The 112,729-nt window shown below is 49.1% G+C and overlaps 5 protein-coding genes and 1 non-coding gene across 51 annotated transcripts; 2 read left to right on the top strand and 4 right to left on the bottom strand.

Annotated features, from left to right (window-relative positions):
• The first annotated feature begins 1,135 nt into the window (after positions 1-1,135).
• On the top strand, positions 1,136-12,510 carry CAMK1 (calcium/calmodulin dependent protein kinase I). Of its 3 annotated transcripts, none has more exons than XM_069476101.1 (12): positions 1,136-1,254; positions 3,452-3,566; positions 5,618-5,749; positions 7,321-7,395; positions 7,480-7,618; positions 8,629-8,755; positions 8,850-8,925; positions 9,560-9,672; positions 10,600-10,678; positions 10,775-10,862; positions 12,203-12,320; positions 12,428-12,510. In XM_069476101.1, the coding sequence occupies exons 2-12, from the start codon at positions 3,484-3,486 to the stop codon at positions 12,508-12,510; spliced, it is 1,113 nt and encodes a 370-aa protein (XP_069332202.1). In that variant the 5' UTR covers positions 1,136-1,254; positions 3,452-3,483. The 3 variants fall into 3 exon arrangements, with proteins under 3 accessions (XP_069332202.1, XP_069332204.1, XP_069332203.1); XM_069476102.1 differs by lacking the exon at positions 1,136-1,254 and adding an exon at positions 1,396-1,450; XM_069476103.1 differs by lacking the exon at positions 5,618-5,749.
• On the bottom strand, positions 10,872-19,156 carry OGG1 (8-oxoguanine DNA glycosylase). 5 transcript variants are annotated; one of them, XM_069476106.1, is made up of 7 exons: positions 18,667-19,156; positions 18,075-18,322; positions 16,880-17,059; positions 14,593-14,774; positions 13,485-13,635; positions 13,286-13,335; positions 10,872-11,135 (listed from the first exon to the last, which is right to left on the bottom strand). In XM_069476106.1, exons 1-7 carry the CDS (start codon positions 18,771-18,773, stop codon positions 11,058-11,060), a joined length of 996 nt encoding a protein of 331 aa, XP_069332207.1. In that variant the 5' UTR covers positions 18,774-19,156; the 3' UTR covers positions 10,872-11,057. The 5 variants fall into 5 exon arrangements, with proteins under 5 accessions (XP_069332207.1, XP_069332208.1, XP_069332205.1 ...); XM_069476104.1 differs by lacking the exon at positions 10,872-11,135 and adding an exon at positions 12,643-13,009; XM_069476105.1 differs by lacking the exon at positions 10,872-11,135 and adding an exon at positions 12,661-12,988.
• A 1,901-nt stretch (positions 19,157-21,057) lies between these two features.
• On the bottom strand, positions 21,058-37,242 carry BRPF1 (bromodomain and PHD finger containing 1). Of its 5 annotated transcripts, none has more exons than XM_069473866.1 (14): positions 36,864-37,242; positions 34,292-34,900; positions 29,030-29,989; positions 28,061-28,223; positions 27,547-27,678; positions 27,004-27,150; positions 25,921-26,230; positions 25,276-25,599; positions 24,689-24,973; positions 24,048-24,195; positions 23,305-23,441; positions 23,084-23,202; positions 22,603-22,757; positions 21,058-21,858 (listed from the first exon to the last, which is right to left on the bottom strand). In XM_069473866.1, the coding sequence occupies exons 2-14, from the start codon at positions 34,888-34,890 to the stop codon at positions 21,675-21,677; spliced, it is 3,663 nt and encodes a 1,220-aa protein (XP_069329967.1). In that variant the 5' UTR covers positions 34,891-34,900; positions 36,864-37,242; the 3' UTR covers positions 21,058-21,674. The 5 variants fall into 5 exon arrangements, with proteins under 5 accessions (XP_069329967.1, XP_069329966.1, XP_069329968.1 ...); XM_069473865.1 differs by having other exon boundaries at positions 27,022-27,150; XM_069473867.1 differs by having other exon boundaries at positions 25,276-25,596; positions 27,022-27,150.
• On the top strand, positions 31,416-31,523 carry LOC138388773 (U6 spliceosomal RNA). Its single transcript, XR_011234263.1, has one exon. It is a non-coding gene; the product is annotated as a U6 spliceosomal RNA (small nuclear RNA).
• A 1,877-nt stretch (positions 37,243-39,119) lies between the features above and the next one.
• Positions 39,120-60,926, bottom strand: CPNE9 (copine family member 9). 2 transcript variants are annotated; one of them, XM_069473861.1, is made up of 21 exons: positions 60,674-60,926; positions 60,092-60,132; positions 59,921-59,967; positions 59,723-59,826; positions 59,233-59,269; positions 59,010-59,012; positions 58,675-58,751; positions 54,646-54,709; positions 54,422-54,525; positions 54,186-54,290; positions 52,293-52,334; positions 51,884-51,959; positions 51,721-51,774; positions 50,861-50,922; positions 50,117-50,163; positions 49,003-49,184; positions 48,606-48,733; positions 42,525-42,627; positions 41,867-41,924; positions 41,418-41,491; positions 39,120-39,521 (listed from the first exon to the last, which is right to left on the bottom strand). In XM_069473861.1, exons 1-21 carry the CDS (start codon positions 60,739-60,741, stop codon positions 39,336-39,338), a joined length of 1,662 nt encoding a protein of 553 aa, XP_069329962.1. In that variant the 5' UTR covers positions 60,742-60,926; the 3' UTR covers positions 39,120-39,335. The 2 variants fall into 2 exon arrangements, with proteins under 2 accessions (XP_069329962.1, XP_069329963.1); XM_069473862.1 differs by lacking the exon at positions 39,120-39,521 and adding an exon at positions 41,167-41,260.
• Positions 60,927-62,072: 1,146 nt separating this feature from the next.
• MTMR14 (myotubularin related protein 14) lies at positions 62,073-112,223 on the bottom strand. Of its 35 annotated transcripts, none has more exons than XM_069476063.1 (19): positions 111,997-112,223; positions 109,686-109,834; positions 99,068-99,176; positions 93,075-93,150; positions 92,708-92,768; positions 91,020-91,142; positions 89,904-89,977; positions 85,628-85,698; positions 84,949-85,023; positions 79,652-79,718; positions 78,484-78,569; positions 78,122-78,198; positions 77,839-77,875; positions 75,368-75,438; positions 74,525-74,583; positions 74,213-74,351; positions 73,297-73,476; positions 65,764-65,919; positions 62,073-62,654 (listed from the first exon to the last, which is right to left on the bottom strand). In XM_069476063.1, the coding sequence occupies exons 1-19, from the start codon at positions 112,144-112,146 to the stop codon at positions 62,471-62,473; spliced, it is 1,944 nt and encodes a 647-aa protein (XP_069332164.1). In that variant the 5' UTR covers positions 112,147-112,223; the 3' UTR covers positions 62,073-62,470. The 35 variants fall into 35 exon arrangements, with proteins under 35 accessions (XP_069332164.1, XP_069332166.1, XP_069332169.1 ...); XM_069476065.1 differs by having other exon boundaries at positions 91,020-91,139; XM_069476062.1 differs by having other exon boundaries at positions 62,105-62,654; positions 109,686-109,852; positions 111,997-112,222.
• Between the last annotated feature and the right edge of the window lie 506 nt (positions 112,224-112,729).

Here is a 112,729-nt window from a genome sequence, read left to right as displayed (position 1 = left end):
CTAGGAGCCGCAGCCATCTTCCTGTCTCACTCGTAGAATGGGCATAGTAAATCACACGCCCGACGGCAAAGGAGAGAAAAGTCAGCTGAGAAGAGCTGGGTGAGGCACTGTTGTCTCTCGTCTCCAGTGGGCAGATGCAGTAATTCAGGAGTGAGTGGGGAGGTTGCAGGAGGTGGAGTGGGAGGTTGCAGGAGGTGGAGTGGGGGGTCCCAAGCCACTGAGCTGGCCTCTGTCCTCTGGCTGGCCCTGCCCAGCCCCACCCCCAACTCTTGCGAGATGCTGTCCCCTTCCCAACCCGCACCGAATGTCTTCCCAAGGAAGGCCTTGCGCAAGCCGACCTCGGTCAGGTCCCTTGGCCCCTTGCCTGCGGTCCCAGCAGCGGGCTTCGTGCCCCACCTCCCGGACCTGGCCCCCAGCCATCGGCCCCTGGCGCCTGGCCAGTCACGTGGCACCTCTGTCCTCTTTGGTCGGCTTCCTTCAGGATCCTGATTTAACTGCCTCCTCCCCCTTCCCCTCTGCCTCAGTCCCTATGGGTACCACACCCGCTCCGAGGAGCAAGTGTCGGGGACTGTCTCGCTGAGGGACCTCTGGCCTGTTAAGTGGGGCCCCGACCCTACGGCCGCCGCAACTCTATCACTGCCTCCTCTTGCCCTGTCCTTTCCCTCCTCCGCCGCCGCCCACTCCCACCAGTCTCCGGAGCAATTCTGAGGACTTAATGTCCTTCAGGACACTGGAGGGTGGGGAGACAGGGGAGGGGAGAAAGAGTCCAGGGGCCCTAAGGCAGGTCGCAGAACTGGTCTGAGAGAAAATCCACAAGGCAACAGGGTGAAACCGGTCAGCCTCTGGCGTCAGACGAGTGTGGGTTCGAATCCTGCTCTGCCTCTGCTCTGCTGGTTTTGAAACCTTCGTCTTCTGGGTCTCAGTTGTCCCCTCGGTGAAATGGAGCCCTGCTGGAGACTAAGGGTGGGAAGCGTCCAGCAGGGGCTCTCTGACCTGAACCAGTGAAGTCCCCGCCACCCGCGTCCCTGCTCCAGCCCGGAGCGGCGCCTCGCCTCCCAATCCCAGGTCCCTGCGCCCGAGGCTCCTCCTCCACTGACATCAGAGCCGCAGGGCGGAGAGCGGCAGCCCAGCCAGGCCGAGCCCCAGCGAGAGAGCCGGCGAGCGGGCCAGGCGCGCAGCGGTTGCTGACGGCGGCCAGAGCCGGCGCCAGCCACCTCGGGCCTCCCAGCCAGCCTCGCGGCGGGGCAGCCGCAGGTACAGCAGGGGGCCACCGCGTCGGCGCCCCCGGGCGCTGCGGAGGGGCGGCGGGAACCCCCAGCCACCGGTTACCGTCCCCCCAAGGAAGGGTCACTGGGTGTCCTCCCTGGCGGGCTGGACCCTGATGGGCAGGGCTGGGCCCACCAAGCCCAGGCCCAGCAGGTGCTAGGCAGGCCCATGGAAAATTGAGCGGGTAATACAGGAGGGTGGGGAGGGGGCCTGTGTGTGTGTGTGTGTGTGTGTGCGCGCGCGCGTTCAGCTGGGCCCCAATGTAGAAGGGCGTGGGCATTTGGACGTATAGATGGAGGCCGGAGTGCTGGGGCGGGGGGCGCTGTGGAATGTACTAATGTCTTAGGACAGGCATGTGAATTGGACATGGGGTTGCTGTGCCTTGGTGTGTAAGGGTATCCTTATGGGTGGGGATGTCTGGGAATCAGTGTGCTTTTTGTTGCAGGTGGGTGTCCAGGTGTTGTGTGTGCTGGCACCTGGCTCTAAGGGTAGTAAGTCAGAGTTGGAAAGGGGTGTACAATTGTGTACTGAGGATGGTTGGAGTTAGATGTGTAAGGAGTTGGGGTTTGGTTTGGAGTATAGGAGCTTCTAGGGTATGGGGTAGAGGAGCAAGAGGGTGTAGGGTATGAGTAAATCTGGGATGTCTGAAATATGGGAGTTGGGGTGTATGTGCGCGTTTGGGTGTCATCTTGTCCAAGTGTGTGTGGATGTGTGTTTTATGGTGTAAGAGGGGTCTGGGTGAGAGACATTTGAATGCACAGGCAGGTGTCCAGGTGTAAAGATGTCTGGGGAGTGTGTGTGTGGACATGAATGCTGATGTCTGGGTATCCATGTATGATCAGCTGTGGTGGTATCTGGATACAAGGTGTGCTGGATCTGGGAGGCACATGTTTGGGTTCAGGGGTGTGGATGGGGCTTGGTGTGGGGTGTCTGCTGCAGGGATGTGTGTGGAACTATGAGAGTCGTATATGCCAGGCCTCCAGATGGTATTAAGACTCTGCCTCTGGAGCTTACCATCAAGTCTCCTTTCCTAGAAGTTTCTGCCCCTGGAATGTACGGCCAGGGTCCCCTGGCAACAAGGTCCCATTGAAGGAGTGGAATCTCACACCAGGGACTCTAGTCAGGGCACTTTCCCCTCATTCTCTCACAGAGAACAGATAAGGAAAGTGCTCTCCCTGGGGTCACACAGCATGCTGGCTCTGTTTTGGCCTCACCTTGTGTGGGCCTGGGATGGGGTTGAGAGGCTGTGTTCTCTGAATGGGCTCCAGTGTGGCTTCATATTGGAAGGACCAGCTGAGGGCAGGTCCTCCATGGCCTTTGCCCTCAGCAAGCTTAGCTGGGGGCCCAGCTGGGTGTCATTTGGGCCTCTGGACCCGGCCCCTGCCCATCTCCAACCTCGGTCTCTCAATTCTCCATCTGATAAATGGGCTGAGAACTCCCAGCTTCTCCTGCTGGATGAGAGAAATGAGACAGAGGCCTCAGCAGGGGAAGGGCCAGGCTGGGTCAGGGTGAGATGGCACCAGCAGGGGATAGCTTGGGTAGGAACATTTCTCAGGCTGCTGGGACCCAGATGGGGAGTCAGGAGGGAGAGGCCTGGGGAGCTCCAGCTGTGACTGCTGTTGCTGTGGTAACAGTGCAGAAAGAGCTATTTAAAAACGTGGCTGAGATATTGCTGGAAGCCCAGGCTGCCGGAAACCTGATTTCCAAGAGGCCAGGGTGGGGAGAAAAAGGAGGAGGGAGAGGAGACACCCCAGCAATTCCCAGGGTGGGGCTGGGATATCGCTGGATCTGGGGATAGGGGGATCTTCCAGGGCTGTGCACTTTTACAAGCTGCTCTAGGGTTTTATCCTGCCAGAGGTCAGGGTTTTCCTGGGGGTTTGGATTCGGAGAGGGAGAAACTGGCAAGTGAACTTGAATAAATGAATGAATGAATGCATGACTTTATAGGATAAAGAATTTTGCTACCACCATGAAGGTTTTTCTCTATGCATAAGCATTTGCTGAATGGATGCTGTTGAATAAACAAATGACTGGTGAATGAATGAATGTGTGTTGAATGATTTTGTCAAATGAATGGATCAAGGAATGAATAAATGCAGGTTCAATGACTGAATGGGGCCTGCAGTGAATTTCCATACAGAAGGCTGGGCCCCACTGAGCTTCCTCCCTCTATTCCCCTTCCCAGGAGTCCTGGCTGTGGCCAGAGGGCAGTGGGCCATGCCGGGGGCAGTGGAAGGCCCCAGCTGGAAGCAGGCAGAGGACATTAGGGACATTTATGACTTCCGAGACGTTCTGGGCACGTGAGTCTCAGAGTGGGGGATTGGGAGCTGGATGGTTGGGGGAGGCTGAGTCCAGGGTGGTGCTTCCTCTGGTCAGTTGATCAATGCTTCCTGTTTCTTACAGCCCAGGCCCTGTGGCAGCCTTGCCTTGGCCTAGACTGGCCTCAGCTTTTCACTTCTGGCCGCCAGTGGGTGGGACAGGTGCTGCTCTTCCCATAGCTCTGGGCTTCTGCTGAAGAGAAAGAAGTGGAGGAGAATGAAGGGGCCAGTTTATCTAATTTGCTGCCAAGAGCTGGATGTTCTGGCCTAGGTTTGGGAACTGAAGCTGGGCATGGCTCTGTTCTTGGTGCTAGGAATCCAGAAATAACTCAAACCTGGTCTCTGCCCCTCAAGTTGATCCCAGATACGTAGGACAGACCCACAGAAAATGGCAACAGGGTGTGCACTGTGTTCTAGTGAAGGTCTGGAATGAGGGCTTTGTAGAGCCCAGAGAAAGTTGTGGCTTCCGCCTGGGAAAAAATTATCTGGAGAAGGGGCCACTGGAGCCTGGGACTGAAGGATGGGTAGTTGTGCACTTGTCACAGAGGAAGAAGGGCATTCCAGCAGAAGGAATAGCATAACCAAAGGCTCATAGTCATGGTATACATGGAAAGAGGTAGAGTTTGGTGGAGCTTAAAATCAGAGGCTAAGAGAAGAGTAGACGAAGATGCTGGAGATGACAGTGGAACAGTTCATGTAGGGCCTTGAATGCCAGGCCAAGAAGGCTGGATATTATCCCGCAGGCCATAGGAAGACATTTAAGACTTTGGGGCAGGGCTGGGTGTGATGGCTCACGCCTGTAATCCTAGCACCCTGGGAGGCCGAGGCAGGTGGATCGTTTGAGCTCAGGAGTTCGAGACCAGCCTGAGCAAGAGCGAGACCCCCGTCTCTACTAAAAATAGAATGAAATTAGCTAGACAACTAAAAATATATAGAAAAAATTAGCCGGGCATGGTGGCGCATGCCTATAGTCCCAGCTACTTGGGAGGCTGAGGCAAGAGGATCACTTGAGCCCAGGAGTTTATGGTTGCTGTGACCTAGGCTGATGCCACGGTACTCTAGCCCGGGCAACAGAGTGAGACTCTGTCTTAAAAAAAAAAAAAAAAAAAAAAGACTTTGGGGCAGGTTTGCAATTCAGGTTAGTCACTCTGGCCACAGCATGGAGGACACATTGGAGAGGGACAAGACTGGAAATGAGTGATGAGATTACCATAATCACTACTTATCCCTGATGATTGAAATTTCACCATGAAAGATGTTTTCTTTGACTTACGACTTCTTATTCTCCCAGGGAAAGCAAACAGATGTGGAAAGGATACCCTAGTAAATCCTCCTTAATCAGTGAACTTTAATATAAATGAATTTATTTGTTCTTTTCTGAGAGCCTATTCTAAAGCACTGCTTCTTAAACTTCAGTGAGCATACAAATCACCTGAGCATTTTGTTAAAATGTAGATTCTGATTTAGTAAGTCTGGGATGGGGCCTGAGATTCTGTATTTCTAAAAAGTTCCCAGGTGATGCTGATGGTTCTCCAAAATTCTAAAAGGTGTTAAACTAGCCATAACTCAAATTGGCTTCAGCAGAAAAAACAATCAATCAACTGGGCACATAATTAAGAAGTTCAGGGCATACACTGAATCCAGGCATGGCTGGATTTAGGGACCCACATGATGTTATCAGGAAATAATTTCTCAGGTCTGACTTCCTTTGTGTTGGCTTCATTCTCAAGCATTCTTTCCCCAAATGGTAGCAGGGATGATCACCATTAGCTCCAAGCTTACATCCTACCAGCTTAGCAGGAAAGAGTGCCTCATTCTCAAAAGTGCCAGTAACCTGGCTTGCATCACATGACCAACTACTGTGGCCAAGGGATAGACCACTCTGACTGGCCAGGGTGTGGATGAGTGATAGGGGGAGGCGCATCCCACCTCCCTTGGTCCGGAGGTGGTGGTCACACAACCTATGGGGGTAGAGGAAACACTAGAGGGAAACTGGGCTTCCTGTTCCTCACCTTGTAAATCTCTCCCCATAGGGGGGCCTTCTCAGAGGTAATCCTGGCAGAAGATAAGAGGACACAGAAGCTGGTGGCCATCAAATGCATTGCCAAGAAGGCCCTGGAGGGCAAGGAGGGCAGCATGGAGAATGAGATTGCTGTCCTGCACAAGTGCGTAGGCTATAGCTTGTCCCTGCCCCAGGCTGACCCTGCCTTGACCCTCCCATCCTCCTCCTTCCCTGCTTTGAACAAATTATTTAAACTCTCTGAGCCTCAAGTTGCTCATCTGTAAAATGGGGATAATAATTTCTACTTGGCGGGGTTGTGGGGACATTAGAGGTCCTGTATTTCTAGTGCCTGGGACAACTGCAAACATGACAGATGTGATTGAGATGCCAGTGCTTATTTACAGCATTTTAATCTGTTCAATCAGGTCTCAAGGTCAATCTTTGAACATGACTTGAACCTACATATCTCAGCTGGTGTTATCTCTGGACCTACCTCAAGTTCCCCCCACATATTAATGCCATCCAGCAAGTTTAAAAATGCCTGTTTGCTGATCCCCTGACTAAGTCAACAACTCACTGGCCTATCAATTGCTCATGCTGATACGAAACCTGCCCTCACTGGAAAGCTTATAGAGAATCTTTACTTCTGGTCTCCCCCTGAGCTTCCTAACCACCCTGGGCAGGAAAGAAATGATCATTTCTACTATCAGGGGCTGAGGGTGGGGGAATGAGACCCAGAGAGGACAAGGGACTTGCCCATAGTCACACAGAAAGTTTGTGGCAGAGCTGAATCTTCCTCCTTATCAAGATCCATCACCAATATTGGTTAATTTGACTGTTTACTGTGTGCCAGGTACTGTGCCAAGTACCTTACCTGCATTGTCTCATGTGATCCTCATCCCAACTCTTTGAGGGATGTCCTGTCATTGGCTTCATTTTACAGATGAAGAAACTGAGGCTTGGGGAGGTCACATTCCTTCAAACAAGTATTATTGAGCACTACTTTGCACCAGATACTTGAGGAACAGTGGTGAGCGAGCCAAAGACCCTGGACTTGTGGAGCTGACATTCTGGTCGGGGAGGCTGACAAACATGTAAACACAGAAAACTCATAGACGTTATATATCAACTGGGCACAGTGGTACACATCTCTAGTCCCAGCTACTCAGGAGGCTGAGGCAGGAGGATTGCTTGAGCCCAGGATTTCAAGGCTGTATTGTGCCACAGCTATCACTGCATTCCAGCCTGGGCAACATAGGAGGCCTCATCTCTTAAAAAAAGAAAAAAAAAATCATATATCGATCAGTGATATGAGGTAAAAAGACTTACAAATAGCAAGTAGTAGAGGCAGGATTTGGACCCAAGTCTGGGTGATGCCAGGCCCAGTGTTTACCCCTCTGCTCTCTTGCCTTCCAAGAATTATAATAAATCATGGTAAATCAGCTTTTCCTTTGGGACCCAGATCCTTGGTTTGTCCTGCCCAGGTTTGCAGGCGGTTGGGAGGTAGCTGATGAGCTGTCATTAGGACTCTGAACTACCTCATTTCTTTTTTTTTTTTTTTAAGTGATGCGGTCTTGCTACGTTGCCCAGGCTGGAGTGCAGTGGCTATTCACAGGCGCGATCACAGCGCGAACTCCTGGGCTCAAGCGATCCTCCTGCCTTAGACCCCTGAGTAGCTGGGACTACAGGTGCGTACCACCACGCCCAGCTGAACCACCTTATTTCTCCTTTCAGGATCAAGCACCCCAACATTGTAGCCCTGGATGATATCTATGAGAGTGGGGGCCACCTCTACCTCATCATGCAGCTGTGAGTGACCCCACTTCTGCCCCTTCCTCACACCTCTCCCTCTGCCCCCTTATTTTGGCCTGACTGCCCTATGCCCTGCTGCAGGGTGTCCGGTGGGGAGCTGTTTGACCGCATCGTGGAAAAAGGCTTCTACACAGAGCGGGACGCCAGCCGCCTCATCTTTCAAGTGCTAGATGCTGTCAAGTACCTGCATGACCTGGGCATTGTACACCGGGATCTCAAGGTGGGGCTCAAGGGAGTGTGGTGACCTGGGACACCCAGGGGTGGGGCCTTTACAAAATCCTCACTGTCTGACCTTGGGGAACCCTCACACCCTCACTGAGCTTCAGCTTCCCATCTGCAAAAAGGACCTTGTTTCCCTTAAACTGTCTCTTTTCATTCCAGTTCAGATACTCAAAGGGACACAAAAGTGAATTATGCTGTTATTTTATCCAAATAATGTTTTGTGTCTATTTCTTTTTTTCTCCATTTATTTTTTAATTTGTATATATTCATGGGGTACAAGTGCCATTTGGTTGCGTTGATATGGTGCACTGTGGTGAACTCAGGGCCTTCAGTGCATACATCACTGAAGCAACACCCATCATCCACCCTCCCTTCCATCCCCCACCCATGTCTTTTTCTGATAATAAAAGTCCCATTTGCTCTTTGTAGAAAACTTAGATGGGACAGCAAAGCATAAAGAAGAAAGCCAGAAAACCCTGAATTCCTACTCCTCTGAGATAACGACGGGGCTCATGTTTTGTAGTACATCTCATTCCGGTCTAGAGGAGCGGTGGGGTGACAGATCTGGGTTTGAATTCTGGTCTTGCTGCTCCCTAAGTGGGTTCTTAGGCATGTCATTTTGCCTCTGAAGGTATCAGTTTCCTCATGTGTAAAGTGGGATTATCCAGACTGGCCCAGCAGGGACGTGGTCAGGATGACATGATATGAAGCACAAACCTAATGCCTGGCACAGTAGATGCTCAAAAATTTCTTTAGGGCTGCACAATACACACCTGAGGTTTACAGAAAATTCCCTCCCACATCTCCTTGGCCTATGTCCTTTCTGGAACTTTTGGCCTTCTCGTGAACTTCCTTGAGTTTCTTGTGCCTCCAGCCAAGATGGCAGCCATGAAGCCACAGTGGCTTTTGGGAAATCCATTGTTTCTCAGGGGGTGCTTGGGAAGGCAGAAGGTTCTGCCAGCCTATAGCCATCCCTGATTGCCCATCCCCTCCCTGTCACCCTCCAAGCCAGAGAATCTGTTGTACTACAGCCTGGACGAAGACTCCAAGATCATGATCTCCGACTTTGGCCTTTCCAAGATGGAGGACCCGGGCAGTGTGCTCTCCACCGCCTGCGGGACCCCGGGATACGTGGGTGCGGAGGGCCCTGGGCTGGGGCTGTGGGTGGGGGAGGAACCAGGAGCTGCAGGGCAGAGATTTATCACCACCATATCCCCTTGCCTCCATAGCCCCTGAAGTCCTGGCCCAGAAGCCCTACAGCAAGGCTGTGGATTGCTGGTCTATAGGAGTCATTGCCTACATCCTGTAAGTGGGGACTTGGCCATGGCAGGATGTGGCAGAGAGTTGTCCTCTCCCTGCTTTCCAATCTTCCTCCCTCTGTTTATTCCTTCCTTCTTTCCATTAATTACTAATATCACTTCATTCAATAGATACTATGTTTCAGGCACTGTGCCAAGCACTGGGGATTTAGCAGAGAACAAACCAAAGTGCCTGCCCTCAGGGAGCTGACCTAGTAGGGAAGATAGATAATCAACAAGTAAATAGATCTACAAAAAAATGCTGTGGAGAAATCAAGCAGGGATAGGGAGATGGGGATGATGCCATTTCAGGGAGGGAGGTCAGAGAAGGGCTTGCTGTGGAGGTGACATCCGAGCGAGGTGAGGGAGCCACACATTTAAAGTGTGGGGGAAGAATGGTGCAGGCAGAGGGAATAGAAAGTGCAAAGGCTCTGAGGAGGGCAAGACGGGGGCATGTTCAAGGGACAGAAAGGCCAGTGGAGCTAGACAGGAGTGAGCAGGCAGAGAGGAGTGGAGTTTACAAGGTTGTGGAGGACTCCTTCTTGTGGGTCCTGCCTGACTCCTGGGACTGCCCCAAAGCTCCATCCCAGAGCCAACGGGTGCACTGAATGTGAAAATGAGGATGACTTTCTCCTCGCCAGGCTCTGCGGCTACCCCCCCTTCTATGACGAGAATGATGCCAAACTCTTTGAACAGATTTTGAAGGCCGAGTATGAGTTTGACTCTCCTTACTGGGATGACATCTCTGACTCTGGTATTTATGGCTTTGCCTTCTTTCCCTGGGCCCTGCCTCTGGTGACATCCTCATCTCTTTCTTGGGGGCTCTCCCTACTGCCTTCCTTCTGTCAGATTCTTCAGCCCCAGACTAAGAGCTGTCTTTGAGACCAGACACCCTACCCTGGGTGCTAACCTCTGCTTGGCCCCCCGTCTGAGAAACTTGTAGGCATTCATTCATTCAGTCTTCAAACATATTTTGAAAATACCTCTCCCCTACTGACATCCTAAGTCTGAAATACCACCATGAACATTTTCGTCCCTCCTTTTGTGCCCCCTATTAAGAAGCAAACCCATGAAGTCACTGTCATTTATGCATCAGTGTGAATACACTGAGTAGATTCTCTTTTTTTTTTTGAGACAGAGTCTCGCTTTGTTGCCTGGGCTAATTCTAGGCCTCTAGTTAGGCATCAGCCTAACTCACAGCAACCTCAAACTCCTGGGCTTAAGCGATCCTACTGCCTCAGCCTCCTGAGTAGCTGGGACTACAGGCATGCGCCACCATGCCCAGCTAATTTTTTCTATATATATTTTTAGTTGGCCAGATAATTTCTTTCTACTTTTAGTAGAGATGGCGTCTCGCTCTTGATCAGGCTGGTCTCAAACTCCTGACCTCTGAGTGATCCACCCGCCTCAGCCTCCCAGAGTGCTAGGATTACAGGCGTGAGCCACTGCGCCTGGCCAATTCTTCTCTAAGAACAAGTTTTTCTTCAGAGAGAAAGGAGAAAGCTAGAAGGCTTGGGGTGTGGCTTTGGGCTTTGGAAGAACACAGATTGGATGGGGTGGTGCATGGACATATCTGGTGTATCTTAATTTGATGCCAGGCCAGACCTGGGGGAAGTGGGTACTATCTTGGGGGATCCACAGGCACTACCATATTGTCTTTGCTTTTCTCTTGGGGGTTCAGCCAAAGACTTCATCCGGCATTTGATGGAGAAGGATCCAGAGAAGAGGTTCACCTGTGAGCAGGCCTTGCAGCACCCATGGTGAGAGCTCCCATAGGCTGCAGGCTGGGGTGGAGTCTGGGGGTGCCAGGCCTGCCTCTGCCTTCACAGGCAACCCTCCACGTACCCACATCCTAGGATTGCAGGAGATACAGCTCTAGATAAGAATATCCACCAGTCAGTGAGTGAGCAGATCAAGAAGAACTTTGCCAAGAGCAAGTGGAAGGTGAGCCCTCATCCCTAATCCTGTGCCCCAGCCTCCCCAGGACTCCTCTCCACCCTCATTGGGGCTCATCTCCCACAGCACCTACCACCAAGTTGGGCACACAGTAACTGCTCAGGGATGCTTACTGAAGGACCACATTCATTCATTCATTCAACAAACACTCCCTCTGACCTCCAAGTCCAGAGGAAGAACTGTCTATAATTCCTCAGGAGGCATCTGATCCACCCTATGGGGTCCACGAAGGATCATGAAGGTGGTGATGACCTGACAGACCTGTCAGTTGGGTAGGAGTTAGCCAGGCACAGTAGATTAATGTCTAAGGCAGAGGGAACAGGTGTGCAAAGAAAGAGTGGGGCATTCAGGGAAGTCCAAGTGCTGAGCCTGGCTGGACTGGAGGAGCTGAGGGGACTGAGAAGCAGGAGCAGGCAGGGGCCAGGCCACTCAGGGCCTTGAATGCCACAGTGGAACACTGAATTAATCCTGAGGGTGCTGAGGAGCCCCAGGAAGATTTTAAGTAGAAATCTAGCCTTTAGAAAGTGCTCTCAGGATGCAGAAAATGACATTAAGACTGGGAAACCCATTAGGAGGCTGTGGGAGAGATGCAAGCAGGAGACAGTGACTGGCTTGGACCAGAGCAGTAGCAACAGGAGAGAGCTGTCGTTGAGCCACGAGTCATTTAGGAGATAGAATCAACGAGAAGTGATGATGGAATAGATGTTGGAGAAAAAAAGAGATGTCAAGATTCTGGCTGGGGACAGAGTAGACAGTGGTACCATCACTGAGGTGGTGATCACAAGGGCAGAAACATATCTTTGGGGGGGCGATAGTTTTAGTTTTGAATATGGTGAATTTGAGGGGTGTGTGGGACATCTAGGTGGATATGTTGAATAAAGAATCAAACACACACACACCTGAGCAAGTTACTTAACCTTTCTGCACCTCAGTTTCTGCCTTTGAAAATGGTGATATTAATAGTGCCTACCTCAAAGAGTTTTGTGAAGATTAAATAAATTATGTAAAGTGCTTAGAGCAATGCTTGATATTAATATATAATGCTACATAGTGTTTTACATACATATGAAAAGGAATTAATTATATAGCTATATATACATGCATATATTCAAGTTTATACATATATATGTTATATATATGCGTGCATATGTATGTAAATATATAATGTAACTGAATATAACTTAATAAAGCCTTGTAGAGGTTTGGAGGGTTTTAGGGGAATCAACAAACAACTGAATGAAAACAGAACCATTGCAAGAATCCCACTGCCAGCCCCTGCCCCATAACCTCCCACTCTCTCAGAAGTCCCTTCCCCCCTCTTCCTACAGCAAGCCTTCAATGCCACAGCTGTGGTGCGGCACATGAGGAAGCTGCAGCTGGGCACCAGCCAGGAGGGGCAGGGACAGACGGCGAGCCACGGGGAGCTGCTGACGCCAGCAGCTGGGGGTGAGGAGCGCGGCTCTCTGGAAGGGCACAGGTGGTCCACGAAGAGGTGCCAGGCTGGAGTGGAGAGTCTGCCCCAACAGCCAACTCTGTTCTCTCTTTCTATGTAGGGCCGGTGGCTGGCTGCTGCTGTCGAGACTGCTGTGTGGAGCCGGGCCCAGAACTGTCCCCCACACTGCCCCCCCAGCTCTAGAGCTCTGGATTTAGAGTCAGGAACCCCTGCATGGGAGGGGTTGGGGCCAGCCTGCTCCCCTTCCCTCTCTGAACTAGGGAGTTACCCTGTCCCATCCCCTCCCCACCCGCTTCCCTACCACTGCTCACTGCATTTTCCATACAAATGTTTCTATTTTATTGTTCCTTCTTATAATAAAGGGAAGATGATAAAACCATAGATAGCTGTCTCTCCAAGTAGCCCCCACGATACCTTGTTGTGCAAACTGCTTGATTTGGGGGTGCCTGGCACCTGAGGTAGTTGCAGGAAGCCCCCTCCCCAACATGAGACTGGATGCGGATGGGGACAGAGAAGTGGGGAACGGAGAGGACAGATCTTTGGGGAATTCCTTTGCCCAGTGCCCTCCCACCTAGCCTTCAGGCCCTTTGGACCACTTTTTGCGCTTTGCTGGTGGCTCCTGAGCACGGTGGGATTGGCGCAGGTCAGCACTGAACAGCACCTGTAGGGAGTGAGGGGGCATCTGTGTGGGGAGGAGGGTACACTGGGATCAGGGCTCGTGACAGTGTGGGTAGGTGGAAGAGTCCATGGGGAGCAGAAGCAGGGGCAACGAGAGTTTACTGGGGCTAGAGCTGGGCTGGCGGGAGAGTTCTTTAAGGTCACCTGGGGCAGTAGTGGTAATGGCAGAGTCCATGGTGATAGGTTTCTGGAAGAGTCCACTGGGTCAGGGCTTGCGTAGAAGTCCTATGGGGTTTGGGCTGCAGAAGGAGGGGAAAACTAGGAACCTAGGTACACTCACCGCTTGGGCCCAGCCAGCATAAGGTCCCCACAGGCTCCGGAAAAAGTTTCCTAAATCAGAGGCGATGAAGTTAAATTAATTGCCCTCTTCTGCTCCTGATCAACAGAGGTAGGGTCTGAGAGAGAGGTGACTATGAGAGTGAGAAATTTCTACTATCTCAGCCCACTGCCAGCCCCAGCATCCCACTCTCTTTCCTCACCCAGTTCCTTGTTGGTCTGGGGGCTCAGGCCCTTCGCCTGGGATGTGGTGGGGTGCCAACTGTAGTCACGTTGGGCAATCTGCCACACATGAACATCCACGGGCACAGCCTGGGGCTTGTCTAGGGCCATCAGGCAGATGCAGTCAGCCACCTTTGACAGACACAGAGTCCTTGAGAAGGAATGGTAGATCTGGCCAGCATCCTGCTTCTAGCCCCAAAACCAGTTGCTTCCTCCTCCACTCTGAGGTTACTATTGTTCTAGATTTTCAATCAACATATACTATCTATTAATAATTTTAAAAATAGCTGTAATAAAAACTGCTACTGCATGAACACCTATGTAGGCCAGGTTCTCATCATAACATAGGAAAAAGGTATTGCCATACTCATTTTAGAGACAAGAAAACTGAGGCTCTGAAAGGTGAAGTGACTTGGCCAAAGTCACTCAGCTAGGAACAGACAGAACCAAGATTTATGTTAAGCTGAAGTCCAGAGCCTATTAAAAAAATTCTTTAAACAAAAATTTATTTTTGGCCAGGCATGGTGGCTCATGCCTGAACCCTAGCACTCTGGAAGGCTGAGATGGGAGGATCACATGAGGTCAGGAGTTTGAGGTTGCTGTGAGCTAGGCTGACACCATGGCACTCACTCTAGCCTGGGCAACAAAGTGAGACTCTGTCTTAAACAAACAAACAAACAAAAAATCATTTTTTAAACTATACAGAAGCATAAAGAAGAAAAAGACAAAAGTCTAATTCTCTATCATCTTACTGCTAGTTAACCCTATACACATAATTTTAACAAAAGAAAAAAACAAAAAATGAAACATCTTCCTATTTGTTTCCCCTAGGGAACCACTATTAAGTTTCCCCCTCCAATTCCTTCTGGAAATTTCTGCATACACATAGCAGCACATACATCCACCTGAACAAATGGTCTTTCGCGAAATTCATTCAAAGGCAATATCCTTTATACTCTTTCTGCACTCATAAAACATCTGTCTATAACCTTTCTCCTTCCTGCTCTGCCCCTGGAAGCCAACCCTCCACCCAGGTCTCAGGCTTGCCTCATTTCCTACTCTCAATGTGAGTGGAGAGGGCAGCCTCACCTTGGTGCCCACCCCTGGCAGGGCACAGAGGGCTTTGTGGGCCTCCTCGTAGGGGGCCTCTCGCAGCTGCTGCAGCCAGGCCAGCCCGCCCTGTTTTTCCAGGATGGCTCGAGCACTGGCACTCACGTAGCGGGCACGGTAGCCCAGGCCCAGCTTCCTGAGATGAGCCTCCACTTCCGGCCCTGTGGGGAGTCAGGAGGAAAGCAGGGGTCAAGTCTTTTCTGTCCTCAGGCTGGTGTGTGAGCCCCCCACCCCACAGGAATGGTTTTCTTAAATACCCTCTCCCACTTCACCACCTAGGAGACAGTGGCCACTTTTATGTGCAAAGGAAATGGTTAAAGCTTGGGTTCTGCCCCTCTACAAATGTTTTCTGCCTACCTATTATGCACTGGGGCCCAACTCTCAGTCAAGGGACTAGGAAGGACTTGCTGCCTTTCTCAGCTCCCCATTTGAGTTCCTTAACCTTTCCAAAGAGCGTTCACACCATGATCTAAAAAAATAATCATAGTAATAGCAATAGCTTCTATTATTAAGTGCTAGGTATCACACACTAGCAAAGTGCTTTAGGTATATTATCATGCTGACTTTTCTCAAGAATCTCAATGACAGTACTATTGTTTGCCCCATTTCACAGGCAGGAGAAATGAGAGTTTAGAAGAGGTTAAGTACCCTGCTTAAGGCTGGGCGCAGTGGCTCACACCTGTAATCCTAGCATTCTGGGAGGCCGAGGCGGGTGCATCGTTTGAGCTCAGGAGTTCGAGATCAGCCTAAGCAAAAGCGAGACCCCCGTCTCTACTGAAAAAATAGGAAGAAGTTATCTGGACAACTAAAAATATACAGAAAAAATTAGCTGGGCATGGTGACACATGCCTGTAGTCTCAGCTACTCGGGAGGCTGAGGCAGAAGGATTGCTTGAGCCCAGGAGTTTGAGGTTGCTGTGAGCTAGGCTGATGCCACGGCACTGCCACGGCTGATGCCACGGCTGATGCCTGGGCAACAGAGTGAGACTCTGTCTCAAAAAAAAAAAATTAAAAAAATTAAAAAAAAAAGTAACTTGGTTAAGAGAGGACATGAAGGAGATGGGATCTTGGATCCAGGTCTGGGGAACCAACACCTTGTGCTCTTAATCCCTTGGCTTACAGTAGTATACTGCCTCATGACTACTTTATTCATCTCCCAAACCCTTCTAGATAGAAACTGTTATTCCTATTCTACAAACAAGTTAAGATAAGCCTAGAGAGGTGAATGAATTTCTTGAGGTCTCATGACAATTAAGAAAGCAGCTAAGATTCAAGATCAGGTTTCTAAGCACTAAAAACATTCTTTTCTTTTTTTTCTGATTCTTTTTTTTGAGACAGAGTCTCTCTCTGTCACCTGGGCTAGAGTGCCATGGTATCAGCCTAACTCACAGCAACCTCAAACTTCTGGGCTCAAGCAATCCTCCTGCCTCAGCCTCCCAAGCAGCTGGGACTACAGGCGCACACCGCCATGCTGGCTAATTTTTTGTTTTTAGTAGATATGGGGTCTTGCTCTTGCTCAGGCTGGTCTCAAACTTCTGAGCTCAAGTGATCCTCCTGCCTCAACCTCCCAGAGTGCTAGGATTACAAGTGTGAGCCACATTCTCTTTTCTTGAGACAGGCTACCTCCTTGCTATGTAGTTCCCAAGCACTTCCCGTAGCTTTCTTCTCACATCTGCCAACTGGTATACTTGCCTCTGTAAAATACTTGCCATACAGGGCTGCTGTGAAGAGCACATGTTCTTGGATGCAAAATTGTTCGGGTCACTGTAGTGATGGCAGTTTGAATTTTACACGTACTTCCTGAGTGCCAAACACTGTGCTAGGTGCAGTATGTGTATTCCTTTATTCAATCTTCATGACAGCTCTGATAGGTAGGTGTTATTATTATCTCATTACACAGATAAAGAAACTGAAGTACAGAGATGTTAAATAATGTGCCCAAGTGATAGAGTTGTGATTGAGATCCAGGAAGTCTGTCTCTAGAAGACATGCTCCTGACCCCAAACTACTGTATACTGCATACAGATGTTTTTCTGATAAGTCATTGAAATCACTGGGCAAAAAGCACAGACTAGCGAGGTACTGACATTTCAGGGATGAATAGGGAAAATGAAGAGTAATTGGAGCTGATCAGATCAGGCAGGGTGGTTCTGGATGGGGGCAGTTTGGGGGAAGGCAGGAAGCCTTGAGATATAGTAACCAAAGAAGAACTGAACAGATCCTGAAAGCTAATCGAAGGCCTAGGGGTAGGGGACCCACTTACTCACCAGCCAGAGCCTGCAGGCTAGGGAAGCCATGGTAGGTGACATCATCAAGCTGTGTGAGCCGTGGTCCAAAGGCCTGGCACAGCCGCTCCACCATGCCAGTGATGCGGGTGATGTTGTTGTTGGAGGAACAGATGAAAGAGAAAAGGCATTCAGTAGGGTCCTGTCGCAGCAGTCGCACACCTGGGGACCCGAAAGGCAGGAAGGAGAAGCACTTGCTGTCAGTAGTGGCATCCTCTCACCTTCAGATCAGATCCTAGGTATCAAGGCTCCAAGTGAGAATGAGGGATAGCATTGTTAGAGAAAGCAACACCGGCTGGGTGTGGTGTCTCACACCTGTAATCCTAGCACTTTGGGAGGCCAAGGCTGGAGGATCACTTGAGGCCAGGAGTTTAATACCAGCCTGGGCAACACAGTGAGACTCATCTCAATTAAAAAAAACAACACCAGACCTCTTCTCATTCCTCATAGCATCTTGTGAGATCTGAATTACCATCTCATTCTACAGATAAAGAGGCCACAATGTAATCACCACGAGGGCAAGTTTTTGTATCCATTTTGTTTGTTGCTGTATCCCCAGTCACAGAGCCCTGTATCTATTTACAAAATGAATGAAGTAACTTGTCCCAGGTCACACGGCCAGGAATGGGCTCAATATCCTTGTCACTTCACTATGGTGATGAGTAGGATAATAATAATAGTGATAATAGACCACACACGGTGGCTCACATGTGTAATCCTAGCACTTTGGGAGGCTGAGGATTGCTTGAGGCCAGGAGTTCAAGACCAGCCTGAGCAACATAGCTTTAAGACTCTCATCTGCACAAAAAATAAAAAGATTAGCCAGGTGTGGTGGTGCGCACCTGTAGTCCTAGCTACTTAGGAGGCTGAGGCAGGAGCATCGCTTGGACCCAGGAGTTTGAGGTTACAGTGAGCTATGATCACACCACTGCATTCCAGCCTGAGTGACAGAATGAGACCCTATCTCTAACATAAAAAAAATTAAATAAATAGTAATAATAATTACTATGTGCCGGGCACTATTCTAAGTACTTTAAATGTTAGCTCCTTTAATCCTCCTAAAATTCTATGAAGTAGATACAGTCTTCATCTTACAGATGATAAAACTGAGTCACAGAGAAGTAACTTAACCAATGTCCAAGAACCCCCTAATCCCGGCCCCAGGCCCTGTACTAACCTTGGAACTTCTGAGCCACCTCTTGGAAGTGGGAGTCCACGGAACCCCAATGGCGATACAGTTGAGCCAGGCTGACATCTAGCTGGAAGTAACCACGGACAGCCTCCAGCTCCTCTAGGGTGGGCCTGCCAACCCAGCCCTTGTCCCCCCGGTACACAGTGCAGTAGAGCTTCTCTTCAGTTTGAGTCAGTGTCCATACTTGGTCCGCTAGTACACCACTCCAGTGTGCAGGGCTTTGCTCCCTCCACCTAAGCCCGTAAGTACACAACAGCCTTAGCACTCAGTTTCCCTTCCTGCACCCTTTGGGGTCTCTCCCATCCTATAACCATTCCATTTACAAAACTGATTTAATTGCAAAGTAAAAGAGCTATCTTTTACATCGGCTATACCGCTTGGTTCACACAACACCACTGCACATATTACCTCTACTATATAAAGGAGATAACAGGATGGCTATCCATGCCTGTTTCCTCTTTCGTACCCTGGAGTTTCTTCTATCACCCCCAAAATTCTTTTGCACCCACTGCCGGCAGTGCTGAGGAGTCAGGAGCCAGGGTTCCAGGGGAGGGGCCTCTCAGGTGCAGCCACTCACCGGAAGGACTGTCCAGAAGCCAGAACCAGGTCCAGGCGCAGCTCAGAGAGTGGACACGGAATGGAGGCCCACAGGGCCGGGGCGGAGGCTAGAGTACGATGCCCCATGCTACTGGGCTAACACTTCCACGCCAAGCTTCGCCCCATAATGGCCCCGCCCACTCAGAAGCCGATAAACTCCGAGCCCAAAGACCCTGCCCAAACACCACACCCCTTAAGGCCTCGCCCACTGGGTCCTGGCTTTTTAGCCTCAGTTTAAGGCCCTGCCAGATTTCATTTTATTCCTTCACTCCCTGCAGGCCCCTTCCTTTGCGCTTCACCAAAGTCCCGCTCCTCTTACTCTGTCCCAACTTCTTGCCCCAATCCTCCTGCTTTCCTGAGGTGCAAGTCCCGTCCCCTCCTCCTGGCGTATCCTCCGGGGCCTCTGGGCGCTCACATCTCTTCCCACAGCTGCCTAGACTTTCGGAAGCGCGCGCAAAAGTGTTCTTCCGGTCTCTGCAGGCCGACCTCGCCATCACCGGAAATACAGCTCAAGCGTCGTTTATTTGACCCAGAGGTAGCCAATCCGAGGAGGAAGTGGGAGGGTCCAATGAAAAATCGGGCGTGGCGGGGAGTGGGCGGGGCTCTCTGAGGCGCCGAAGCGGTTGGCGCGCGCTAAGCTTCTTGCGGGCCATTGGCCTTTCCTATTTCGGGATTCACCGCACTCCGCACGCTACAGTGTCTCCTCCCCGCGCCTGCGGATCCAGCGCAGAGCGCGCCCTCAGGCCCCAATTCTCCAGACTGATCTCTGAGCCCTTAGACTCCTCAGGGCTGTCCGTCCTCAGAACCACACCCTTTCCTGGCCCGTCCTCAGGGAGCCTTTCTCCACCGAGTCTCTTCAGAGTCTCAGATATTCGCCCTCCTTGGGCCGCCTCCCATGAACCCTCTCTTCGCCAAGAATCGGACCAGACACAGCTCTGGCCCCTCAGCCCTCGGGAAATGTCTCTAATGCGTCTCCAGAGGATTCTCTTCAGCGTTCGCCCGCTAAGCTTGTCCCCTCCAAGGCCCTCTCATGAGGCCTCCACTCTGCAGTTAGGCGTCCTCACAGACTTCGTGACTTAGGAGGCCTGTGTCTTCGGGAGGCCTGTGTCTTCGGGACTGTTCCGTCTCAGCCACAGCCCACAGGCTGCCACAGCTGCTCCCTTCAGCCCTGGACATGCCTTCAACAATGTTCCATCTGTTTACACTCCTGCGCCACCGAATGGGGCCTGTGTAGGGGCTTTTTCTGGGGGTGGGCCCAGAGGGCAGCTCATTAAGTTGAGTCCAAGTACAGGTGTGTGGCCGTGGGGCAGCCTAACTGCCTAGTCCAGTTGGCTGCCAGTGCCAGCCACCTGGGCCCGGGAAAGATGTATTATGTAATTTCTGCCCTCCTGGAGGAAAACATGGAAAAACAAGGAGCTAGGAGCCATGAACTTTATCTGGGCCATTTTTCACCTTCTTGCATAGTAATTTTGGTTGTCTCTGAATAATTAGACTACAAGTTCTTGAAGGGCAAGATCTGCAGCTGATTGATCTTTGTGTCCCACCCACAGTACCTAGCAGGGTGCACCATGAGCATGGTATCAACATCACACCAGTGTGGTCTTTATCTCAGTTCTACTCAGTGGCAGCAAGCCTCAGGCAGCCATTTCTTCCTGTCATTGTCTCATAGGCATGGCATCCCACAGGTGCCTAGCACTTGGAAGACATTCCTTCCTTCAGTAAATATTGGCTGAGTCGGAAAATGTTGCAGATGAATGAAGAGCAACCCTCCACATCCCTGCTCTGTCCCCAGTTAAGCAGAGGGGAAGGTCTCAGCTGTAGTGACTCTGAAGCACTTGAGCCACACTACTGGCAAAGGATTTGAGGCCTCTGAAGTCCACGAAGTATTCAGCAGTTGACTCTTCCTCCGGCACTTCAACGTACTAGTTGAAGAGCCTACTTTGCAGACAACTAGACCAGAGTTCAAATCCTAGCTCTACGACTTCCTAGTTGTGGGAACCTAGGCAAGTTACTTAATTTTTCTAAACCTCAGCATCTTTGTGGAGATAATTAGCCTATGATTAAAGTACCCCATAGTTACTACAAGGATTACATAAAACTGTGTTATCTAATGGTGTGTAGCACAGGGCCTGCCACTCAGTAAGTGCATGAGAAATGGGAGCTCTCATATTACCTCTGTTGTTGTCTTATAAATGTAGCACGCACAGCAGTCAGCAACCACTGGACCCAATTAGGTGCCATACCTGGGGCACACAACTTCCCTTTGTATCCCTTTGCTCTGGCAAAAGGCAAGAACAAAGAATTCTAAATAGACAGTTTATTTTCTAAGAATCAATATATTTTCTTCCTTTGAAATAAATACAAACCAGTTTGAAAGGTGGGGGGAATCTATGGGAAAGAGAAGGGAAATGGGGACAGGCCCCAGTCGTTTTTTAGTACCAAATGACTCTGGCGCGACCCGGAAACGCAGTTACAAATGAGAATAATTTAAATTCTCCGATAATTACAGTATTTACAACAGCAGGGGAGGGGGTCACCTAGTGCCCCTCTTCCGGGCTGGACAGACATCAATCCCACTGCTAGGCTGGGCAGATGCCCGCTCACCCTCACCACCTGTAGGGGCCTCAGGCCTCTAGGCAGTTGCAGATTCTCCTGGCATGAGCAGGTAGAGGTGGTGGGATGGCCTGTTTTATGCAGTGTCCTAACCTTGGCCCACCACCCTGCCCTACAATACCGTGAGGTCTCTGGAGCTCTTTCTGACCTGTGGGACCTCCCCTCTCCTTGCACTGAACCACCATGGGCCCTTGGAGTGTTCTGTACAGTCCAGCTGCACTCAGGGCAGGAGGGACCTCCCCTACCCAGCTTCCCCTGAGACTGGCCCCAAGACCAGGAATGAGTCAGTGCAGAGGCCGATGCCACTCCAGGACAGTGAGCTAAGGGGAGGAGAGAGGTCACAGGGCACTGCAGGTTGGGCTGTGTTGGGCAGTATCAATCACTATCGCTGGTCTCACTGCTCTGCTCGCCCTGCACCTTGCTGCGGTGTTGCAGAGCCCGGTGGTAGGCGATCTGTACTGACTTGCGGATGTTGGACTTGCGGCCCTCCAGCATCTTCTCCTTGTCTAGGTCCTGGTTCACACCCAAAGGAACCAGCTTGGTCCTGGGCAGCCACTGCCTATAGGACAAGGTAAAGATCAAATAAATCCTTTCAGGGAGAACAACAAGCACCAGCCTTCCTCCTTCTATTCACTCAAACACACTTCCTGAGTGCCTACTCTGGCCAGACTGTGTGGTGGGTACTGGGGTTACAGAGACTAATAGACACAGTCCCTGCCCTCAAAGGTCTGCTCATAGTCTAGTGATGAAAGAGCCCAGTCAACAGATATTTTGGGGGGTGGCAGGGAGGGTAGGTAATCAGAGAGTATTTATAGGTACAAAAGGAGGAGCCCTGACCTAACCAGAAATAGGTACCCTGTTTTATAGGCTCCAGGCAGACTTTACTGAAATTGAATATCCTCTGCAGACAACTAACAAAAAGACTGCATATGTAAAACAAGGATTCAGAGTCTGAATGTTTATTCCTGTTTTACCCTCATCTTGTCATTGTGGAGCCAGAGATGGGAAAACTAAGTCTAGAAGCTATCTGAGTCTGGGTGGGGAGGCACCCCCATATTTGTTATAGTCACTGATGGTCCTTTGGTTTCTAGCTGCAGCTGTTTGTCAGCTACTGCCCACTCAGCCTTGCAGACTCATGGTCAATACAACCCTTTTGCTCAAAATCTGTTGTAAGTCCCTCCCCCACTGATATGTGATAGCCCAGTCTGTCTGTTGCTGGCGTTTCCTGGCAATCTGCCCCAATACCACATCACAGGCCTGCATCTGTGGCTGTGAGTCACCAAATGCTCTCTTCCTTTCTTACCAGGTTCGTTTGTTGTCAAAGAAGAGGACGAGGTAGAGATGCTCTCGGGCTTCCTGGGTCATCTGCTCCCCAAGTTTCAGCACCTCCAGGGGGGGCACAGGAATGGGAACCCCATGGTGGAACATACCTTCTCGGGGCATCTTTGGATCAATGATCTGAGGGTGTAACAAGAGCACAGTTTAGTTCAGTCCACTTCCTAAGGCTTGTCCTACCCAAGAATTTGGAGACTACATCTGAAGTAGGGACAGAGAAAGGTTATCATTGCTACTAGGGCTGCAGTGCTGACCCTTAGCTTCTTCCCATACTCAATTATTTCAGAGCTCAAGAGGCAAAGATAAGGGAAAGGAAGAGACAGAGAAACTGGCTGCCCACCAGTCTATCTGCCAAGGAACCTTGTGTCCCACAGCTCAGTAGAGAGTAAGAGACATCTGCTAATTTTAAGTCTGTGTTCTGGGGTATGATGAGAGTAGTGGAAACCTACCAGAGCTGGGTACGATGGATACCCTCGGCATTTGGCCCACACAAGGTCCAGAGCGTCCAGAGGGGAGTCCTCATCCTCTGACAGCCAGCCAGCTCCCCGGCCCAGACTCTTCCTTACCACTTCACAGGAATGGGAGAGAGAAGGTGGATCAGCAGCCGGGGGACTGGCAAGGCCTTGACAATGGGTTCCCAGCATCCCTGGCCTTGGGCGAGGGTACTTACTGCTGTGGCCCACGCCGCGGCCAGTGCCCACGGAGTAGGCCTCATTCTCAGTGCCTGAGGTATCCTCACTGCTGTCCTCTGGGAATGTACCCCGAGAGAAAGAGGGCTTGCCACGGCCTTGTTTTGAGGGTGTAGTGCTGTGGACAAGACAATGGAGAGCACAGCTCAGAGGAGGGGAAGAATGGGGAATGACATGGTAGGTGTCCTCTCCACGTTAAGTTCCCAGGGTCTGAGACTTTTGGAAAGGAGAGGCTAAATGAGAAATTTCAAACTCAAATGCCCTCGGGGACTAGGCTGGTAATCTAACTGAGGTGGGTTGGATTGAGCAGTAGGTGGGGAAGAATGCATGTACTGTCTAAAAGCAGTACTGGCCAGATTTGACAGATAGCTTCTGATTTTTAAAGAGAATACAGAACCTAGGAATTTTATGTGGAATTTCTGGATTAATCTTTTAAAAACACCATGCTGGCCAAACAAAATATGTTCACAGGCCAAATCCAGGCCACAAGGCACTAGTTTATGCCCTCAGCTCTAAACCATCACCTTAACCCAGGATGGTTCTGTCTATTCCATTATGGTGAAACTGATCTATCCCATTTATTTTGCAGAGAACCGTTGGGTTTGAACCATCTTAATCTATGCTGAGATGGCAGCCACCCCACTTCCAATAGGGAATCCTGGGAAAGCCCAAGAGCACTGGAAGGGCATGCACAGAGGCTGGCCTTGATCTGGAAAGCTGGTACCTGGTCCGGTCTGAGGCAGCGCTGCTGCTGCTACTGCTGCTGGACTCAGAGTCTGAGCTGCTCCGGGGGAGGCTGCAGTCATTACGGTATACCAAGAAACTCTTCTTCACTGGCTGGTTTCCACTGCTGAAGCCATTGGCTGGTAAGTCTTGGTTGGGGGGATGAGGAGGAGGGAAGGAACCGGTCAGGAAGGTATAGATCAGAGATGACACAGGGTAAGAGGGACTTAGAGCTTGGGTTCCCCTTCTGTGCTGGAAAATTCCTCCATGCTTGGCCAGCAGATCTAGCTCTGGGCAGTGTCTACCACAGTTGGACACAGCCCTGCCCAACCCTTGCTTCCCTTGGCAGTTATCAGCCTTAGGACACAAACGGCTTAAAGGGCAGGAAGATCCCCAAGGTAGGTGAGAAGAGAAAAGGTGAAGTGATACAATGGGAGTTGGACAGGGCACCCTGGGTGGGAATCTAGCTGGGTCAGTGTCTCTGGGCCTCAGTTTTCCCGATTGTAAAATGAGTGAATTGGGATTAAAGGATTCCTAAGGGCCCTCATAGCTCTATCTTTTATGGGCAAATAAAGGGATAGCTGGGAAGAATGGCAGCTTTTTGCTCACTCTCTTGGGGGGCTGGGTGATGGTGACGCTCACCCATTGGGGGGTCTTCTGTGGACTTATCACTGTCGCTGTCTGAGCTCGAACTGGGCCGGGGGCTCCTACCCCGCTTGCGCTGACGCAGGGAGCCCATGATGGGGAGCTGGGGGGGCCCCACAGGACTGCCTCCGTGGCTGGGGGTCATCTGGCTCTCCCGGTTTTTGGGGGGCCGGCCCGGCCTCTTGGGCGGTCCAGCTGTCTTCGGGTTCTTTTTGGAGAACAGAACTGAGGTTCTCCTGCCCACCTCATGTGCGGGGGTTGAGGACATGTTGGGACCCAGGCCTGGAGCAGAGAAAGAGAGAAGGAGAGTTGGTGAAGGGCCTGATGTGAGAAGTGTAGATATTCAGGGTCATTACTCCTGCTAGAGTTCAGGAAATGATTTTGGGGGCATGGAATTTTTAACATTATACTCTCATACAAATAGCCAGAGAGGCAGTTGAGAGACCCCTGGTTGGGGAATAAGAAAGAAAGTACAGCTAGCTGTGCAGGAGGGACCTCTGCCTGGGGGATGGCAGGGGCTGAGTATGTGCAGCAGAGCCAAAGTCTGACTTGCTTTGGGGTCCACCTTGCTATGGGATTCAGACCTTTGCTTGTCTCCTGGCTGCTGCTCTCCTCCGCGGCACTGTCTGTCTGCCCATCCTTGTCACAAGCTGCTGGGTGGGGTGTCAGACTACCCCTGCTCGAGGGGCCATGCCGCTCAGGCCCATCCCGTCCAGTCTCCCGCTGGTGGGCAAGCTTCCGCCGCAGCGCCGTCATCTCTTTCTTGATCATCTTTGCACGCCGTGAGCGGCCCACGCTCTGCTTGCTGGCATTCACCTCATCCAGCCGCTCCAGCAGCAACTTCAGCTGCTCTTCCATGGGCAGGTGCTTCTGGTTCTCCAGGAGGACCAGCTGTTCTTCCTCTGCTGCTGAGGGTAGGGTTGGGAGGAAAAGCTCAGGCTCAGGGCAGCCCTCTGGGCCCCTAGAACCTGGGCAGGCAGCAAGAAACCCACTCTTCCCCCCTCGGCTTCTCACCAGGAACAGCTGTAAAATAGCAGCACCATGATGTGGAATGGCGGGCACTGCTATCCATTCCCAGTGTGGCTTCTTGGGGAGCATTCCTGGGGATAGCTTGCCACTGCTCAGCCTAGTTCCTTTCTGCCTACACTGCCTGCTCCCAGGAGGGGACTTTGGAAAGCTGTCCATCCCTGGCATTGGCCTCTTAAGTGTGTGTGTGACATATCACCCACCATCTTCAGTGTGGTGTGGGGCCTCATCTCCAGCCAGGCCGTGGGGGATATGCATGCCCGTCTCAAAGTCAATGCCCATTTTTTCTGCCTGGCGCCGGGCCTGGCGGAGCACAGCACCACCCTGCTCACGGAGCCGCACTGCCGCCCGGTAGAAGATGGTGTCCTTGGCATTATACTTGAGGCAGTTGCTGACGATAAGGTTGAAGTCCTCCTCAAAATCATCAAAGTTCAGGTAGCGGTAAGCCTCCAAGTTCTGCTTCATGGTGAAAAAGTCCATGGGCTTTTTGATGTGGTCTAGGTAGTCAGGTACCTGGGGAGCAGGGCAGGTGTGTCTAAGTGGAGATATGTTCCTTAATCGCCCAAACCCTGCTCCTAACAAGCCCCCACGAAATGCATCCAGCAACCTCCTCCCACCACAGTTAGAGGCAAGCATAAAGCACAGGGGAAAGGAAAGCTGGATTCTAGTCCTGACTTTACCAGTCACAAGCTGTGTGACCTTGGCAAGTCTCTTAAACTCTCTAGGCCTTTCTTCTCCTGGAAAATAGTGATGAAAGTACAGCCGTATCTACCTCCTAGAGCTGCATGAGGCTTCACTAAGAAAATGACTTGGGGAATCCTCTGGAAAAAACATGACCTTGCATTCCTATAGCTCTTTTTTTACTTATCAGTAAGACTTTATACAGAGAAGCTGCTTCAGGCCTCTCATTTTATACCTTTTAGATAGAAGAGTCTGCCAGTCAGGACCTAGGGCTTCAGAGCTGGTTCTTTAGGTGCTGAGCCTTCTAAAGTCTCCGTTCTAGGGTTCAGCACCCCAAAAGTGTCTTCCTGCCCTAGGATTATTCATTTGGCAAAACTCAGTCCCTGCCTCTGAGGAAACGGTGCAGAGTGCCTCCCATTATGGGCCCTTGGGGTGTGACAGAGACAAGACAGAGTCTAGGTGATACATGTGGCTTTAGTTTATCCTGCCCCAGAGCCACCAGCCCCTCTTCAAGGTTCCCACTTAGTCCCTGGCCCAGACCTGCAGCAGGGGTCCAACTGGGAGAGGAACAGAAAGAAGGTGGAGTGAGGGGAAGGGATTCTTACTTCGTCCAATTCGGTTACCTCAGACAGAGGGACCGGCTCGCTGAAGATGTTGCCTGTGTCCTTCTCTTGGAGCTGTTCTAAGGTTTTGCGAAGGAGGATGAGGAAAGGGGTCAGCTGCATCTCCATGGCAATCTGTTGGACCTTGATCTGACAGAAAAAAGGCCCGATCAGCCAGGCTCAGGCTAGTCCCCTGGCACAGAGGTCTGAGGAGATGATCCCAGCTGGCCTGGGAACTTGCCTTCCTTCCCACACCCACAGCTGGGTATACTCACTCAGGTCTACATTCTACAAGACCCCCCTCAATAAAACTTGCTCCAACTACTCTGGCCTTCACCTTCCTTGAACTCCTGCCACCAGCTACCTGTATCACATAATTTAGGATTCTGTTCATACTCCCCTGTGTTTCTAGTAGGCTTGAGAGCACACTGAGCCCCAGGACATCTAACTCTAGCATCGTCCCTGTTGCTTCCTGGCTGGGGGACACACACTTTTCCTTTGTCTGTTTTCTCCTTTGTAAAATAGAGCTGGCCCACTAACACTCACCGTCTCCCTTTTGAGTTTCTCCCGCTTGCGGATCAATTCCACCAGCAGCCGAGCTCGCTCCAGGTCATGCCGGAGCCGCTGCCAGGACTTGAGCTGTTCTTTGAGGGCCCAGTTCTTATCCTCAGAATCTCTCTGTAGAAGCAAAAGGAGGATCAGGAGATGAGAAGAGAGCCAGAGGAAAGGCCTGAGGGAGGAGAGAGCCGAGGAAACTTGGGTCAAGGGCAGGCCAAGCCAAAGGAGGGAGCACAGTAATTTATTGGTAGCTCCTCAATCTCTGTGTCTCCAGAGTCTGGCATAAAGAAGATGCTCAGTATGTGTTTGTTGAATGAATAAATGAACACAAAGGAACAACTTTCCAATGAGCTGATAACCTATAAGGATTTCATGCTGAGCCTGGTTTGAGGGCTAACTTAAAGAAGGAAACAGCCTACGTCCCATGACACTGGAAGCTACAGTTGAAAATCTCAGTCCTTGTCTCCCTGGCCCTAGTCCCACAGGGAATTGGACACAGTACCCCAACTTGATCGCAGTTCCTCTGAGACTGCAGGTGTGTCTGCAGGCGACGTAGCAGTGGAACCCCATTCCGTGACTGCCGCTTCAGTGTCCAGTAGCTGTGCAGCCTCTGCATGAACTGGCTCTTCCTTTGGATGGTGAGGCGGTTGGTGATTTTACTGAGCCTGGGAGGCAGGGAACAAAGAGAAAACCTGTTGGGCCATGATTCTCTTAAGCAGAACAGGAGTCTCTGGCCAGTCAGAGTCCTGAATGGGGAAAAAGGGAAATACACCTCTTGGCAAAAAGGCCTGGGACTCTGGGCTTAAGGGAAAGAAGAGTGAGTGGTACCATCAATGCCACTGCAGGAGACAGGAAACCAAGCTCCCAGAACAAAGCCAGCTCCCTAACCCTGTACACCAGGGGGTCAGGGAGTTCTGCCCATGAGACTGCTTTAGTCACTGCAGCCCACAGTACTAATTGACCCTGGGAGCCCCACTCAGACTGAGCCTTTGAAGGTTTTTAGATAAAGTACAATTGTATAGCAGAAACCTATAGTAAATTAAACAAACAGCACAAGAAGAGTTAAAAATAATAGGCGATCACAGCCCAAACAAGTGGCAGTAATCACTTCACAAACGTGAGTGTTCCCTTCCCCTGTCTTCATTCTATTTTTCTCTTTTCATAGTCAGATCATTTTTCCCATTGTGGCTGTTCCATCCTCTATCAAAGAAAAGGAAGGAGAATTTAAAATATGTTAGGTATACCAGACAAAGATTGACATTTCTGGCTCCTAATGTGAAAAGTCAAGTGACCTGCTAAAGATAACCTCTTTTGGAATTTGGTGGGGTTTTTTTCTTTTCTTTTTTTTACTTCTATGCAACTCCTGATAGGAAGAAGGAAACCTAGAACTGCCATTTCACTCAGGGGGCTGTCAGTTCCTCTTGAGGGCTGCTTCTTCCCTCACCTGCCTGTCCATCTGCTTCCCACATACCTGTGTGGTGGGATACAGGGCACTGACACCACAGGTGCTGCTGCCCGCTTCTCTGCCAGGATCTTCCGTGCCTTCTTCATCTTGATCCGGGACTTAGCCTTGGCCTTCTTGACTTTCTCTGAGCTCCAGCCCTTACCCTCATCCTCCTCTTCATCCTCATCCTCCTCACCCTCACTGTGGGACAGGGCGGGCAGGCGGCGCGCTGAACCTGGCGGTGTGTGGATGTCGCAGTATGCTGTCTTTCGGACACTGAAGGACGTGCCATTGGCACCTGTCTCCCGCACAGGCTCCATCTTCATATAAAGGCCAGCCTGCTGGGCGCATGTCACATGGAAGGCTGTGTAGCAGTTGGCCTTGTGGCACTGGATGCAGGCTCCTGAACCCCGCTGTTTGCAAATGTAGCAGGTGAGCTTCCAGCGAGCTGGTGGGATGTGCTCAATGCTGTCAATTGGCTCTAGGAAGACCGTGTTGGCAAAGCAGACCTCGGGGATCCACAAGGCACACACCACATGGGCCCAGCGCCCGTCGTCTGTCTGCTTGAAGGCACCACCCTTGTTGGGGCACAGGGCACAGTCCACAGCACGGGAGGGTGACTGTAGGCAACGGCGGCACAGCCACTGGCCCTCAGGGATATAGGGGACACCGTAGCACTCCTGGTGCACAGCCAGGTTGCACATGTCACAGAAGAGGATGACATTGCTGTTCTGGCACTCACCATCATTGCAGATACAGCAAACAGCATCCTCGTCCACTAGCGCATTGGGGTCGCCTTTATTGTGACTCTCAAAGTAGGACTCCTTTTCCAGCCGGTCCATTAAGTACTCAAAGATCTCCTGTGGGATGGGACTCACACCCTCTGTCTTCCGACGCTCATTCATGATATCCAGCCAGATGTAGTCCTCCTCGTCCATGTCATACTCTACTTCCTCATCCAGCTCTTCTGCAGACTTCTCAATGTACCTGTGGTGCACACAGGGAGCTCAGCATCACATGGTTGAGATTTCCCTCCCTTCATGACAATGAGTCATGTTTGCCACTGAGCACTTATTCTGTGCCTTTGCCTTTACATGTGTTGTCTCATTCCATCCTTACCTTAACCCCAGGTACTACAGATACTATAATCATTCCTATTTTGCAGAAAAGGAAACCTAAGGGTTGGGGAGATTAATGCACCTGCCCCAGCCCACTTGTAGAGCTGGAATGTGAACCCAGGCCTGCTACTCCAAAGCTTGTGTCCTAGCTGCTATATGACACTACCTCCCTGGGTTGCAGAAGCTCAGCCAGACTCCTCTAAAGGGAGGAGGGTGAGGCAGCTAGGACCCCTTGGGATGGTTTGGATATGGTACAAAGAATCTGGAGAAGAAGGATGTCACTGGCAAATTATAATTTAAGTCATTTTAGCACCAGCTGTCAGGCCCTTGACTAAAGCTGCAATAGGTCTCCTCTCAGCTGGTGCCATCATCAGTTCAGAGATCCATCAAACTCTAGGTACTATGTTTGTTCTCTGGATAGCCTTGAGAGATAACAATTATAACAGCTAAGATTTACTGAGCATTTACTATGAGCCAGGCATTGTGCTAAGTTATTCTCATCACAGCCATAGGGTCAATGTTCTTACTGTTCTCATTTTGTAGATAAGGGAATGGAAGCTTCGAGAGGTTAATTAACTCTCCAACACAGATAGGTCACACAACCAGGGAGTGGCAGAGCTGGATGCATTCAACTTCCAGCCCTGGTGCTCTTAACCTCCACTATAGTACTCACTGGGCCGACAGGCCTGGAGTGGAGGGCTGCTCCAAGTGCTTGTGACACAGAGCAGGTGCCCCATGCTCTTGCCATGCCCTAAGTGGCCTGAACTCTGGCACTGTACTACAAAGGAAAGAATGGGGCTTCAGCTTCTCACAAAAATGGTTGTATTAATAAATCTTGCCTCTGTCATTTTGTGACCTTTAGGACATCACTACTCTTCTCTGAATCTCGGTCTTCTTGATCACCGAATGAGGATACTACTACTACACGACTACCTTCTCGCAAAGACTCTGTCAGGATTGTATGGAATTACAACAATTAACAGGCTAAATCAAGTAGCACATAGAGAGCCCTAGAAAAACATTGGTTCTTATCTCTCCTCTCCTCTTTTCATGTGGGAAATGGAGCTCTGGCTGCCAGAGCAGGCCAGGTGCCCACAGGCTCTGGGGCCATACTGCCAGGCCCTGTATGGCAGTGGGTACATGAGCTAAGCTCCCTGGGCTTTGGTTTCCTCTTCTGTAAAGCGGCCATGCTAATTAGAACCCATTTCACACAGCTATTGTAGGCATTAAATGAGTTAATATTGGTAAAGTGCTTGTAACAGTGCCTGCTGTGGAGCAAATACTCAATAGTTGTTGTGCTCGCTTCGGCAGCACATATACTAAAATTGGAACGATATAGAGAAAGATTAGCATGGCCCCTGCGCAAGGATGACACGCAAATTCATGAAGCGAAAAAGTTTTTTAAATAAAAAATTTAAAAAAAGAAAAAAAAATTGTTAACTCATTAGCTTTTGTATAGCCCTTACCCACGTTCCTTGCATCATAGTTGTTTATGTGTCTAACTCCTCCACTACAGGATAGAGGCAGGGATCACGTCTGATTCACTACACAGATATAAGCATTCGCACTTCACTTGAAAAACACTTTGGGGGTAGAAGGGAGGGAGAGACTAAAACATTGTCTGTAGGAAGAAGCAGCTTTTTCCTTAGCCTTTTACCTCTTCCCCAAGGTCACTGCAACCTCCCCGTCTTTGAACAAGGGTATGACTCAGGGCTACTGTGAACCACCTGGCTACTTCCAGGCCTTGGCATCAGCTCTCAAGCACCAATTCTCACCCTTTTCTCTGCCATGACACATGTGACGTTATGTGATGTGCATAACATACTCCCATAGGCACCCAGATTACAGGCTACAGTACAGATAAGGTAGGCTGCATGTCATGTTAATTCCTGGCATACCAGCTAACACGCCACACTATCTCACCCCCTCAAGGGAGCGTATCAGAAAGCAAGAAAGAAAAAGTGATGGTATTAAAGAGATGACCTCAAAGCTTATCAAATTCATATAAAAAGTAAATCATAGGCCGGGCGCGGTGGCTCACGCCTGTAATCCTAGCACTCTGGGAGGCCAAGGCAGGCAGATTGTTTGAGCTCAGGAGTTTGAGACCAGCCTGAGGGGAGCGAGACCCTGTCTCTACTAAAAATAGAAAGAAATTATATGGACAGCTAAAAATATATATCGAAAAAATTAGCTGGGCATGGTGGCGCATTTCTGTAGTCCCAGCTACTTGGGAGGCTGAGGCAGGAGGATTGCTTGAGCCCAGGAATTTGAGGTTGCTGTGAGCTAGGCTGACGCCATGGCACTCTAGCCCGGGCAACAGACTGAGACTCTGTCTAAAAAAAAGTAAATCATTTCCAAAATTTGGACACTTTCACTAACAGTGGTAACAAATTACATGCAACATACCTCCCAACTGATCATAGTGCATCAGCTGAGAACTGCTCCTCTGGGGAACAGATCTGATCCCCAAGAGGAAAAAGTGAATCTCAGTGGAGGGAAGAAGAAAAGGAGCTGACCTGGGCTGCCTGTTAGAGCAGCGAGAGAGATAAAGAGCCATTGGGAGGGAGGGAAGGCCCAGAGAGAGCCTGTGTGTTGGGGGTGGGGGTGGAGGGTAGGGTGGGAGTGGGCATGACAGTCAGGGCTAAGAGAAAGAGACAGTATAAAGCCAGAAGGAAGTAGAGCTAGGCTAACAAGATGAAAGAATGGAAGAGAGAAAAGAGGGAGACGGGCTAAAACTCGAACTGGGAAGAAAAGAAACTGGCATACTGGGCCATATTGCTTGTGTTCCCGCAGATTTGCTTTTAAAGAATTGAGATTTAACATAACATCATGCAGACTGCACTTCTGGTAAAAACTGCTTTTCATTTAAAAGCCTTTATGACAAATCCTTCTCAGAGATTAGGCCTTCTGATTAGTTGACAACAAAGACTGCTGCTTAACTAACTCATCAGAATGCCCTCTTTGCCTTGGGTGCCAAGACTCTCAGAGAGTTTTACACTTGGTTTTTGTACCATCCTTCAGCAAGGATTTCTGCAAGGATTTTCATTGCTCCCATCCCTTCATCTTTTACTTCATGTTAAAGGAATTTAGCCTTATTATACCTAGACTTCAGTAGGAGCTACTGTGACTAACTTTGGAAGGTGTAGGGTACAAAGAAACAATTAAATGAAATAAATAAAAGGGCCACTGGAGGAGTACAAAACATAGACAACGAAAATACTGCTTAAACATACTAAAGCAGTGGTCCCCAACCTTTTTGGCACCAGGGACCAGTTTCATGGAAGACAATTTTTCCACAGTTGGTGGGGGCAGGAGCGAGGGGTACGCAGGGTTGTGGGGAGTTCACGCAGTGATGTAAGTGATGAGGAGCAAATATAAATACAGAGGAAGCTTCCCTCGCTCACCTCCTGCTGTGTGGCCTGATTCCTAAGTTTCATGGATGACAATTTTTCCATGGATGGGCAGGTGGGGGGGGAGAGGCAGAGCTCTGCAGCCCAGTTCCTAACAGGCCACAGACAGGTACCGGTCTGTGGCCTGGGGGTTGGGGACCACAGTGCTAAAGGATGAATGACAAAAACAGAAAAAAATGAAAGCAGATTTACAAACTGCTTTTAGGACCTTATGAAATAAGTGACCCTAGCCTTCCACCTGTAGACTGGCGGAGAAATACTGTATCTGCTCTGCAGATGGGGTCACTAGAACATCTGAAGCTGGATGCATTCTCAAAGCCACACAGCGAGGGAGTGAAGGGGGTGAGGAATCAGAAACAGTATTTTTTGGTACAGTGGAAATAGTGCAGCTTTGGAGTCAGAGGGACCTGGGTTTTGAATCCCAGTTCAGCTGTCTACTGGCATGTGACTTTAGATAAGTCTGGCAACCTTTCATGACCATGGTTTCCTTATCTGTGAAATGAGAACACTATCTACCTGAGAAAGTTTTGAGAATAAAATAAAGCAGTGGCTACAAAGCACTCAATGCAGGGCTTGGCATGTGGCAGTGTAGAGCAAGTGCCACCATTAGCAGGGGTACCATTCCTCTTACTGCCCTGGCAGGGTCAGTACTCTTTCGCCATTCTTTATGCCTGCTACTCTATCTGTGCCTGTCACCTCTCTCTGGCTCCTGAGCCCTCTTTGAACAGTCTTCCAGAGTTGGGAGGCAGAGGTGGCCTTACCGGTAATAGGAAGTTGGCCGGGGTGGGGCATCAGGGGTGTCCTGCTCCAGCTCTCGATATACCACCTCTGGCAGCTTGGGAGTGGTGCTTGCAGAAGCATTATGGTGGTGGTGATGGTTAGAGTCCTTACGCTTCTCTTTATTCTTATGCTTGCCTGACTTGGGAGTAGCAGCTGGTGTTTCAGTGTTCTCCTTGTTGCTACCATTCTCAGGGGCCTCCTCAGGGGCTTCTTCATCCTCTGACACCACATCCAGGTTGTCAAAGATGCTGATGCGGTGGACACGGCCGTGCAGGTCCACCTCTACCATGCGCTGGGCCTGTGCGTAGCTCATCACCTCACGGCCTGGTGACTGTGATACCTCTGAGGGGCTGGGTGACTGCTTGTTGGCTGGGCGTGACTGGCGCCCCTTCTTCTTGTGCTTGCGGAGCGGAGTCTGCTGCGGGGGTGGTGGATTGTCGTGATCATAGTGATACAGGTGGTACTCAATACCACTGTAACTCTTGTAGACCTTGCGGCAGGTCTCTATGGGGCACTCGTATGGTGGCTTAGTTGCCCGCAAGTTGTGGCAGAAAGTCTTCACGTCAAAGTCCACCCCCATGCTGTCACATCTAGAATATACAGATCAGTTAGCATAGGCCCGGAAGAGTTCCTGGCCACATGTATCAGAGGCCCCACTGTCTCCCAGTCCTCTCTCTCCCCACAGGTCACCAAGTCCTGGCCAGCCTACCTCGACAGTGTCTCCAAATGCCATCTCCTCCACCACGGCCCTGATCTGGGCCCTCATCATCACTGCCCTATGTCTCAACTCCTCTAGCCCAATCTTACATATGTGGCCAGAGGGATCTTTCTACCAAGTAGCAATGATCAGGCCAATCTCCTGACTAAACGCCTCCTCATGCTCCCCTGTTTCTTCAGGATAATATCCAAGTTGTCCATGGTGACACTCAATGAGCTCCTTTCTAGATTCTTTTTCCCAGTTACAGCTGTTTCTGTCCACACAGGGCAACTTGCCATTCCCTGAATATTTTAACCTCTCATTCATACAAAATGATCTCTCTTTGGATGCCCTCCATCCTCTCTGATTGGTAAGCTCCTACTCATTCTTCAAAACCCAGCTCAAATGTCACTTCTGTTATAATTTCTTTGATTCTCCCATGGAAGCTGTGTTTCCACAGCATTCCATTCCCACCTCTACCACAGTACTTGCCATATTGGAAGTTCTTTTTCTCCTCCCACTAGACTGGGAGTTGTGCAGTACAAACAACAAAGCCTATCCACCTCTATATCCCCTGTACCTAGTGTGCATTGGACACTTAGTTTTTGGCAAATGCATAAAATAGCTGAATGAGGGGATCACCAGATTTGGAGCTGAGAGAGATGGGATGACGACTAGTTTTAGCTCATGTAGAAGCCTGAATCGTGGCCAATGATTTGGTTCTGGACTCCTGAAGAAATCACTGGATTATATAAAGAATTAGTTTATTTCTGAAGTCTTTATAGAGAGGTTCACGCTGGCCCAGGGACTGGGTAGGGAGATGTATTGGGGAGCCAAGTGAAAACTAAGGTCATTTAGTCAGTGATATCAGTAGGTATTACATTTGAGCTCCTCATTCACCCATTCATGCAACATCAACTGAAGGCCTACCAAGTGCCAGGCCCTAAGGGTACAAACAGGAACATGACAATCTAGGAATGCTTAGCTCCATGCTGGTCCTCAGGGGCTCTCCCTTCCCCCTCTCCAACGTTTTGGAGACAGCAGATGGCACCAGCCCCCAGGAATTCCAGCTTGGTCAGACACTGTCCCAATTTCTCTCCGCCTAGTTGAGTTCAACAATTCAGCAGGGGGCTTGGCAAAATCCCAGCTAGGCATAGCCACCCTGAGCTCCCTGACGGTGACCCCTCTGGCCTCTCTCCTCCTGTGCTTAACCAGGCAAGTGGACTACTCCAGCTGCTCTGTCAACAGCCCCTGACTTCCACATCAATAAATCTACACGTTCAATTCTAACCAGCTTCTAGTTCCTACCTGCAGCTGTCTCTTTAAACACAAACTAACCAGAGGCACAAACAAGCTCTCTTCTTTCCAAGCTAGGTCCCAGCTGAATGCTGCGGCTCTGTTGCCCTAGCTTCAGAAGTAGCACAGCTCACCCAGAATGTCCCGTTGGGACCCGGCGGCAGAGGCACAGGCGAGGGAGAGCTTAGATAGACCTCAAAGCCCGCGGGGACGGCCTGGGGCCCAGGGGTATGGCGGCTGGAGGAAGTAGGGGGCGGGGGCCAGAGGGACAGGGCCCGGCCCCGGCAGTGCCCGCAGCCCTCTCTCCCGGATGCGGCGGCGTTTCCCCTTTGTCGAAGTGTAACAAGTTAAACAAGGCTCTCCTCCTGCCATTGGCCCAGGCAGCCAAGAAGGATACACTGTTGCCCCGGGATGCCGGCTGGGAGAGAATGCACTGTCAGTTCTCCCAGCTGGAGTAGCCCAGGAGGTCTCCGGGCCAGGCAGCTCAGTGCACGCCCCGTTAAAGTAGCCTCACCCTTCCCCACTGGCCACTCCCGCCCCGGTCCCAGGCCCGCACTCACCGGCCACCTCGAGTCCGGGCTCATTGCCGGGCGCGCCCGCCGGGGCTCCGACCCCCACTTGGGGAGGCCGGCAGGGAAAGTCGGGCCGGGAATGGGTGGCCCCAACTCCGGAGACCGTAGACCTCGCCACCCCGGACCCCTGCAGCCACACACTCTGGCCCCAGCTGCCCGGGATTCCCGCGCTGACCCCTGCTGCTCCCGGTCCCGCCGCCGCCCCGGTGTTTCAACTCCGTCCGCCGCCGCTCGTTTCGCAAGCCCCTAGGTTGCCCGGCCTCGGGACCCAGCGCCGCTGGAACAATGGAAGCTCCCGGAGGCAGCGCAGGGACAGCGACGGCGGGGACCGTGGCGGCAAAGGCAGTGGCAGCGGCGGCGGTAGCAGCGGCGGCGACGGCGTCTGCGCAGGGTAAATGTGGCGCCGCGGCGCTGCCGAGCTGCACTTTCGTCACGGATCCCCACCCGCCCTCTGAGGTTCGAGAGGCCGTTCTCTGGGGCTCGGAAAGGGCCCTGGACACCCCACAGGGTTCCTCTAGCGCCTCCATCTTAGAGTTGAGCTTCTGGAGACTGAAGTCGCTGTACTTGGGATCCGGGGTCGTTGGGCCGTTTGTGGCGAATCTGCGGCCACAGACGGTGAGCGCGGGGCTGGGCGTGAGGAGCCCGCCCTTCTCCCCTCCCCCTCAGCCTCCTCCTTCCCTGCTCCCTCCCTCTTGCTGGCGCCGCGGCTGCGTTGGGGACCTGGCCTTGGTCTCCGAGGAAGGCGGCAAGGCGGGGCCAGAGCCACGGGGCGGGGCTGGGGGGCAGGGCTGGGAGCCACGGGGAAGCGGGCCTGGAGTTATGGGTAGGGCGGGGCGGGGCTGGAAGGATAGACCAGTCTGTGGGGCGGGGTTTGCCGAGAGGGGCGGGGCTATTTGGAAAGCTGGGCCCAGTCAGGAGAATAGCGGAGTAAAGAGTGGGGCTAAACAGAAGAGTGGGCCTCCGGAAAGACAGGGCGGAGTTTGGGATGGGGCCGGACAGTGAAGCTGGACTGGGGATAAAGGCTAGAGCTGAGAAAAAACGACGCGAGGCTGAAGGAAAGGGCGGGGCTTGGGAACGACAAAGGGGCGGGGCTAACGTGGAAAAGGCGGGACCGATTAGGGATAACAGGGCGTGACCAAGGGAAGGAGCTCGGGAAAGGTAAAGGAGAGGGGCTGGAGGGAAGGGGTGGCTCTGAAGGAAGAAGCCGGGTTTGAGGTCGTGCAGGGGGCTGGTGGGTGAGTATGGTAAAGTGGGATTCAGGTGCTGGGAACCCTGTGGGTTGGCAGAGATATGCTGCATGGCTACAGGTTGCTGGTTGGAAGATGGTGTCAAAACATGAATAGCTAATTTATTGTGACTGGGCCACTTCCTAGCAATGTGAATGTGGGCAAGTTGTTAAATTCTTCCTCAAGTTCCTTATTTTAAAACGGAGCTCGAAAACTCTATTGTTCTTGGGGGCTTCAGGGAATTTGGATGCCAGGGAGACATCCTTGTTAAACAATGCTTTGTCATGAAAGGGGAGCATGAAAGGGTCTTCCAGGGTTCTGGGGCAAAGCCCAAAGCATCTGAAAGCTTCTATTTTATCTTAATGCAAACTTTGCATGTGACCCCCTAAAATGTATGTTTTCATATATGGTGTTTCCCAAAAAGCATCCCAATAAAATTGACACTCCAGGAAGATGTTTGCTGGTTAAGATTGTGGGATCTGAAGTCAAACTGATGAGTTCTCATAAAGAAGTGACTTATCCTTTCAGAACCTCAGTTTCCTCGTGTTAAAAATAGGAATAATGTATAGTACCTACTCTTACAGGGCTGTTGTGAGAATTAAATGAGATGGTGCTTGTAAATCACCTAGCACAGTGTTTGATATGTAGTGAATGTGAAAAGAAAATATTAGCTGTTGTTATCCTCCTTAATCAAAAATTTCACAATAAATAAATCAAAGCAGAATTTTACAGAGTCATCTTAAAGCCAACCCCTTTAGAGATCAGGAACCTGTTTGAGAATCTGATGAAAGCTATGGGCCTCTCTCCTGAGAAAAAAACATACACATGTACACACACACACACACACACACACTTCACTTATTTCTTAAAGTGTTTGAAGAATGTATGACGAAGTGATTGGATGAATGTGTGTTAGGATAGGGATGAGCCCAAGCCATTCTTGCTCCCTCCCTCTTGGTGTGGCTCCAGGCCCTGGGTCCCCTAGTCTTCTCTCTCCAAGATCCATGAGACAAGAGGGGGAGTAAAGATTAGCTTTATTATTGGCATGAAGGCAGGGAGGTGGTGATAGTGCCAGGCCCTTCTGCAGGTGAGGGAGCAGAGGGCTTGTCAGCCAGCACCAATCCTCCAAGCTGGCCCTCCCAGTGAGGTCCAGGGCTCCAGGTGCCTCTGGCTTTCAGCAGAAGCAGTGGGTGAGCAGGCGAGCAGACTGCTAGGCATTGGATATGTGGACTCCTCAGATCTGCTCTGGAGCTGGGGTTGGACTGGAGTTAGCAGCGGGTGGGGGCCGAGGCTGGATGTCTCTAGTACGCATATAGGACAGCAGCTGCTCCGGGATCTCGGCCAGCACGTCCTTGGCCAGTCGGGCCATGCTCAGCACCTGGTTCCCCGACCGGTCGACATAGTCTCGGAATGGGACAAACTGGGACAGGCACAGACAAGAAGGTGTGGGCTGTGGCCTGGAAAGAGGGGATGGGGGTGCAGCAGGGAGGATTCTTCTTTGACCCCCAGCATCTCTTTCAAAATATCACACCATCTCTCTCCCCTCCATCTTGAATAGTTTTCTACATTTGCTTTCTCTCCACCCACTTTTTTTTTCACCTTCTATTCATCCTCAATCCACTCCAATTTGCCTTCACGAAGTCTATTGAAACTGCTCTTACTAATGTCATCAATAGCCCCATGTTTCTAAATCAGTCCAGTGGGCAATAGTTTTCAGTCCTCATCTTGCTGGACTTCACTTTAGCTTTCCATTACATTTGACTATAATCCTTCTGGGCACATCCCACTCTAGATGCCACACTTTTCTGGTTTTTCTCTTACTTTCTGGAAGCTCCCTCTCCCCCGTCATTCCTCTGGGTCAACCTGCTCTCTAAACCTGGTCTCTTCTCTCTTTCAGCCCTCTTCCTGGGTGATTTCATACACTTCCATGAAAGTTGTTCCCTGGAGGGAAGTAGAGGGGGGCAGGAGGAGGAAAGGGGGTATGGGAAGGAAGAGAAGCCAGGGGAGAGAAGGGGCAGGTACCAGGGAGGAGAGGACCTGAGAAGGGGAGGTGGCCAGAGGATGGAGTTGTAGCAAAAAGAGGGAGGGGTCTGTGAGAAGGGGGCTGGGAATGGGAGGAGGCCAGGAAAGGGGGTTGGGAGAGAAGAGGAAGGAAGGGGTTGCTGGGGGAGGGGGGCTGATAAAGGAAAAGAGAAATAGAGAGAAGGAGAAGGAGGAGATGAAAACCATTCCCTGATGACTCCCAAATTTATATATCCATCCCTGACGTTTTTTTTAAGGTCTAGGACCACATATTTGGTTACACATACTACCTCACCATTCAGTTTTCATAGATGCCTGAAACCCAATGTGTCCACAACTGAATTCTAGCTCTTTCTGCCATATCTCCTCTTCTAGCTTTCCCCTTCACAGCAAATGAGACCATCACTCACTGCTGCTCAAGCTAGAAGAGTGCAAGTGATCCTTGAAGCCCCTTCACTCCCCGTCACCATCTAATCAAATCAAGTCTTGTAACATTTTCTTATTACATATCTTTTGAACCATTCCCACTGCTTCCACCAAGATCCTTATCACCTTCCTTTTACTACTTCAAAGGCTTCCTCACTAATGGGTCTATCTGCCTTCTCTCTTGCCCTGCTGTAGTCCATGTTCCCTGTAGCAGCCAGAGGGATCCTTTAAAAATGCAAGTCTGACCCTCTCATTCCTATTACATCTCCCCTATGTAAAATCTTCCAAGAACTTTCCAATTCTTTAAGAACAAAACCCCAATTTTGGCTCCCTCTTCTCACTCAGTGTGATCCTGCTACCCTGGGCTCTACTGTTTCCTTGATTAGGCCAATTCTTCTGAGGCCAATTCTTCTGAGCCTCAGGTCCTCCTCACATGCTGCTCCTCTCCCTGTAATGCTTATACCCTCCTTTAGGTCTCAGCAAAAACGTTGTTTTCAAATAGAACCCTTTTCTGAGTATGGTACCTAAGTGAGATCCCCTGTTTCGGGCTTTCATAGTGGCATTTGATATTCCTCTGGAGTACTTACCACAATCTAATGAGACATATAGCTACATAGTTGTGTGATTATTTATTGTTGGTTGCCTCCACTAGAGGACGAGGACCTTGGGGATCTCCTACACCATGGATCTATCAAGCCTACAGCAACCTTCCTGTTTGTCAAAAGAACGTATTCAATGAATGAGGATGAAAGAGTGAGGGGGAGAAGGGTAGCTGATTGAGAAGGCAGTAAGGGAGAGTGGCTCCCAACTTAGCCTCTTCTTCCCACTGTGCCTCTCAGTTCCACCACCTCTTCTGAGTCAGGTCTACCTGAACGATGTCCCGTTCTGCGTAGCGTCCCCTAGAGGACACGCGCACATCATCACCATCCAACTCTTCCATTGCTGCAGAAAGACACCCCTCAGCTGATTGGATTCTCCAACCCCAACCCGTGTTGCGCCCTCCCTCTTAGCCCCCCTTCAGAGTCATCATGAGAATGCCTAATGATTGTGTTAATATTAAACATTGTTACTACCATTGTTATGCCTTCCCACACATTCCATCCTCCCAAGAACCCCTGGGAGGAAGCATTGGTATCATTAGCCTTAGTTATGATGAGGAAACAGGTTGAGAGAAGGTCTATGACTTGGCCCGGGTTCCCCAAGGGTAACCACCCTGTCTTTTCTGTGACGCAGGCCTTAGTGTCCAGATCCATCTACCCACCTCCACTTTTCTCCCCAGTTCTTAGTCCCACTCATGGGTACCTCCGTCCTACTTACCCTCAAACATGGCTGGTCCCACACCAACAATAATGATAGACATGGGCAGTGAGGAGGCCTGTGGGGGAGAGAGGGTGAATGGTTGAGGTGAGCAGCCGTAACTGGGGAGTTGACTGCTGGGAGGCCATTTTCTCTGTGTGTGTCACGTTTCTGTACATCTTGTGAGCAGACGCACTGATTCTCTAGTTCCAGACTGTTTTTAAAAGGATGTTTATATATCAGCATCCTTGAAAGATATATTGTTTTCCTCTAGAGCAAGGGTAGGTTTATTTACTGTCCAGTACTATTAAGAAAAGGTCTCCCACTGGAATGATGGGCAGGCATGCTTACTGCTCATTATAAAAGATTCAGGTTCCCTAAGCTTAGAGTTCCTTTTCTGTAATGCAATCCACAGCAGGTGCAAGTGTCATCTTGCCCTCTTCACATCATCTTGTGGGAACTGGGACTTTAGAGAGTCAGAGTAAGTGCTGATACTCCAGCTACTGTTTTATGCTGGGAATAAACAAAGTCCTTTGTCTCTGATCCAGGAGTCTTGTGTCTACTGCCAGCACCCATGAAACTGGCAGGCTAACTTGTTAGCTTGCAAGTAGGGTAAAATCTGAGCCCTTTCATAGTATTGCCATTACCCCTCCCTGCCAAGCCTCCTCCTCAGACTCACACTGACGATGGCCTCCTTGGTCTGTGTCATGTCAGAGATGACTCCATCAGTGATGATGAGCAGAACATAGTACTGGGAACCGTCAGAGATCTTGGCTGCAGCCCTGAGTGAGAAGCCAAAATCAGAATCCAGCTGAAAGCCAGACAGGCCAAAGGAACCTCCTACCTCCAAAGCTGCCACAGCCAGCATGTGAGCAAAAGACAAGACCTGGGGTTTCTGAAGCTCATGTTCCTTAACCAGACCTGGCAGCCTACCCCTGCCTGCCATCCCTCCAGAAATATTTATTTAGCACTTAATATGGTAGGAACTGGAGATACACAAGGAAGAAAAACAAATCCATCCCAGCCCTCTGGAGTGAGGCAGACAATCCATGAATCACACAAAGAGGTATCAAACTACTGGGATGAGTGCTTTAAGGGAAGGGGACACTGCCATGACAGTGTACAATAGGGGATCCTGACCAGGTCCAGAAGGTCAAGCTCAGTGAATGCTTCTTCTTCATTTTTTTCTTTTTTTTTTTTTTTTCGAGACAGAGTCTTGCTCTGTTGCCCTGGGTAGAGTGCAATGGTGTCACTGTAGCTCACTGCAACCTTAAACTCCTAGGCTCAAGAAATCCTCCCACCTCGGCATCCCAGAGTGCTACGATGACAGGCATGACCTGCCTGGCCTAGTGAAGGTTTCTTTAAGGAAGTGATGTTTGAGGATGGAGGAGAGGCTAAGTAAAGTGGGCAGGGGAAATCATTCTAAGTAGAGGGAACAGAATGGACAGAGGCCCTCTGGTGGGTCTGAAGGAAGCCCATTCTCTCTGGAGGTCAGAAAGTGAGGGAAGCAGAGTGGACCATGTGGCTGAGGGAGCATAGAGGCCTGGCCACGCTGGGCTTTATCAATCCCTGGAAAGAATTTGATGTTTATATAAGAGCAAGAACAAAGACTAAAGGTTTCCTCGCTTCCCTCTCTCACTCATTTCTTTTCTCTCTTTTCCCCTCTGCTGGCCACATCCCCTTGCCTGTGCTGCTGGGTCCCCCTGCAGTCCTCCCTCAGACAGACTAATAGCTGTTCCCAGAGCTGCTTTTCCTTCTCTCGCCAATCTTTGAATCCAAGATTTTTCTCTCTGAAAAGGACTTCAGAAGTCATTGAGTCCAGTGCCCTTATTTTACATAAAAGAAAAACGAAACATAGAGAGGGCACAAAGGCAGTGGCAGACCCTGGTCTCTTTACTTCTAGTCTCAAATCCTGTATGGATTGGAAAGGATGGAGCTATGCTGTCCAATAACATAGCCCTGGCTACATGTGGCTATTGAAATTTAAATTAAATTAAACAATTAAACATTCAGTTCCTTGGTCACCTAGCTACCTTCCTTCCTTTTTTTTTTTTTTTTTTTTCTGAGACAGGGTCTCGCTCTGTCACCCAGGCTAGAGTGCAGTGGCATCATATTGTCACAGCTCACTGCAACCTCAAACTCTTGGCCTCAAGTGATCCTCCTGTCTCAGCCTCCCAAAGTGCTAAGATTATAGGCATGAGCCACTGCACCCGGCCCCTAGCTACCTTTCAAGCACTCAGTATCCATATGTGGCTGGTGAATACCACATTGGACAACACAGATACAGAACATTTCCATCATTTTAGGAAGTTCTATTGGATAGTGCTGGTATTTAAACCTGATCTCAAAAAGTCAGCAGAAAGTCATGGTTATAGAGTATAGAATTAAAATGGCTTTGGCTAACTTTGCCCAGGGCCCAGAGTGGGGGTGTGCCATGATCCTCTGTAATAATCCCTGCCCCCTTCCTGAATTCTGGCCCCAGCCTCCGCATAGGCCTGGCCTGGTATCTTCTGTCATTCACTCATTTCACGAATAGTCATTGCATACCTGCTATGTGTTGGTCACCAAGCTCAGTGCTGAGCATGCAGCACAGAATAGGATATTGTCTTAGGGGAGATGCTTAAACTACTAGAATGCATTGAGGTTAAGGCTTTGAGGACCTAACATCTAACTTAAGACCTGAAAAATGAGTAGGGTTTAGCCAGGTGGTGGTGGGGTGGGGCAGGGTGGTAGGGATGGGAAAGTAGAGGAAAAGTGTTCCAGAGAGAGAAAATGGCAAATGAAAACCAAGAGAGTATGTTCTAGGAGTTGCATGTAGACCTACAAAGGAGAAATGAGGCTGGAGCAGTAGGCGAGGGCCTACTCATGAAGAGATTTGTGAGCTGGGGGCAGCAGGTATCACCCGTTAGTTTGGAGGCATGGGAGGTATATCTTTGGTTCCCTGTAGATGCCTTGCATTCCAAGGCCATTTAGATCTGGAAGTTGGCAGAGGAAATGGGTGACTGGCCGGGAGGGCAGTCCCAGCCTCACTTGGCTGTGGGGTGGGAAACCACAAAGAGTCCTTTGACATCATCAAAATCATAGCTGCGCACTTGACATATGTGATTTAATTCAATCCTCACTGCCATTCTATGAGGTAGGCACCTTTTTTATTCCTATTTTTAAAATGAGAAAACTAAAGTTTAGAGACATTAAGTAGCATCCTTGGCTGGCACAGTGGCTCACACCTGTAATCCTAATGCTTTGGGAGGACAAGGTGGGAGGATTGCTTGAGGCCAGGAGTTCGAGACCAGCCTGAGCAAGAGCTAGACCCCATGTCTACAAAAAATTCTGAAAATTAGCCAAGGGTGGTGGTGCATGCCTGTAGTCCCAGCTACTTGGGAGGCTGAGGCAGGAGGATCACTTGAGCCCAGGAGTTTGAGATTACAGTGAGCTATGATGATGCCACTGCACTCTAGCCTAGGCAACAGAGTGAGACCCTGTCTCAGAAAAAAAAAAGTAGCATCTCCAAGAGCTGGTGAAGCTGGGGTCCAAGCGCATAATAGTCATAGCCTAAAGCTCAAGCTCTTGATTCCATCCCTGTCCATTCCCAGTCTGCTCTCTGGATACTTCTCCATATATACTGCACACTCCAATCATACTAAAATTATCATTGTTTCCTAAACTTACCCCTTCATGCCTCTGTGCTTTTCACATGCCATTCTTTCTACCAGGCCTACTCTGCTCCTCTTTCTCTAATAAAGTCCACTTTGCCCTCTAGACCCAGCTGAGCAGTCCCCTCTACAGTAGGCCTATACCCTCCACCTTCCTCTCCCTCTGCCCAGCCCACAAAGATGGGCTGTCTGTGCTCCTCCAAGTGGGTCCTCACTGCGTGATCTGGTGGATAAAGCTAGATGACTATAAGTACATTTAAAACACCCTTTCTTTTTTTCTAAATTGAACATGGATGCAATGTGAGAATAAAATTTGCATGAATTTTTAAGATGAAATATGGAGACTTCAAAGACATTCTCAGCCTGGCTGCCTTCAGCTGTGCCCCTAGATTCCCCTGGGGGGATGCAGTCGCTTGCCTTTGCAGACAAGCAACTCACTAGAAAAGTCTGGGAAGCTCTGGCCTACAGAAGGTAATGATTTATTTATATTTCTGTCTTTTGCACCAAGGTGGGAGCTCCCAAGGGCAGGGACTACATCTGATTCATCTGTGAGTCTCCAGTGCCCCAGCAGAGAACTGAGCACACAGCAGATGCCCTTTGAATAGTAATAATGATAATAATAGTAACAGTAATAGCTAACACTTATAGTACTTATGATGTGGCAGGCACTGTTCTAAGTGCTTGACATCTATTAATTAGTTAGTCCTCACGACAACCCTATGATGTAGATATTATTATTATTATTTTACGAATTATTTTACAGAAAGGTTAAGAGTCTTGACCGAAGCCACACAGCTTGTGAGTGATATAGCTGGTGTAATAACTTAGTCTGGCTCCAGAGCCTACACTCATGCTGCAGTGCCCCTTTACTGAATGTTTACTAAATGGATGAATAAATCAATCAGTGTAGTTGCCCAAGATGGTATTTAGGAAGTCTGCTTAATAACAACAAAAAGGCCGGGCGCGGTGGCTCACGCCTGTAATCCTAGCACTCTGGGAGGCCGAGGCGGGCGGATCGTTTGAGCTCAGGAGTTCGAGACCAGCCTGAGCAAGAGCGAGACCCCATCTCTACTAAAAATAGAAAGAAATTATATGGACAGCTAAAAATATATATAGAAAAAAAGAAATTAGCCGGGCATGGTGGTGCATGCCTGTAGTCCCAGCTACTCGGGAGGCTGAGACAGGAGGATCGCTTGAGCTCAGGAGTTTGAGGTTGCTGTGAGCTAGGCTGACGCCACGGCACTCACTCTAGCCTGGGCAACAGAGTGAGACTCTGTCTCAAAAAAAAAAAAAAAAAATAACAACAAAAAATATGCTTAGGCTCCAGTATTAGTGAAAAACATAGTGAAATGTTAGATGTAACCATATTATATGTAGTGAAATGTTGTACGTAATTTGACTATAATTATGGATGTGTATGGAAAAAGACTGTCAAGAACTATCTACACATCTACATTCCCATGGGCAATATCAGGGTGACTTCTTACTTCATTTCTCTATCCTTGAGATTTTCCATAGCAATGTTATGTTATTTTTATAATTTAAAAACTATTGTCCTCATTATGAATTAAAAAATAAATCTTTAATAGGGAAAAAGGAAGTCTATGGACACATATAAATCTCCCTGAAATCCATCCATTTTTGTTCTTTTTTTGTTTCATCTTTTTGCTTCCAAGCTTTCTGAGGCACTTTGTTTTAACTGGGTCTCTTATTCAGCATATAGTGGGGTTTACTTATTTTTTTATTCAATCAGAGAATCTTTTACTTTTTAAGCTCAGTGAGAACTTATCCTATTTGTTGATGTATGTTTGGTTCTGTCATTTTATTTCAAAACTGCTTTAAATTTATTTTTAATACCCTCTTTTTTTTCTTTTTTTAAGAGATAGGGTCTTAACTCTGTTGCTTAGGCTGGAGTGCAGTGGCGTGTTCATAGCTCGCTGAAACCTACAACTCCTAGGCTCCAGAGATCCTCCAGCCTCAGCCCCCCAAAGTGGTAAGATTACAGGCGTGAGCCTCCACACCTGGCCCTCTTTGTTTTTTAAAATCATTTGATACATGATCTGGGTTTTCTTCCCTGTGTGTGTGTGTATAAATGTAAATATATATGTGTGTGTATATACATATATTTGTTTTCTTAGAGACAAGGTCTCACTCTGTTGCCCAGGCTGAAGTGCAGTGGCACAATCATAGCTCACTACAGCCTCCAGCTCCTGGGCTCAAGTGATCCTCTGGGAGGCCGAGGTGGGAGGATCGCTTGAGGTCAGGAATTCAAGACCAGCCTGAGCAAGAGCCTGAGCTCAGGAGTTTGAGGTTGCTATGAGTTATGATGACACCACTGCACTCTAGCCAGGTTGACAGAGCAAGGCTCTGTCTCAAAAAAAAAAAAAAAAAAGAAGAAGAAGAAGCAGCAGCAGCAGCAGCAGCAGCAGCTGCTTATTGTCGTCCATTATTACACACCTTATAGGAATGCAAGGTCACGTGGTTAGTGATTGGTGGAGCCAGGATCACAACCAGGTCTGATGCCAAAGTTTGTGCCTTCACCATTGTGCTACAGGCTCTTCTCTCTCTTACCCTAACTCAAGGCCTGGATTGTCGTTCCCAGGAAGTGGGGTTGGGGTAGTTTGTTGACACCCTCTCTGCCCCACAATAAAGTACAGTCAGCCCTTGGTATCCATGGAGCGGTTAGTACCCATGGATACCAAAATCCTCAGATGCTCAAGTCCCTTATATAAAATGGCATAGTATTTGCCTATAACCTATGCATATCCTCCCATATACTTTAAATCATCTCCAGATTACTTATAATACCCAAATACTGTGTAAATAGTTGTTATACTATATTGTTTTTAAATTTGTGTTTTTTTACTGTTGGGCTTTTTCCCCCCAGATATTTTTTATCTGCAGTTGATTGAATCCATACATGCAGAACCCATGGATATAGAGGGTTGAATGTATTATATAATCTCTTTGTACCAGAGCCAACACCGAACCTTTCCCTTTCTCCCCAACGCCCAAGTTCACATAAGAGTGGTCCTGACTATCCTTGGGGGGATCAGTTCCCTATCTGGCTGCCCTCATTTCCCCCAACCTCTACCCAGTTCCCTTACCTGGCCACCTGGTTGATGACAGGAGCAAAGTAGGTGGGCCCATAGAGCTGCACTGTGCGCAGGCTCTGGAAATAGCTCTCCAGCACACCCTCGATGCCCACACAGTTGGGGTCCTCATCATTGTTGTTCTGTCAAAGAATATGCCCTGCCAGGCTGAGCCCATGCAGGGTATACCCAGGAGTGCTCTGATCGCAGCTCACTCCTTCCTTTTTCCATCAATGCCTTTCATGCTCCCCTCCAAACCCAGGCCTGCTCCCCTCCCTGCTTTGCCACCCTCTCATAGCTTCCTGCTCCTCTGCAGGCCCTTGCCCTTTGAAGAAATGTAAATGGAAGAAATTCATCCACTTGGGTGTGCCAGATGCCAGGCATGGAATATAGACTCTGGCCCATACCATACCAGGGGGAACTGGTGGGAGATCCGTCCCTCTGGGGGCAGCTTAGCCCCAAAGCCATAAGCTGGGAAGAGCTTGTCACTGTCATAGTCCTGGATGATCTCTCCCACTGCCTTCAGGGCCATGGCATAGGCGCTGAGCTGGTAGGGACTCATGTAGTGCAGGGAGGTAGGCTGCAGGGGATTCCCTGTAGGGACACAGGAGCCCCAGCCTCATGGTTACCTGGACCATCATTTTGTTCACCTGCTTATCCTTATATGCATCTATCTACTTATATCCATTTATCCACCCTCTACCCATGTACTCCCTTATTATTTTACCCAATCATCCATCTGTTCATTTATCCATCTATCCACCCTAATCATCTCTATATCTATCCATTCATTTATCCCCCTACCCATACATCCATCCACCCATCTACCTGGGCATACATCCATCTTTCAATCTCCCTATCCATTCTATCCACCCACCTCTCCATTCTCTTATACAGCTATCCATCCATCCATCCGTCCATTCACTTGTTCACCTGCCATTTTTCTTTCTTTTCCATCCATCCAGCAAGATTATTTTATCCATCTATCCATTCAGCTATCCCTCCCCATTTTATTCATTCACTTGTCTGTTTTCATATGGATCCATCCACTCATCCATTCCCCTATCTACTTATCTGTTATTTTCTCAACTTAAACATCTGTCCATTTGTCCACCCACCTACCCATCCCTACATCTACTTGTACCTATTTTACTCACTCACCTACCCACTCTGTTCATCGATGTACCCATCCATTCATCACTCATTACCTATTCATCTATCCATCTCTCCTTATACCCCCGTTCTCTCCCGTCTATCCATTTACTCATCCACCTGTTGAGCTATCTATCATTTCAACTTTCTTTGATCCATCCATCCACCTATTTTCCTATATCCTCTGGCACCCTTGTACCCAATAATCTCCCTCCAACACTCCTACCCCAGTACCATCCTGGCTGGGTTTTTACTTAAGTCTGGGCTTCTTGGGTAGGTAAACTCTTATTCCAAGCTAGGAATCCAGGCCAATCCCTAGTGACTCCCTTAGAATTCCACCCCCCCCCACCACCAATCCCCCATCCATGCCTCACCATTGGAAGCTGTGAAGTCAATAGCTACTGTGAAGTTCAGCTGTGTCCTGTTGGGGAAGTAGATGAGTTGAGAAGTGAGGAACTAATACTTACTACACCAGTATTTCTCAAACATTAATGTGCATATGGATCACCTGGGGCTCATGGTTGGGGGTAGCGCCTAACAAATTCCCAAGTGATGCTGCTGCTACTGGCTCATGGACCACACTTTGGGTAGCAGAATTCAATATCTACTGTGTGACAAGTGCATTATATGTAACTTAATTTAAGCCTTACTATAGCCCTGAAGTAGTAATTAATATCCCCATTTTATGCAGGAGAAAAGTGAGGTGCAGAAAAGCACAGTACCTTTCCCAGGCCGGCCTGCCTCCACCAAACCAAACAGAATGCCCCCTACAGTCTGCTTGGGTTTTCCCTCCCTCGGCCTCTCCCTCTCCCTCTTTCCTGGCTATAACTTTTGTCTGGGCCCCAGTCAGGTTACTGGGGCCGCCATTGAAGACCACTGGTCTGGCAGCCATCTTCCCAGGGGGTACTGGAAGCTAAGAATGAAATGCAGCCCCAGGACGAGAGCTAAGAGGGGAAACATTTTGCATTTTACAGAGCACTTCATAGTTTGCCAAGTGTTTTAAAGTTTATCTTCATGATCTCATTGGCCCTGACCATCCATAAATAAGAAAACTGGGGCTCAGAACAGGGAGTGACTTATTGCCGGGCTTTCAGCCCAGAGCTTGGCCTGTGACTCACCCTCCCTTGATGTAATCAACAAATGTGAATTCAGAGTCCACAGAGAAGGAGAGCAGCGTCACCTGTGGGACAGAAGAGGCAGCCCTGACACTTTGGAACGGGTGGTAGAAGGGAGAGAGGCATAGTAGGGCTTTGGAGAGAGGCATATGAGGGAGGCACATGATTCCACCCCCTGCCCCAACCTGTCTCACCCTGTTCAATTTATGAAAGGAAAAGAAGGGGTAGATGTCAGATACATCATTGGATTTCCAAAAATATATTAAATTGGGATGCTGGGCATAGTGACCCACGCCTGTAATCCCAGCACTTTGGGAAACCAAGGTGGGAGGATCTTTTGAGGGCAGGAGTTCAAGACCAGCCTGGGCAACATAGTGAGACCCAGTCTCTCCAAAATAATAATTTAAAAAAAATTAGCTGGACATGGCAGCATGCACCTGTATTCCCAGCTACTCAGGAGGCCAAGGCAGGAAGATCCCTTGAGCTCAGGAGTTGGAGGCTGCAGTGGGCTATGATCATGCCACTGCACTCCAGGCTGGGTGACAGAGGGAGTCCTGCCTCAATAAATAAATAAATAAATAATAAATAAATGGCTAGATAGATAAATAAATGAGGAAGAAAGGAAGGAAGGAAATGCAACTTAGGATGTTTTTTCTTTTATTCTGCAAAAGAGTAAATTTTCCTGGGTGAGAAATAACCAAAACCAAAATAGAACCTTAAGTGGTGCACCTTGTGCCCAACATTACTATATCCAAGTAATCTGTGCCCACTGACTTTCCCTACCCCCAATATTTGTCATGCTGTGTCAGTGGGGATGGAAACAGAAGGATCCAGGAAGGGCCAGAGTTCCAGGGAGCACTCACAGTTCCTGAGTTGACGTATTTCTTCTTCTTACATTTCTTCCGAGGGTTAAGTACCTAAGAGGGGGAAGGTAACAGTGATGGTGGGAAACAAAGGAAGGGAGCTCCAGACTGAGCATACTAAGATGGAGGGCTTGGGTAACCTGAGCAGGGCTGGAACTCTCACCTCATACACTGTGAACTGGTTCTGGGCCTTGCTCAGCTCCCGGTAGCTGGTGGTAAACTCACCGATGAAATCGTGGCTGCAATGAGGCAGGGGCAGGTGAGCAGCAGTAGCTGCTGGTTTGGAGCCAGGCTTAAACCTAATCTTTTCATTTCTCCCATCCTAAGCTCCTACTTGGCAGGGCACTAGGGCTGAGGCTGGAAGTGGGGCCAAACTAAGGGGAAGAAAAGGGAAGAGACAGTGTACCAGAGAGACAACTCAGGGGATCAGTTGTACCCAAGACCCTGGTGTCTCATTACCCTTTCTGGCTCCCAAGGATACTTTGGGGTTTCTGATGAATGTGTCACATGTTATAGAGAACTTTTTATAGAGAGTTAAGCACAGGAAAAGGGACTACGTGGGGCAGTTCTACCTTCCATTGCGGTCCCAGTCATACACATCAATCTTCACTGTTCTGAAATGCAAGAGGTAAACAGGCTAGGTGTGTATGACAGTCTCATCCACTTAACCATAAGCAAATCATCTTCCCATCCACTCATCTGTGACTATTCATCTTTAATCCACTTCCCAACCTATCTATTCATTCATCAGTCCTTACATGTACCCAACCATCTATCACTGTTACTACTGCTACTACTGCTCTTAGTACCACTATTACTATTCTTTTACCACTTACTGAGTCTTACTGTATTCCAGGCATTGTTCTCAGTACTTTCACAGACTGTCTCATTTAATTTAACAACTGCCCTATATAAAATAAGTACCATTATTCTTATTTTTGGATAAGGAAATTGAAATACAAAAAAAAGTAAACTTGCTAAGATCCCGTAGCTAGTAAGTGACTGAGTTGAGATCTAAACTCAGACATCCTGGTTCCAAAGACCTTGTTCCTAACTATCATGCCTAAGTCATCCCATATGTCTATCTATCATTGTATCAGTCCATTTAACTATCTATCTATCCATCTAATCACCCATTTACCCATACATTTGCCAATCTATTACTTACTAATTCATCTCTTTATCTACCTGTCGAACTACACATGCAGCCATCGACTGACTCACTGATGTATATAAACATCCATCTGTCTGTCCATTTATCTGCCCAACCAAACACCCAACTATATAACATCAGTCCATCTGGTCATCCATTCTTTTTTTTTTTTTTTTTTTTTGAGACAGAGTCTCACTCTGTTGCCCAGGCTAGAGTGAGTGCCGTGGCGTCAGCCTAGCTCACAGCAACCTCAAACTCCTGGGCTCAAAGGATCCTCCTGTCTCAGCCTCCCGAGTAGCTGGGACTACAGACATGCGCCACCATGCCCGGCTAATTTTTTCTATATATATATATTTTTTTAGCTGTCCATATAATTTCTTTCTATTTTTAGTAGAGATGGGGTCTCGCTCTTGCTCAGGCTGGTCTCGAACTCCTGAGCTCAAACGATCCGCCCACCTCGGCCTCCCAGAGTGCTAGGATTACAGGCGTGAGCCACCACGCCCGGCCTGGTCATCCATTCTTCTGCATAACCATCCACCTACTCATCCATCTATGTGCCCATCCATCCTTCCATCCTCCCACTTATCCCTCTCCACCTATCTTTATACTTTATACACCATTTATTCATTCATTAGGTCAACTTATCCATCTACGTTATACCCATTCATCAACTAATTCACCCACTAGTCAATCAGTTCATCAGTTTGCCATCCATTCATCTATCTGTCCATCAATCTACCTGTCACTCCACCTACCCTTTTCTATTCCACCTGCTATTCCATTTATGCATCTACCTCTCTTGTCATCCATCAAACTCAAATTTACCTATCTATCACCCATCTACTCATCTATCAGTGCATCCACTTATGCATCCATTAATCCATCCATCACCTGTCCATTCACTAATCTACCCATCAGTCCAATTATCCATTCATCTGCTATCCATTCATTTATCTCCCCTTTAACCACCCACCAATCTTCTTATACATCAGTCCACATACCCATCCAACCATTCACCAGTTTATTCCTCCATTTGACCATCCATCCATGTATCTGCTCATTTGTTTGTTCATCTGCACTTTCATCTTCAATCGACCTACCAGTCTACCCATCCACCCATCCATCCATGGATAGTCCACCTATCCATCTATGTGGCTAGCTATCCACCTCCCCATCCACCCATCTTCATGCCCAAAAACTCTATTTCACTGAGCAGGACCCTCCAACACTATTATGATACTTCTACCATGATTCTGGAAACCCCACTGTCATATCCTTGGCCCCTTACTCCCCAGCTTATGCTGAAGCAGACCTATCATAGTCTCCATTGCACAGTGCCCGCACAGGGATGCTGAATGGCTGCCATACAGGATTCAGCGTGTTTTTCACAACTTCTGTCTTGTGGCAGATAGTGAACCTGGAGGGGGAGCAGGAGGTTTGGAACCTGCCCTGAGGGTAGGACCAAATCTCTCACAGATTCCTAAGATACCCCACTTATTAAGCATATGCTCCACACCCAGCCTGGGAGCCCTGATGGCAGTGACTCACGTGCCATCCTCATTGCTCCTGTAGAACACGAGGAAGGGGTCTGATTTCCCAAAGAAGTCCTTCTTGTCCAGTTTGTTTGCACATAGCTGCATGGTGGCAATGTCCTAGGGATGGATGAAGTTGGGCTGTTGGCACTCAAATTGCCCATAGCCTTCAGACAGTCCTCTAAAGGGAGTATGGGGAGAGAAGGGTGCTCCTGGGTCTTGCACATGGCCCTTACTGACCCGACAATTGCTAAGCTCCTCTGCAGTCAGCAATATGGTCCCACACTTCTTGCCAGGTACACCCCTGGAAGCAGAAAAAGCCTATTAGTGAGAGGAATGAGGGTAGACAACAAAGATTGGGGTGGCCAGTCTGGGATTGGGTGGGCCAGGGGATTCAATTTGCCATTTACTAACAGTCCCTTGAGTGTGTCCCCTTCTGTCCTGGGTGGCTCCTGGTAGGGAAGGGCCTGACTTTGGCTGGGGAGGGAACTGCAGTCTGGTAGGAAGGGGTTCGACTAGCTTAGGTGAACATCTCATAAGGTAGTATAAGAAAGACATGGAATTTAGAGTCAGTGGACTCAGGGTGAATTTTATGATTTTCAAGGTGTGTGACCCTGGGCAAGTCATTTCCCCTTTCTGCACCTTAGTTTTCTCCTCTATGAAATGGGAATCATGACTGCCTGTCAGGTAATGAAGAGATACGAATAAGTGCATGGAAGGAAAAGCAACTTGCAAGCTTTACAGATATGAAATGGTTGTATTCTTCAAAGCAGACCCTACTACTTATCATATGCCAGGTGCTATGCTAGATATGAATTGGCCAGTTGGTACTCTCCAGCTCTGCTAGACTCTGCCTTCAGGGACATTCTAGGGGAGGTGGAATATCAAAGCCAGTAGCAAGTGGAACGTGATGAAGCAATTCTGAATGAGGGACAGGAATGTCTATCCAGACCCAGGGGCAAAAGGGCTGGTTACTTAGGTCAAAGTTGATGTTCTTTATGAAGACTGTGAAGAGTGAGGAAAAAAAAAAAAATACAAGAGAAGCTTTATCTCTCCGGATCCTAGAAGAGACAATTCCATGTGCTTGAAGGGTATGTACAAGGATCCCCATCCCCAGTGGTAAGAGACCTTGTTGACAGGGGCCTGTGAACCATGATTCCCAAAGGGATCCAAAGTGTGGCAGAGAGAAAACTAGGTCAGGAGGGTCCTAGGTTCAGTCCTGGCTCTAACCTGCTATGTGATTGCCCCCATATTTAAAACGAACTGTCTTTGACTCTTTCAACCTCTGACTCTCCATGCTTTAACTAGAGGGAGTGTGACGAGGACAGGGACAAATTACTGATCCTATTGCCTCCTCACTGTTCTTCGCCTCCGTGATGTTTCCTTTACCCCTCACCTAGTGTGAATTCCAGCCAATGATTATAATAATCACTCCCTTGCATCCTGCCTTCTTCTTTGCCCTTCTCTCACATTGATATACTTATTATTTGGCAGAACCATAGCCTTAGTTAAGTCCAACTCTCTGCCTAACCCATACTGCACCTGTAAAACTGAAATGGCCAGAAAAAAACACACAATTATGCTAACTGATCTCATTTTAAATGCATGACCACAAACCTCAAAGAGGGTCCCTAATGATGCTTGGTAATCACACTGTACATCCCAAGGCCCTTCACTCTCCAGTTCTGCTAAATGGCAGTTTCACTCCTCCTCTGTCCTCAAACCCCCAAAGCCTCCTCCCCCATCCTCACTCACAGGCAATGACCTTGTTTCCTACTCAGTGACAAAACTAAAGCAACCAGAAGAGAATGTCCACCCCCCCACTACACCTACCCTGCCACCAGTATCTTCACCCACACAACTAAGACTCCTACGGTTGCTATAAATGTATGGTCCATGTGCCTATTTATCCCTCCGCTGTGTACTATATTTCATACCATCTTGTCTGCACAAGGACATCACTTCACCTCTTGTTATTACATTAAATTTTCAGTTCCCACTTGGTCATTTCCATCAACATACAAATGTGCTATAATTTTTCTCATGTTAAAAAAATTATACTATTCAAGTGGAAGCCTCTGGCAAAAAAAAATTATAAGCCTCTGGATTCACAAAAGGTCATGAAAAAAATTATAAACCTATTCTTGACCTCACTTCCTACTCCAGCTATATCTTCTTTTCTCTTTTCCCCTTTGCAGCAAAACTCCTTGAAAGATCACTTGACTCCCATTCCCTGCTTCTGTTCTCTTCTAAACCTCTTCAACCTTCACCTCTTCTTCAAAACTATGCTTGTTGCCTGGGCGTAGTGGCTTATGCCTATAATCCCAACACTTTGGGAGGCCATGGTGGGATAATCACTTGAGGCCAGGAGTTTGAGACCAGCCTGGGCAACATGGCAAGACCCATCTCTACAAAAAATTAAAAAATTAGCTAGGTGTTGTGGTACATGCCTATAGTCCCACCTACTCAGGAGGCTGAGGCAGGAGGATCGCTTGAGCCCAGGAATTTGAGGCTGCAGTGAGCTATGATTGCACCACTGCACTCTTGCCTGGGCAACAGAGCAAGAGCCTGTCTCTAAAAAAACCCCAAACCAAAAAACTATGTTTGTAAGAGTCACCAGGGATCTCCATCTTGCCAAATCCAATGGCCAGTTCCCAACCTTCATCTCATTAGACCTGCAGCAACATTTGATGTGGTTGGTCACTCTTTCCTTCTTGATATACTTTCTTCACTTTGCTTCCAGAATAACACCACCTTCTCTTGGTGCTCCTCCTACTTCATTAATTGCTTTTTCTCAGTCTCCTTTTCTAGATCCTCATGGAGTCTCAATCTTTGGCTCTTTCACCCTCTCTCCCTTTCTTGCTCTCATACCCTCCACCTGTCACTCCCTTGGTGATTTCATCTAGTATCATGGCCTTAAAGAACACCTAAGACTCATGTATCATATTGCCTATTTGACACCTCCACTTGGATGTCTATTAAAATATATGGAAGTTAACATGTCAGACTCACCTCCTGATTGATTTCCTCCCCTCACCTTGCCTCTCCTTCACTTTTTTTTCACCGTCTCAGTTGGTGACAATTCTGTCTTTCCAGTTGTTTAATTCAAAGGCCTTGACTTTGTCCTTGACTCCTCTTTTCCTCTTACATCTATATTCAGTCTGCAGGAACCTGTTGGCTCCACCTTCAAAATATATCCAGAATCTGACCACTTCTCCCCTTTTCACTGCAAGCACACTGTCACAGCCCTCTCATTGGCTCCCTCCTTCTACCTTTGGCCACCCACGGCTTATACTTAACCCAGTAGCCAGCACCATCCTTTGAAAGCACAGTCAGATCATGTCACTCCTAGGCTCAGAACCTGGGACTCCTGTGTCAGAGTAAAAGCTAAAGTCCTTACAGCAGCTACAAGGCCCTAACTGTTAACTCTCTAACTTTACCTCCTCCTGCCTTCCCCCTCACTTACTGGGCTCCAGCCACCCTGGCCTCCGCGCTGTTCTTTGAACGCACCATGCTTTTGTGCTGGCATTTTCCTCTGCCTGGGACATTCTTCCTCCACATGTCTGCAGTGCTTACTCTCTCACCTTCAGACTGTTGCTCCAAAGTTACCTGTCTGTGAGGCCTACTCAACTACCCGCCCAGCATTTCCAATCCCCCTTATTCTACTTTGCTTTTTCTCTTTTCCCATAGCACTTAATATCGAATATGTAACTTACTTATTACATCTATTTTGTACTGCCTCTCCCAACTAGAGTATAGCTCCCTGAAGGCAGGAACATTTGTTCTGTCACCATTGCAATCCAAGCCCCTTGAACGGTGGCTAACAGAGTATGTGCACAGTGGTATTTGTGGAATGGATGGATCCCTGGTGCCTAGAACAGGGTGTGGCAATCAAAACATGCTAATGTATATATAGTGAGTGAATACAAATGGAAATTCCTGAGGATTTGATTTAGTCAGGGGAAGCTTCTGGTGGAGAGGGGCTTGGAAATGGACCTTTAAGGTTGAATCAGACTTAGAAAAAGTGAGGGGGGAGTGAGCGAGCAGAGACAGAGAGAGAGAGAGAGAGAGAGAGAATATATCAGGCCTGAGACTGACTTGAGCACAGCAGCCCTGGAAACTGGACTTTCTCACAAGGGTGATGGGAGCCAGTGAAGGCTCCTGACCAGGGGCAATCCCACCCTTCACTGCTGGCAGTCAGCAGCTTCCTTGGAAGGGAGAATTTGGAGGCTCCCACCCCTCTCCTGCACCCCTTCCCGTTCAGCTCACGTGAGGGGTCGCTCTACGCGGCTGCCCTGGCCTCCGATCACCTCTCCCAGGGCCAGGAACGCTTGTCCCAGGAAATCCTGTGCCAGGACACGGAATCAGCAAGACCAGGAGGGCCTGTGGGCACGAAGTCCCAGCCCAACCCTGGTGATGCTGCTGCACCAGGGCAGTTCCCAGGCGGCAGAATGTTCCCACCGCCTGGCTTGCGCTTTAATGGAGGGAGTAGGGGAGAAGGGGTCTGCAGGCAAGTCTGCTTCTTGGTCGGTCCTAAGTCCAAGCCTGCTCTCCGTAATATGGTCCCACCCCACACCCTCCCGCCCAGCCCCGTTCAGCCTCACCTTCTGTGGATCCCAGCGGCGGCCCAGAACGAAGAGGAGCAGTGAGTAAGGGGCGCAGGCAGGAAAACCAGGCAGGAGCAGGACAGGGCCGGGAAGGCGGGTTGGGGGCCTGAAGAAGGTGGGGTCAGGGTCGAGGGGTAGGAGGAGTTCTAAGGAGGGTGGTTTAAGACATCTAAGCGTCTCCTTGTGTGCCCAGCCAGTCCGCGAGGGGACGTTTGCTCACCGGTTTGGAGATGTTGGTTTTGGAGTCAACGTTGTACCTAGGAAGAGAGTGGCACAGGCGTGTGGTGGGGCTGAAAAGGGGTCGGACTCCGACCCTTGGTTAAAAATTGTGGGTGGAGGGAGAGGCGGCCTTGAACCCAAATTCAACTTAGGTCTTGTTTTGGACAGTAGTCAGGGTCGGAGAGGCTCAGGCCTGGGGCGAGGCCAAGTCGGGGGGCTTGCTGGGGGTGGGGTCATGTGGGAGGGGCGGGGACTGAGGTGGAGCTACATTAGGGAGCAGAGTTGTGGGTAGGGCCAGGCCTGGGGAGTGAACGGGACTGGATCTGACCTAGGGGCGGGGCTAAGACTGGGTGGAGCCCTTCAGGGTGGGACGGAGCTAGCCGTGGGGGAGGAGCCGGGCCTGGAGGCGAGGCGGGGGCGGGGCCAGCCAGAATTCCGGGCAGATCCAGGTCGGGGGGCGGGCCAAGCCAGAATTCTGGGCGGGGCCTCACACATCGAAGCGCAGATTTTGCTTTTCCTCAAAGAAATAGTCGAGGACGAATTTGCGCACGAAGTCTGGGTTCAGCGTGTTGTCGATCACTTCGGTCCGTCCGAACTGGGCAAGGGGGCGGAGGGTCAGCGCGGGGCGTGCAGGGGGACAGGCGTTTTCCGGGAGCGGCTCTGGGCTGCGAGGGGACTCTCAGACTCACCTCCCGCCACTCCTGGCTGGCCCGGCTTTGCGTGTAAAGCACCACCACTGCGGGTGGGGGGGCGGAGGAGGGAAGGACGTCAGGCCGGCCTGAACCCCTCCTCCCCACCCCACCCTCCCCTCAGTCGCGCCCAGACCCCAAGTTCCCCCTCCCGGTCCTGGAGCCTCCTACTGGGGTCGGACTTGGAGAAGGTATCGAGGTCTAGCAGGTTCCTGGAGAAAAGCAACAGACAGACAGAGTGGATCATACTGGAACCCACCGCCGCGATGCTGCCCTAAGTCAGGCACCGGGGGCGGCGGGGGGCGGGGGAGAGGAGGGAGGCATGGGGCTCAAGTCGAACCTCTTTCCCCCATTACTACCCCGAGCCGGGGTCCGCGCTGTTAGCACTCTGGACAGCACCGGAAATCTGTCCAGGAACCGTGTCCCTGCGGACTCGATGCATACGCGCCCACACTGCCTCCAAGGCCCAGGAAAGAGGGTTCACCCCAGAACTTTGTCCTTTTGGGGCCCAGCTCCTAGTAGATCCTCGCGACCCACCCCTTGAACCTGCAGGCTGAGCCCTCTTTTGCGGGGTGGGACTGCCCAAGGAGGCCCCCTCCTCGATCCCACTAGCGACTCCCTTGTCTTCAGCTGTGATTTTCCAGCCCCCGATGCCTCTCCCCGCGGGGTCCAGACCCTGTTCAGGCTGAGCCCCGGCGCCAGTTGGGGCTGGGGCAGCCAGTGCCTAAGCCCTCCCCAGCGCGGCCCGCTCACCGGCAGGACACGGTAATTTCAATCTTGGTGGCTGGGACGCTGCGCTCGGAGGCTCCGCCGAGAGACATGGCTGGTCAGGCAACTGGAGCCGCAGGAGGCTGCGAGACCCGGGCCGCTAGGGCTAGGGGCGGTGGCAGTGGCGGGGCCAGCCCATGTGCTGCTGCTGCGGCGGCGGCGGTGGCGGCGGCGGCGGCGGCGGCGGCTGCACTCCCTCCAGCTCTGCGTGCGCTCCCGCCGCTTGCGCCCTAACAGTGGCCGCCAGCAGCAGCTGCTCCAGATGGCAGCACAGCCCCGCCCGGCCCTGCAGGCGGCCCCCGCCCCATTGGACAGCCTCGAGCTGGCGGGGAACCTCACCCAGACCCTCAACTCCAGCCCACATCTTGGTGGAGTGTGCCCTGAGCGACTCTCCCGGGTGGAAACCCAAGCCCCCTGGTGCTGTTGGTGGTGCCGAAGGATTTGGGGCAACTAGCGGGCAAAGGGGTCCTTGTTTCTCACTGAGCAGCTCTCAACAACGTTGTTTCTACCCTTCTCGCTCCCAGCCTGTCTAGGTCTCTGAATAGGAAAAGTTACATTTGTTCTTACTAGCTGTGTGACCTTGGACAAGTTACTCACCATTTCTGTGGTTCAGTCTCATTGACAGGCCACAATAGCAGCTACTCAGGGTACTGTAAAATTTTATGGGGATAACTCAAGTAAAGGAATTAGCACACAGCAAGTGCTCAATAAATGTTCACTGGTATTATTTCTGTCCTCTGGGCATTCACACTGATGACCTCTTTTGTGTGAAAATCAAATCAGTAAGTGGTAGCTGTTAAAGCACTGTGTAAAGCCCTCTGCCCATGAACTCTCATGACTTCATGGTGTGAGACAGATGAGGACACACTCTCATGATACAGTCTACTCCAGGTCATACTGTAGAAGAGGCTGGTGCTCAGCCAGGCCCTCCCCCACCACACATGTGCACCAACTGCTATCTCCCAAGCTTCAGAAACCAGGCCCTTCACCATGGGCAGGGCTGCAGGTCACCTGTACCAGGATTTTGCTGCCTGCAAAATCTGTTAAAGATGCAGGTCTCCTCAACCCCAGCCCCAGCCAAAGGAAGATCCTTGCAACTCTAAGCCTAAATTTCAGGCAGTCCTTGTAATTTGCACAAACAGGCTCCCTAGGTGACTCGGACCCATTCGGGCCTGAGAACCACTACCCCTAAGCCTCGTGAGTACCTGTTCTCATCTCACTGAGGGGACTACCATAGCTCCAGAGTTGAGAGACACAACCAAGTCTCCAGTCTGCTTCCTGTTTCACCATTCCCCCCCACAATCTCTTTGTCCACCACAAAGGACAATTGAGAACTTTCCAAATTGATCCAGAAAGACAGCAACCAAATGAGGATGCAAGAGAGTGGCTGTTCAAAAGGACTGATTTTATTTTGTGATCTGTGTCAAACTGCCTCATTCTCAGTGCAGATGACCCCTCCTCAGGAAACAAGAATTAGGAGGTAGGGTCTTTCGTGAAATCATGGCCTCCACACGGTTCTGAGAGTTGATGGGAATCCCGGCAAAGACTGGGGTGGGTGGGAGGTGGCAGCCACAAGACGGGGGGTGGTGGTCACCAGTCAAGAGGCTGGGGGTTGGAAAACCTTGTCCTTGTCCTTGCTCAGCTTTGGGACTGCCATGTGCATGATGGAGAAGGGGGAGTGAGATCTCCCCCGACGTGGAGTACCCCTCGGCCAGGCATGGCTTTGATTCCACTAAAGGCTCAGGTGAGAGAGGAGCAGGAAACCATCATGCACTGGCTGCTTCACAAGGTGCCACTGCTGGTGCCCCGGAGCCCAACACCACGGGCGAATTGCTCCAGCAGACCCCCGATGGCACCAGAGGGACTGGGAGCTACTGCCCGAAGCCCCACTGTGCTGCTGTACGTGGCCAAGAAGGCTGAGCGAACCTCTTGGAGCCGAGTCTCTCGATTGCTCAGGGCTGCAATCCTGTGTGGAGGGAGAAAAACAATGAAGACATTATCCTGGGATAGGATCCAGCATCCTCATCCTCACTCCGCCCTTCTTATCCTTGTGCTTCTGACTGCAGAAGGCCAGCATCTGTCCTGTGGTCATACTATCCTTGTGGTTCAGGCCCCAAATATTTGGCACTATACGCCTCTTAAAACTATTCCTTTCAGGCCTCAGGCTGCTTCCACCCAGAACATCAACTGTTATTAGGGCACTGACCTTTCTGTTGGGAAAATAGCTATCTTTGTGATGACTGGGGAGGAGGGAAGCTAAGAAGGAGGGAATTTGCCCCAACAGCTGTCAGCTTCCATTCCTCTATAAGAATAAGCTGAGGCGTAAGTCTTATACCTAACAGTAAGGAGACCCCCTAAGATTGGGCAGCAGCCTTTGGCTGTTGAAAGGCCTCAATCTTGAGGCCAGGACTTGATGCAGATTGGGAAGAAACTCTTGCCCTAGAAGAACCCACTGACTACCCCGGCAAGGCCAGGGTCCCCCACTGGAAACCTCCAGGGCTCTAGCTGCACCTCTGGTCACTGTGGTCTCCAGGTAAATGGCTGAAAGGGTGTTGGCTTTTCCAACAGGATTTGAGTTCTGATTCCATCTCCTTTTCCTCCCCTGGCCTATATGGATACTGATCACAGATGGAAGCCCCTCTTCTCTCCTCACCCTGGAATTACAAGTCAAGAAGGGGAACAAGTGCACAAACTTGGGCCTATCGAAGTGCGAATTCCACAGCTGTTTGACATCCCAAAGGGCCTTCAATCGAAGAGGCCCAAGGTGTTGGTTACACCCAACCTCTGTACTCAAAGGTCAGCTACTCACATGGTGTTCCCTCTGATAGTCCCCTGGAGGGCCCTTCTCCAGGGGTCACAGACCTACATGACATGAGCCCTCACATTCCCATCCACCTAAGCACTGAGACTAGCCGTGACCACTAACTTACTCCAAATTTCCTCCCAAGTAACCAATCCCTGGGCAATCCCTCCCCGGAATTCATCAGAGGCAGCACAAGTGTACCCAATTCCCACACCCAGATGACTTGCACCCAGGGCTCGGAGGAGCAGATGGAGGTCTGATGATAAATGACAGTCCCAGGGCAAGTATGGGCAGGACAGACAGGACCCCAGTGAAGTAGACTGGTGGGAGTGATACGTGTGAGAATCCAGCAGCAGGCTCCGGGGGCCAAGCAAAGTCAAATAGCTCTCGCAGCAGCACTAAGAAAATGGAGGTGATATTGGATTCCTGCAATACTATGAACAACCCTGAAGTCTTTCCTGGCATTTGGGAGACGTGTGGCCCTAGGTCTTCTTTACTTTCTAATTAGGTTTCACACAGGCCAAAGGCCATGTGTACTTCCCTCTGCTTCTCATTATAGCACAAATGGGAAAAACAGACACGTAGTTTGTATTCACAGGGAACATCCAAAGGTCCACACACGATTCTCACTCCCCTCAACCCCCCATTTCTGAGAGGCAGAAGGGGCAGAGACCACAACCTATCTGGAGACAAGAAAACTGGAGCCCAGAGAGGATACATGATCCATTTGAGGACACACAGCAGGCAATGGAGCTACTGTAGTGCCACTCTTTCTCAAGAGACAACAGGCTCAGAAAAGTGAAGGCTGACACCCCAAGACACACCTGGTGAGCAGAGCAGCTAGGATTTAGACTTAAGTTTCTCTGATAACGAAGTCCAAGTGCTACACCCACATGCTGTGAGACTTCACCAGGAGTTAACCCTGACCCCATCCTGCAATCTTGGAGGCCTTGAGATCATACAGAATCCAGCCCTTCTCTGGGAACCACCCAGAACTGGAGGGCTGGATAGGAGCTCAGAGTGCTGCGTGGGGCCTAAATTGTAGGTTCTGGGCTGGGTGACCTGGGGCTGGAGTTGCCTGTTCCAGTGGCTGACCCCAGATGAGTGAGCGGAGCCATCAAGCAGGGGCAAGAAGGTCTGTGTTTCCTCCACTGAGGGCTCTTTGGCAAGTTTGGCTGAAGTAGGAAGTCCCTACAGACAGGTATAATTTTTTTTTTTTTATCCTTCAATAATCTAAGAGATCTTGTTTCTGGCCTAGGGGTTTGGCTGCAGAAGAGGCTGTGCTGGACACAGTGGCTTCAGAAGCCTTTTGGTGACTTTCCAGCTGCAGGAACAGGACCCGTGCCATCAGCCTGTGCCATCCTGGAATTCCAAGGTCTGGCCCGCCCCTGTCTGCCCTCAGCTGGGAATCCAGGGCCCTCTTTTCTTCCTGACTCCCCCAGGCACCTTGCCTTCAACCTGTCAGCGTTGGTGGGTATGAGCTAGATTCTGGTGCTGGTGGCGGGGATGAGTCCCCAGCATCTGAAGTTCATCTAGCCCATGGTGTGGAGGTGAAAGGAAGGCTAGCTGAGGGGCTCCCTCAGGCACATCATCTGAGGAACAGGCCCTCCTTCCCAGGCAACCGGAGGCTCTTCCCTGCCTGACATCCATGAAGTGGCAGAGCAGACAGGGGGCAGGTGCTTCCCCAGAAGCAGCTGCTTAAGTCAGACAGATGTACTACAAGAGCTGGAAGCCCAGCATTGGAGCCTTGGAAGAAGAGGGTTTCATAGGTGTGGGTTTAGTATTCCCATCCAATTCTCGCTCCTGCCCAGAGCAAAAGCAGAAGACAAGGGAGGCGGGGATAGCAAGTAGCCCTTGGTTCTGCTCAGAAGGAGCATAGCTTCAGGCTAACCCAGCACCATTCTGGCTCTGGCCTCCACCATACACCCACCTTCACTATCCCACTGTTCTGCTTTCAAAGGATTCTCATGTCAGGCAAAGGCTTGTACAAAAATAGAATCTTCTATAGTTATAATCCAGCCAGCTTTCCCTTAGGGTACACCCGAGACACCCATGGACAGGTTTTAGAGACCGGGGAGAATGAACACACTCCAATGTACTTCCTGACCAGCCCACAGGCCCGCTTCATACCGCAGTGGTCCAGCAGCTGAGAGAGTGGAGGCGCGGGGATCCCAGGCCAGCTCCTGCCTCATTCCTAACCAGCACTCCCGAGTGCTCACCAGCTTTTCGTATGGGCAGGGGAGCATCCTGCCTTCTCAAGCAAGACACTTACAGACAACTGTTAGGGAGCTCATCCGGGAAGCTGAAAGGGAGAGAGGAGTCTGTGTGCAGGACAGCCCGTTCCTGAATACTGCCACAGCCCGTTACCATCTGCCAGCTGCCAAAGTCTGTGGAGAGAGAGGATCCGGGCAGGGAATGGTCCACTGATCTGGGTCAGAGAGGAGAGAGAGGGGAGATGATGCAGTCAGTCAGTCATATGCCTGACAGGGAGGCTGGCGGGCGGGGGCGTCACAGTGGCCCTGGGTCAGAGCCGTAAGGTTCTGCTGTCAACCACTTTCTCCAAAAGTAAAAAGAATAGAAAAGAAAAAGAAAGCTGGATAACTAGTGACTGAGAAAGAAGAGGTAGGCTCAGCTGTGAGGACAGTGCTTTGTGCACACAGATAGGAGCAAAAGAACAAGAGCAGAGCATGGCGATAAGATGCCAATCAGAACCAAAGGGTGTGCCTGTCCAGGTGGCTATTGCTGTAAGGACAACCTCAACAGCACCAAAAGAAAGGAAGCAAGGCTGCCTCCGCCCAGCCAGGATCACCCACATGCAGGTTTGCAAGGTGGGCAATGCAGAACCCAGGGGCCAGAGGTCCTGTCACAGAAAAGACAGAACAGGTGTCTTGGGGACTATGGAGGGTGGTGACCTAGATTGAAGAGTGAGGGGTTGACAGCCCTGAGGTCCCTCTTTCCTCTGCAGAGCCTGGAAGGCGCCATAGTTTGTATTCAGAACCATCAACCCAGCAAACTCACTAGCTATGCCCAGAGGGAAGGGATGAATCAGGCAGGCAACCCGACAGCTTCACCAGGCCTTTCTCAGACGGAGGTCTGTGGTGTGGAGGGAGGAAAGTTGCACTAGCAAGCACCTGCTGCCACCTCCTCCCCTGTCCCGGGCAGCAGCCTAGCCAGAGGAGGTAGGGGAGGAGGTAGGGAGACATCCATCAGCTACCCCAGGTCCCAGTCACCAGAGGTGTCACATCTTTGATGCTTCACCCTTTATTCTTTAGTTCAACAACAGCGGAAGGTGTTCTGGTGGGGACCTAGAAACAGGCGTGAGGAGTGGGTGGTGGGGAGCAGAGAAAAATGCTCACTGACCCTGACCCACTCAGCTGGCTGTGTCGAGGGCTCCTAGTCCGAGATGCCAGCTCCACTAGTCACTGTGCCAGTCTTATCCTCAAGCAGCTGCCACCTGAGTGTGGCTGGCCAGGCACTGCAGCTCTGATGATCTTTAAGGATCCCCCTCTTACAGATGGGGAAACGGCAGAGCCCAGACAGGTTAAGACACTTGCCTGACATCCCACAGCTCAGGAGTGCAAGAAGATTTTTTAAACCCAAGCATGACTGCAGATTTGTCCTGAAACGGAGCCACCTTGAGACCAGGCAAACAGATGGCTTTCTATGTTAAGGCTGCCATGCATTGGAACCCCCTGCAACACAGAGGCTTGCCACATTCATCATTCCTGCTAAACTCTAGAAAGTGTATGATGGGAGGCACTAGGGATGAGAACAGGATGTGGTCTGATGGAAGCCCCTAGGGTCCAATAAAGCAGGACTGCTTTGTTTCTAGATGGAGAAACTTGGTCGGGCTCAGGCAGTCTATAAATCAAAGTCTACAAATCTTCCCAGGAGAAGCTGCCCTGTGCTTCCTCCAGCTCATGCCAGGCCTTCAGCCAGAGCAACCTGGCTCCACAAATCTCATCTATTGTTCAAACGGTAGGGTAAAATGTCTTTTCCAGTTTTAGCAGTTTGTGGGAAAACAACAGCTAAAAATCAGAATGTCAAGGGAATGGACTAGAGGAGGCTGGGTAGGATGAGGCATTCCTGGGACCAGGGACATGGGGAAGCTTCTCATGCCCCAAACCCCCTCCCCTAGGGCTGCCAAAGAATAACATTACTGAGGGAAAAAGGACAAATGGGATGCAGTTACTGGTGGCTTCCCCTCAAGGATTCCAGGTTCCCTAGGCCAGGCATTTCCTCTTACTTCCCCCGTGTCTCAGCAGATAACACCAGGCAAGAAACGCATTTGGAGCAACCAGAAAATAGCTGTCAGATGGATGAGAAAACACAGATAGCAGCAGGGTATATTATCCCAGGGCACAGAAGGCACCTCAGCGAATAGCCATCTTTTGTGCACCCTGGAATTTTTCAAGGTGGTGTATGATGTATGAGTGAGCACACGGTCTACAAATTGAGTCTTTCTAGTTGAAGCCTTTGTCAAAGAACAGGTCACGGTGACCATTCAGCTCCTGGGTTTGAGAGCAAGGTGCCATGCTAAGCAGAGAGGTATCACAAATACCAGCCTGGGTTAGCTGGCTAGAGGGGACACCTACAGGTAAGAGTCACCAGGAGTAAGGACCTGCAACTGCATATGGAAAGGAAGGAAAAAGCTTCCAGTCTGTGGTGACAGGTAATTCAACCAGCTTTAGTAAGATCCCAAACTCTTCTGCCCTGTACTCCTAAGTGCAAACAGAGCGGCAAAAATAGAGGTCTGAGCTCCACCTCCTATGCTCATCTACTAACAGGACTGGAAAGAACACGTGACCAAGCAACCCCTCAAACATGGAGAGCAGCAGAGCTGACATTTTAAAGGTCACCTGTCCACATCCTGGGTAGGGGCTGGGACTCCCAGGAGGGTGGTTTCTCCACAATGTTTCACTTCCTTAGCTGGATCCCAGCCAGGCCCCTCTTCACAGCGCTGGGAGAGCTGCAACTCCCACTGGCTGCCACCTCCTGCCAGACACCCTGCTGAGGACCGACTCAGAGCAAGTGTCTTTAGTCCTTTCTGAATCAGTACAAGAATTCTGATTCAAGCAGAGGTGGCTGAACCCAGAAAAGAATTAACAGGTCTGAGTGGGGTTGCCTGGCCTGGCCTTCTACTACCCAGCTTCTAGTGCCCCGACATGGTCCACAGGCCCTCAGATAAATGACTGAAAAAGACAGGTCTTTAACCACAGCTACAGTTTATTGAGCATTTGTGAAAAGGATATTTTGCTCCATTATCTCATTTAAACCCAAACTTATAGGGGACCAGAATCATTATTCCCACTTTAAAAATGGGATAAAATAACTGAGCTCAGAAGGGAAATGATTTTTTCCAGTCACATAGCTAGAAGTAGCAAAGCTGTGACTAAAACCCAGGTTAGACCAAGGCCCCAGCTGATAGTGCACGGATCTTCCTGCCTGATAAGTGGTGGGGGCCTCAAGGAAGGGCACATAACCTCCAAATGGAGTAAAGCACAAAGCTTCCAATCCATGACTGGAAAAAGAGACATTCCTGTGACCCGTGGATGCGAGCAAGGAAGCAGGCTGTCATCCAGGAGCTGCTGTCAGCCATTTTGCCACTATCAGGGAAGCTGGCCAGAGAACAAAGCAGGCATGTGGAAGGAGCCACAGGGAAATGGAGCTAGAACCTTGCTCAGGCTGCACCTGAAGGCTGATGTTCCACTGGACTTTTCCATACTGTCCCTCAGAATCCACAGGGGATTGGCTCCAGGACTCCCTCACAGATAACAAAATCCCCAGATGCTCAAGTCCCTTATATAAAATGGTGTAGTGCAGTTGATCCTTGAATATTGGTTTGAACTACACGTGTCCACTTACATGTGGATTTTCTTCCACCTCTGCCACCCCTGTGACAGCAAGACCAACCCCTTTTCTTCCTCCTCTGCCTACTTAACATGAAGATGAGGATGAAGACCTTAATGATGATCCACTTCCACTTAACAAGTAGTAAATGTATTCTCTTTAATATTGTCTTTTCTCTAGCTTACTTTATTGTCAAATGTAGCCTTCAACCCATATAACATACAAAATGTGTTAACCGACTGTTTATGTTATCAGTAAGGCTTCTGGTCAACAGTAGGCTGTAAGTTTTGGGGGAGTCAAAACTTGTATGTGGATTTTTTACCGCATGGGGGTTGATGCCCCTAAGTCTCATGTTCTTCAAGGGTGAACTGTATTTGTACATAACCCACACATATGCTCCCATATACTTTAAGCCATGGCTAGATAACCTAATACAAAGTAATGCTATGTAAATAGTTGATATACTGTATTTTAAAATTTGTATCACTTTTTACTGTTGTACTGTTATTTTGAATATTTTTTCGATCCACAGTTGGTTGAATCCACAGATAGGAAACATACAGATACTGAGGGCTGACTGTAAATAGTTTTCCTTTATTGTTTAAACCAGTTTGAGATGTGTTTTCTGTTACTTTCACTTGAAAGCATCTGACAAGGCTGACATAGAAAGCTTGAAGGTGCACAGCTAGGAAGGACCTTGGAGTTGCCTCTGATCACACAGATAAGAAAATGGAAACCCACACTCATCAAGTGACATGTCTGAGATCACACAGGTAGTTACTGTCTGAGCCACTATTTAGCATCCTAGGTTTTGAGGAGGCCTAGATGTCACCTAATCCAAACTTACCCCACCTCCCATCACCAAGCCTACCTCGAATGCTTCCACATGATGGCCCCATGGCCTCTGCTTGAGTGACCACCATCAGGAATGGGGCCTCCCTCAGCCTGGCCTTTTAAACATTGCATGGGTGTGCACGTAACTCAACCAGGGACCTCTGTGTTCTTGTGGCAGCCCCAAGAGAAATCTTTCAGGGCTCCATGTTTTCTCTTCCAGGTCTCAAGCTGGCAGTGCCTTTAGACTTCTCACCACTCATGCCAGCTCTGGAGCTGTGGCCCCATGCAAGAATATATCAAACATGGGATGGAAACCCCCCGTGCTACAGAAAATTGTTTAGCTTCTCTGCCTCATAAAGACGGCTTGGAACAGAGATCACTGCTCATAACAAGCAGTTGGCAGGTGGTGGTGGTTAGGGCAAGAGCAGCTAATTAAACAGCAAAGGTTGGTTCCTGTGTTGCTACTTAGCTATTCAACCAGGCTGTTGGGTATCCCTCAGCCAAGTTCATCTGCTCTTCAGGCAGCTTGGCTTCAAGCTGGGCTCATGGTGGCACCATCCTTCCTTAGGCATGGACAATGCTGTGCTAGCAAACCTCCTGCCCCTAAACGCTGTCTGACTCCAGAGCAGAGACCAAGGCCATGCAGAGCTGACCGACACACTGAATAGGGCCTGGGAAGGCAAGTGAGCTTAAAGCATTGTTCCTCCCCCTTCCCAGCCCTCAGCCCTGAGCTGATGAGAGATATCCTAATGGTCCAGAAACACAGCTCAATCGGAAGCAGCTGCAGTAATAGCTAACAATGCTAAAAGGCCACGAGTCTTCCCAGTGAAAGGTATGGGACTGGTAAGAATCAGCACCCCACAGAACTTTCTTCCTAACCTGCCAACACCTTCTACTTAACTTTGAACAAAGCTTCATGGATCCCTTTCGCAGGGAAGTCTGGCTTTAAAAGTGTTATGCTTATAGAATTTGGAGCATATTAAACCCAGAGAATTCATATTATGAGGGGAATTTTGGCTGCCACAGATAGCTTTACTAAAGGGTTTCTTTTCATACAGTTTCTCCTTCTACATTAAAGACCTGATTGGCTATTGTTACCTAAGAGGCAGGGATGGTAATGACAGGATCCCTCAGGCACTTTAAGATAAAAGAGACTAAATTAATTTTAATGTTAATGGAAATGCATAATTAGAATGTTCCAAATCTGAATAATCTAGACTTTCAAAACCCTGGCAAACAGGCATCCACTTCAGAAGAACCCCGTCCGCTGGCTAGCCCAGCCTGGCTCCAGGCAGGCATCCCCAGAACAGACTAGCAGAAGGATCTAACACCCCACAGCAGCTCCCCTCGCACCCACTTTGGTCCAGCTATCTCAGCCTTGGCCAGGCCCCAGGACACAGGGCTTTGAGGCCAGGAGCACACCCCCAACTCTCCCTAGCCTCCTGAGAGAGAGGCCTTGGTGGCCACCCTGGACCAGCTATTATGAGTCTGAGCCACTTGATGCAAGCAGAAATTCACCAGTGAGATTGAGGGAAACTATCACAAGACAGGAAAGTGGGGTCTTTTGGCAGGTGGAAGGGGACGACAGAAAGCTAGCGTGTGGGAAGGGTGATGGAATGCTGCCTCAGCATAGGAGCTCCCAGCAGTCTGGAAAGGTAAGACCCAGAGGACAAGGGGAATCTTCTGGTTTCCTTCCTAGCTGTCAGCAACTCTGCACGGGCAGAAAAAGAGGCAAAGACCAAGAGCAAGAGCCACAGCCCAGAAGCGCGAGGGTCACGCAGAGCCACTGCAGCCCTGGAGATAACCAAGTGCAGACAAGGGTGGCACGGCAGTGGGCATGCACGCCAGCCCCACCCAGAAAACGGGAACAAGCACAGGCACATGGCTTGTCTGCCTGGCACTGTCTCTGCCTAGCCACATCCACCAAACCTCCCCTTGGGACCAAGGGCTTGTGGTCTTGGTTAACAGACTCAGTTCTGGCACTCAAAGACAGTGTTCTGAGTTGGAGGGCTCACCTGCAGAGGTGAGCGCACAGGAGCCCTCTGCACAGTGCAGTCTGAAGCTCCTACACACCCACAGCTTATCTGCTCTGCCTACGTGCAGGGGCTGCTCTTCCCATCTTCCTCCATTGCCTGCTTTGCCCAGAGAAAAACCAGAGGATAATGATGGGAGGTTGTTTCCAGAAGTTTCAAAAGGTTTTTCCTTGTGACAGGCCTGTTACCAAGGAGGAAACTGAGTCCCAGAGCATGCGGACATGTGGCAGAGCTGAGCTGGAATCTGGGATAGACTCTAAAACTCATGCCCATTCTTTTAAATGCCCTTTCTCCCTGGAACTTACTAAGGCCCTTGTAAGTCACACACTGCTTTGTTCTCTCTAGAAGGGCTAGACATTATCAAACCTTTAGAAAACAAAGCAAGTCAGAGGATTCTTTCCTTGGGGGTACAAAATGGAAAAAGTGGTACAGCAGCTAGGAAGTGCTTTCCCCAAGTGTCAGACCACCTTCCAATCCTAAGCCTCCAGCCCAGTGCTCAGCTTTAACCTGCTCTAGGGAACACCATTCCTGCAGCACACTCCGCCGTGCTCCTGGCACATCCATCCTGGCTGAGCTGCTCGTTTTCAAGGTGCATGGAGCCACGCATGGTTTGCCCCAGCTGCACACATTGGCCTAGCTCTCTATTGTATGTTCTCACTGCCCTACCAATTTGGACATGGACTGTGAGAGCCAGAAGGGACTCAGAATCCAGATCCGCCTCTTCAGTCACAATGTGAGATCCACAGGGGGCTGGGATGTGACAAGTGGAGGCAGCCTCGACTCCCCACCCGTCATACCATAACCACTACACTTTTCTGGATTCCCCTGGATTCTGCAAGGGCTCCAGAAAGGAGTTTCAAGCCACTATACAAACCAGCCCTGCTTTGTTCCTGAACACTAACCCACCCTCCAAACGTGGGCCTGCAAGCTGGTTGATCTCCTCTGGTCTCCTAGGTACAGTGCCCACCAGGACACATGCCAAGGAACCCCATCCTGACACACTAGCTCAGGTGCTGGAACCCCACCCTCCAGCCTTGTTAAGAAGGAGAGCTAAACACCTCCATGGGCAAGGGTGTGGAGCTCCTCACCTGGGTTTGGGGACCTCCAGGGGACTGCTACCCATCCTGAAAAAGTTGTCAGAATGGTTTGAGGATGAGGAGCTGGAAGACTTGGCTTCCACCAGCCCCTGGTGGGAAGGCAGGCGGTCCTCTGAAGGTTGTGGCCGGTTCCAGAGCACACTCTGTGGAGAGGATGAGTGACTTTTCCTCCTGCAGCAAAAAGAGCAGGGCTGTCAGCCAAGGGGCCACCACAGGCAAGCCCTCTGCCCACCCTTACTGAATCTCAGGGCTCAGCCTTTTACTTACTTCAACTGTGAAAATGCCACATGGGAGTGGGCACAACACTCAGGCTCAGGGCCATGGGCAGCAATGGCTGGATCTTTATGGAGGGACTGTGGCATCCAAACTACACTGGCCTACTGGCCTCAGAGTACATGCTAGAAAGTGACTCTTAACTAATCGTTCAGTAACTAGCCCCCCTCCCATGTGTTATGCAAAATCTTGAGCCATTTATCTAGGGAGGTCATCTGGGTCTCAGATTTCATCAGATTTTCAAAGAGGTTGATCCTCACACAAGTTCCCAATTCCTAATCATCTTACATTCACCTTTTTTCTTTTTCCAAACTGGCCCCCTACTACCCAGGCAAACAGTATAAGGAAGCTCCTTTAATACCAGCCTCCCCCAGCCCCTGCCCTGTCTGCACAGCACTTCTTCATCCCACAGGGAGCCCCAGCCCTTTATGCTCCTGGGCCACCACAGGCAGTGCCCTTCACCAACCAGATGGCTGGCTTCCAAGGCCCAGGAGAGACAGCAGGAGCATGGAGCTGTGCTCTCAGGCCTTCTGGCAGGGGCCCCCTTTGTTCTTGGGGCTCTAGCCTGGCTCCCTGGTGCTGATGGCCCTGGGCCAGAGCTGTGAGTGACCTTGGTCCCAGTCTGGCCCCTCACCAAGCTGCCTGAGTCTGTGCTCCTGCTGGGACCAGCTCCACAGCCTCGTAGGTGAAGCTCCCAGTAGCTCCCGGGGAGCTCTCCATGACCAGGGAGAAATCACTGCCAAGGCTGGTAGTGCTGCCACGGTCCTTTCGTCCTGAAAGAAGACAGTACCATTGGTCAGCACGTTAACTTCTCCCACTACTGGCCCCCCACCTCTTCCATACCATAAAGCTGGAAAAAAAGGCTTCTAGAACAAACAGTTCCTATGTGATCCACACTTAGAAAGATGTGCAGTGGAAAGGAAATCTGCTGGGATTCAGTACTCACTCAGCATGCAGATATCTTCTAGGGTGAAGCCTGCATCCCGGGCTGGCAAACTCTTCCTCCTGCAAAGGGAACCCAGAGTCGTGAATTCCAGATCTAGCTGGCGTCTCCATTGTTCCCCTCCAACCCCACCTGCCCTGGAAAGCAGCTCCAACTCACTGGTACCTCATGAGACAGGTCCAAACTAAACAGTGTTGCGAAATGCCAGACCCACTTCTGGGACCCACCCCACCTAGTTCTGTCTAATATATAGGTGCAGATTTCTGAGGCTAGCAAAGCCTGCCTTCTCCTTATCGCCCTGAGAGTTCAAGTCTGGCCCAACATGCGTGGAGCTTGGATTACGATGGGAAATGAACTCAGGAAAGACACTAACTCTCACAGGGGTCCTAAGGCAGTTGCCAGCCAAAACTCCTGTATTTCCCAGGCTGGAAGCAGACTCCTGCTCCACTGTGGTGGGCTGCATGGTATGCAGATATGCCTTCTGCAGTAGTCCAGGGAGGGCAACAATCAGCTCGGGGGCATGGGGAGCTGGGAGTCCTCCTGTCCTTGGGTTGGCTTCTCCCTGCAGCAACATACTCTGCTCTCTCAGTCATCAGAGACCACTCATCCATCCCAAAGCCTTTCTGCTAATGAAACTCGAGGCTGACCCCAACACGGACTCCCCCCCCATAGAAGGCCTTCAGCAGTAGCCCTCACCAGGGACCCGTACCCTGGCCTCAGAGGGAAAGCAGGGAGGAGTGCCAGCCTGCCACCATGCAGGGAAGCAGGGCAGGAACGAGGTGGCGAGCCTCCGTCTGCTGTGGAGCCACCCCTGCCCCAGCACGAGAGCCGCAGGCCTCTGCTTACCTCTGAATCTTCAGAGCAGAGAACTCCTCAGAGGTGATATGCTTCAAAAAATTGAAGCAGAAGAAGAAAATCTGAAGGAGAGACCAAAATGCAGTGCGCAATGAGAAGACGGCTTTCTCCAGAGAGAAGACTGAAGTGGCAGAACCCCTGGGAGAGATGGCGCCAGCTGCTCTGGTCAGTCCCTCTGCTGGACATTCGTGTCTGTAAGTGGTGAAGGAGGCAGAGGCTTGGCAGGGCCTGGCAGATGCCTAGGGCTGGGCATGGAAGGAAGGGGTGTGTTTCCTTCCGGGAATGCAAGAGGTTAAGCCAGTGATTTTTCAAACCATCGTCAAATTCAAGATGTGTTCCTGAGCTGTTAAAAGGATAAAGAGAACAGTATCTTCTCCCTAGTCCTCTTCTAAGAACCCCAGGGCTAACACAGGAGGACAGCTGGGAAAGAGATGGTTTGGGGGCAGCGAGATTAATGGACAAATCAGGAACACAGTGGAAGGGAAGGGGATCACATTTTGGGGGAGAGGTGCCCACCAACAGTGGTTCAGAACTGGGGTGGGGCAGCCACGGTCTGACCCAGAGCCTGCCTTCCTCAGGAGCTATGCAGGTCGGGCCTTAAGTCTGAGGTGGGCACAGGCGGGAGGCTCCTGACCTCCAGCCACACTCCCACCACCATGAGCAAATCCTCTCCCTTCCAGCCCTATCCCAGTGGCCTCCACGAAGTTCACCTGGGGCTTCAGTATCTGAAGTTTGTAAACCAACCCCCAATGATTCCCAAAGGTGTGGTCCATGATCCCCTCCCCCAGAGAAACGCCCACACGGCGGCACCCACAGAGCCCCAGAAGTCCCTCAAAAAAGGAGGGGGAAGCTCTGACTCGCAATATACGTAATCTAAACTTTTACACCCCCACAATATGCTGAAATAAAAAAAAAAAAAATCCAGGGGCAGGGGGGAAGGAGGAGGTTGCCCAGGTCAGGTCGTATGAAAATGGTATGTTACATAAAATTAAATAGGTGTTTTCACCACAGACTTTTTAGTTTTTAATATGCTAATGTGTTCTTCAAACCTCAAAGGCAAGAGAGGGGTGACAGAGCGATGTTTAATAGGCCTAGAGTTTTTCTGTTTTTTTTTTTTAAAGCATCAGTGTCTGGAACGTTTGGTGGGGGTAAGAGAAAAGCCCACACCCTGAAGACCAACCCTGCAGCTGAGGAGACCCTCTTGTTTATACTGAGAGATGTCAAGGGCCTGAACTCAGAGCCCACTCTCAGCTCCATCCTTTGCCCTGAGTGTCTGAAGGCAGAGTCTGCCCTGCTTTGGGGGAGGAGGGAAACTGTGGGGAGGGCAGAATGTCCTGCAGCTCCAGCAAAGTCCCAAAATGAGGCTACAAAGAGGCTTTACGCACTGTTTTCAATGCAAAGTTGCCGCCTCTGACGGAGTTCACGGAGGCCTCTGAGGAACAGGCTTATGAGCTCTGCAGCCCTGGCAGATGCGATAAGTGCTCAGAAGAAGAGATTTGGAGGGGGAGAGGAGCAGCTGAGACGGAGGAACAAAAGGAGGAGGCGCGAGATAAGATGCCCAGGAAGGAAGCAGCCTCAGGAGGGTGAGAAAGATGAGAAAGATGCTTCAGGAAGATGGGGGGGTGGGGTGGGATAGAAGAGAGAGCTAAGGCTGTGGGACGGCTTCCGTGCTGGGCATCTGGACTCATTCTCTGTGAGGCAGCATGCTCCAGGAGACTCAAGGTCAAATGTATCACCCAAGGTCATCCAGGCAATAAGTGCATGCGGAAAAGCAGGCATACCAAAGACTGCGAGAAGCCCCAAAGGGGATGGGGGTGTGGAGAAGGCAGTGGGGAGGAGGAAGAGGATGCTGACTATATGTGAAGGGTAAGCAGGATCAGTGTCCAGACAGGAGGGCTAAGGTACAGGTTTATAAGCCTTTGTAAATTAGAGCTAAGTTGTAGCTACGTAAGTTCAAGCCTGAACAGTGCCCAGAAAGGAAGGGATCTTGAGGCAGCCTCAGGGCAGGACTCTGCTGCCTTCGCCCTGGGGTTGAAAAGTGGCTGAGCGGATGTGATGGGAGGAGGGAACAGGAAGTGCTTCAGCATTTTGGCTGTAGGGATGAGCGGCACAGAAAAGGACTTGTTATAAACTGGTTCCAGAGCTGAGCACAGAAAACAAGGCTACCCTGAGAAGGGAGGAGAACTGACATACGAAGGTCACAGGCAGCCAAGGCAGACACGTAACCGCTGGCACAGGCACATGGGCACGTTTTCTCTCTACTGCATGGGATCCTGAGGCCCATATGGGGAACTAGCCTGGCGCTTTTCCCGCCATGCTGCCTGAGGAGGACAGGACAGGCAGCTGCTTCCCAGCACGTCCCAGGCAGGGAGCTGCCCCCAACGTATGGAAACTAGACAGACTGTCACTCTGTCCCTCTTGTCAGCCCTGAGTTGTATGCTCACAGACTGTGCAGTACTCACCTCCTCTCCTTTGCTTAGCCGATCTACCAACATGTGCCTGAAAAGAGGAGGGCAAGGAGGTCAAAGTGAGCGGCGCCAAGACGAGTGGACCAAGGGGGCCTGGGTCACCAGGTACTGTCCTCAGCACCAGTGTGTGAGGTGGGGCCTGATCAGTAGTTTCAGTCCTTCCCAAGGGGTGGGACTCTCCTGACCTTCAACCTCTGTGAGAGCCACCACACCACTCACACCAACAGTTACCAAGGCATGGTCCCGCCCCCAAACCTGACATTCCTCAAAAGCTTACCCAAAGAGGAACCAGTCATAGGCCACAGTTAGGTAAAGGATCTCAGCAGGCTTCAGGGATGTGTGGATGAGCCCATCCTGGAAGAGACCACAGGAGATGCAGCAAGATCAGAAAGCTGCTTCCTCCATGACTAAATCCTCTCCTCACCCTAGGAGCTGAACCACAACCAGACCCAGTGACAACGCAGGGTGACCAACAACCCCAACAAGAGGGTTAAACAAAACATCTGCTCTGGGTGTCTGGGTCCCTCACCCCAAACCTTCTCTGCGTTCTAGAGAAAATCCTAATGTATCCAAGGAGTAGAGTTTGGTAGGGGCCTCTGAATGCTCCCTGACCCCACGGCCCAGCCCATTAGTACTTACAGCCCACAAGGAAAGGCGTAGCAGGGAGATGAAGAGAGGGGTCCGATCCCAGCCTGAGATACAGTGTACCAGCAGCCCGCTGTCATCTACTCCAGACGCACAGGACACAACACCCAGGAGAGAACCAGACACAGGCTGATGAGCAAGGAAGTGCCACCACCCTGTCCTGGTGTGAGGGGGCCAGGCCACCCCTAGCCTCCCTCTTCCCTAGTGGGGCCCCCCAAGGCTTTTCTCCAACCTAGTCCCAGAAAGGGGTGAGTGGTGAGCATGTCTTTGTAGCATCTCCTCTTTCTTCTGGCTACACAGTTCTCAGGGTACTTCTGGGGAAGCAGTCCAGCCTGGACATTCCACTCTGCCCAGGTCATTTAGGTGGGGCTGACTACATGTCCCTACTCTATTTCTCAGTGGGACACTGCAAGTATTTTGGGGGTGGGAAAATTCTTCACTGCACAGGGCTATAGGAATTGCAGGATGTTTAGTATCCTTGGCCAACAGTCACCATATGCTAGCAGTACCTTTCCCACCTCCTTAATTCCTGCAACAGCCAACACTCCACACACACATTTCCCAAAGGCCTTTGAAGGGCAGTGCTGCCCCAGCTTGAGAACCAATGCCTAGCTCCAGGGGCCAGCATGGGACTTACTGCTCTTAGGTCCTCTTGGTTACCTGAGCCAATACATTTCCACCTGTTTGAGCAAGTGCAACCCCACAGGAGTCCTGACTGCCTCCAAGGAGTTAGGAGTCAGTCCGCCATAGAGATACTGGGCAGTACAGGCCCATCCAGTCACAATAGCAAACTGACTGGGCGACGTGCCAGCATGCACACCCTTTGTGGGATTCACCTCAAGTGTCACCTTTCTGAATTCAGAGGCCCATCTTGGCCTCACACACGATGCTGACATGCAAAGCTGAGCCCATGCTGAAAACACCCTGTGTGGCTCAGATGGTGATGAGTTCTTAATTGTTTCCAGTGTTTTGAGGACATGGAATAAACCTACCAATGGACCAAGTCCCACACAGCCTGTAGGATTCTAGGAACTCCCCCAATCCCTCTCCCACAGAGTAAAATGTAGATGTGTGACCCCAACAAATACACAGTCAGAGTGTAACAAACTGGGAACATCCAGAAGATATGGTGGCTTGAGGGTTCCAGAAGGGACAGACTCACCATCGCTATTAACTATGGAAAGCAGCAATTTCAGGTAGTTTTGTGTTTGTTGCACCAGGTCCCAACTCTGTTGGGGAAGACAGGAAAAAAAGAGATCCAGGAATAGATATTAACTCAGACTTGAAATTTAAAGTATTTAAAATTAAAATGCCAAGAGTTATTCTAGGACAAGTACACAAGGCTCCTGATCACAGGCCACAGGTCTCAAATCCCAGATAATCCAAGATAGTCATCCTCCTCTGAGGATGACAGTCTGACAGTCATTCCACCTCTCCTTGCACCCTCCACCCGTGGACCCCCACTCAGTGTGATCTCACGCATGTGAGGGTGAGGAAGGAAGGGATGCAGAGGCCTGGGCGACCCACAGCCTTTAGCAGCAGCTGTTAAGCAACTGCACATTAGCCCTCTAAGCCCTGGGCTCCTGGTATGGCTATCCTGTGGGAGTCAATGAAGGTAAACAAGGAGCCCCGAACCTGTGGCCAATGTCTCTAAATGGCCAACTGGAAAGATTCACTCTGTCACCTGCCATCATATCACAGAAACCAACTAAAATATCAACCTTCTTGTCAAACACGCTTCATTTGCTTTATTGCTATTCGCTGTATACTGTCTTTTGATGAATAATAAATAAAGCCTGTTTGGCAGACAAAATCTTCAAACAGGAGGCCCATGAGGTAGGAAATGGAAAATAAGCAAAAGCCATAAAGAGATTAGAATCTCTGTTCTAGCCCAAGTAAAAGGTCTAGACCAGACACTCTGAGACACAGGCCCCTCAGAACCTGGAATTCCATGGAGGGGCCTGACCTAGTTCTGTGGTGCCCTTTTTCCTAGCTCGGGGCAGCCTCTGTTCTCTTAAGACACAATTGCTTATCCGCGTCTGGAGCTGTGCAGAGAGGGCGGCTCATGCCAGCAAGAGAGCACTTCCCGGGGGAAGGGGAAGACAGCACCTGTAATTGGAATGGTTTTCCCAGGAATTTAAAACAGGCTCATTTACCTGACCCTCCCACAGCGCCCAGAGAGTTCTGACCCACTTTCGGTGGCTCCAGAGACAGCTGCAGCAGTGCTGCACTAATAAAGTCATTATCAGTGGTAGCACAAGGGGTCTCACAACTCATCTGGCTTAACATGTCGCTAGATTTCCCGAGAGCTGTGATTCTCACGGGGTGAGGAAGAGCGGGAGAGGGAGTGAGGGCCATGCAACACGAAGCCCTGTGAGGGCTGGGCGAAGACTGCAGCAGCCAAGGGAGAGCAGAGGCCCACAAAGGACTGGAGAGCTGCGCGGACCACCAGCAACCATGGTGGCTCTCTGAAGGAAATGCTTGACAACAAGGGAGGAGCAGCAAGTTCCCAGTGCTGGGAGAAGCTACGGCTGGGGAGGGCTGAGTTGGGAGAGGCCCAAGGTTACAGCTGAGCTGAGGGATGAAGCCAGCCTGCCAGACTCAAAGTTCATGTTCTCAGTCATACGCTACACTCTAGGGACGTTTCCTACAATACCAGAGTAAGTCAGTCTGCGGGGACTGCTGAATGAGGAGGCCCTGGGAGATGTGTTAAAATCGAGACTTACCTCTGATTCTCATACTATGTGCTCCATGAAAAAGTCTCTGGGAGCAGAGCCAAGTGCCGTGCCTCTGCTTATGTTTTCTATGCCTGGAGTGCTCTTTCTCCCGCTCGGCAAACTCCTATTAATCCTTCAAAGGCCCAGCCCAATTATCTTCTCTATGGGGTCTTCTACAGCCACTGGTTGTTATGTAGGTGACAGTTACGTTGCCTCTCTTCCTAGACTGAGCCTTGGGAGGGTGGAGGCCATTTTGGCATCTCTGCATCTCTAAGGTTCAGGCACCAGAGGTCCCTGAAGAATGTTCCTCACGGCCTGTTCCCAGTCAGGGGCCAGCTTGAGGAGACTCAGCCCCCAGGAGGGGCATTACAGCATAGAAAGAACGGACATACCTCTAAGGAATGCAACTGGTTACCTGGAAGGCATCAAGACACACATGTACTGCTACAACTGCTCCTACTCCTCATTCATTCAGGGAACATCACACTGTGCGGCTCCTGAGGGCCTGGCACTGGGGACACAGCAGGAAAAACGATGGCTTCAACCCTCACAGAGTGGCGGGAGTGGGAAGACAGAGTGAACCACTGCAGGTGTACAACTAAAAAGAGACCTCTAGGATGCTGTGGGACCATGTACCTGGAGAGCCTAGCCTGGTCTCTGGCGACATCAGGGAAGGCCTATCAGAGGTGGTGACTCAGAAGAGCACATACAAGGGGGAATGGAGACATGTCTCAGGCAGAAAGAGCAGCACATGTGAACCTGGAATCTTCTAGTATTCACTGGCTTAGTCTTTCAAGGTCTAAGCTCTGTGCTGGTTTCTGTGCTGGGGCTGCATAAGCCATGGGAAGCCATGAGAAGCTCCAGAGAAGCTTCCTTTAAGGAGCTGAAAGGAGGCCAGTGTGGCTAGAGGAGGATCGGTCAGTCACAACAGGCAAGGCCAGGCTGCATGGAGCTGGGGAGGCCAACTAAGGGTTCTTGGACTGTGCTCTGAGGAAAATGGGAAGTCAGTAGTGGGTTTTAAGGCAGGGGTGACAATGATGGCCCTGCTATATCACTTGAGTGCTTGCTATCTGCCAAGACCTATTCTAAGTGCTTTATATTCACTATTCTAGTTCTCTTCAGCGTGGCCCCGCAGCTCAGAAGTGAGATGCTCCAAGATGACAGTAGCCTGAACTAGCCAGCGCACAAGAGATGGAGGCAAGAAGGGCTGGAGTTTCTCTAGAGCAGAGATTTAGAGAACTGATGGGACCTGCTGATGGATGTGGGGAGCAAAGAACCATCCAGGTCTGAGCACCTGGGTAAATGGTTGGCTATGGCCAAGTCTACTTTGGACAGCTTGACATGTGTGAAAGGTGGTGTTGGTGTGGATCAGAGAGGCCTGGCCGTGGGCTCATGGTGTGGGTGATGGATGAGATCACCTGGGGAGATGATGCAAAGTAATGGGGTTTGGGGGCACTAGTGCTTAAGGGGACAGAAAAGGCAGGACCGGCCGGGCGCAGTGGCTCACGCCTGTAATCCTAGCACTCTGGGAGGCCGAGGTGGGCGGATCGTTTGAGCTCAGGAGTTCGAGACCAGCCTGAGCAAGAGCGAGACCCCATCTCTACTAAAAATAGAAAGAAATTATATGGACAGCTAAAAATATATATAGAAAAAATTAGCCGGGCATGGTGGCGCGTGCCTGTAGTCCCAGCTACTTGGGACGCTGAGACAGGAGGATCGCTCGAGCTCAGGAGTTTGAGGTTGCTGTGAGCTAGGCTGACGCCACGGCACTCACTCTAGCCTGGGGAACAGAGTGAGACTCTGTCTCAAAAAAAAAAAAAAAAAAAAAAAAAAGAAAAGGCAGGACCCATATCTGGCCAGGGAAGAGGATGCCAGGAGGCTCAGTGAGACAAACTGGCTGAGAAACACCAAAGAGGAGGCATGATGGGAGAAAGCCTGCCTCCTCCACTCCAGCCCTGCTGCCTTCATGCCTGGAGCTTTATCACTGTTAACTTCCTTGAGTTAGTGAGTTAGCAGCCTACTTCATTGAAATCTGTCTGTATTTCAATTCAGGGGTCACTTTTATGAAATGATCATATCTGAACCTGGCACAACTCTGAAACAGGTGTTGCCATCTCCACTTTAAGAGGGATGTGAGGTCATTTGCTCAAGACCACGAGCCACAGAAGAGCCAAGCAATCCGAGCCCTATGTCCAGGGCCTCTATTCAACAGAAAATCCCCTCACACGCACAGGATCCCTTCCTAAAGAGGCAAATATCCTTGGTAGGACCATGGAATCCTTACAATCACACCTTATTTGGTGAGTAGTTCATCAGACCTAGTTTGTACATGCATAAGGAGCAAAAATCGTGCCAGAAGAGACCAGAAGAAGGGTAGCTTTGGGGCAGGGCCTGCTTAGGACCTCTGCATGCAATAAATTAAGAAGGAAGCCTGCAGGTTCTTTTAGCCACTCAACCTGTCTAGGCACAGCCTGGGACTTGAGACCAGGGGACAGGCTCTCCACACACCTATTCCTTTTCCAGGCTTCTGGACTGTAACAAACAACTGGCTTGCTCCCTTTCTTGCACCTATATGAGGGAACACCTAACATCACCCTACTTCATTCAAATAGCTGCTGAGCATCCGTCTTGTGATTAGTGGCTGGACATAGAGGGATAAAACAAGACAAATACAACCCTGCTTTTAGTGACCTCCCTGCTGTCAGGACAAGAGTACAAGGAGACATGCACGCACCCAGTTGCTAACACAGGTGGGCAGCCTCTCTGAGAAATGGAGACCTCAAGGCTAGGTGGGAGTTGTCTAGACCTGGGGACAGAGGAAACGAGGAGGGAGGCAGGACATCTTCTAGTATTCACTGGCTTAGTCTTTCAAGGTCTAAGCTCTGTGCTGGTTTCTGTGCTGGGCCTGCATAAGCCATGGGTCCCCCCCATCCTCCTGGATTTCAGGGAAGCAGATCTCTAAATCAGTGACTACAGCTCAGTGGAAAATTCCATGATAGATGTGCCCGGGGGTTAATGGGAATGTAGACGCAGGCATCCAACCCGCCAGGGATGGGGGAGAGGCAGCAGATCAGGGAAGTCTTCCTGAGGTAGACACCCGAGCCAAATCCTGAAGGGCAGTGTGTCAGCCAGACAAGAGGAAGCTGAGAGATGGCAGCCAGGCAGAGGGAATAGGACATGGGGAAGGTCGCAGGAAGAACAAGACTACTTGTTCTGTCTCAATCAAGTGGCAAGCGAGACTGCTGGCAGCCTTTAGACTGTGTGGGCTAAATAGGGTAGAGAGATGAATCCACCCGGTAAAAACTAGGGGCCCCTTCCATGGTGCACAGTAACAGAGAAGAACACAATGCAAGTAATTTTAACATTTCTATAATCAAATGAGGTCAGGCAGCTCAGTACTTCCTCTGGCAGAATGCACATTTAAAAGGAAAAATGAAAAAGTCACTAAAGCCCAGATCTGGAAAAGCAGACTCTATGAGGTCCTCTGGAAACAGAACCCCCTGGTGGATGCAAATCTTTGAATGAGTCACGTTCAGAAAGCTTTGATTTTCTGGGCCAAGATCAAATCAGGAGAGACAGAGTTAAACAGATAAGCAGTTCCTCCTCTCCTAGGCTTTTCTGAGAAGTCAGAAGGCCAATGGCATCGGAGGGCACAAGCCAAACCATCAGGCATCTGCACAGGGCTCTTGTGCCCCTTGGTCCCCACTCTCTTATCTTGCCCTGTTTGAGTCAGGCCCCTCACCTGATACTGGCTCCAGTCAATGTTCAGAGAGTGAGTCAGGAAGTCAGGGATACTCAATGGGGCATCAACGTAGTCCTGGGGATAGAAAGACATCTGTGAGACGTGGGCTGGCCACCAGAAGAGGCTGTGGTGCTGGGGCAGACTGCAGCCCTGAAGCTGTGACGATCACAGGCAAGACATCCCTCCACAGTGCTTGCTTCCTCCCGGCCAGATGCCTGTGCCACCCCAGGAGTGACAGCTTAAAAATCAAAGTGACCAGATCATTGCAGCTAAGCAGGGCTTTTCAGTCAGACATTGGAGTGTTTGCTGCTGAAACAGACAAGATCAATCTGTACTCAGCCTCCGTCAGGCTTTCATGGCCAGCTCCTACCGACTGCAGAAGGAACAGAACGCTGCACCCAGCTTCACACAGACAGTAAAGGGTGGGGTGAGGGCTTTTCCCTCGTTCCTGAAAAATTCCTTTAAAGAAAGGAATAGATTAAAAGGGGAGAAAGCATATATGATGAAAATTTAACATGTATATATAAGGAGAAGAGGGAGACAAAGAAATGAGACTCATTCAAGGAAGAAACAGAAATGAAAAAGGTAGTTATTTTCCCCAAAAAGATCGCTAGCTGTTCTCCTTGGTATCCCTTTACAAAGAGACAAGACCCAAGTTGATGAATGTTATTACTCATACCTGCTTCCAGTTAAATATGAGCCCTTCAGCCATGTAATCCCGATCCTTATATTCCTTGAAAAATTCACAGCCTGGAAAAGAAGGGCAGAGTTATGACACCTCCCTTCCCAGTCCAAAGTCTCCGGAGACACCCCTGGCGGAGCCAGGGCTCTGAGTACTGAACGACTGAGGGAGCCACCAACTCACATACTTCTCCACACTGGTGGCTCCAGCGAGGTCAAGGCCGATACGGGTGAGGACTGAAACGGGTGGCCAAGAGCCAGGGGGTGAGCTCTGGCACCCCTCTGATTTTCTAGCTGCATGCCTTTTCCACAAGGTACTACCTGCCCTTATGCCTCTTTGTAACTCTGTGCTCATTGGTCACTGGTCACTCCCCCCTCATTGCAGGTCCCCTTTATCCTACAAGTCTCTACAGTGCCAATCCCAGCAAACAAAGGCATGATTCAAAATGCGAACCCAGCAACTCTTATCTAACTGCGGAGGATCACTCTTCCTCATCTCTGAAACGGGGGCAGATGATACTAACCTCACAGGCTTAGTGAGGACCGAATGTCCTAATATACTGGAAGGGACCATGAACAGTCCCTGGAAACCTAACACAGGTGCTCAAGAGACATGTCTCCAACAAAACAGGCAAAGATATACTTTTCTGTATCATTTGTTACAAAAATCATGAAACTCCACCAGGGTAAACCCTCAGGAATAGAGAGGAACAGTGGAGAGAACAGAGCTCTGGCAACACTCCCAGCTTCAAACCTCAGCTTTTCACTTAGCTCTGTGGCTGAGAACAGGTGGTTTAACTTCTCTAAGCCTCGATTTTCTTATTTGTAAAATGGTTAAGGATGAAATAATACGAAGAACACAGAGCACAGCACCAGTACAAGTGCCACTCAAATGGCAACGTACCACTATTATCACCATGCCACTGCTGCAACAAGGGCCCACTGTGCCAGCCTGCAGCTTAAACTTAACTGCTCTGCTCTGCTCTGCAGTTGGGGTGGCTGCTTTGGCCAGAAAGGAGGTGGCATGCTCTGGGCCATGGCTTGCCCCGGCTGAGTTCTGGCCACACCATAGCACAGTGAGCATCCTGGGCCTCCAAGGGGCTCCCAGTGGCTTCAAGCTACAGGGTGGGAAAAGGCACCTGGATAGCAGCTTCTTGCAGTTATTCTCAGTTCCTCAACCAGGGCCTCTACACAAACTTCAGAGGGCCCATGATTTTGGCCACAGCCCCAAGTCTGGTGAGGTCCTGGAAGGCAGCAAAACAGTTGCCCAAATTCTGTAGAAGGGGCCACAGGCCAAAAAAATTCACATGGAACTCTGCAGCAATTCTTAGGCCAAGTTCTTATCTGAGACAGCCCCAAGGAAGACGGGAAGGCTTCCTCTGGAGAGGACGTGGAGACCCACCCTGTGATTTCCAGACATGGCTTTCATTCCACAAACGCTCTGCACTCTAATCCCCAGGCCTCCCTGCTGTCTGAAGCCAGGTAGCAATCCTCAGCTGCAACACTTCAGCCCGTTCTCGGGTGCCTTGCCGAGAAAAAGAAGAATTATAAATGCCAGACAGAGGCCCTGAGCTCATGAGGCCAGGTACAGAAGAGGCAGCAATTATTTCTCAGAGCTCTTGTGAAGTGCTGTTTTCCCAAACTTCAGCCGCTCAAATCAACACTACAGGCTCTAGGCTGAGCTCAGACCAGCCTATGATGCAGAAGCAGTTTTTGTTCGAAACTGACAGAATTAAAACAGAGTCGGCACCCAGGGCAATGCCTGATGTTCACTACCTGAACAGGCTTCTGAACCCACTGGAGGCAAGAGGGGAGGGACCAAAAGTGGGGTGAGAACAGCAACTCACTCAAGGAGAAAACACATTAGATTTGTGCTGCAGAGTTTTGCCCCCATCTATTTTGGTGCCCTGAAAGAACTGCTCCCAGAATACTTCTCATTTTCAAGGGCCAGTGTAAGCCCAGGTTAGTCTGACACAGCTAGAACTGAAACCACTAGGGTATCTGGGCCTCAAAGCCATCCTAGGACTCAACTGAGACTCTTTAAATCCTCAAATCTCAAAGCGTCAAAGTGTATCTCATGACTTGGTTTGGATGATAGTAATTTTATTACTTTTCCTTATTTTGAAGGTAATGTAAAAGAAACCCTCAAGAACATAAATATATCCTAAGGTGAAAAGTGCTTCCTTCTCCTATGCAATGGTATCTGCCCCAACCCCTGGCTTTTTTATGTTATTGATCCCTCTTATCCTCCCCAACACACACACGTCCATCAGATGTAGGACATGGAAATTTTAGGAAGTGGGGGAAAAAATTCTGAGAGATCTTAACATTTTGGCATATTTCCTAACCCTTTTTTGTAAGCACTTTTTCCTTCCATAGTTGAGACTGCACTATGTAATTCTGTATCCTGCTTATCTTAAGCTCCATGACTTTCTCCATGTCAAAAGTTTAAGCATTTTCTATTTTTCTATGACTATGTAATACTTCATTCCATCGACAGATGTACAATCATGTACTTATTCTTTATTGTGATTAATGAAAAAAATTTCGTTTTGCTATTATAAATAGACATCTTGAACATCTTTGGCCCCAAAACTGAATTATGGCCTAATGACAGATTATTAGAAAAATAACTAGGTCAAAGGGTGTTAACATTTTGGGAGTCTCATAACAAGTTGCCAAACTACAGCAGAAAGGATACTGTGCTACTATTTCAGAGCAGTGGTATTTATATTTCCAGCAAAACTATTTTTTCCAAAAGAAGTCCTACTTGGAACCTAAATTTAAACAAAGTGATGCCTGGTTCCTCAGGCACTGCAAACCTTTTGTTCAGCAGAGAGTATTTCGGTCTGTGGAACCCCTGAAGCATGTCCTGAGAGTCGGAAGCTAGGTCTGAAAACCAGCTGCAGAGCTACCCAATGGCTCCAGCGTGTACACCCTTGGGTAGGATACTTCTGTTACATTGTGAGCCTGATGCACCATCATCATAATCTGCATCAGTCCAAAGTTACTTTTAGGGAAGAGAAGAGGAGGTTCCCTGAGCCCTCTTCCATCTACCCACCATTAGGCCTGTTATTTACAGGGAACCTGTCATGGATGGGTCTGGCCCTTTACTACGAAATGAGCACCATTATCCTCATTTTATAAGGGATGAAACGGATGCTCAGAAGGATTAAGGGACTTGTTCAAGGACACGTGGTGCTAGGGCTGAGATTCGTGCCCAGTTCTGTATGGCACTGAACACTACACTGGAAGAGAAGAATGAAGAGAGACTCAGGTGAAGGCCTCTGTTGAAGTGCCAGGTTATCAGGGCTTGGAGTTTGAATACCGCCAGCTTGCATCTGATGAGGACGCTCCCCTGACAAGGCACTAGACGAGCCTGCCTGCCATCGCTACTGGCCATGTGGCTCCAAGACTGAGGAGACGAGGTCTGAGAGAAGACTGAAGGCAGATGTTGGTGCTGATAAAGAGGAGAGAGGTTTCAAGGAGCAAGAGTATATTGCCTATTGTCTGCTCACAAAGTCTGGCATTGATGTTGGGCTTCTTGGTCTCCCTTGCGGAATAGGCAGGTATTGCTAGAAAGCCTGAATGTTACAAACTAGACTAAGACTCCTGAGTATCTAGTGCAGAGAATGTAGCCTTGGCCTGCACACACTCCTGTGTGTCAAGAGACAAACGCAGCTTTGTGGACACCAAAGTGCTTTACAACACAGTGTGGCCACTATCCAGTTACTAGGGACAGGGTAATTACGTGTTCCTTCTGTCACCAGAACAGTTGCACCTGGGGTGATTTCCATAAACAGCTCAACACCAAGGTTGACAACTACTCGGGCAAGAGCAGCAAGTGTAGTTGCCGACACAGTACTAATAATGTAATTTTACACTTAAATAGTACTTTCATGCACACTGCATTTTGGCATACATGATCTAATCTTCACAACAAAACCCTGAACTAAATCTTTCCAAGTTCCAACTGTCACCTGAGAACACCTGAGGCCTGGAGAAATGAAGTAACTCGCTCAGGCTGTAGCCAGTGAGTACCAGTGCCAGGACTCAATCCCCAGACCCCTTTTGAGTGGAAAGCCTTCCAGGACACTGCCCTACCTCAGTGCGAGGGCCTGTGCTGGGGGCCACAATGTCCTATGCTGGCTAACACAAACCCTCCAGGAAAGTTCCCAGGACACCAATGTGCTTAAGTAGAAAGGGCTCGCTCATGGACCTGAAGGCCCCCAGTTCTAGCAAGCCTGTCACCTGACTGGAAAAGAGCTCCCTACCTGGATATGGGATGGAGAGAAGAGTGAAGTCGGCATAGCGCTGGGCTTTGTCCACCTTCTCGGAGGAGGTTACACTACAAGACAGGGACACAAGGTGTTACTGCATCAAAACATACATACACACACACACACCATTACCCAAGTGAGTATTATAATAACTTAAAATGAACCTTCTGCTAAAAAACTATTCTCCAAAATTAAGAATGATTTCCTTCAGCAGTGCCTACTTTGAGCAATTAAGAACAGTAACTTCTCTGTCCCCTACTCCAATATATCAAGCAAGAGGGGCCATTCCCCTTGTAATATTGCAATATGCCTCAACTGGAACCTGAAGTTGCAGAACCACCTTCCACCTAAGCTCCAAAACGCACGCAGTGCAGCCACTCTGCCCCGGGGAGTGGAGTGAGATGAAATCCAAATAAAATAATCTAAGAGACCCTTTCCAGGGGACTCTCTGCTCTACTGTCTTCTCTTACAGTCATCGAGGCCACTTCTGAACGGGGTGACAAAACAGTATCTGAAAAGAAACACTGGGGACTATTCTGACAGATAAAGTGGGAAGGGATAAGGGAACATTCAGATATCTGCAGATAGCTAAGCTCTGACTTTTAGAATAATTAAAAGATAATATTAAAAAACAACAAACAAAATTTTGGAAAAAGTTCCTATAATTTCATCATTCTAACCCAGCTTCCATTTTTTAAAGTTCAGTGTTATTATATGTAGATTTGGTCCATACATGTATATTTTTATAACAGCAGTCACAGAAACAAAATTTGATTTTTGCTCCATTTTAAAAGAGATTCTAATCTACCAGAGATGACACAGAACTTGGAGCCAGGAGGGGGAAAAAAAAAATAAGAGGTTGTGAAAGAGAAGGAGGCAATAGAGCACTGATTAGAGACTCACACTTCCCTTGGTCACTTTATGTACAACCTTGAGCGAGTTACTTTATCTCTCTGCTTCAGTATCTGCAAAAGGGACACTAGCACCTGCCCTGCAGGGCTGTCTGAAGATATAGCGAGAGGATGCACAAAAAGCCCTCGGCAGGAGGCCAGCCCTGCAAGTGTGTACACACTGCCTCCAGCAATTTCACGGTGGGTGCCCTGTACTTACTTCATGCCAAACTTCACCTTCTTGTTCTCCACCATCAGGTCACAGATGTATTTGACCGACAGGTACCGAAGCAGCCTGATATCATAGCCTCTGACCTTATCAAAAAGATGAGTGTCGCCACTTCTGAAATAAAGAGCCAGAAGGAAAAGTTACACAGCGTGTTTGCTCAGAGGAGTTTGAGGGCAGGAGCTCATTTAGGGAAGTATGGATGTCACCAGCAAAAACTGTGTTTCTCTTCTACAGGAGTGGGGGGAGAGGGGCATGGTGGGGTGGTTAGGGAGTGCACACAAGCCAACCGATTCCAGAGAGGGTGCAGGGAAGGTGACTTTCTAAGAGATTACCCAATCTCTGGGATGTATTTCAAAGAGGAGCAATTTGTAGCTGGAAATGGGAAAAGGCTTTCTAGCACTGCTTGACATTAAGCCAGAAGACTCAAGATAATCTGAGTTCTAAAAAGCAGAAAGCTGGTGGCTGATAGAATCTATGAGCTTCCATTAGAGCTGATCTCCCTCTGTCCCCTCTTCATCCCCCATTAATGACCATTTTTAGCCACATGACTTGCTTATAATGTAAGAGATTGAAATTCTTGTAGAGATAAGAGCTTTTAGAACTATCAACTGATTGTGAAATAGCAGCAGGTGAATCTTCTCTACCTAGCAGGCCTATGAAGGAGAAAGATAAATTTTTTCCAATCCTCAGGCTGCCTTTTGATCAGCCATGCAGATATAGGGAAAAGTAGAAAGTATAAAGTCACCATTATTTTTTTTAAAAAAATGTTCATTGCTTTGTTGCCCTAGCAGTCTCCTCACCAAGAACAGTGTATGCTATAGAAGATGACCTGGCTGAGGCCTAAGTTGCCTGATCTTGGGGGAAGAGCCAAACGTTCTTGAGCAAAAGCCAGAGCCGCTGCTTTCAGAGCTAACAGGCAGAACTCGGTCATAGCAAGATGTCCTTTCATGCACCGAGCCATGATTTGAGAAGCTGATCTTACTAGGGTGCTTGTGTGCATTCCAGAGATGCTTGACACCAGTTAAAAGACTTTCCACGTGGTACAGACCATGCAAAGGAGCTTTTCTAAAATATCCTGTAGTACTGTTTTCTAAAAACATTTGGAAAGAGGATATAGGAAGAGTGTGAACCAGCCCATTTCCTCCCTTTACGGGGACTCAAACCACTGTTCTATACCAACGCCTTCTTATGACACCGCTTATGCAGCTGTGCAATTTCTAGTCTCTATATGTGTCTTCCAGGCTAGACCACATGTCTCCTACGTGGGGACTGCAGCCCTTGCCCTGTGTCTCAGTGCCAGGTGTGCTGTGTGAGATCTGGCAGGTTGGTAATCAGCATCCTAGCTGCATACTGAAAGCTCTGTGGGGCTTTAAAAACAAATGCACGTGTCTGGGCCCTATCTCAGACCTGTAGTACCAAGAACCCCAGGAATGGGACCTTTTCTCTGAGATCCTGAGTGCAGCCAGGATGGAGACAGATGCTCAGGTATTTAGGATGAAGCTACCAGACGGACTTCAACAGCCCTATTTCAGGGGCATGAACTTGGCAGATGAGAAGAAAGGAGCCAATCCACTCACATGACCAATGACAAATATATCCTGTCAGTATGAACATGGTCACTGCTGGCCAGACACCCCATCTCCAAAACAAACCCCTGACCACAGCAACCTGGCACTGACCGAAGAGCACAGTCCTCCTCCGTGACGTCCTCCACATCTGCCCAGGCATCATCTGCACCCCCTGCCAGAGAAAGCAGTCTGTCAGCACTGAGGCTGGTGGTATGGGGCTCTGTACAGGGGGTTCCTGCCCAGCCTCCTTCCCCAAGGGTGGGCTGGGCCAATCTGGCTCCACCACCAAGGACACCATATGCCTGGTAGTCTTCTTTATCCTTAAGGTGAATTCCTACTGTCTCCTGGTTCCTGATGAAAGGAAAGCCCCCGGTCTCCACCCAGCTCACTAGGACCCCCAACCTATACCACTGTGGCCATGGGTGGCTATTCTCTACGACTGGGTTCTTGTTCTTAGAGCATGCTGCTCAACATTCACCTGAGAAAAAATAGTTGTAGCCAGAGCGTCCATACAGCTCTCCCCATCCAGCCAGTGTGGCCGACCTGCAAATGTGCTGGGAGAGAAACAGCATTTTCAGGGTCAGATGGTTTTCTGAAGCACGCACAGTTGAAGGAACACCTGGGACTCCTCTGATTCTTCCAGGCCAGCAAAATGGGTCCAGGAGCACTCCCCAAAGCTTTATAAGCATCAAGGCTACCACAGTCAGTCTGAGGATGCCCAGAACTTAATCCACAGCCTCTATCAAGGGAGTCTCTCTCCCAAAGGAGGCGCACCAGCGTCACTACCCGGAATAGATAACATTTGGTGGTTGTTGCACGTGTACCATGTGCTGGGCATGGTAATGAAAAATCCACACCATCTTCTCACTGAATTTTCACAAGCCCATGAGGAAGATGTGGCAGGTGGCATACATTGTTGCTGTTTCACAGACGAAAGAAAGAAAACAGGCACAGGGAGGTTAAGTAATCTGTAAGGTCATACAATGAGGGGTAAGCTGGGATTTGAGCCAAACCCATCTACCCCTAAAGTCTACCTGCTTACCATTATTGAGAACTGTTTAGTGTGCGGGGTGGGGGGCAGTAACTGTGCCTAAATATTCTTTTACCCTTTTCCTCCTCACTGAAGGGATCATTTTAAGAGTTAGAATTCTAGAAACCAGGCAACCGGCATGAACTTCAATATCTAATTCCAAGGCTACACATTCAAATAAATTGTGTTTGATGAGATGCAGTAGGGTGGCGGAAATGGAAGGGGATACTTGGTGACAAGGAAGCAAACCAGCCCAGAGTTTAACTAAAGGCTGGGAGAACACAGCCTCATTATACTAGAGTGGGGGAGCTGCAAGACAAGGGGGGGGGGAGTGCATTTTTGAATGGGTCACATAAGGCGGCAGTATAAAGTGGGTTCCTGGAAGACTGCAGAATGCTGTCTGAAGGCTTCTCCTTCTCTGTCTGCAAAATATCGGAAGAAAACAGTTTTGTGCAACAGGCAAGGGGTGTAGGTGGGCCATTAGGTCACCTGGCTCTCCCTGAGGCAGTAGCAGCCTGGAGGTGAGGCAGGCAATAGAAAAGCAACCTGGATATAGCCTGGGACAGGGCGGGGTATTTTTTTGGTGCTGGGGCAAGACTGGGTTGGATTTGTGGGAAGGTTGTCCTGGAAGCCTATGGAGAAGGATCAGGGCTGGCATTCCTGCCGGCCTAAGCAGGATGCACTCCCAGTGGGGCCCACTTACCTTCCTCTGAGTCTAAAAGCATTTTGAAAATCTGATGAAAATTATCAACTGTCTCCAGAAAAAAATGCACACACCATTGTTTGTATGTATTTCCAGCTCTTAGATTCTCCCAAGTCCATCAGTGAACCCATCTGAGCTCTTGCTTTAAGGGGACTGGCCAAGTAGTGAGGAACAATGAGAGCTTTAGCAGAAAAGGGTGAGGACCCCTAAAATTCTGATGGGAAGGGGGAGGTCTGATTCCCAAGAGGGGGTTCCACTGGCATACATATCATAACCACCCTTCCCCATGCATCCAAGCTGATGGCACCTGACCTCATTTTCCTTTGCATTTTTTCTGTTAAACCTTTTCAGAGCATATACAAACCTTTTTAGGCCGGGCGAGGTGGCTCACGCCTGTAATCCTAGCACTCTGGGAGGCCGAGGCGGGTGGATCGCTCAAGGTCAGGAGTTCGAGACCAGCCTGAGCAAGAGCGAGACCCCGTCTCTACTAAAAATAGAAAGAAACTATATGGACAACTAAAATATATATAGAAAAAATTAGCCGGGCATGGCGGCGCATGCCTGTAGTCCCAGCTACTTGGGAGGCTGAGGCAGAAGGATCTTTTAAGCCCAGGAGTTTGAGGTTGCTGTGAGCTAGGCTGACGCCACGGCACTCTAGCCAGGGCAACAAAGCAAGACTCTGTCTCAAAAAAAAAAAAAAAAAACAAAAACAAAAACAAAAAACAAACCTTTTTAGCTGTTGAGCTTTGAGACACTCTTTCTGCTCCCAATTCTTCTTCCAAATCCCTTCTACTGTCCTTATCTTTTTGGTAAATCAAGGCAGCCAGACCTGGGCCCAGGAAGACTTGTCCACAGTCAGATGGAGAAGAACAAGTGAGTTCTTCGCCAAGTGGTGCACTGGACTCTTTAGGAAGGTTCCAAGCTGGTGCCTGGGGGAAGGGCTCACCCTACTGCAGAGTCTGACATGACACCTGCTCCTTAGCCTCAAGGCTCCAATTCATAATCCATTGTTTCTGCACTTTAAGCTAGCTCCTGACTGAAAAAGCAGATATATCCTGAATGCTCTCCAATTACCTAATGAGGAATGGCCTCCAATTCTGCATATGAAGGATTTGCTAGTATAGTAATCAACTTTGGCACAGAGAATAACAGTGGCCAACCTCTGCTTCCCCTCTTTAAGGGAGAAAGCAAAAAGAAAGATGAACTGTTTTAATTCTCTGAAAGCCAGATACAAGTGTTGTGAGAGACAATGGTATGAGAGAACAACTTACCCTTCAATTCTTGAACTGAGTTTTAAAAAATATTTAATAATATTTTATTTAACCTAACATTCAAATATTTTATCAACATATAATCACTTCAAAAAATATTTTACATTTATATTGTCTTCAAAATCTGATGTGTATTTTACACTTACAGCATATCTAAAGTAGGATGCTAAATTTTCAGCTCTTAAAGGGAAATGTAGTTGTGCCTCAAAATAACATTTTTAACAAAAAAACTTTTACATTGTTTCAGCTTTAAAATTTAAATTGAAATGAAATAGAACATTACATTTAGTTCCTCAGTTGCACTGGCCACACTGAACTGAGTTTTAAAGGAAGCAGGAACCAAGCATTTTTTTTTTTTTTTTTTTTTTTGAGACAGAGTCTCACTCTGTTGCCCAGGCTAGAGTGAGTGCCGTGGCGTCAGCCTAGCTCACAGCAACCTCAAACTCCTGAGCTCAAGCGATCCTCCTGTCTCAGCCTCCCGAGGGCATGCACCACCATGCCCGGCTAATTTTTTCTATATATATTTTTAGCTGTCCATATAATTTCTTTCTATTTTTAGTAGAGATGGGATCTCGCTCTTGCTCAGGCTGGTCTCGAACTCCTGAGCTCAAACGATCCGCCCACCTCGGCCTCCCAGAGTGCTAGGATTACAGGCGTGAGCCACCGCGCCCGGCCTCAAGCATTTCTTAACACATCTTCCTCCCTTCCATTGGTAACAAGACTGCCACCGTCTCACTAGTTCCCAAGTGCCTGCTGTGAGCCACATGCCTGAGGACCAGGCTCCCAGTTCACAACAGTAGCCCCTCTCCTGCCCTTCCTACCTAATCTCCCTCCAACTGCCTGGTCACACATCTGCCTTCTCCACTACTTGAGCTTTTTGGGGGCAAGGACTATCATGTACTAAATCTGTCCCCAGAACCTAGCATGTGGCTGGCCAGCCAGCCTACTGCTGCTTTTATCCAGAGCAGCATCTTCCTCCTGAGCATGGATTTACATGACAGGCACTCTGCTAGGTGCCAGGAGGACAGCAGAGACAGACAGACATTTAAATACACAGTAAGAATGAAGTGTATGCAAGCAGGTATTGAGTGAGCGAGCACTGACTGAGCCAGGGAAGGCCCAGAGGTATGAAACGGCATCACCTACCTGGATGAGAAGGCACAAAGGGAGAAGAAAGCAGGATTAACAGCAAAGCCCTCCTGAACATTCAGAAATGCCAAAACTTCCTCACACCAACCCCTTGAAACAACTCATCACCACCCCTTTGCGATCAGTTGGCCCAGGGCTCTTTCCTCACAGGCCAGCCTAGGATGTATGAGTTAATCTGCCAAACAGCTTCCCTACTAGACTAAGCCCCAAGAATCTGAAGCTGTTTAGTGTGGCATTTCCCAAATGCATTCAGCAAAGTTCCTTATGCATGGTCTACAGACAAAGGAGAAGCACCAGACTTGACAAAGCTACATAGGCCTCTCTATTACAGGACTTCTCAAAGCCTCAACTATGTTAACATACACATTAGTGTACTTTATGAACTGGAGGTTAGGCTGAATCCAGTATGTAGTACTTTTCATTCTTATTTGACAAGGAATGCTTTTCAAAAGTGCATCCTTAAACAGCTGTTCTATGGAACACACTTTGGGAAACATTGGTTGAAGTATTTCCAATGCAACTTCTAGTGACAAACACTGTGCTTTACACTGGAACTCCAATAACTTCCAGGAATGTGAAAACTTTCCAAAGGGGTATCAAACTGCTTTAAGAAGATCATTTTCTGGGATCTAACTTCCATACATACTTTTCCCTAAAACTGATCTGTCCAAGAAAGCCTTTGGCAGAGTCTCCTTTCCTACTTCCCCTTTCCCAATTATCCTTCTCCCACCTTTACAAAAGAAAGGCACGCCAGGAACTGAGACAACACTCAAACTTGCCTCCACTCTGCCCTGTCCTCCCCTCCACTGCTAAGGCACTCAGAGATCTGCTAAGGGTGAGGATGCACCCCCGCTTTCCTCCCCTTTTCTGGGCTCCCTGGACTTTAGTCCACTTCTCTTGTTCCAATTTTCTCCAAAATGCTACTTGCATTCTTTGTTTCTCTGCTCAAAAATCACAATGGCAAACACAAACTCCATTGATAGATGTTCAGCCTCCTTCATTCAACCCCCTCCATCCTCTGCCCTGACTCGTACCCTCTGCTCCAGTGATGGAGGCCTCCTGGCCGTCTCTTGTGCCCCCTCAGTGCCTTTTCCAATGCTGTATCACCTACTTGGAACACTCCCCTTCCCTTCCTGTCAATCAGCATCCTGCTTGTCCTCCAACACTCTCAAGCCATGTCCTGCTCTCTTGAGGCCTTTGGGCAGTCTGTCAATCACACATTGCCCTCTTTGGTGAGTTCCTCCTACACCACACTATGCAACTCTAAATTATAGTGCACATGGGTTCACATTCCAGCACTCTTGCTATGTAAAATAAACTTGGGGAAGTTATTTAACCACTTTAAGCCTTCATTTCTTTTGCAATAAAATGGGAACATCCTGTACACCAAAAGAAAACAAGACAGGTAAAAATGAGGCCATACTGGGGAGCCTAATTAACAATAGCCCCCTTTTGCTCTGTGAGGGTAAGGATTTTTGTCCTGACCCACATGGAGCTTATATTTTTTGTGCTTTGCATGCTGATGTATCTCAAGGCCTGAAGTCGTGCCTGGAATACAATACATGCTCAGTAATTACTTGGTGAATTATATGATTGAAAGAACAGTGTATTAACTCACTTGATTTAATCTACTCCAAAACCCTTTGAAATAGGTATGATTATTATCCTCATTTATTTTATTTTTTTTTTTTGAGACAGAGTCTTGCTCTGTTGCCTGGGCTAGAGTGCCGTGGCTAGCTCACAACAACCTCAAACTACTGGGCTCAAACAATCCTTCTGTCTCAGCCTCCCGAGTAGCTGGGACTACAGGCATGTGCCACCATGCCTGGCTAATTTTTTTTTCTATATATTTTTAGTTGTCTGGCTAATTTCTTTCTACTTTCAGTAGAGACAGGGTCTCGCTCTTGCTCAAGCTGGTCTTGAACGCCTGAACTCGAGTGATCCTCCCACCTCGGCCTCCCAGAGTGCTAGGATTATAGGCGTGAGCCATGGCGCCTGGCCTATTATCCCCATTTTATTGAAGAGGAAACTGAGGCCTTGCACAAGCAAGAAGTAACAGAGCTAGGATCTGAACCCAGGCTGTCTAGCTCCAGAACACAGATACCATGGTACTCTGGTGTGACTATCCCTTCCCTACCTACAATCATCCTTCAATCAGAATTAGTCAGTTTTTCTGGCCTGTTTCCCATAGCACCAGGTACCCAGTAACCACCAACCCCTTGCCTGGGAAATGCCGAGAACAAAAAGATCCTACACTTCGCATTAATTCTGTTACCCTAGAAGAGTCTCAGAGTGTGAGGCTATGTTATGGGCCTTACCTTGCCCTTGAACAGGATTACTGGGCAAACAAACCGTCCTCTGCACCTGGCCATCTTGCTTCGGTTGATGAGGTCTTGCAACTTGCTCACCTGCACGGTGCTCTCAAACCTAACACACAGGTAAGAGAGAGAGGTCAGGCTGACTTCTAAGTGGGCATTTTGTATACATGTGTTTCTTCACACAGACCCCATTCTAGGTCTGTATACATGTGTAAGAATACTCATTTGAAATTTAATAAATGCTGTAATTCCTAAATTCTAGATCATTGATATAATTTTTTCTGGGAAATGGAAGAAGTGCTAATTATAGGTATTAAGATTTAAGTCATCCTGATTTCTGAACATTTAAGATGGAAAAAAAGCAAGCTAAACTGAACACATAGGATATAAAATTCAGAAATATACAGAACCCAATTTCAATTATGTCTAGGGTATCCAGGTCTTCCAGGGAAAGACCTGTTGCCCTGGGGAGACCCTCTGGAAATAATAGGGCTATTTTTTTTTTTTTTTTTTTGAGACAGAGTCTCACTCTGTTGCCCGGGCTAGAGTGAGTGCCGTGGCATCAGCCTAGCTCACAGCAACCTCAAACTCCTGGGCTTAAGCGATCCTACTGCCTCAGCCTCCCGAGTAGCTGGGACTACAGGCATGTGCCACCATGCCCGGCTAATTTTTTGTATATATATATATTTTAGTTGTCCATATAATTTCTTTCTATTTTTAGTAGAGACGGGGTCTCACTCTTGCTCAGGCTGATCTCGAACTCCTGACCTCGAGCGATCCACCCGCCTCGGCCTCCCAGAGTGCTAGGATTACAGGCGTGAGCCACCGCGCCCGGCCAAATAGGGCTATTTTTATTATCTTTTAGGGGGCAAGATGAGATGAAGTCTTATGGTTTACATGAAGTTTCTGATATCTCAACATTCCAACCATCTTAACAGTCCAAATAGCCAACAGGGCAGGGAACACTGGGGCAAAGGAGGTAAAAGAGAAGCTACTTGTGGCACCCGGAAGCACAGTAGTTAATGCACCAGATTCGGTAAGGGAGCTCCTTGAACATGAAAGAGTCATGTTTCAAAATGAGCCCCAGCAAGTCACACCCATAACAAATCATGCTTCCCTAAAATAAGGGTCTACTCTCACAGACTCGCGTCCCAACTCTTAGCAAAGGTGTCACATTAGCCCGTCAGAATCTCTGGTAGCAAGAGAAACAAGCGGCAGTAAAGTTAGAGTAGGGAGCTTTCTCCACTATGCAGGGTAATTGAGTAGAACAGAGGCAAGATGCTAATGTTCCTTCCTTAAAAGAGTTGAGCTTTCAGGCCAAGTCCTAGAGGCAATTTAATCCCTTCCACATCCTAATCCTTCTAGGGATCTGTGTGTTACTGTACAGCTCCTCATGTACACATGCACACAAATAGTGTTTCGGAAGGAATAAATCAGCAACTCCCACAAATCTGTGGTACCTTTTTAAATGTACTCGGATGCTGTTGGGGTTAATAAAAACATAGTTATCCCTTGGTATACATAGGTATACAAGACCCCTGGGTATAACAAAATCCAAGTATACACAAGTCCCACAGTTGGCCCTGTAGAACACGTGTATATGAAATGTTGGCCCTCTATATACTCGAGTTTCGCATCCTACCAATATTGTATTTTCTTTCTTTTTTTTAAAAAGTCTTTAAGTGTTTGTACGAGTAGAACACACGTGGGTCTGGTCAGCGAGGCAGGTGAGGCCAAGAGATAACCAGGGGACCATGTAAATAGAAAGAAAAAACAAGGGCCCTGAGAGGTCACACCAAGAAGTCTCCAGAGACCAGCCAAGTGAAGTGGAGGCACTGTGGAAGTAGTAGGAGCTATAGTAATAAACTAAGGAAGAGAGCAAAAAATTGTAAGAGAACAGGATGAATGAAACTTAATACAGAAACAAGGTCAAAAGGACCCAACGATATATTGGAAACGGAGTACTACAGTAGGAAAAATCTTAAATAGCTCTTTGTTTTGAGCCAGTGTACCCAGGAAGAAAAAAGTACTACTATGAGAAATAAGTAACACCTGAAGAGGAGCAGGTTAAGAAAAATTGAGGCATTCACTTTAGATGGTTATCTTTGAGGAAATACCACAGGATATTCCTCTGAAGATGCCCAGCAGGTAGCTGAACAAATGAAACTGGAGCTCAGGAATGAAACCCAGCTGTGCCACCTTGCTCAAAATCTCCACATTCTGGAATCCTCCTTCCTGACCATTGCCTTCTGTCCTCTACCACTTGCCCTTCCTCACTCATGCTGAATCTCCTACATGACCCAATCTGTGGATCTAAGTTACTAAGGTCAGGTTCCAAACTGGCAGCCCACACACATTGTTTCACCCAGAGAATGTACTGAATTTTTTGTGAATTAGTTGTCAACATTTAAAAATTTTGAGAGTTCATATAAATTTCAACTTCCAGCTTCTCTTAAAAACTAGAAATATCTGAGAGAAAAAGTGATCCCATGTTCCCACGTGGAAACAGTAAGATGAAGCTGAACAGCAGCTGACACTGTTAGGGAAAGAGCTTGGCTGGTCTCTGGAGACATCCAAGTGTGACCTCTCAGGGCCCTTGCTTCTTCCCTCCATCTACATAGTCCACCAGCCATCTCCCAGCCCCAACCACTTCCCCTCCCAGTCCACACCCACATGTACTCCAATCATACAAACATGCAAGGACCACGGTGCTTGCACAAGGTTCATGGAGCAGGAGAAACAAAGTTGAAAAGAATGCATTCTCTGCCCTGTCCACCCTCGTCAGCTTCACATCCAGCCACACCAGCATACTCTCCATCCCGCCAGCCACACATGCTTTCCCTACTTCTAGGCCTTTGCACATGCTGTTGCCTCTGCCCCCAAAGCTAGGCACAACCCCTCTTCTCCCTAATCATACTTCAGTTTCAAATGACATTTCCTCATAGAGGCCCTCCCAGATTCCCCATAGTAGCCTAGAATGATCCTCTTTGTATGTCCTCCATAGCTCTTTCTCTTTCTTGTATTATTCTTTCCCCATGTCTATCTCTAAGACCAGGACGTCATCCTGTTCACCAATGGAGTTCCTGCCTCTTGCGCAGCTAGTCAAGCACTTCCATAAAACTCACGACATCTCCTAGGCATGTGTGTTTCCAACATGGCCCATCTTGCTATGTTCCCCCAGTTCACTTCCTCCACTCCTGCTTCAAAAGAAAAAGGCTATTAGACACCGTCTTCTTAAACTTAAAATGGTTTTAAGCAGGAAGTGACTAAATTAAATTTACGATGTTAAAAGATTATGCTGCTGACAGCAGAGTGGAGAATAAAAGGAGAAAGAAGTGGATACAGGGAGTCCTGCCCAGTACATACTATTCCAGTTCTAGAAGAACTTAGATTCTATACGTTTAACAGCAGTTTTTCAGTTACCGTATTTCATGACACTCTCCACGTCTTCATACATATAATGGCAGACTACCTCGAAAACTCCAGACCCAGCTGTGCTCCATGAGCCACGTTCAGTACTGTTCACTCTGCCCCACTGTGTGCAGGACCCCGAGACCCCAAACTCCCTCAGACTCTCCCAGTTGGGTCCAGTGCCACACTTGACACTGGGTGACAGGCAACCAAGCCTGTCCTACCTGAAATCGCACACGGGCCATTCTGGAGCCAATGGTTCTTTGGAGGACCAAGAAGAGGACGAAAGCAACAGGGTACCAAGAGGAGGATAGCTAACGAGAGGGGAGCAAAAAGGAGGAGAAACCATGAAATGCGATGCCAAGCCAGGGAACTGAGGACAAGAATAGGAAACAAGGTTTACCGAAGCAAATATTCTAACACTCCCACTACAGCTTTCCTCAGGGCTTAAACTACCGGCTTTAAATGAGTCATACAACAAAGAAAACACCTTATTCCTGCAGTACTATATCTTCAATCAGCTTCTGGTTAAAAAAAAAAAATCCATGTATAAGTGGATCCTCACAGTTCACATGCATTTTAAGGGTTAACTGTACAGAGTTTAAAAATTGCTGAATTCTTAGTAAAAATATATCTATAAATGTCAGTAGACGCATTTTGAGAATAACTACTACCAGGTGGGTATCTGAAATTGAAGTTAAAAAGGGGTCTGCAAATAAAAACCAGGAACAATAGTTTGATGATCTTGGAAAGAGAACAAAGGGGTATAAGAAGAGGACTTAAAAGCTTCCCAAGGTGTATTTTTCTGTTAAGATGTAATTTTTGCAATTAAAATTTTTTTCTGCCAGGCATGGTGGCTCACGTCTATAATCCTAGCACTCTGGGAGGCCGAGGTGGAAGGATCACCTGAGTTCAGGAGTTAAAGACCAGCCTGAGCAAGAGCGAGACCCCGTCTCTACTAAAAATAGAAAGATTATATGGACAGCTAAAAATATATATAGAAAAATTAGCCAGGCATGGTGGTGCATGCCTGTAGTCACAGCTACTTGGGAGGCTGAGGCAGTAGGATCACTTGAGCTCAGGAGTTTGAGGTTGCTGTGAGCTAGGCTGACGCCACGGCACTCTAGCCCAGGCAACAGAGTGAGAGTCTGTCTCAAAAAAATAAAAAATAAAAATAACAAAAATAAAAGGGCCATAGGGTGGCACAGGGCCACCAGCCAGCCCTGAATGCACACAGCTCACTGAGAACCAGAGTGCTGCTGCTTTTTCAGTTTCTCTAGGAAATAAAAAGGCACTTCATTATGAGACAAATGACTTCATTTCTTTAAGAGATGGGGTCTCACTATGATAACCAGGCTGGACTTGTACTCCTGGGTTCAAGCAATCCTCCTGCCTCAGCTTCCCAAGTAGCTAGGACTACAGGCGCATGCCACCATGCCCAACCAAGCCTAATCAAATTCAGACTCCACAAGAATATAAAATAGGGGACACATATAGTAGCTTTTTCCCCACCTACTAGTGGCCCCAGGCCATTTTCACAGATCTGGTCAGCACCATCTGTTGCAACCAACTCTCACTTAGCTTGAAGCCAGTAGCTCACTGTGGACCCTAAAATGCCTTAAAACTGCATTTGATTCTCTCAGCCTGAATCATTTTATTCGGCAAACTCTACTCAAAAGCAAGGTGAAGAACATGCCAACATTTCCTTCCAAGGGGCTCTGAGCTGTCTTTTAATGTAAAGACACACCTTTCCTTGTTAGGCTTGGTAGTCGTTTACTTTTCTGGTTCCCCCCTACTCAAAGACCCAATTCAGTTTCTATTTTCTCACTAGTTCCCAGTTTTCTTACCTCTTGTCCTTATGATCCTTTTATTGCAGTTCTAAGCACAGAACTGTGTCTGTCATGGTACTCAAATTTGAATGAATAAATATTGGATTACATATTTATGTTTGTAATTTATGCAGGAAAATTTCTGGCAAGATGTTATCAGGTTCTTCTGATATTTATTTTAATTAATTTATTGTAGAGACATGGTCATCCAGGCTGGAGTGTACTGGTGTAATCACAGCTCACTGCAGCCTCAAACTCCTGGGCTTCAAGTGATCCTCCTGCCTCAGCCTCCTAAGTTGCTAGGACTACAGGCACAAGTTATTGCATCCGGCTAATTTTTTTTTCTTTTTAGAGACAGGGTCTTGCTATGTTGCCCAGGCTGGTCTTGAACTCCTGGGCGTAAGTGATCCTCCCATCTTGGCCTCCTGAGTAACTGGGACTATAGGCATGTACCATGGCACCCTGTTTTAATATTCATTTAATTGCATTATTTGACTGGATTTTATCTTTATGAGCATTACACACAAAACTATTTTCAAATAAAGAAGAAAATGCCATTCTCAGATAACTTCTAAAGGGAAGCTTTCCCAGACCAGCACCCACACTTCCCAAACTAGGTTGGTTTTTCATACTAAGTGTGCCCAAAACTTCCTGAGATAGATGTTACTGCTGCTACTTAACAGACACGAGGGACAAAGCAGGGCTAACAGACACATTATCTCAGTTAGTCCTTATTTGCCCTATTTTACAGATGAGGCAGGTGAGGTAAAATCACTTTCCCAAGCTGGCTGTGGTGGTGTGCACCTATACTCCCAGCTATTTTGGAAGCTCACTTGAGGCCGGGAGTTTAAGACTAGCCTGGGCAACATAGGAAACCGAAACCCTGTTTCTGGGAGGAAAAAAAAAAAAAGATGACAAAACCCTAAAAAGAAATCACTGTCCCAAAGCCACAGAACAGATATGCAAGGCAGTTGAGATTTTAAGTCCTGATGGGCAGCCACTGAGCCCATGGTTTTAAACCACTGTCTCCCAATGCCTCAACTGTACTTCCCCTAATTCTGGCTTTTGTTATACTGTTATAGCTTATTTATTGGTCTCTGTTACCTACTAGACCTAAAGGTAAAGACTTCATTTACCTGGCTTCTAACCGGATCTCCGGGGTCTACCACGTAGCAACAAGTCAATGAACACTTGTTGACAAATATGTCTTGCTGTTTATTAATTCTTGTCCAGGCTTCTATTCCCAGATGATGGGCAGAATTGGGGAGGTTCATTAACAGGACAAAACCACTTCCTGAGTCCAGTTCTACCCTTTTTTTTTTTTTTTGAAACAGAGTCTCACTTTGTTGTCCGGGCTAGAGAGCTGTGGCGTCAGCCTAGCTCACAGCAATCTCAAACTCCTGGGCTCAAGCAATCCTACTGCCTCAGCCTCCCACGTAGCTGGGACTACAGGCATGCACCACCATGCCCGGCTAATTTTTTCTATGTATATTTTTAGTTGTCCAGTTAATTTCTTTTTATTTTTTTAGTAGACATGGGGTCTTGCTCTTGCTCAGGCTGGTTTTGAACACCTGAGCTCAAACAATCCACCCACCTCAGCCTCCCAGAGTGCTAGGATTACAGGCGTGAGCCACCACTCGCAGTCCCAGTTCTACCTTTTTAAACTCAGTCAAATTAGCGTCATCAGTAACATCCAAGAAAGCTATGTAAAGAGGCAAAAAAATTCTATCGCTTCCCAAACATACCAAAGCTCCCTTTCCTTCAACAAATAGGCATCACCCACTCAGTATCACTTCAATACCACTTCAAGGCCTTGCAAAGAGTGAAAGTAAAAACAAACTCCAATAACTCCTCTAAGGTTAAGGATGTTCCACAGTGGCCTGGGACATGAGGTCCTGCTAGACAAGGCAGGGGAGCCGTGGTGGTAAAAGGAAGAAAAGGCAGACAGGTGGATAGAGTCAGGAAACCGGGCTTTTAACCCCACTCCACTGAACCCCTCAGTGATCTTGGGCAAAGGCAAGATACTTCTCTGGGCTTCGACTTTCTATGGGGGTGATACTGTCTTCTTCACTGACTGTATTGCAGGACTTAAGTAAACTAGTGGATGAAACCCTAACACCTGCCAAACGGTAGGCACTCAACAAATGTTAGTTTCCTTCTCTTTAAGGGATCAACACTGAACTTGTTTCCTTCCAGGAAAAGCTTCTGTGAGGCAATCAAGACCGAGTTCCTCAATGTACCATTACTAAAGGGTGGTTTGGCATCAGCTGGGAGCTTGTTAGAAAATGCCGAATCTTGGGCCCCATCCCAGATCTACTGAATCAGATTCTGCATTGTAACAAGATCGCAGGTGATTCACTTACAAAGTCAAGGTAGAGAAGAACCACTTTGACTACAACTGAGCCTAGTATCAGAATGCCATATGGACACAGAGGTAAAACCACCAGCCAGCAGTGAAGAGGGTGGAAAAGGAAGGGCAAGGCAAAAAAAGAATTCTTTGTTTAGAAACTTTAGCTTAAAGATTTACAGAAGGTAAGTTTACCTAACTCTGGAAGGAGGAGTTAGGAAGAGATAAATTCTATAAATAATGGAGCCACAAAAAAGTCCAATTCTTTAGGCTTAGAGAGCCCTGGAGTTCTTAGGTTGTACAACTGAGAATGTCATACAATTTTTAAGACCCACATACAAGAGTCATTGCATTTATTTTCTTAGGGAACCCCATTATAACCGTGTGAGATGGGCACTCCTCACTTTACAGATGAGGAAACTAAGGCTTAGTCCTCAAACTCCTCTGACCTGGTTGTTCCTGCTTGTAAGCCTTCTCTGGCTGCCAGTGGCTGCCAGCAGCAGTTCTTAAGCTATAGCATATGCAAGACATCTAGGGAACTCTCTGAGAATGTAGATTCTAGAAATTCTGATTCAGAAGGTCCAGGAGAGGCCTTAGAATCTATAATTTTAATAAGTGCTCAGGGGATACTGGCACATTGACACCCACGTACAATCCACAAGGCCACACTCCTTGGCCTGATGATCAAGACCCTATACTAGGCCGGGCGCGGTGGCTCACGCCTGTAATCCTAGCACTCTGGGAGGCCGAGGTGGGAGGATCATTTGAGCTCAGGAGTTTGAGACCAGCCTGAGCAAGAGTGAGACCCCATCTCTACTAAAAATAGAAAGAAATTATATGGACAGCTAAAAATATATATAGAAAAAAATTAGCTGGGCATGGTGGCGCATGCCTGTAGTCCCAGCTACTCGGGAGGCTGAGGCAGGAGGATCACTTGAACCCAGGAGTTTGAGGTTGCTGTGAGCAAGGCTGACGCCACGGTACTCTAGCCTGGGCAACAGAGTAAAACTCTGCCTCAAAAACAAACAAAAAAAAAAAAAACAAACACGACCCTATACTATAGGAATCTGTCTTCAGAAAAAGAAAAAAAAGAAAAAAAAATTTTTTAAAGAAAAAAAGAAATAAATGTATAAAAAATTTGAAAAAAGGCTGGGCGCGGTGGCTCACGACTGTAATCCTAGCACTCTGGGAGGCCCAGGCGGGTGGATCTCTCGAGGTCAGGAGTTCAAGACCAGCCTGAGCAAGAGCGAGACCCTGTCTCTACTAAAAATAGAAAGAAATTATCTGGCCAACTAAAATTATATATAGAAAAAATTAGCTGGGCATGGTGGCACATGCCTGTAGTCCCAGCTACTCGGGAGGCTGAGGCAGTAGGATCACTTAAGCCGAGGAGTTTGAGGTTGCTGTGAGCTAGGCTGACACCACGGCACTTACTCTAGCCTGGGCAACAAAGAAGAGACTCTGTCTCAAAAAAAAAAAAAAAAAAAAAAAGACCCTATCTATTAATACTTGGTCCCTAAGGACATTTCAGGGAAACTCTTCTAATCCCTCCAATTCCAGGTCAAAAGGCTCTGGCTTTTAACTTCACTTAAGTTAAAGACACACACACCCCAGGCGGAATTAACTATTCTCCAGGTTTGCCTACAGCAGTTAAAGTGCACTGGAATCACCTGGGTATCTTGTTACGCTGTGACTCTAATTCAGTGGCTCTGGAGCCTTAGAATCTGAGTTGCTAACAAGTTACTGGGTGCACTGACAGCCTTGCAGTAGCAAGGGGCTGCTGAACTTTGCAGCCTGGCTCTACTGTAGTACTCATCACAACATTGCATCCACAGGGCCAGGATTTCACAGATATTGTTGACAACAGCTCCTGGAATTTCCTTAAAATCAGTAGCAAGCAGGGAGACTAGGGGAACAAACTTGGGGATCCACATGAAGTATTTCCTGGGGCCTCAATGCTGTGATTAGCTATTAGTGTCAAACAACTACCACCATATACTAACTACCTATGGGCCACACCCTGCACCAGATGCTTGGTGTTTGCTCTGGTATGAACTGTTATCCCACAGAAAGCAACCAGGCTTCATAGGCTCTCAATACATGGTAGCTCTTATTTCTAATTCTTACAATTAACATGTCACAGGCTTATATCAGCAACATTTATCATCAGGACTGTACTAGCCATTATTCTAGAATTTTAATTAGTCCTTTTTTTTTTTTTGAGACAGAGTCTCACTTTGTTGCCCAGGCTAGAGTGAGTGCCATGGCGTCAGCCTAGCTCACAGCAACCTCAAACTCCTGAGCTCAAGGGATCCTGCTGTCTCAGCCTCCCGAGTAGTTGGGACTACAGGCATGCACCACCATGCCTGGCTAATTTTTTCTATATATATTTTTAGCTGTCCATATAATTTCTTTCTATTTTTAGTAGAGATGGGGTCTCGCTCTTGCTCAGGCTGGTCTCGAACTCCTGAGCTCAAACGATCTGCCCACCTTGGCCTCCCAGAGTGCTAGGATTACAGGCGTGAGCCACCATGCCCGGCCTTAATTAGTCCTTAAAGGACTAATAAACATGAAGTAGAGAATTATCAATGAGAAGACTAAGGACAAAGAAGTTAAATGACTTGTCCAGCATCAGTTACACAACCAGTAAGTGGGGCAGCCAAGATGTAAACTCAAGCAGTCTGGATTCCAGACCTTAGGGCTCTTAAGTGATACATATGGCAACCACTCTTAAGCCTGTCTTAACACAGCATACCTCCCACCCACACTCTAAAAAAAGGACACTGATGTTCATTCAGAAAGGTGAAGTGTGAAGTCAGCTGTCTTAGGACAATGAGTTCTAGGGTGGAAATGACAGAGAAATCCAGGGCTGTGACTCTCAACACCTCATCCTATGAGGTGCCACTTTACCAACCTAACTTGTCCAATCCTGAAATAAACAAACATGCCAGTAAGGCTTAACAAATGGGAAAAGTGAGTCTGCCCTGCTAGGCCTCCCCAGATAGGCACACTATGGTCGCATGATGCTCACGTATCTTTCTCCTTCTCAGAACTTTCATACTCCAGGAACACGATGTGCCGGGGGTAGTGGCCACAGATATCTCCATTCACGTTTGGAATCACGCTGAAACAGTAGTCTCGGCCAAACAGCTCCAGACATCTCTTCTCAATGCGCTCAACCTGTACAGAGGAGGAGACCTAAACATAAAGAAGATTCTGGGGTTCCGAGGGTGAGAATTAGACACTCGATGACCTGGAGAGGTCCCTAGGAATGACATGCCTCTATGACTATTATTCAATGCTGAGAAGAGACAGGATGCTGAGTCCCAGGCCCTACATGCAGTTCATTAACCCATATGTGGTCTGCTTCAGGAAGGACCCTGACCTCCTCACCACTGCATCTGAAATTGTGGGCGTTGAGCACTTGGGGGAGAGGATTACAGCTTTCATTAGATTCAAAGGGGTCCACAGCTCATAAAATGTTAAGAACTCTTGCTCCAGGTTACTGTAACTGGCATTAATCCATAATTTTTCCTTGGTGCCAGATTCGTCCCCATACTCCAGCTACACACTAGTACCTAGATACTCTAGTCAGTGCAATCAGTAAAAGCTGAAAACAGAGCTGTCTCCTTATATGCCACCATTTGGTTACGAAATAGAAAAAACAGCTCCCCCTAAAATTGATCTTGTTTTGTTCACAGTTCAGAGGAAAACCCACTAGAAAAAAAGCAAAAGACCTATAACATCTCAAGAAGTTTGCAAGAGATCAGGAGGCCAGAGAGGCATTAAAGCCAGCTTCAGTGGAAATCAGGTGTAATTTATGACAACCCTAATCTTTAGGGGTATGTATAGGATGAAAGAGGGGTCCAGAAAAACCAATGACTCAGCCAGGAATGGTGGCTCATGCCTGTAAACCCAGCACTCTGGGAGGCTGAGGCGGGAGAATGGCTTCAGGTCAGGAGTTCGAGACCAGCCTCAGCAAGAACGAGACCCCGGTCTCTACTAAAAATAGAAAGAAATTAACCAGACAACTAAAATAGAAAAAATTAGCTGGGCATGGTGGCACATGCCTGTACTCCCAGCTACTCATGAGGCTGAGGCAGGAGGATCGCTTGAGCCCAGGAGTTTGAGGTTGCAGTGAGCTGGGCTGACGCCATAGCACTCCAGCCTGGCAACAGAGCGAGACTCTGTCTCAAAAAAAAAAAAGAAAGAAAGAAACAAAAAGAAAAGAAAGAAAAAGAAAAACCACTGACTCAAAAGGCCCTTCTGTACTCTAAAGACCAATGAGGAAGAAAAAACTCACAGTGCCTTAAATTAGGGATCCTCAAATTTGAAGGCACATGAGTATCATTAAGAAGCCTATTAGAAATGCAAATTCCAAGTTTCCACCCCCAGAAATTCTGACTCAGTAGGACTGGGTGGGACTAAGGAATCTTTATTTTTAAAAAGTACCCCAGATGATGCTCTGAAAAATACTTGGTCATTTGGACAGTGAGGGACCTTCAGCCTCACTGAAGTCTTCCCTGTATTACCTAAAGACTCACAAATACCAACTATAGCATATCCCAGTATAGGTCTCTGCAGCCAAATCAGTTTTGTGGCTCAGGATGGAGCAGAATCCCGCCGGATAACCTGATGCTAAAGCTCCCAAATCCATGTGGGGAATAAGAAATGGCAGGGTCACTAAGATTCCCACTGGACTGCCAGCCAGTGCTTGGGGTGAAAATGGTCTGACCACACCAGAAGCCTTCCAGATCTGGTCAGAAGACGACTGAGGGGGAATCCCAAGGGGAGGAAAGAGGATCAGAAACTTGCTTTTGATAAGGAACTGAGAGGCAGTGTGGGTTGTCTTCCTGTTCTACGGGGGAAGGAAAAGGATGGGCCCAAGTCATGCAGCAACCTTATAAGGAGACAATCCACTGGACTGGGTTCATCTCTTGACTCCATTCTGACCTCTGGCCCAGAGGAATCGTTTATCTAGTTTTACTTAGATTTGGTGGCTTTTGCCCAGACACGACCCCTCCTAAAACAACTGAAGCAGGAGAACAACGCTTCCTTAGTTCTCCCTTTCTAATCTTTGAACCTGGTCCCTCAGCTCTGATGCCTGACCTCCAAACACCCCGCCTCAAACAAAAAGAGCCGCTTTGCTGGGCTCACTCTGTCCCTTTTATGGTTTTCAAGGCCGACCCTTACTCTCCGGTTCCAGAGCCTGGAGAACTCCCTTCTCCAGGAACTCTCCCTTTCCTCAGCAGGAAAGTCCTACTCCTACATTCCTCGGACCCTTGACCTCAGTCTTTACTCTGTCAGGAGCCTTCTCCAGCTCCTCGCCCCTCTGGGTTCACCTTAGAGCCGCCGGTCCCACTGCCGTCCTTGGCCCGATACTGAGTCCGGGAGAACTCCTCCAGCAGCTCCCCGAGCCCCGGCTCCTGCGGCGGCGGATTGCCGGAAGATGCCGAGGACCCCACCGAGGCGGCGGCTCTAGTGCCGGCCATGGCCCAGCCCGCGTCCCCTCAGTGAACCTCAGGCCGGCCCATGGCACCTGGCGGGACAGACTCCAGCTCCGGAACCTCGCGAACCGCCTCAACCACCGCCTTCTTTTTCCACTTCCGGCCCCGCCCCATCCCGCCGGATGTTTACTCCTGCCCTGGCCAATCGGAGACCGGGACTCACGCACTGCCCACGATTCCCGGCCCACCTGCGGCGCGGAGCGATCCAAGTGGTCTCCGGGATGGGTGTCCCCGCCACTCTCAGACACCACGTGCTCCGCCTCTCGGGGTTTCCCCTGGGGAAGCCGGGCTAAACCATTGGCTGCCGGAGGGGGGGTGGTAGTGCGGAACTGGGAGGAAAGAACCATTGGAAAGAACCAGAAGAAGAGAGGGATAAACCATTGCAGAGAGAAGAGAGGGAACGCTTGGGGATAATATGTTAGTATTGGCAACCATAATAACAATAGTATCTAATAAATAGAAGAGCATTTCATAAAGCACTTTTCTCACACTGCTTCTCACGACGTCCCTGTCAGGATAATGCATTGTATCATTGAATATTTTATTGAGGAAGAAACCGGAAGTCAGG

The sequence above is a fragment of the Eulemur rufifrons genome, chromosome 7 (assembly GCF_041146395.1).
Source record: "Eulemur rufifrons isolate Redbay chromosome 7, OSU_ERuf_1, whole genome shotgun sequence".
NCBI lineage: Eukaryota > Metazoa > Chordata > Mammalia > Primates > Lemuridae > Eulemur > Eulemur rufifrons.
The sequence above is the reverse complement of the archived record's forward strand: the minus strand, read 5'-3'. Positions and strand labels throughout refer to the sequence as shown.

Bases quoted from the DNA above. Each gene is read 5' to 3' on its own strand.
- CAMK1 (XM_069476101.1), top strand. From the start codon at position 3,484: ATGCCGGGGGCAGTGGAAGGCCCCAGCTGGAAGCAGGCAGAGGACATT. The intron at 10,679-10,774 runs GTGAGAGCTCCC...CCCACATCCTAG, and splicing joins CAGGCCTTGCAGCACCCATG to GATTGCAGGAGATACAGCTC. The intron at 10,863-12,202 runs GTGAGCCCTCAT...CTCTTCCTACAG, and splicing joins TTGCCAAGAGCAAGTGGAAG to CAAGCCTTCAATGCCACAGC.
- OGG1 (XM_069476104.1), bottom strand. From the start codon at position 18,773: ATGGGGCATCGTACTCTAGCCTCCGCCCCGGCCCTGTGGGCCTCCATT. The intron at 14,775-16,879 runs GTGAGTAAGTGG...GACTCCCCACAG, and splicing joins TAGCCTGCAGGCTCTGGCTG to GGCCGGAAGTGGAGGCTCAT. The intron at 13,010-13,285 runs GTGAGTGTACCT...CTCCCCACACAG, and splicing joins ATGCTGGCTGGGCCCAAGCG to ATGCCCCCTCACTCCCTACA.
- BRPF1 (XM_069473863.1), bottom strand. From the start codon at position 34,890: ATGGGGGTGGACTTTGACGTGAAGACTTTCTGCCACAACTTGCGGGCA. The intron at 25,600-25,920 runs GTGGGTGATATG...CCCTACCCTCAG, and splicing joins CCCACACCACACTGAAGATG to CAGCAGAGGAAGAACAGCTG. The intron at 24,974-25,275 runs GTCTGAATCCCA...TCTCTGCTCCAG, and splicing joins CAGCCAGGAGACAAGCAAAG to GCCTGGGTCCCAACATGTCC.
- CPNE9 (XM_069473861.1), bottom strand. From the start codon at position 60,741: ATGTCTCTCGGCGGAGCCTCCGAGCGCAGCGTCCCAGCCACCAAGATT. The intron at 50,923-51,720 runs GTGAGTGCTCCC...TCTGTCCCACAG, and splicing joins AATACGTCAACTCAGGAACT to GTGACGCTGCTCTCCTTCTC. The intron at 48,734-49,002 runs GTATGGTATGGG...ATTCTTTGACAG, and splicing joins TCTCCCACCAGTTCCCCCTG to AACAACAATGATGAGGACCC.
- MTMR14 (XM_069476062.1), bottom strand. From the start codon at position 112,146: ATGGCCGGCACTAGAGCCGCCGCCTCGGTGGGGTCCTCGGCATCTTCC. The intron at 85,699-89,903 runs GTAGGGAGCTCT...CTTCTTTTCCAG, and splicing joins TCTCTCCATCCCATATCCAG to GCTGTGAATTTTTCAAGGAA. The intron at 77,876-78,121 runs GTAAGCTTTTGA...TCCTCTTTTCAG, and splicing joins TATGACTGGTTCCTCTTTGG to GCACATGTTGGTAGATCGGC.